This window comes from Oncorhynchus clarkii, unplaced genomic scaffold, assembly GCF_045791955.1.
Source record: "Oncorhynchus clarkii lewisi isolate Uvic-CL-2024 unplaced genomic scaffold, UVic_Ocla_1.0 unplaced_contig_14044_pilon_pilon, whole genome shotgun sequence".
NCBI classification, from domain to species: domain Eukaryota; kingdom Metazoa; phylum Chordata; class Actinopteri; order Salmoniformes; family Salmonidae; genus Oncorhynchus; species Oncorhynchus clarkii.
The window spans coordinates 7,192-151,370 of record NW_027260910.1 but is presented as its reverse complement, the minus strand read 5'-3'; the positions used below and the strand labels follow the sequence as shown (position 1 = coordinate 151,370).

At 42.4% G+C, this 144,179-nt stretch overlaps 3 protein-coding genes across 4 annotated transcripts; all 3 read left to right on the top strand.

Annotated features, from left to right (window-relative positions):
- Positions 1-12,955: 12,955 nt before the first annotated feature.
- LOC139402204 (sialoadhesin-like) lies at positions 12,956-38,797 on the top strand. 2 transcript variants are annotated; one of them, XM_071146311.1, is made up of 13 exons: positions 12,956-13,023; positions 13,241-13,290; positions 31,667-31,744; positions 31,841-32,185; positions 32,348-32,560; positions 33,600-33,926; positions 35,043-35,261; positions 35,406-35,765; positions 36,169-36,231; positions 37,231-38,341; positions 38,419-38,456; positions 38,584-38,664; positions 38,751-38,797. In XM_071146311.1, the coding sequence occupies exons 3-10, from the start codon at positions 31,690-31,692 to the stop codon at positions 37,272-37,274; spliced, it is 1,626 nt and encodes a 541-aa protein (XP_071002412.1). In that variant the 5' UTR covers positions 12,956-13,023; positions 13,241-13,290; positions 31,667-31,689; the 3' UTR covers positions 37,275-38,341; positions 38,419-38,456; positions 38,584-38,664; positions 38,751-38,797. The 2 variants fall into 2 exon arrangements, with proteins under 2 accessions (XP_071002412.1, XP_071002411.1); XM_071146310.1 differs by having other exon boundaries at positions 36,169-36,420.
- Positions 38,798-50,755: 11,958 nt separating this feature from the next.
- On the top strand, positions 50,756-122,476 carry LOC139402203 (uncharacterized). The gene is made up of 31 exons (XM_071146309.1): positions 50,756-50,810; positions 59,812-60,156; positions 60,319-60,531; positions 80,436-80,699; positions 80,923-80,986; positions 81,075-81,129; positions 81,218-81,453; positions 91,592-91,815; positions 92,013-92,213; positions 92,498-92,761; positions 93,080-93,170; positions 93,320-93,395; positions 100,068-100,083; positions 101,754-102,003; positions 102,220-102,318; positions 106,535-106,951; positions 107,350-107,564; positions 107,980-108,723; positions 109,409-109,617; positions 110,782-111,148; positions 113,208-113,355; positions 115,308-115,387; positions 118,254-118,601; positions 118,764-118,982; positions 119,135-119,491; positions 119,893-120,147; positions 120,758-121,021; positions 121,231-121,327; positions 121,420-121,474; positions 121,589-121,824; positions 122,395-122,476. Exons 1-31 carry the CDS (start codon positions 50,756-50,758, stop codon positions 122,474-122,476), a joined length of 6,546 nt encoding a protein of 2,181 aa, XP_071002410.1.
- Positions 67,602-72,044, top strand: LOC139402205 (B-cell receptor CD22-like). The gene is made up of 5 exons (XM_071146312.1): positions 67,602-67,850; positions 68,096-68,356; positions 68,449-68,536; positions 68,630-68,669; positions 68,792-72,044. The coding sequence occupies exons 1-5, from the start codon at positions 67,610-67,612 to the stop codon at positions 69,032-69,034; spliced, it is 873 nt and encodes a 290-aa protein (XP_071002413.1). The 5' UTR covers positions 67,602-67,609; the 3' UTR covers positions 69,035-72,044.
- Positions 122,477-144,179: the final 21,703 nt, after the last annotated feature.

Below are 144,179 nucleotides of genomic sequence, written 5' to 3'. Positions count from 1 at the left end.
TCAGTTCTGACTGCAGCTGTAGGAATCATAGTGGTTGTTCTGGTTCTCATCCTCTGTCTCTCTGGACTCATGTGGTTCAGGTGAGTGATCTTTAAACATTATTTCACCCTAACACTTTTTATTAACTTAATTTGTTTCAAGAATAAATTAATTCATTTAAAAAACAGGAAGAAGGCCTCCAGATCCCCCTCTGACACAAGAGACACAGCAGACGATGGACAGGTGAGTCTGTTGGAATCAGAAGATGACTGTGATGACTGTGTATTCTTTGTGGAACAATTCTACTCCTCATGTTGTCTGTCCTCTCTCTCCATCAGGGAGACTCTAGTCCAGTGTATGACAACGTCTCAAGCGTGGCCATGACCTCTACTGCAGCACAGACAGGAGCCACAGATGACCAGGATGATGTTCACTACGCCAGCGTCCACTTTTCTCGCTCCAGATACCAGGAAGTGCCTCTGTACTCCACCGTCCAGCTGCCTCAACCACAGAAACAAGACGAAGATGTCCAATACGCTGCTGTGAAATTCAACCTCCCCAGTGCTGCCACCCAGTGAGCATATTCTGTCATTACAACAACAGGGTCAATACTATAACATTGTGAACACACAGCATTAAAGGAGACGTTGGATTGTTTACAACCAAATCTGGGTGTCCAGTATGCTGCTGCTGGAAGGTTGGGGGTGGACGGGGGGGGGGGGGCATTATCACCTTGGCTACTGTAGGTTATTTCACCTCAGTCTATCTACAATCACATAGCCTATTAGTTATAATGTTGTAATGTTATACACCTGAAAGGGAGGAAATATGAGAAATGATTCACACTGACACACTAATCAGAGAAGAAATAAAAACATATTACATTTCTAGCACTGTATTGTTTACATGTTGATAGTATTATAATGTAGAACTATAGGGAGGATCCCTGTGGAGGTGTTCATATTGAAACATATCTTTATATATATATATAGCTATATAGGGAAGAAAGGTCCTGTGGTGATGTTTTTTTATGTTCCTAAATTGTTTGATTAAATTAGTACAGACTTTCTCAGGGGACCCCATATGGGTCCCCGACCCCAAGTTTGGGAACCACGGTAATAACCTCTCCCTCTGCTTCCTTCCTCTCTCTCTCTGTCTCCTCTACTTCTACCTGCATTGCAGCCTGCCTCAGCCTCTCCACTGATCGCCACATCACTGTCTGTCTCAGTAGCCTGCTCTCTGTAAAGGACTTAGCAGCGTATTTGTTTCTCCTGCTGAAGTCGGCTCCAATTAACCTTAGCGTCTTACTTCATCCTTCTAGCTGGCTAAGTAATACTAACCAGACCCCTTCAATGTTACTGCAATAGAAGTGTCTTCCGGTAGCTATCCTCCAACCTGAATGACTGACATACAGTATGTATCTATAAGAGACTATTTACCAGCTGTGATCTCATTCTCTGAGTGTGATGTTTTGATTGGTTGATGTCTTTAGACACGGTGGGATGGTTTTAAAAATGGCCTTTTGTCCAGCATCTGGCAAACACACTGTTAGCAGAGCAACCTGCAGCCTGGGGTAGTGCGTTTCACGTCGCCCTCGGCCTGTGCCGCGAGAAGGGGAATTATTATCCTTCTGAGAAAATGGTGAATGTGCTGCTGAAAATCAGCGAGGCAAATCCGGGGGATGCAGGAGAACATAACCATCAAACCATTGTTCATAATTCCACTCGTTCACAAAGAGGCAGGCGCGATTAGTCACATCAAGAATATAAGAGTTTTGAGCTTTGACCATCACTGGGAGCAATATTTAGACGTTGATCCGTAATTCATTTTCTTTATTATGTACATTATTTGTATTAGTATGTGATTATATTTAAATTAGAAAATAATTACTTGGTCCGAACCTCAGTGTTCTCATATGTAGTTATTGCTATATGCTCATTGGAGGACTAGACAATGATGACGCCATCAATAATGCATATTCTGCATTAAGGTAATTCATGCCTCAACACCAGAAACAGGACGAGGATCTGCAATAAGCTGTTGTGAATTGTAACCGCCTCACTGCTGTCACCCGGGTGACCATATTCTGCATTAAGGTCATTCATATGCTGCTGCTTATTGTACGAGTCATCAATAAGCAAAACAGTTGACCCCTAGTGGCCACTTTTGATGTTATATCCTTAAACTATGAACCCAACAATGGACATCTCAAGACAATTACTATGACAATAGTGAGGGAGTGATGTCATGATGATTTTTTAGAATGTGTTCTCTCTTTGCGTTCCAAATGACACACTGTTCCCTATTTAGTGCGCTCCTTTTGACCTGAGTTGGGATGCGGATTTTGTTTAATTTCTGTTTCTCTCTCTTCAGACCCGTGGCTGCACAAGCAGCTGAGAAGGAGCCCTCTGAGATCTACAGTAGAATCAACAAACCCAGAACCAAGAAGACCTGAACACAACAAATTCAGAACCAAGAAGACCTGAACACAACAAATTCAGAACCAAGAAGACCTGAACACAACAAACCCAGAACCAAGAAGACCTGAACACAACAAACCCAGAACCAAGAAGACCTGAACTCAACAAACCAAGAAGACATGAACATAACATACCCAGAACCAAGAAGACCTAAACACAACAAACCCAGAACCAAGAACACCTGAACTCAACAAACCAAGAAGACCTGACCTCAACAAACCCAGAACCAAGAACAGCTGAACACAACAAACCCAGAACCAAGAAGACCTGACCACAACAAACCCAGAAACAAGAAGACCTGACCACAACAAACCCAGAAACAAGAAGACCTGACCACAACAAACCTAGAACCAAGAAGACCTGAACACAACAAACCCAGAACCAAGAAGACCTGAACACAACAAACCCAGAACCAAGAAGACCTGAACTCAACAAACCAAGAAGACATGAACATAACATACCCAGAACCAAGAAGACCTGAACACAACAAACCCAGAAACAAGAAGACCTGAACTCAACAAACCCAGAACCAAGAAGACCTGAACACAACAAACCCAGAACCAAGAAGACCTGAACACAACAAACCCAGAACCAAGAAGACCTGAACACAACAAACCCAGAACCAAGAAGACCTGAACACAACAAACCCAGAAACAAGAAGACCTGAACTCAACAAACCCAGAACCAAGAAGACCTGAACACAACAAACCCAGAACCAAGAAGACCTGAACACAACAAACCCAGAACCAAGAAGACCTGAACACAACAAACCCAGAAACAAGAAGACCTGAACACAACAAACCCAGAACCAAGAAGACCTGAACACAACAAACCCAGAACCAAGAAGACCTGAACTCAACAAACCAAGAAGACATGAACATAACATACCCAGAACCAAGAAGACCTAAACACAACAAACCCAGAACCAAGAACACCTGAACTCAACAAACCAAGAAGACCTGACCTCAACAAACCCAGAACCAAGAACAGCTGAACACAACAAACCCAGAACCAAGAAGACCTGAACTCAACAAACCCAGAACCAAGAAGACCTGACCACAACAAACCCAGAAACAAGAAGACCTGACCACAACAAACCTAGAACCAAGAAGACCTGAACACAACAAACCCAGAACCAAGAAGACCTGAACACAACAAACCCAGAACCAAGAAGACCTGAACTCAACAAACCAAGAAGACATGAACATAACATACCCAGAACCAAGAAGACCTGAACACAACAAACCCAGAAACAAGAAGACCTGAACTCAACAAACCCAGAACCAAGAAGACCTGAACACAACAAACCCAGAACCAAGAAGACCTGAACACAACAAACCCAGAACCAAGAAGACCTGAACACAACAAACCCAGAACCAAGAAGACCTGAACACAACAAACCCAGAAACAAGAAGACCTGAACTCAACAAACCCAGAACCAAGAAGACCTGAACACAACAAACCCAGAATCAAGAAGACCTGAAAACAAAAAGTTTAACAAAAACCTTGTACTCTATATATACGAAAGTGGACACCCCTTCAAATGAGTGGATTTGGCTATTTCAGCCACACCCGTTGCTGACAGGTGTATAAAATCGAGCACACAGCCATTCAATCTCCATAAACAAACATTGGCAGTAGAATGGCCTTAATGAAGAGCTCAGTGACTTTCAACGTAGCACCGTCAAAGGATGCCTCCTTTTCAACAAGTCAGTTTGTAAAATTTCTGCCCTGCTGGAGCTGCCCCGGTCGACTGTAGGTGCTGTTATTGTGAAGTGGAAACATCTGAGAGCAACAACTGCTCAGCCGCAAAGTGGTAGGCCACACAGCCGCAAAGTGGTAGGCCACACAGCCGCAAAGTGGGAGGCCATAGCGTGTAAAAATCGCCTGTCCTCGGTTGCAACACTCCCTACCAAGTTCCAAAACTGTCTCTGGAAGCAACGTTAGCACAACAACTGTTCATAGGGAGCTTCATGAAATGGATTTCCAAGGCCGAGCAGCCGCACACAAGCCTAAGATCACCATGTGCAATGCCAAGCGTCGGCTGGAGTGGTGTAAAGCTTGCCACCATTGGACTCTGGAGACATTGACTCTGTTGCACAAACACCATTGCACATTGACTCTGTCCCATTACCCCCTGTATATAGCCCCCGCTATTGTTATTTACTGCTGCTCTTATTATTTATTTTTCTTATCTCTTACTTTTTTATTTGTATCTTTTTAGGTATTTTCTTTAAACTGCATTGTTGGTTAAGAGCTTGTAAGTAAGCATTTCACTGTATTCGGCACGTGACAAATACAATTTGGATTTGATTTGAGCATTGGAAACATTCTCTGGAGTGATGAATCATTCTTCACCATCTAGCAACATCTTCACCATCTAGCAGTCCGATGGACGAATCTGGGTTTGGCGGATTCCAGGAGAGCGCTTCCTGCCCCAATGCATAGTGCCAACATGGTGGAGGAATAATGGTCTGGGTGTCACTGTCGTCATAATGAGGAGACCAAGGCGCAGCGCGGTAAGCGAACATAACTCTTTAATAAAAGAGAGAACACTGAACAGAACTAAACAAAATGAACCGTGAAGCTATATGGCTAGTGCAGAACAGGCAACTAAACATAGAATATCAACCCACAGAATACCCAAGGAATATGGCTACCGAAATATGGTCCCCAATCAGAGACAACGATAAACAGCTGCCTTTGATTGAGAACCAATCTTGGCAACCATAGACTTATAAACACCTAGAATAGAAAAACCCCTAGACAATAAAAACTAAACAAACCACCCTCGTCACACCCTGACCGAACCAAATAATAAAGAAAACAAAGAACTAAGGTCAGGGTGTGACACCTCTATGACACTGGGGCTGTTTTTCATGGTTCGGGCTAAGCCCCTTCGTTCTAGTGAAGGGAAATCTTTACACTATAGCATAGAACGACATTCTAGACAATTCTGTGCTTCCAACTTTGTGGCAACATTTTGGGGAAGGCCCTTTCCTGTTTCAGCATGACAATGCCCCCGTGCACAAAGTGAGGTCCATATAGAAATGGTTTGTGGAAGAACTTGACTGGCCTGCACAGAGCCCTGACCTCAACCCGATCGAACGTCGACTACGAGACAGGCCTAATCGCCCAACATCAGTGTCCGACCTCACTAATGCTCTTGTGGCTGAATGGCAGCAAGTCCCTGCAGCAATGTTCCAACATCTAGTGAAAGCCTTCCCAGAATTGTGGAGGCTGTAATAGCAGCAAAGGGGGGACAAACTCCACATTAATACCCACGATTTTGGAATGAGATGTTTGACGAGCAGGTGTCCACATACTTTTGGTAATGTACTTTGTATCTGGACCCGTATATTCAAACTAAGTGATATACACTGACTATACAAAACATTAGGAACACCTTCCTAATATTGAGTTGCACCCCCTTTTGCCCTCAGCACAGCCTCAATTTGTCAGGACATGAACTCTACAAGGTGTCAAAAGGGATGCTGGCCCATGTTGACTCCAGTGCTTCCCACAGTTGTGTCAAGTTGGCTGGAAGTGGATCTTTACTCCGAATAGCTTGTTCCATCTCATCCTACAGATGCTCAAATGAATTAAGATCTGGTGACTGGCCAGGCTACTGAGTAAGCAGAACTCCCCGTCAGTTCACTGTCACTGGACAATCCTAGCCTTGTGGCATGGGGCATTATCCTGCTGAAAAATACATATTTGCAGATGGATACACTGGTGCCATGAAGGAATGCACCTGATTGGCAATGATGAGGTTCAGATATCCTGTGGCATTGAAACATTGCTCCACTTTTATCAAGGGGCCCAATGTGTACTATGAAACCACACCATCACACCACCACCACCAGCCTGTGATGTTGACACGCAGCATGATGGCTGCATGTGTTTCTCTCCATACCCTAGTCCTCCCATCAGCGTGAAACAGCAAGAGCCAGGATTCATCAAACCCAGCTGCGTTGCAGTTCTTGACACACTCAAACTGGTGCGCCTGGCACCTACTACCATACCCTGTTCAAATAAACATGTTGTCTTGCCCATTCAGCCTCAATGGCACACATACACAATCCATATCTCAATTGTCTCAAGGCATAAAATCCTTATTTAACCCTTTTCCTCTCCTTCATCTACAAGTGACATCAATAAGGTATCATAGCTTTCACCTGGATTCACCTTGTTAGTCTATGTTTTGTACACTCAGTTTATACAGATATATGTAATTAAGCAATAAGGCCAGAGGTATATTGGCCAATTTACTGTCCCACGGCTAATGACTCCTCTTAGGCAACGTGACGTGAAGCGGAGTGGCTGGATACAGCCCTTAGCCGTGGTATATTGCTATTATAAACTGGTTACCAACATAAATAGAAAAGTAAACACGTACACTAACCGGTGTACAATAATATATAATATCTAGCAGACACTTTTATCCAAAGTCATTCACTCATTCATTACAGTCATGGGAACATAAATCTTTCATATGGGTAGTCCCAACAGGAATGGAACCTCCGAGCCACACTCTACCAACTGAGTCACACAGAACTACTCTATTCACACTCAGAGTACGAGTGCTGATCTAGGGTCAGTTTTGACGTTTAGACTACGATTAATAAGAAAGGGGCATTGTAAATATTTAGAAAAGTATATATGTATTTTTTGAAATATTTTTTTAAGTTACGGTAAACTCAGAATCTAACGACAAGAACTTTTGACAAAAAATGTAGATATCTGAATTAGGCAGCCTCGATGTCCAGTTATATTTTATATAACTATATTTTGTTATATGTTATCTGTCAGAAAGAATCATCAAACATATGAGACTATTGCGTTTCAGGTAAGACCCAAATGCAGACTGTGTTGACGTAACAATGTTTACTACAGCAACAGGGGCAGGCAAACGTCAGGTCAAGACAGGCAGAGGTCGATAATCCAGAGTAGTGGGGCAAGGGTACAGGACGGCAGGCAGGCTCAGGTTCAGGTCAGGCAGGCTCAGGGTCAGGTCAGGCGGGCTCAGAGTCAGGACAGGCAAGGGTCAAAACCAGAAAGGCGAGAAAAAGAGACTGGGAAAAAGCAGGAGCCGAGACAAAACGCTTTTTGACTTAACAAACAAGACGAACTGGCAACAGACAAACAGAGAACACAGGTATAAATACACAGGGGATAATGGGGAAGAAGAGCGACACCTGGAGGAGGGTGGAGACAAGCACAAGGACAGGTGAAACAAATCAGGGAGTGACAGAGACTATATATGAAGTCTAACAACAATAGTTATTCTGTTCTATTATATTGTAATAGTTTATATGGTATTGTTAGATGATACACATAAAACTATTTAAAAAATGCTAATTGATATGACAAAGTTATGGCACAAATTTTCCTCAATGTCCAGGAAAAAGTTAGGCTTGATGCAACGTTCCTTATTGCTTTAAAAATAATAATGTGTGAAGTGTGTTATTTTATGAAATAAGCGTATAAGATTAATCTTAATTGTCACTGTTTTTACCTTGTTATAACAGTGTATTTAGTGGAAAGAAAATTAAAAGCTTTCAACATCTCACCTCTTGTACTGTGCAGTACATACAGTAACTACAAATGAGACATTTACATTGGTTTCTAGAGCAATAATGGTTTATTCACCTTCATCATCATCATCATCATCATCATCAGTACAAAATATACACAGACACTTTCAGAAGGGCCAATGTCCAGCACCTAGACACACAACCAGTTACATTAAATATTATTAACCTCTCTGAACCACCCATCCCGGATCCAGTATAATTGTCATCAGCAACCGCTGAATAGCATAGCGCCACAGTCAAATAATATTACTAGAAAATATTAATATTCATGAAATCACAAGTGCAATATTGCAATACAGCTTAGCCTTTTGTTAATCCACCTGTCGTGTCAGATTTTGAAATGATGCTTTACAGCGAAAGCAATAAAAGCGTTTGTGTAAGTTTATCGATCGCTCAACAAAACAATAAGTACACCTGCATCAGGTAACTCGGTCGCGAAAATCAGAAAAGCAATCAAATTAATTGTTTACTCTTGATCTTCGGATGTTTTCACTCACGAGACTCCCAGTTAGACAAATGTTCCTTTTGTTCCATAAAGATATTTTTTTATATCCAAATACCTTCGTTAGTTTGTTGCGTTATGCCCAGGAATCCACCGGAAAGAGCGGTCACGACAACGCAGACAAAAATGTCCACAGAAACATGTCAAACGTTTTTTATAATCAATCCTCAGGGTGTTTTTCAAATATCTATTCGATAATATTGATAATTGATAATATATCAACCGGGACAGTTGGCTTTTCACTAGGACCGGGAGTAACAATGGTAGCCTTTCTCTTTTGTGCACAACTCACTCAGAGCCCCCACCTATCCACTTACGCAATGTGGTCGTTCACGCTCATTCTTCAAAATAAAAGCCTGAAACTATGTCTGAAGACTATTAGGAAAAGGAATCTGGTTGATATCCCTTTAAATGGAGCAATGGGAGGCTATGGAACATGGAGTTTTCAAAATAGAAGCCACTTCCTGGTTTGATTTTTCTCAGGGTTTCGCCTGCAATATCAGTTCTGTTGAACTCACAGACAAAATGTTGACAGTTTTGGAAGTTTTGGAAACTTATATGCATATTCTAGCATCTGGTCCTGAGAAATAGGCCGTATACTTTGGGAAAAAAACTTTTCCAAACATAAAAATAGTGCCCCCTAGTTTCAAGAGGTTTTAACACATATTTTCCTTAAAAGTAAATTGTTGGTTAAGGGCTTGTTATTCAGAATTCCACTGTAAGGTCTACATATGTATAATTCTGCACGTGACAAATACTATTTCATTGGTTTCACATGAAAACATATTGTGAACCTGGTGTGACATTATTGAAACTGTGCTGACACCTAGTGGAAATCAAGAGAAACTACACCATACACACACACACACACACACACACTATAACCTTAACACAGATGGGATGCTTTACATACATTGCTCTTTCTTTATTAGACACTAATATATATGTCCAATAAACAGACGTTCAAAAGTCGGAATGTAAAACACAAACGACTGAAGATATTCAAAAGCAGTTGTAGTGAATCAAGCATCTTGGGGTTACCTGAAATTGGTCAAAGTATATATTTTAAATGTTATATTTCATTTTATATTTATTTAACTAGGCAAGATGAACTCAACGCAGACACAGTTTACCTGCTATATCTGGGAAACAGGATTAACACCGAAAGAACTTGGCAAAATACAATGCATGTTTCTGTAGTACGAGTAGGTCAGTGGTTCTTAACCTTGTTGGAGGTACTGAACCCCACCAGTTTCATATGCGCATTCACCGAACCCTTCTTAATTGGAAAAATAAAATGATTTTTTCAAATTCAAAACAGGTATATATTTGACTGGTGCACAAAATGAACCAACATGCATCAACATCACTGTGTTCAAAGAACAAAATCATCAAAATCTAAGTGCGTGGCAATTGCTTGCTTCAGTTCCGCTGGTACAGAAATGTCTCCGATTCCAGATACATCTTCGATCTTACTTACACAGTCGTCCAGCAGGGGAAAGTTTGCGAAGTTATTGTTCTCTGTTCGTCGTTTCCATAACGGTAGCCTTTTTGAAAAGCCTTCAGGTTTTCCTTTGCTTCGATGATGTTGACTCCACCACCCTGCATCTTTTGATTGAGATGATTGAGAGCTGCGAAGATATCGGCCATGTACGCTAAAATGAGAATGAACTCAGAATTTTTGAAGCAATCTGCATGGCAATGTTGGTGCTCTTGCAAAAACAGGGCTAATTCCACACGCATGGCAAAAACACGATTCAGCACCTGTCCCCGGGATAAACACCGAACGATAGAATGGTACAGAAGTACCTCGAATTCAGAGCCCATTTCTTTACACAGCTCACTGAAGATGCAATGCCGCAGAGCACTAGTTCGCACATAGTTCACGCATTCCACTACAATTTGTAATACTTCTGCCAGTTTTGGAGGCAAGGTTTTTGTTGCCAACGCATGCCTGTGCAGAAAACAATGCGTAACAATGATGTGTGGTGCATCGGCTTACACTAGCGCACCAAAACCAGACTTTCTTCCCAGCATGACTGGTGCTCCGTCCGAACAAACTGCAGAACCCATATCCCACGAAAGATTGTTGTCTTTGAAGAATTCATCCACAAGTTTCTTCACATCGGCTGCCTTAGTTGTTGTTGTAAGAGGCTTACAAAATAAAAAATCGTCCTTTATCACGTCGTCTTTCACATAGCGCACGAATACAGCAAGCTGGCTTAGATTGGAAACGTCTGTGGTCTCGTCCAGTTGAAGGCTGAATTTTGCCGGGCTTGAAATCAGATCTGCAACTACTTGAGCCAAGATGTCGTTGCTCATGTCCTCTATTCTGTCGCTGATGGTGTCATTTGAAAGAGGAATTTGGGATAACTTAACTTCAGCCTCTTTTCCCAGCATGATATTCGCCATCTTCAACACAGCTGGTTTTATGAGTGTTTCACCAATGGTGTGTGGTTTGCCCTGCTTTTCGATCAGGTAAGCAACTTCGTACGATGCTGTGAGGATCGGTTTGTTGATGGGTACAAAGCCGAGAACAGGCAGAGTAGCCTTTTCATCGAATTTGGCTCTCTTCACCTTGAATTCAGCGAGTGTTGTGTTCTTGTATTTTCCATCTCCATGCAGCTTAATGAAGTGTTCTCTTAGTTTTGCCGGTGCTAGACTTGAATTGCTCAACTTGGCATTGCAAATCATGCAGTTAGGACACTGACTCCCATCACGTTCCGTTATACATGTGAATCCATATTGTACATATTCGTCCGACCACTTTCTTTTTTTGCTCGACATAGTAAGTATGAAGGGATTAAAATATTAAGAAAGAAATCACAAGACGTACCATCACGACAGTCACAAGTCGACTACTGAGCACACCAAATTCCCTGCAGCACAGATAGGCCTAGCGATGTAGCGTGATCACATGCAGCCAATGATGGCCAAGCGGAGCGTGTCATCACGAATCATATGAATCGGAAGTGTGTCTTGACCTCGGCCGAACCCCTGAGACTGACTCACCGAACCCCTGGGGTTCGATCGAACCCAGGTTAAGAACCACTGGAGTAGGTATATACAGTATCATCGGTAACAATTGTGTACAAGACACCTAGCTAATAAAAATACTGGGGTTTGCGGTCATGAGTTACATTTCAACCACAGCGATTCCCCAATTGAGGCGCAACAAAGTTCACCGGGAAATGCAGGAACACCGGAAATAATGAACGTGATTACATAGCTCACTCCCTACCCGGTATCTCATTCTACTGTTATACGACTCTGTATGCGTTGTTTGTTGGCAACCTTGATATTTACAAAGTTTTTGGAACGGATTCCTGTTGGAACGTTCCACAAATTACACCCACCCCTCCAGAGAAACTTTAGTCCTTATGATGCATTTTTTCACTCTTTAAAAAAACTAACATTTATGAATGTGTTGTTCAATGCGTTTGTATTGTCTATAGCAGTAAAGGCCAAATTCAATATTTTATCAAATCATTTTTCAGTATTTAATCTTTTTACCTAAAGGGGTACTATAATTCAAAATCAAATAGCTAAATGATCCATGGTACGACCACCTTAAAACAATTTCATATGTCAGCTAGTAGAACCCCCCACCCCAAATGGCTTAGACTTTTAGATGTTCAGAAACCCAGTGTCAGAGGGAGCAATGTCCAGTACCTAAACACACAAATCAAATCTAATTGTATTTGTCACATGCGCTGAATACAACGGGTGTAGACCTTACTGTGAAATGGTTACTGACAAGCCCTTAACCAACAATGCATTTGTTTTTATGTAAGAAAATATTATATTTTTTTAAATTATGAAAATGCTAAAAAAAAGGACCAACTTAGTTATATGCATGTCAGGGTTCACTTTGGGTCCGTTGTTCTGAAAATCAGTGAGCTGAAGACTGAAGATCTCTTTCACACAAACACACACTGGAAATTCAAAGCAGCTTGCTGTTGTCTGTTGCTTCTAGCTAGCTAACGTTGATAGATAAAAGTTAGCTAGCTCACTAGCTAACTGTAGGGTCTTGCTGTAATTCAGCGGCAGCATATCGTATTGTTCACAATCCAGTACATTCAGAGTAGCTGTGTGATGCACAAAAATACTTGTTTATCACTGAATAACAGCCTCTTCATGTAGCTAACAAGCTAGCTGAGATCACTAGTTCACTCAATACAAACACCAGTTCAATATAACTCCCAATTACACAGCATTTTTACGTTTATTCTATATATATTTAACATTTTTGAATGTTATTTTACCTTCTATTTTGTATATTTTCATTGGACTTGTAGGGACATATGAAGCCTGGAGGCTGCAGTAATGTTGAGATGTCAGTAGGGAGAGCTCTAGTCTAGAACACTGGAACCAAAGACACTCCCCTTTCATCTGTTCTGGAACCTTCCATACCAGCAGATGAAGAGTGATAGGAACGTGTCACATTTTGTTTCTTGTAAAACATGTAGGTTCACTCCTCAAATAAAGAAATGTAACTACAGTATTCTGACTTTAGACCATTTTCTATTTAGATACAGTAACATCCCTTATGTGACATTCTGTTCCTGCATGTTAATGCCCTGACTAGGCTACTTTTAAAATGTGTCAACAACAGAACTCGCACTTAGGCTACGCCTGCTTCTACTAATACTTACAGTAGACTACTTCTTGTTTCCACGCAGTGACAGTAAGTTGACTAACTGTTCAAGACCTCTCCTCTTCACTTCACTCTGTAAGTACACTTGAAGATATCTTGGAATATAATTTTAGTTTTGATGTTTTTAGCCAATCATCACATGACATCTCAGTCATCTTTGTACTTGTTGATTTATTTTGAACTGTGTTTTGGTTGTTACATCAGGGCCTGTATTCATAAAGTGTCTCAGAAGGTCCATATAATTATGATCTAAAAGGCTAAACTGATCCCAGATCAGCTCTCCTACTCTGATACACTTTGTGAATATTGACCCTGGACTGGGGTTTCATGTGTTTAGTTTAGATCAGTTTATTCATTTACATGTTTAAAACATGATCAGTAGAGTATACCAGTAACACCCAGATCTCCATTCAATAGGGTCATGTTCACTGTCATAGTATAACAGGGTCAATGATAACTGTGTGTGTGTGTGTGTGTGTGTGTGTGTGTGTGTGTGTGTGTGTGTGTATAAATTCATTTGTACATATTTATCTGAATGTGGGATATACAGTCACAACCAAAATTATTGGCACCCTTGACAAATACTAACCTGAATTGTACATGTTTCACATAAAGACTTGTGCACGCTATTTTAAAAGCTCTGAGAGCAATAGACTGTGGAGACATTTTGAAAATGGCCTAAAGTGAGAGTGACCGTAAGAGTAAGAGTGATTGAGTTGATGTTTCAAAAGAGCTTTAGAAGTAGCATTAACATGAGACACAGTGATGGTGGGTTGTGTTTAGGAGTAGTATTAACATGAGACACAGTGATGGTGGGTTGTGTTTAGGAGCAGTATTAACATGAGACACAGTGATAGTGGATTGTGTTTAAGAGTAGTATTAACATGAGACACAGTGATGGTGGGTTGTGTTTAGGAGTAGTATTAACATGAGACACAGTGATGGTGGGTTGTGTTTAGGAGTAGTATTAACATGAGACACAGTGATGGTGGGTTGTGTTTAGGAGTAGTATTACATCAAATCAAATAACATTTTATTTGTCACATGCACTGAATACAACAGGTAGACCTTACAGTGAAATGCTTACTTAAAAGCCCTTAATAAAACCAAAAACGATAGACTAATTAACATAATTTGAGTCAATTTGAGGTGTATCTGTGGAAGTATTTCAAGGCCTACCTACAACATCAGTGTCTCTTAGCTTGACATTATGGGAAAATAAAAAAAAACTCAGCCAAGACCTCAGGAAAAAATGGTAGACCTCCACAAGTCTGATTCATCCTTGGGGGCAATTTCCAAACGCCAAATGGTACCACGTTCATTTGTACAAACAATAGTACGCAAGTATAAACACCATGGGACCACGCAGCCGTCATACCGCTCAGGAAGGAGATGTATTCTGTCTCCTAGAGATGAACATACTTTGATGCACTTCACAAAGTAGATTGCATCATGAGGAGGAAAATGATGTGGATATATTGAAGCAACATCTCAAGACATCAGTCAGGAAGTTAAAGCTTGGTCGCAAATGGGTCTTCCAAATTGACAATGACCACAAGCATACTTCCAAAGTTGTGGCAAAATGGCTTAAGGACAACAAAGTCAAGGTATTGGAGTCGCCATCACAAAGCCCTGACTTTAAACCAACAGAAAAGTTGTTGGCAGAAATGAAAAAGTGTGTGCGAGTAAGGAGGCCTAAAAACCTGACTCCGTTACACCAGCTCTATCAGGAGGAATGGGCAAAAATTCACCCAACTTATTGTGGGAAGCTTGTGGAAGGCTACACGAAACGTTTGACCCAAGTTAAACAATTTAAAAGCTACCAAATACTAATTTAGTGTATGTTAACTTCTGACCCACTGGAAATGTGATGAAAGGAATTAAAGCTGAAATAAATAATTCTCTCCACTATTATTCTGACATTTCACATACTTAAAATAAAGTGGTTATCCTAACTGACCTAAGACAGAGAATTTTTACAAGGATTAAATGTCAGGAATTGTGAAAAGCTAAGTTTAAATGTATTTGGCTAAGGTCTATGTAAACTTCCGACTTCAACTGTATATGGATAGCAGGCTACATTAGACTATATGGATAACAGGCTACATTAGTCTATATATGGATAACAGGCTACATTAGACTGATGGCAGGGTTGTGCGCTACTGGTGCGAAGTCAGGTGCAGGAGAGCAATAAGTTGTGATCAGGCACACTTTTATTTGGCAAAAGCACAAAAGACAGACGCAACTGCGTCCAAAATCCTCCAGCCACAGGTACAGTACACCCCCCCTTGACGCGCGGCTCTAGCGGCGCGCCGACACTGCCCTCGGGGACGACCCGGAGGGCGAGGCACAGGGCAATCCGGCCCGCGACGAGGGGTTAATGTGGTAATCGGGGGGAAGCTGTAACCTGTAACACACCTCGTTCACTCTCCTCAGGACTTTGAATGGCCCCACAAACTGCGGGCCCAGCTTCCGGCAGGGCAGGTGGAGGGGCAGGTTTCGGGTCGAGAGCCAGACCTGGTCTCCCGGTGCAAATACAGGGGCCTCACTGCGGTGACAGTCTGCTCCCACTTTCTGGTGCAGCAAGGCGCGCTGAAGATGGACATTGGCGGCGTCCCATGTTTCCTCTGCGCACAGGAACCAGTCGTCCACCTCAGGAGCCTCGTTCTGGCTCTGATGCCAAGGTGCCAGAACCGGTTGATAGCCCAGTATGCACTGGAAGCGGGAGACGTTAGTGGAGGAGTGTCGGAGCGAGTTCTGGGCCATCTCTGCCCAGTGCACGAATGCTGCCCACTCCCCCGGCCGGTCCTGGCAATAGGACCTCAGAAACCTACTAGCATCATGGTTTACTCTCTCCACCTGCCCGTTACTCTTGGGATGAAAACTTGAGGTAAGGCTGACCGAGACCCCCAGACGTTCCATGAACACCTTCCAGACCCTCGACGTGAACTGGGGACCCCAATCATATAATATGACAATATATCCTCAGGCATCCCGTAGTGCTGGAAGATGTGTGTAAACAAGGCCTCCGCAGTCTGTAGGGCCATAGGGAGACTGGGCAAAGGGAGGAGACGACAGGACATAGAAAAACGATCCACAACAGCCAGGATCACGGTGTTACCCTGTGAGGGAGGAAGATCGGTAATCAGGAAATCTACCGACAGGTGCAACCACAGCCATTGTGGAACGAGTAAGGGTTGTAACCCTCACGTCCTTAACCAAGGTGGGCCACCAGTACTTCCCAGTCAGACAGCGCACCGTCCAACTGATCCCCAGATGACCCGAGGAGGGTAACGTGTGGGCCCAATAGATCAACTGGTCACGGACAGCAGACGGGACGTACAGACGCCCGACCGGACACTGGAGGGGAGCGGGCTCTGTACGCAACGCCTGCTCAATATCCGCGTCCAGCTCCCCCACGACTGGCGCTACCAGTCAGGAGGCCGGGAGTATGGGAGCCTGATCCATGGGCCGCTCCTCTGTGTCATACAGCCGGGACAGTGCGTCTGCCTTCATATTCTGGGAACCTGGTCTGTAGGACAGGGTAAACAGAAAATGGGTAAAGAACATGGCCCACCTTGCCTGACAAGGATTCAGTCACCTCGCTGCCCGAATGTACTCCAGGTTACAGTGGTCAGTCCAGATGAGAAAAGGGTGTTTAGCCCCCTCAAGCCAATGTCTCCACGCCCTCAAAGCTTTAACCACAGCCAACAGCTCCTGGTCCCCCACATCATAGTTCCGCTTCGCCGGGCTGAGCTTCTTCGAGAAGCTTCGGTGGCGTGCCTGAGCGCTGAGAGAGCACAGCTCCTATCCCAGCCTCGGACGCGTCCACCTCCACTATGAACGCCAAAGAGGGATCCGGATGGGCCAGCACGGGAGCCGAGGTAAACAGAGCTCTTAGGTGCACAAAATCCCTGTCCGCCTCAACCGACCACTGCAGACGTACAGAACCCCCCCTTCAACAGTGAGGTAATGGGAGCAGCCACCTGGCCAAAACCCTGGATAAATCTCTGGTAGTAATGGGCAAACCCTAAAAACCGCTGCACCTCCTTTACCGTGGTGGAATCGATGGGAATCGATGGGGTGGTAATTGAGTACTGAGCCAAATCGGCATATTCTGGGGGGATGCGCACGGTGGAGACCTGGTCTGGACTTTCCACCGTCTTAGCACCAACGGAAGCCCCTACACACCTCCCTGAGCACTCTCGCGACCACCCTCGGGCGGATGGTCGAAGACGGCCCGAAGCGGCGGGTGAACTCCTCGAAGTGGTCCAACGCCGCGTCTCCCTCTCCCCACACAGCGTTTTCCCACTCCAGAGCTCTCCCTGAGAGGCATGAGACGAGGGCGGACACCCTCTCCCTTCCCGGGTGGCCAGGTATAGGTCCAGCTGTAATAGGAACTCCTGGCATCGTGCTGCTGTCCCATCATACTCCCTGGGAAGGGAGAGACGCATCTCACTGGGACTGGATCCAGGAGGGACGGGTAGAGGTAACCCCGGTTGCGCTGGTCGGGACACTGGAGAGACTTCCTGTCTCTCCCAACGGTCCATGGTATGGTTAACGCGAACCATCATGGCACCGAGATGTTGCAGCATTGCTGAGTGTTCCCGGATGCGCTCCTCGACTTCTCTGACCGGGGTACCTGCTCCTGCTGACTCCATGGGTGGTGTGAAATTCTGTCAGGGTTGTGTGCTACTGATGTGAGGTCAGGTGCAGGAGAGCAGTGAGTTGTGATCAGGCGCACTTTTATTTGGAAAAAGCACAAAAGACAGACGCAACTGCATCCAAAATCCTCCAGCCACAGGTAAAATTCAATAAGCGTGAAAACACTCACAAATATACAAATGTATGACAAATAAATACAACGGGTCAAAATACGATACCCGGGGGGGGAAAACCAATCTGGCGCATCACACTAAACACGTAAACAAAACTATTTCACACAAAGACATTGGGGGGAACAGAGGAATAAATACATGCAGTGTGATTAGGGAATGTAACCCAGGTGTGCAGGGAACAAGACAAAACTAATGAACAATGAACAAATGGAGCGGCGTTGGCTAGAAAGCAGGTGACGTCGACCTCCGAACGCCACCAGAACAAGGAGAGGAGCCAAATTCGTCGGAAGTTGTGACAACTATATATGGATGACAGGCTAAATTAGACTATATATAGATAACAGGCTACATTAGATTAATTATGGATAACAGTCTACATTAGATTATGTATGATAACAGGCTACATTAGACTATATATGGATAACAGGCTACAATAGACTATACATGGATTACAGGCTACATTAGACTATATATAGATAACAGGTGTTGTAGAAAAGGCCCATGAAGTTGGTGGAATAATCCTTTAGTTCATTGCCATTTACTCAGCTGGGCCAGTGGCGCTTTAATTAGGTCAGGTGGAAATGTCCGTCAGATCTCAACTCCATAAAAGGAGGAAATTGCATCGCCTGATCTCGCCGCTTTCTCTTCCTTAACTCCAGAAGTTCTGTGCGTCCGCGAATCCACGTAAGTCCACCGACTCTGTTACCTTTTCATCTGAATTATCTGTGGCGATCGGGAGAGTGGGCCAATCAGTTATTGCTTATCGTTATTACCACGGCATGTGGCTTGGAGCGCACGCTTCAAACATATTGTGTATTGTGAGTTGTCAATGATCATGGCCCTACGGATCCTCATAGACCAAATATGCAATCGATATGGTTCATATGTAATGAAATGAATTACATGTACACATGAAGACATGAAAGGGTGAAATGAGAAACGTCATTGTTTGCTGAACTGATCGACTTTGATATCAAACTTGGATTGGATTGGATACATGTTATTTTGTTTCCTTTGTTATGCAGCACAGACTACTCAGTAAATATACCACTTTATGGTTAAAGGAATTCCTGCCTCCGTCTCATCCATTCCTCTGTCACCTGACATGTGACCACCTGTTCACCTTCACTGTCAGTCATCCTACCTGTCCAGCTACCCACACAGATTCCACTTATCTTTCAATGGTCCTTCGAGCCGGATGTTGACTGAACCAAAGACAGGTGAAAAGGAAATGGAGGTGGAGAGGGAATAATTGTTTCCACTGGAAGGAAGAAGAGAGGAGGAGAGAGCAGCTGAGGGTAAGGTCTTGGAACAAAATAAATATCCAGGAGCTAAGCCTAAAGCAACAAAGGCTTCATCCTCAACCAGCAGCAGCACCAGAAGAACCAGGCAAGCACCTGGTTATCTTAAGGATTATGTGGTCGAGTTTCCGACCTCAAAGGGCAAGCCCACCAGAGCTCAAAGTGGTAATGGATCAACTGTACGTTTCAGCCATCAACCATCCCCTTTGAGCCAAGGACCAGAAACTGCTTTGGAGCAGGAAAGTGGACTACAGGAAGAACCCATGGAGGTGACTCCCACAGCACAGGTTGACCAGCTTCCTGAGGCAGGCTCCGCTCACCCCTTAACTAATGGGAAATCGTCGAAGCACTCTAGACGGAGTGGGAGTTCGACCAGTGGCTACCCCTTTGGAAGTGGCCATGGCAGCCGCCATTCACTAGCTCTCAGCGATTCACCGACCGCTGTCCTACAAGAGAGGATGGAACAACAAGATGACGAAGGATGTCACCAATTGGATGTGCAGGCCCGTAGAGCTCTACAGGAACGGGAATTCATTGCCAAGGACCTGGCACAGCAGCGACAGCACCGCCATGCCAGAAGGGAATTGGAGTAGGTACGGATGGTCTCATCCTTCCTGGAAAGGAACGAACAGGGAGTTGACCTGACCACCCCTCCACATGGACCTGACCTGTCTACCTTTCTTTCCCAATCTGCCCCTCTGGTACTGCATGGCACACAGTCCCCGGAGGCTCCGGGGTCAACAGCTAACATGGAGCATAGGGACAGGCTGCTCCACCATCGCCCTCTATGCCAGTGACACAAGTTAGCATTCCTCCATCTGGACAAATCATCACTCCTTCGCCTTTCCGCCAATTACCAACCACGGCAAATTGTTCCTCTCGTCCAGGGCCAGGCCAGTCCTCAAATATCAGATGGGAGGGCTCTCACCCAATTCCAGCTGCCACCATTGGAGGGTCTGGAACAGTAGGGGACTGGCCCAATGAGGCCACAGTGGGCTCATCAGAAGTCCCGGATGTATCCTTCACACACTCATAAGAGGGAACATTATGAAACTTCTAGTAGCCTCAGCCTATGGAATTCCCAGACCCAAACTGCCATACTTTGAGAGCGGAAAGGAGAGTGAATTTGCTCTTTGGAAATGGCATTGGAGAGCCTACTGGCTATTCACAGTCATCTGTCAGAACGCTACAAATACCAAGTACTAATGGATCATTTGCGGTTTCCCAGTGCATATAGGCTGGCCCAATCCTTTATGCACTTCGCTACACCATACACTGCTGCTCTCCAGGTCCCGAAGCCCAGATATGGTGAGCCACGCCAGCTAGTCCAGAATGAACTGAACAACATCCTGAACACGTCTCCAATTAAAACGGGAGACCATGCTTCCTTCCAAGAGTTCTCCCTGGCTGTCCAATCCCTGACCTCGATGCTCCAATCCGTTGAAGGAGAAGACGGGAACGAGCTGAAATGTGGCTCCCACGTGGACAGGCTTCTTAGCAAATTTCCAGTGTACCTCAAAGACAGTTTCATGGAAAATTGTTTGAACAAGGGCATCCTGAGAGAGGGCTCGAGAAGCACCTATGCTCTCAGAGACCTGGCCGCATGGTTGGAGGTGAAGGCAAAGGCGAAGAGCATCGCTCACCAGGCCACAATCTCAGCCATAGCCACTGGGGAAGGAAGGAGTTTGAACACCAGGAGGAACAGAAAAGGCCAAATCCCACTACCATGTACTTAAATAGTGAAGCCGGGGAGGAACCTGGGAAGAAGACCCCTGTCAAGAGCAAGAACATCAAATACCAGCCTTACTGCCCTTATTATAGTAAGGGGCACTTCCTTGGCTCATGCCCCAGGGTAAAAAAGCTCACTCAACCTCAATTAAAGGCCTGGCTCACTTCAGGTGAGCGACGCTACAAGTGTGCCCGTAGCATAAGGCGGAGACCTGCACATTTCGGGAACCCCGCAATTGCTGTAAGGAAATCTCACCGTGTTGCATGATGTAATTCCCCAAGCACAGAAGGATCATAGTTTGCTCATGTAAGGGAACACCCCCCTGAAATGGACAAAAATGAATGGGAAGTCATTGGCATTGGACAAACCATATACACGGTGTCCAATACCACCCAATTCGGCGTTGTTTCGTGTAAAGTTGAATGCAAATGCCATATGGCAAATGCCAGGTGTAACACTTTGAAAATCCAACAGGTGGCGAGTGCGCTCCACCGTGGTTTTTCATATTGCAAATGCAACCCATGTCAACATCCAAAAGCAACATTTTGAAAAAGTGAATTTTCTTTCCATAACCTAGCAACCCCTTTAAAAAAGTGCTTTCTGGACCGTTTTTCGAAATTCTTTCGATTTTTTTGGTCAATTACACGTGTAAGAACTGAACAATTTTATTATCATAATTAAAAATAAAAAAAACTTGCGCATAAGGCATATGTTTTGTCCATTTGCAATATGATTTCGTAGGAAGTCAAAAGTCAAAAATAGCTAAATTTTATAAAAAACTTCACACACCCTTAAAAAAGTGCGTGAAAAGTGCACGTGCATTTGCAATATGTTTCAATGGAATGGAATTTTGCATGCTCTAAAGTCAAACTATACTTTGCTCAAACTATACTTTTGTATGCCATAAGAAATTTGACATGCTCAAAAATCCTGCAGAAATGCAAAATTGACTGGCCTGATGAACACAGGATGGCCGTGCAGTGATAGTTGTTCCTTTCCATCACTCGTTGTGTTGATTTCATCATGTCCATTTGGTGATGTTTTTTTCACTATTGAATCATATTGCAAATGCACGTGCATTTGCAATATGTTTCAATGGGCATTTACCATCACAAATTTGTCATGCTCAAAAACCTGCAGGAATGCAAAATTGACTGGCCCGATGAACTCGGGATGGCTGGTTAGTGATTCTGGTTCCTCTCGATCGCTCGTTAGGGTTGATTTCAGAATGTCACTTTGGTGATGGTACCTCACTGTTTAAACATATTGCAAATGAATAAGAGTCACCAGCAAGTCACCGTCCATCAGTCAATTAGATATCATTCTGACACCAAACTGATACAAACTGACACCAAACCAAATCGTTTAGTAGTCAACTATCACATACTACAGAGATGGCCCAAAATTCACAACGCATTCTATTCAAACCATAATAAAAACGTAAAACAGGTAGTTACGTTCCAGCTGCGGGTCCAGTTCAGATGTCATGTGTAGGCCTACCTGAGGCGACACCGAATCCCAAGTTTCGGCCCGGTAGGTCATTTGGTGTCCGAGCAAGACCCTAATTGGTGCTGAAAATCCACTTTTTTCCATGACTTGCTACGGGGTCCTTGAATGAGCTATCGGACAGAAACGTTGGGGTCCGTCTATATGGGCCGAGACGGTCGCAATGCACCTAGTCTTGCGACTCTGGGACTTTTCTAAATGTCGTCATTTTCGTGATGCAAAAAATGAATTGAAGTCATTGCAAATGTACGAGGCTGTTTCTCGGTCCGAGAACCTTCTAGAGCCACGTAACTCACCACGCACTATCGACCTGAGGTCTAGAACAGGTTTCTAAAGTTTTGTAACTCTAGGTCTGACGGTTCTTTAAAAGTTCCAACAAGGTTAACTAATGCAGGCAGTGTATGTCTCTACGCACCCCAATGTGTCCCTCCTTCGAAGCTGTGTGTGTGTGTGTGTGTGATTTAGTTTTTCTTTGACATTTTATGGGAAAGATGACTGATTTACAGTTCATGAGGGTTACCTAGTCACACATATGAAGTTTTAAAAAGATCGGACCTTTTAAACCCTTCGAACCAGCACCTATGACACCCTTTTAAGGCACTTCCGGTTGGCACAGGAAGCTATAAGTAAACACATGTCTTGATTGAGGTAGCCTCTTACAGAATCCTGAGTTTTAAGTATTTAAGTTAAGAATGGACTGATCTACACAGGGTTGAATGCAGTGATTTTCATAATGACAGGTTATGTGTTTCAAAACACTTTTAGGGTGATTTTAACCACTTCCGGTTGCTTCAGGAAGCTTAGAATTGACACAGGTAGACCTCATAGTGGTCTGATGGACTGTCATACAAGACAGGTTCATAAGGCATTCATAACCCACATAGGCTTCAGGTTGACTTTAGAGGAGCAGGCAATGTATTCCTATGGGGAGAGATGTCATTGTAATCTGTGAGATCAAAAAACCCTGTTTTACTGTTAAGGGTTAATGCCACACGGTCAAGGTTAGGCTTGCACAGGTCGGGAGGACCTCAGGATCGTACCTGAGGTCGAATTGTGCTTCTCACCCTAACGGTTCTCTGACTGTCACCCAAATGCAAATGACATTTAGGGCCAGGCTTCATTTTGGGCCTACTTTTTTACACGGTCGCTGCACTCAGAGTGAGCTACGGTCAAGCGGGGCGTCTCGTTGAACTCGGCAACGGCCTAGAGAATATGGAAATGCCATTCCAGGCTCTGTGTGTCTTTAAGCACCGCACTTTGTCACTCCATCCTTGCTGTGTGTGTGTGTGTGTGTGTGTGTGTGTGTGAGAGAGAGCTTTTCTTTGACATCTGTTGGGAGAAATGACTGACTTACAGTTCATGGGGGTTACCTAGTCACACATATGAAGTTTTAAAAATATTGGATCTTTAAAACCCTTCGAAACTGCACCTATGACACCCTTTTAAGGCACTTCCGGTTGGCACAGGAAGCTATAAGTAAACACATGTCTTGATTGAGGTAGCCTCTTACAGAATCCTGAGTTTTAAGTCTTTACGTTAAGAACTGAGTTATTTACGGAAGGTTTAGTGAGTGTGTGATATTTCAGAAAATCATAGAAAATCACAGAAATCTCGCAGAGCTCCGCAGCACACTTTAAAAAGATTTGTATGAACACCCTGCAACTGGATCTGTAACTGTTTAAAAAAACAAAACTATTTTTGAACATCACCAATTTGACATTGTACGATTTCTCTTAAATGACGATAGATAAATGGCTGGTTCTTTTTTTATTTACACCGGAGGCTCCTTGACTTTGACGTGAAGTGGAAAAATTACTTCTCTATTTTCATTTTGGACCTTTAATCCCAGAAGAATGGCCATAACTCAAAAACCGTTGAGGCCTAGACGCCATCTTGTTCGGGGCCAACTGCCCATTATGCCAAACCTACGCTCACCGAGTTTCGGCTTCAAAATATTTTCCGTTTTGGAGATAAGGCCATGTCGTGATTCGTGATGTTTTGTACATTTGCAATATGATTGCTTATGCCCTCTTGTGGGTTTTACCGGGACAGCGGAAAAATGACCAAAATTTGATTATTTTATAAAATGGAAACCGAATGTCAGAGAAAGTTTGTTTGATGACTTCCCGGTAGGTCCGGCTCTGCCACTCGGCCTGATGCCGTCCGCGAATTTTACAAACGTTTTCGGACGTCTAGTAAGGGACCGTACATTTGCAATATGGACTTTCTCACTAACCATACGGAAAATGTCAAAATGTTCCCTTAAGGTATGGTAGGAGCTGCAAAGGAGCTGTACCTCGACCAGCAGAACCGGTCTCCAAGGGTTATGTTGAAGGTGGTCAAGGTCACTCTGCAAAGTGAAGGGAGAAGCATTGATACATTCGCCGTTCTAGATGATGGGTCAGAAAGAACAAACATTCTCACGGCGGCCACCCGTCAGCTGAACCTGGAGAGGATCCCCGAGACCCTTAATCTCAGAACGGTGCGACATGACGTTATCCAAATGAAAGGCTCTGCTGTGACCTTTAGCATTTCACCTTCAGGAAACAGGGACGTGGCCTATAATATCACCAATGCCTTTACGGCAGATGGCTTGAATCTCGCAGAGCACTCCTGCCCGGTAAGTGTTCTACAGAAACAATATCCTCATCTACGAGAATTGCCTCTTCCTAACCTGGCCAGAGTAGCGCCACTTATCCTGATTCGGTCAGACCACCCACATCTCGTCACCCCGACTGAGCCTATACGAGCTGGACCAGAAGGAGGGCCCATTGCTATCCATACATCCTTGGGTTGGGCTATGCAAGGTCCAGCCCATCTACTTCTCTCCACCCAAGCTGTACAGTCACAGCAAGTTCTCTTCACCAGAAGCAATCCAGATCCATCCCCCTGTGCAGCCACTGACCTCCTTTGGAATGTTGAGATGCTCTGGAAGATGGACACCTTCGCCCACCGGAAGCTACAGGAGGTCACTCGCTCGAAATATGACTCCTATGCATTAGACCTCCTGGAGAAGAGCACCACCACCACTGAAATGGATGACGTTCACAGGTATGCGACACCACTGCTACGGGTGCCCAACCATCCTCCACTGGCAACCACAACACGGGCTGTACTCCCACTACTGCGTGGAACTGAGCGACGCCTGGTAAAGAATCCTGAGCTTGCTGAAGTTCATGACTGAGAGATTCGTAACCTTGTGAAGGCAGGCTATGTCACAAAAGTGACCGCTCATGAAGAGGGAAACCCACTCAGCGAATCCTGGTATCTCCCTCACCATGTTATCCAGCAACACGGTGGGAAGTACCGACTTGTCTTCAACTGTTCATTCCAAGCTGCTGGTCAAAGCCTGAATGACTGTCTACTCCCCGGACTGACCTTAGGTCCTTCCTTGCGCGGTGTCCTTCTCCGGTTCCGGCAGCACTCTACAGCCATCAGTGGAGACATTAAAGCCATGTCTCATCAGATTTGTCTGCTGCCTTCTGACACCACACTGCTCCGGTTCATATGGTGAGATATGGAATGAGATGCAGAGCCCACAATCTATGAATGGCAGGTTCTCCCATTTGGCACCACCTGTAGTCCTTGCTGTGCCATATACGCTCTGCAGAGACACGCACGGGAGCATCCAGTCAGTGACCCAGAAGTATTGGATTCATTGGAAAATGAATTCTATGTGGATAACTGCTTACAGAGCGTCCCATCCACGGCTGAAGCGAAAGCACTCCTTGATAAAGTACGTAATCTCCTGTCCAAAGGGGGATTTGAGGTCCGACAGTGGGCTAGTAACATAGCGGCGGTTATCCAGCACCTCCTGCCCCAAGCTAGGTCCAGTAGCAGTGAACTATGGCTAACGCAGTCTGGTGCTAACCCAGAAGAGCCCACTCTAGGACTGAGGTGGAGCTGCATACCGGATTCCCCGGGGTATAAGCACCGCTCATCCCTGAGTACCGAAACCCCCACTCTGCGCACCATCTATCGGACCCTGGCCAGTCAATACGATCCCCTTGGGTATATCCTGCCATACACAACCCGGGCAAAAGTCTTAGTCCAGGACCTGTGGCAGACCAAGAGGGACTGGGATGAACCGATCCACCCGGCTGACCTAGTGGAACGATGGATCTGTTGGGAAACAGAGTTATCGGAGCTCTCTGAAGTCCAAATGTCAAGATGTTCTGTACCACCCTGTGCTGACGAACTGGGATCATGCCTGGAACTGCATGCATTCTGTGACGCTTCGGAGCGAGCTTATGGGGCTGTTTCCTATCTAAGAGTGGAGGATAAGGCAGGCCATACCCATGTCTCCTTTGTCATGGTCAGGTCCAGGGTTGCACTCAATAATCATTTGTCAATGCCTAGGCTGGAACTCAGTGCCGCCCTTTCCGGAGCCCAGTTGGCGCCTACCTTGCGAGCCGAGCTCACCTTGCCAGTCCAACGGGTCGGAGTCTTGTTGGTATAAGGTGTTCGTCGGAACTCGCATTGCGGAAATCCAAGACCTAACAGAAGTCCAGGACTGGAGGTATGTTGATAGCATACTCTGTGAGTATAACAGAACTGATATTGCAGGCAAAATAATGAGAAAAATCCAATCAGGAACGCAGCGGTTTCTAAATAAGAGTCCCTGCCTATGCTTCCCTATTGAGCAGTGAATGGGATATGAGATTCCTTTTTCTATGGCTTCCTTAATGTGTCTAGTATCACAAGACATAGTTTCAGGCTTTTATTTAGAAAAATGAGCCTGAGCGACAACATTGCGTCAGTGTCCACCTGATGGCTCTTTGTGTATTTCTCGCGCAAAAGACAGAGGTAGCCATTTTTCCACCTGGTCTTACTGAAAAAAGCTCTGTCCCGGTTGATATATTATCGAATAGATATTTGAAAAACACCTTGAGGATTAATTATAAACAACGTTTGCCATGTTTCTGTCAATATTATGGAGCTAATTTGGAATATTTTTCGGTGTTGTCGTGACCGCAATTTCCGGTCGTTTTCTCAGCCAAACGTGAAGAACTAACGGAGATATTTTTGTCTACAAAAATAATTTTTCGGGAAAAAAGGAACATTTGCTATCTAACTGGGAGTCTCGTGAGTGAAAACATCTGAAGCTCATCAAAGGTAAACGATTTAATTTGATTGCTTTTCTGATTTTTGTGACCAGATTGCCTGCTGCTAGCTAGGCATAATGCTATGCTAGGCTATTGATAAACTTACACAAATGCTTGTCTTGCTTTGAGATGACAGGGTGATTAACAAAAGGCTAAGCTGTGTTTGAATATATTTCACTTGTGATTTCATGAATATGAATATTTTCTAGTAAGATTTTTTGTCCGTTGCGTTATGCTACTTAGTGTCAGTTGATGACAATTCTCCCTGATCCGGGATGGGTAGTTACAAGAAGTTAAGGAACTGACTCAACCCCATCGCTGGAGCTTGGGACCACCATTCTTGACACAACCAGAGAACGAGTGGCCGACAGCCCCCAGGCGTGCGGGCCCTCCACAACCAACTGAAGCTCATGAGTTAAGGAAGTCCGCCCAATGCTACAGCATCTTTACGGAACCAATGACAGCTCTCCCTGACCTAGCACAATCCCAAACACTGCCGGATCTGATCACCGCCACAAACCAGACCTCAGATGGGGTGGCTTCTATATCCACCTCCCTCGCGGCAGAGACACTACTCCTCCAGCAAGCACAAGCAGTTAGCTTCCCTGAGGAGTTAAAAGCTCTGAAAGCTGGTAGGGAAGTTGCTAAGGAGAGCCGACTTCTCTCTCTCGCCCCAGAATATGATCAAATCCTTGGAGTGATCATAGTCAGAGGGAGGCTGCGCCAAGCAGAAGTTTTGGACCCCGATGCTATCCACCCAATTATCATTGACTCCAAGGAGACTTCTGGTCAACAGGAGTAGATTGCTTTGGCCCCTTGATGATCAAGCTAGGTCGTCGTGTGGAAAAGCGCTGGGGCATTCTATTCAAGTGTTTGACAACTAGATGTGTCCTCCTGGACCTACTGGAGAGTTTGGATACGGAAGCCTTCTTCATGGCCATACGGCGGTTTATCTCCCGACGGGGGAAACCCTATGAGATCCTGTCTGACAGAGGTACGAATTTCAAGGCAGGAGAAGCCAGGTTGGAGGAAGCCTTCCAAGCCATGGAACCCAGCCTCCAGGATCAGCTGATGGACCAACAAATCTCATTCAAATGTAACCCTCCAGGAGCTCCTCATTTTGGAGGAATATGGGAGCGAGAGATCAAATCTGTAAAGACGGCTTTACGAGTCGTACTAGGGGACCAAACTGTCACTGAAACTGTCTTGAGGACGCTCCTGATAGAGGTGGAAGGGATACTGAACTCCAAACCCTTGGGATATGTCTCTGCAGACATCACTGACCCCGATCCGGTTACACCGAATATGCTCCTGATGGGACGCTGAGATGCATCACTTCCTCAAGCCATGTATGCTGATACCAACCTCGTTGGCAGGCCAGATCTTAGCTGACCATTTTTGTGCCCGATTCATTCGGGATTACCCACCAAGTCTACAGCACAGAGGGAAATGGCGGAGAGAAATGGCCAGCCTGGAAACTGGCCAGGTAGTAATGATGATGGACCCTCAGCTGCCGTATAACTAAGACCATGCCTGGAACCGATGGTCGTGTTAGATCAGTGGAGATCCAGGTGAAGAACCGGACATATATCCGGCCAGTTCCCTGATTAATTCCTCTCCCTGAGATGACAGAGGACGGGGAGCCTGACACGTTCACCTTCACTGTCAGTCATCCTACCTGTCCAGCTACCCACACAGATTCCACTAATCTTTCAGGTGTCATGACATTGGCCTGGGGGATAGGTTTATGACAGTCATAAATACCCCCCCCCCCTTTTTCCTCTCTCTAACCTGCTGAGGTTACATTAAAAAAAACCTTGGTTAACATAGAGATTCTGGGAACATCAGTAGGTCGGGGAAAATGAACTATATTCTGGTAATCCGAACAATTGAACATATGCAGTGGTACTTAATGAATATGATGTCAGTTCGGTTGTCATCTGTGACATTCTCGTCAATGATAAGATGACAAACTCTACAGTGGAAAGTCTACACATCAGAGTTATTAGATTCACATGGAATTGTTGTTCAATTTAAATGTTTGAATATGAAATTATTTGTGATGGGATGAAATGTGATTTTAGCTTCTAAAATGTGAGATGTGGGTTTTCATAAGATACTGCTGTTCACTCAGTGGCCCGCCCACATGAAGAGACAGAGATTGTAAACTATTACACACACCCCTTTTCTTCCTTCCTATCTAAAGCTTTGACGACAACATAACTTCCTGTTCAATGAGGTAGGATGACGGTACTATGTCAGAATGGTTCAGATAACTGCAGAACGAAGCCAACATCAGCATGAGCTTTGGTTGCGAATGGTATGAACTTTGAACTCTTATTCACGACAGAAGTGATACCTCCTAGCCGTTGAGTTAGCGACCGCAGCTGCAATTGCAGGTTAGGAAGGAACAGACAGAGTATCCCATCTACCACACAATGACGTTACTACAACGTATCCAAGTGACCACCAGAGACATTCTTCAAAGGAAAGAGGACTCGGTTTGGCAACACGGTCTTCCATCGACCACCAACCTACTGAAGCGCAGCTCAGAGTAAATATTTATTGCATTTTCCTTTTCCAAATGGGCGGTAATTTAGAATGCATAAGATACTGTATTTACGATAGCACAGCTTCGCCTTTGTTCCAGTCTCCCGCTCTTTCACTCAACCCAGCCCCTTTTCCTCTGTGTAACAAGCTGTCATATCTGTTCTGCTCGCTAGGGACGTTTTCCTTTATGACGGCAATTTGTAATCAAGTTATGATTTAATTATGTGTATGTGTGATTCTGTGTGATGAGTTAGGTATTTAGTAAATAAATAATTAAACCCAATTTTGTATTGCTGATTCAAATTGTTATCAGGGTTCTTGCAGATAACCAAGAATTTACAACTTTCAGATAAGACTGAAGTAAGATGAAGATTAATGTTGACTGCTATGGATGTAAAATATTACTAGTTCTTTAAGAGTTTATTCGGAAGATAACAGCTCTATAAATATTCTTTCGTGGTGCCCGACTCTAGTTAATTACATTTTATTTGATTAGCTCGATCAGGTGATATTAATTACTGAGAAATTATTTTATAGAATAGCATGTCTTAGTAATTAATCCGGCATAGCCAAAGACACGACACCACTCACTACCAGTAATTTGACTCACTGTACAAGACCTCACCCCTTCACCTCACTCTGTAAGTACTTTTGACAATATATTGAAAATTAGTTTTTGGTTATTTGTTTTTAGTCATAAGTCATATACTTGAAGGTTAATGTATCATTTTACTTGTTGTTATGTTTTGGTTGTTACATCAGGGTCAGTATTCATGAAGTGTCTCAGTGTAGGAGTGTTGATCTACGTAGGGATGAGATGATTAACCAGGGTAAAAAAGACATGCAAACAAGTATTGTAACACTGCAGTGTGTGTGTGTGTGTGTGTGTGTGTGTGTGTGTGAGTCACTTGCTGTTTAGACTCTCAGCTTGGGGATAGGAGTTATCATTGAACCTGGTGGTCAGTCTTTAGGCTGCTGTACAGCTTGACGGACCGTAGAGGATTGAACATTTATCCTCCTATATTTGGGGTTCTGAGAATAAAACAGCTTCAGAACAATCAATGTAGAAATATGTGTTTACAGTTCTACAGATCTGTTCAATAAGTGGTTGTTGTTGTTGTTGATGATCATGACTTTATTGAATTCTTGAGCAAATTATTTTTGCGTCATACATCTCATCTTAAATAGACAGATGTAGACAGACATACAAAACGTCACACACACATTACATACATAATGGAATAGACTTACAGACAGACAGTATTCACATAGACAACCATATAGCACAATACAACACAACACAATATGAGCCTGGTTCATTTTCAGTAATGAGGCCCTGGACCCCATTTACAGTTTCTACTTCAATGTATCAGGTGGAGTTATTCACCAGCTATAGAGTGAGTTGTTGTTTATGTTTCTAAGACTGCAGGGAGGGAGATGCAACAATGGTCTTGAGAACAGCTGGAAGTGTGTTGGTGGTCTTTCTCTGGTCTGTGACAGGTATGATCTAATTCATAACTTGACATGTTTGTCAATCTACAGGCATCAGTGTGAGCCAATTGGCCTTGGCTTAATTCTGATACCGTTGTGTTTCAGTGGTACTGGGTCAGGATGACTGGAGTGTGAGTTACACCACTCAGAGTATCTGTACCTTCAAGGAGTCAACAGTGGAGCTGTCCAGCTCTTACACATATCCCAGTGGTTATACAGTCACAACAACCTTCTGGTTCACTAAGTATAATGCTGAGGGTCCTGTTAGTCTGAGTGATGACCCAGACTACAAAGGTCGTGTGACGTACAGTAAGAATAAAGAGAATGGTCACACCCTGACAATCACAGACCTGAGAGAGAGTGACTCAGCTAGGTACAAGTTCAGATTTACAGATCAGACTGGGAAATGGAGATATACTGGCGAACCTGGAGTCGCTCTGTCTGTCACAGGTACGGTTACATTCAATATAGTTAAACTGTTGATTTCCATTTAGATTGGGAAATTGTCTTGGTTTGTATTTATATGTGTATAATATAGGATTTCTTCCATCTTTGTATTAGAGTGATAAGTCAGTGATAAAGAGATTTACAGTGATATTGTTTTTTCTCCAGGTCTTCAGGTGAAGTTGACTGTTGGATTTTGGTATAATACACTGACCTGTATCACCACCTGTACTCTGCCTGACAACCCCACCTACATCTGGTACAAGAACGGACACAAAGAAAAGGAGGACACTTCTAGCTCGTACCCAGACTCCTTTAGTCATGTAGACAGCTACTCCTGTGCTGTAAAAGGCCATGAGGATCTCCTCTCTCCTGCAGTGTGTAAGTGTGGACTTTTTTACTCAACATTTGTTTCAGGTTGTCAGACGATCATTATTGAATTTGCTGTGAATGTTACGTCCACTTCTGCTTTAGTTCCGTATGCTTTGCCACGCAGTGTTGAATGGGCTTCAAGATATATAATCAAATTCATGAAAACGCAGTTAATGGATGAATTTACTTCTACCAAATACCTGTCAATATGTTGTTGCACTTGTACATCACTGCACTACTTTTTTAAACAATGAAAAAAATTAGAAAAAAAAACTACAAAGCTGAGGGACTAGTCACATCCTGGTTACTTTCACAGCATATGATTTTAACTGGTGAAAACTAGTTTCCCTACTTAATCAACAGTGTTGACTTCTTTTAGTTTATTTTTTTCGAGATGGGATCACCTCGTTAGTCAGTATGTGTTACACATGTGCTCGCTTGTCCATCTGGTTAGTGGGAAGGTATTTCACCTGTGCTGGCCCAGGTGATATTTAAATGATGAAGTTTAAGAAATGTGGAGAGTCAACACCTTGATTTACTGATTTCTGAAAAACAAGTCTTCACCTTCCCTGCTTTTGTTTTTCTCCACTTTTTGGTTTGCTTCCTGTCTTCACGTTTGGTGTAGGTTTTTACTTTTTTCTTATCGGGCAAATACTGTGGGTGCTCATGTCTCTGGTTCCAGTTGTTGATGCTAGTCAACTTTCAATGGACATGAGTGTCTTTCACAACCTCTCCTAGAAACCTGTCTCATTTTGGTCTTTTTTAGTGACTCTTTGGTATTTCCCCCTTCTGTTTGAGTGACTTTTGGTTTTCTTGCAGGTGAACGTAACAGCGTAAGTGTATTGGTAATATTAAATCAAATCAAATGTATTTGTCACATACACATGGTTAGCAGATGTTAATGCGAGTGTAGCGAAATGCTTGTGCTTCTAGTTCCGACAATGCAGTAATAACAAGTAATCTAACTAACAATTCCAAAACTACTGTCTTGTACACAGTGTAAGGGGATAAAGAAGGTATAAAGGTGTTCTATTGTCTTGTCTTTCAGGTCAGAAGTGTTGGAGTGTGACTTACACCCATCAGAGTATCTGTGCCTTGAAGGGGTCAACAGTGGACATATCCTGCTCTTACACATATCCCAGTGATCATGAGATCAAAAAAGCTTTCTGGTTTACTAAATGGTCTGATAAGGATGCTGAAGATCTGAGCTCAGCGCCAGGGTATGAGGGTCATATAGAGTACCTTGGGGATAAGGAGAGTGACTGTACCCTGAGAATCACAGACCTGAGGTTGAGTGACTCTGCTGGGTACAGGTTCAGATTCATAACAACCAGAGACAAGTTTGCTGGCTCACCTGCCTCCCTGACTGTCACAGGTAATCTGTCACTCATCTCACATCTATTACTGTAATGACCTTATTAAATGCAGTCATACAGACACATTACATGTTGCATACCACTGTATGTGATACCAAATGTAGTATTTCACATAAGAGGACATAGTGAACACTGAACAAAAATATATATAATGTGTTTGTTTCATGAGTTGAAGTAAAAGATCCCAGAAATGTTCCACATGTACACAAAATGTACATCTCACAAATTTGTTTACATCCCTGTTTGTGAGAATTTCTCCTTTCCCAAGATAACTCATCCACTTGACAGATGTGGCATATTATGAAGCTGATTAAACAGCATTATTATTACACAGGTGCACTTTGTGCTGGGGACAATAAAAGGCCACTATAAATTGTGCAGTTTTGTCACACAAGACAATGCCACAGATGTCTCAAGTTTTGAGGGAGTGTGCAATTGGCATGCTGACTTCAGGAATGTCAACCAGAGCTGTTGCCAGATAATTTAATGTATGTTCATTTATCTACCGTAAGCTGCCTCCAATGTCATTTTAGAGAATTTGACAGTGCGTCCAACTGGCCTCACAACCGCAGACCACGTGTATGGCCACAATCAACAGCCTGATCAACTCTCTGTGAAGGAGATGTGTCACGCTGCATGAGACAAATACACTTTTTGTTCATATGGAACATTTCTGGGATTTATTATTTCAGCTCATGAAACATGAAACCAACACTTTACATGTTGTGTTTATATTTTTGTTCAATGTAGTTGAAACAGAGACCCGAGAGAGAGAATGACTCTCATTATTGTCTCTAAAATAGTTTATTCAGATTTAGGAGGGCAGTATGACACAGAGTTACTCTGTCTGTCACAGGTAATACTGTGCTAAATACTAGACCAAGATTCGATACAAATGTGCATTATCAATCTACAGACTAACGTCATTTGAATTCAAACAAAATGAATAATCTAGTTATTGTAGGTTAGTTCAACACATCTTGATTTGTGTTTATTCAGTTTTAGGGTCAGGATGATAGTCTGTACAGACTGTAATAGGACAGGCTTGCATCATTTCTTCAGAAGAGAACTCAGTAAATTCATACAGTATTTTCATGTGCTGTATTTATCTCCAGATCTACAGGTAAAGATGACAACTTCAATGTTTTCAAGCTGGGTGACTCTGACCTGTAGTACCACCTGTACTCTGACTGACAGCCCAACCTACATCTGGTATAGGAATGGACACAAAGTAAAGGAGGACACTTCCAGCCAGTACTCAGACTACCTTAGAAATGCAGACAGTTACTCCTGTGCTGTAAAAGGCCATGATAATCTCCACTCTCCTGCAGTGTGTGAGTGTAGATTCAAATACAGTATTCCTCCTCATTAGGCTATATTCATTCATGTTGGTGAATTACACATCTGAAACACTCATCACACAGAAAGATCTGAGAAAAGAATACAGAAAACACTATATTGTCATGTTATTGTTTAAGGTGTCCGTGGTCAGAACTGTTGGAGTGTGACTTACCCCCATGAGGGAGTCTGTGCCTTGAAGGGGTCAACAGTGGATATATCCTCCACGTATGACAGTGGTGATGCTACGATCACATCATCACACTGGTTTAGTTCTAAACAGAGTTCCAGCTGGAAGGATGAGTTGGTCCCTGAGGACCTAACCACAGACCCAGGGTATGCAGGTCGTGTGGAGTATGTTGGAGAGAAGGAGAGAGGTCACTCCACCCTGAGAATCACAGATCTGAGAGAGGAGGACTCAGCTGAGTACAAGTTCATATTCAATACACAAACCTCAGGATGGGGGTACAGCTTCCCTGGAACAACTCTGACTGTCACAGGTAACACTGCACTCACAACCTACAGGTGAATATGACTCCTGTCTGGTGATGCAACACTTTGGGAACATTCCCCAAATTCCAGAACACCTGGTTGGAGGATTAATTCCTTCTGATTCTGGGAATATTCTTGAAAACATGGGGATTTTGGGAATATTGTGTAAAACATGGGGATTCTGGGAATATTGTGTAAAACATGGGGATTCTGGGAATATTGTGTAAAACATGGGGATTCTGGGAGAGTTACCAGAATTGTTGAACCCTTTTCCTGCCACAGTGACAATGCAGCTGTGGGTGTTGATGTCTTTTTTTTACACTGATACAATAGGAACCTTCTGTGTAGGAAAGTCTTTGTTTATTGTAATAGATCAGGTGATTCAGGGTTGTAATGATGTTTTTTCTCCAGGTCTTCAGGTGCGGATTATGGATCCAACCAACATCATAGAGGGAACGTGTCTTCGTCTGTTCTGTGAGTCCATATGCTTTCTGCAGGACAACCCCTCTTACATCTGGTACAAGAACGGACAACGTCTGTTCAGTCACGAGACCAAGTACCTGATCCTAGACCCAGTCAGCAGTGAGGATGCAGGCAGATACTCCTGTGCTGTAAACGGCCAGGAGGATCTCGCCTCTGCTGAAAAGACTCTCACTGTCAGATGTGAGTATGTGGGATATAATTCTAGAACTACACACTGAGTATACAAAACATTTAGAACACCTGCTTTTTCCATGACATAGACCAGATTTACACAACTGGTGGTCCACAGGCCGAATTTGGCTTGCGGGGGGGGGGGGGGGGGGGGGAGAGAATAAAACCACCCGCAAGCCAAGTAAGGTAAGAGACACATTGTTGCATTATACTATGTGTACTCTTACCTTTTTCTGTCATCCTCTTTACTAGATGGCCCAAAGAACACCTCGGTGTCAGTCAGTCCCTCTGGTGAAATAGTGGAGGGCAGTTCAGTAACTCTGACCTGCAGCAGTGATGCCAACCCACCTGTGTACAAGGGGCGGTAGGGTAGCCTAGTGGTTAGAGCTTTGAGACTAGTAACCAAAAGGTTGCAAGTTCATATCCCCGAGCTGACAAGGTACAAATCTGTCGTTCTGCCCCTGAACAGGCAGGTAAACCCACTGTTCCTAGGCCGTCATTGAAAATAAGAATTTGTTCTTAACTGACTTGCCTAGTTAAATAAAGGTAAAATAAAACAAACACACCTGGTACAAGATAACATACAAGAAAATGTCAATGAAACATTCTGGACAGAGATACACCATCCATAATATCAGCTCTGAGGACAGAGGAGAATATTACTGTGAGGCTGAGAGTTGGAGTTAAAATATCAAAGCTTGTTCCTGTAAATGTTTTGCATATCATCTCCAATTTCTACTCTATTTTACTTTAATTGTGATTTTACAGATATATATTCTGAACTCAAAACGAAAGTATTGTGACACATTTTTCTATCAGATAAACCAAAGACCACCTCAGTGTCAGTCCCTTTGGTGAACTAGTGGAGAGCAGTTCAGTGACTCTGACCTGCAGCAGTGATGCCAACCCACCTGTGGACAAATACACCTGGTACAAGAAGAACGTAACCTCACCAAAAGCATCAGGACAGAGTTACAGCATCACTAACATCATCTCTGAGGACAGAGGAGAATATTACTGTGAGGCTGAGAATAAATGTGGACGTCTCAACTCTTCTTCTGTGTTTGTGGACGTTCAGTGTTAGTTCACCTAACCTTCATCTATTCATTGACAATCACACAGGTCAACAACAATAAAGAATCATTAGTAATGTTACACCCTCATCATACCATATGACATAGTATTAGTAATATTACACACCTATCATACCATATGACATAGTATTAGTAATATTACACACTTATCATACCATATGACATAGTATTAGTAATATTACACACTTATCATACCATATGACATAGTATTAGTAATATTACACACTTATCATACCATATGACATAGTATTAGTAATATTACACACTTATCATACCATATGTTATAGAATTAGTAATGTTACACACGTATCATCCCATATGTTATAGAATTAGTAATGTTACACACGTATCATCCCATATGTTATAGAATTAGTAATGTTACACACTTATCATCCCATATGTTATAGAATTAGTAATGTTACACACTTATCATCCCATATGTTATAGAATTAGTAATGTTACACACTTATCATCCCATATGTTATAGAATTAGTAATGTTACACACTTATCATCCCATATGATATATAATTAAATAAATATTGTTTCATTTTCTTCTTCCCTGGTTTCCTCTATGTCATATCTCCATCATGCATTTATAACCTCATGATACTACAGCAGTGTTTCCCTGGTTTCCTCTATGTCATATCTCCACCTTGCATTTATAACCTCATGATACTACAGCAGTGTTTCCCTGGTTTCCTCTATGTCATATCTCCACCATGCATTTATAACCTCATGATATGACAGCAGTGTTTCCCTGGTTTCCTGTGGTGGGGGTGGGGGCTGTCCTGACTGCTGGAGCTCTTCTAGTCAACATCTACTGCACTCTGAAGAGGTGAGTCTGACATTTACATGTACTTATCTTACACTAAGGTCAGTAGAGAGCAGAACTCACTCCGTCCCTCATTACAGGAGCTCCACAGGAGGAAGTGATGCCACAGCAGACACAGGTGATAATGTCAAAAAACAAAGTTATTTCAATACCAATACAGCAGAAGCAGACAGGAAGCGAATTAATTAATGTATTTGTGTTTTATGCAGTATTGCGTATTTGTGTTTCTGTGTCTCTCTCCACAGAGTGTCCATCCTAATCCTAACAGTGATACGAACACATCTCTGAACATGAAGACCAGGTCACCAGAGTATGACACCCTGGCAGTAAGTCTCTTAGAATGCAGTCCGTGTACATAAACGTGTTAGAGGGAGGGGTTTGTAAAGTGCTCATTCAATGTGTCTCCTTTCAGAATGTGAGGGACTCCCCAGTGACCTTCGCAGTGACACAGCCCCAGTGGTGGACCTCTCCTCTCCTCAGGACTCCAGTGGTGGACCTCTCCTCTCCTCAGGACTCCAGTGGTGGACCTCTCCTCCCCTCAGGACTCCAGTGGTGGACCTTATAAACAGTTTGTTATTTTGTTATTGATACAAATGTATGAGGACATGATTGGGATATATGAAGAGAGACAGGAGGCTGCGGTAATGTTGAGATGCCAGTATGGGAGCTCTAGTCTAGAACACTGGAACCTTCAGTAGCACTTTGATGGAGATGATGAGGAGTGATGGGTCACATCTTGTGAGGAAACACATTAAGAAACCATATAGAACAGTCAACACTTTGTTGTGGATCTGTATTTAAAGAAAATACTATGTTGAAAATGGGCTGCATTTAGCCCCTTTAAAACATGTAGGCCCACTCCTCAAATTAAGAAATGTAAATAGCTATGCAGTCTTTAGCAGTACATCCAGTACATCCCTTTCTGACATGCTGTTGATGCATGTGATTGTCTTAAATCCCTGACTAGGCTACTTTAAAAATGTGTCAAACACAGAACTCACACTTCTTGTTTCAATGCACTGCTACACCAGTAAGTTAACTCACTTACTCTGTAAGTATGGTTGACGAGATCATTAAATATATACAGTACCAGTCAGAAGTTTGGACACAACTACTCCTTCAAGGGTTTTTCTTTATTTTTACTTTTCTCTGCGTTGTAGAATAATAGTGAAGACATCACAACTATGAAATAACACATATGGAATCATGAAGTAACCAAAAAGGTGTTAAACAAATATATATATATATAGATTTTATATTTGAGATTCTTCAAAGGAGCCACCCTTTGCCTTGATGACAGCTTTGGACACTCTTAGCATTCTCTCAACCAGCTTCATGAGGTAGTCACCTGGAATGCATTTCAATTAACAGGTGTGCTTTGTTAAAAGTTCATTTGTGGAATAGATTTCCTTCTTAATGCTTTTGAGACAATCAGTTGTGTTGTGACGAGGTGGGCGTGGTATACAGAAGATGGCCCTATTTGGTAAAAGACCAAGTCCATATTATGACAGTAACTGCTCAAATAAGCAAAGAGAAACGACAGTCCATCATTACTTTAAGACATGAAGGTCAGTCAATAAGGAAAATGTCAAGAACTTTGAAAGTTTCTTCAAGTGCAGTCGAAAGAACCATCCAGTCCTATGTACAGAACGACCGTACTATCTAACAAAACTTACTATATCCCTTCCTTCAGTTATATTATTTGTGGTAGAATTCGTTACCAAGGTCATTTCGGGCCTTCTTCCTTCCTTCCTATCGATTTTGGTTAAAACACAAAGTAGGAACCTCTATATTTGTTCAGAATATTCAAGCACCTATCATTGATTAAATCCAAACTCCTTTAGAACATTCAATCAAAAATATCTTAAATAATTCCTCCCAAATTCGAGAATAAAGACTATTTACCTTCGTCCTGTAGACTGGGAAAAGCAATGTCGGTTCGATTCCATCACCTTCTCTGTCGTCCTTGGATCATATATCGGCCTGTTTTTTTAAACGTCAATTCAGAGGCCAGGTCTTTAAATAACGAGTCCAGGCCCGTTCGTGCACGGCTTTCGGCTCTCCCTTCGGACGACAGAGACAAGTTTGTGGAATCCGTCTCGAAGGACCAATTGTTACTGTAATTTAGTTATTCCAATATGTTTTCATTAATTGAATTCCCTTAATCTATTTTATGAGAATTTGTAAGATTCTTGTTCGCATAAAATAGACGGAGACCAGTCTTTTCAATAATAGGTAACAGAATTTATTCTCGGAGCGCGCTCCCACGTTACCATGAGCAACAGTTTATATACAATAACATGACGTCATTTCATTGCTTCTAAAATGAATCTCCTCCTCCAGACAGGGACAAAGGGAAGTTTAAAAGTTCATTAAAAGTTCATTCTGACCCCCTAGCACATACACAGGACACACAACAAAACTGAATTGACTTTTGACTCCTCACCATTATCGATCACCACTTAGCTGACAGTTCTAACTAACAGAAAACCTAGGAATGTTTGTTCAACGAAACTTAATCCACAACCCATTCCTTTCTTCCCAGTTGGAATGGTGTTCATTAATTTTAATTACTCCATGTCCGTGTCACACAATCCCTTCTTATGAACTCATATTGTTAATCAGATATAATAAAACTAAGTATACGTTTATTTAGTTACAGTTCTATTTAAAATGAGAATATTGTTTATTCATTTATTCATAATATTTCTAACAACAACGCATCACCGGTTGCAAACTACCTGCCCTCAAGGTCACCTACACCACCCAATGTCACAGAAAGGCCAAAAAGATCATCAAGGACAACAACCACCGGAGCCACTGCATGTTCACCCTGCTATCATCCAGAAGACGAGGTCAGTACAGGTGCATCAAAGCGGGGACCGAGAGACTGAAAAACAGCTTCTGTCTCAAGGCCATCAGACTGTTAAACAGCCAACACTAACATTGAGTGGCTGCTGCCAACATACTGAATCAACTCTAGCCACGTTAATAATGTAAAAATTGATGTTATCAATTTATCACTAGTCACTTTATATAATGTTTTACATACCCTACATTACTCATCTCATATGTACACTGCTCAAAAAAATAAAGGGAACACTTAAACAACACAATGTAACTCCAAGTCAATCACACTTCTGTGAAATCAAACTGTCCACTTAGGAAGCAACACTGATTGACAATACATTTCACATGCTGTTGTACAAATGAAATGGAAGGTGGAAATTATAGGCATTTAGCAAGACACCCCCAATAAAGGAGTGGTTCTGCAGGTGGGGACCACAGACCACTTCTCAGTTCCTATGCTTCCTGGCTGATGTTTTGGTCACTTTTGAATGCTGGCGGTGCTTTCACTCTAGTGGTAGCATGAGACGGAGTCTACAACCCACACAAGTGGCTCAGGTAGTGCAGCTCATCCAGGATGGCACATCAATGAGAGATGTGGCAAGAAGGTTTAATGTGTCTGTCAGCGTAGTGTCCAGAGCATGGAGGCGCTACCAGGAGACAGGCCAGTACATCAGGAGACGTGGAGGAGGCCGTAGGAGGGCAACAACCCAGCAGCAGGACCGCTACCTCCACCTTTGTGCAAGGGGGAGCAGGAGGAGCACTGCCAGAGCCCTGCAAAATGACCTCCAGCAGGCCACAAATGTGCATGTGTCTGCTCAAACGGTCAGAAACAGACTCCATGAGGGTGGTATGAGGGCCCGACGTCCACAGGTGGGGGTTGTGCTTACAGCCCAACACCGTGCAGGACGTTTGGCATTTGCCAGAGAACACTAAGATTGGCAAATTCGCCACTGGCGTCCTGTGCTCTTCACAGATTAAAGCAGGTTCACACTGAGCACATGTGACAGACGTGACAGAGTCTGGATACGCCGTGGAGAACGTTCTGCTGCCTGCAACATCCTCCAGCATGACCGGTTTGGCGGTGGGTCAGTCATGGTGTGGGGTGGCATTTCTTTGGTGGGCCGCACAGCCCTCCATGTGCTTGCCAGAGGTAGCCTGACTGCCATTAGGTACCGAGATGAGATCCTCAGACCCCTTGTGAGACCATTTGCTGGTGCAGTTGGCCCTGGGTTCCTCCTAATGCAAGACAATGCTAGACCTCATGTGGCTGGAGTGTGTCAGCAGTTCCTGCAAGAGGAAGGCATTGATGCTATGGACTGGCCCGCCCATTCCCCAGACCTGAATCCAATTGAGCACATCTGGGACATCATGTCTCGCTCCATCCACCACAGACTGTCCAGGAGTTGGCGGATGCTTTAGTCCAGGTCTGGGAGGAGATCCCTCAGGAGACCATCCGCCACCTCATCAGTAGCATGCCCAGGCGTTGTAGGGAGGTCATACAGGCACGTGGAGGCAACACACACTACTGAGCCTCATTTTGACTTGTTTTAAGGACATTACATAAAAGTTGTTTCAGCCTGTAGTGTGGTTTTCCACTTTAATTTTGAGTGTGACTCCAAATCCAGACCTCCATGGGTTGATACATTTGATTTCCGTGTGATTTTGTTGTCAGCACATTCAACTATGTAAAGACAAAAGTGTTTCATAAGAATATTTCACTCATTCAGATCTAGGATGTGTTATTTTAGTGTTCCCTTTATTTCTTTGAGCAGTGTATACGGATAACATGCAACATTAGACTGTATATGGATAACAGGCTACATTAGACTATATATGGATAACAGGCTACATTAGACTATATATGGATAACAGACAACAGACTATATATGGATAACAGTCTACATTAGACTATATATGGATTACAGACCACATTAGACTATATATGGATAACAGACCACATTAGACTATATATGGATAACAGACCACATTAGGCTGTAAATGATAACAGGCTACATTAGACTATATATGGATAACAGGCTACATTAGACTATATATGGATAACATGCTACATTAGACTATATATGGAAAACATGCTACACTAGACTATATATGGAAAACATGCTACATTAGACTATATATGGATAACAGACCACATTAGACTATATATGGATAACAGGCTACATTAGACTATATATGAATAACATGCTACATTAGACTATATATGGATAACATGCTACATTAGACTATATATGGATAACAGGCTACATTAGACTATATATGGATAACATGCTACATTAGACTATATATGGATAACAGGCTACATTAGACTATATATGGATAACAGGCTACATTAGACTATATATGGACAACAGGCTACATTAGACTATATATGGATAACATGCTACATTAGACTATATATGGATAACAGGTTAAATTCGACTATATATGGATAACATGCTACATTAGACTATATATGATAACAGGCTACATTAGACTATATATGGATAACATGCTACATTAGACTATATATGGATAACAGGCTACATTAGACTATATATGGATAACAGGCTACATTAGACTATATATGGATAACAGGCTACATCAGAATATATATGGATAACAGGCTACATTAGACTATATATGGAAAACAGGCTACATTAGACTATATATATGGATAACAGGCTACATTAGACTATGTATAGATAGCAGGCTACATTAGACAATATATGGATAACAGGCTACATTAGACTATATATGGATAACAGGCTACATTAGACTATATATGGATAACAGGCTACATTAGACTATATATGGATAACAGGCTACATCAGACTATATATGGATAACATGCTACATTAGACGATATATGGATAACAGGCTACATTAAACTGTATATGGACATGCTACATTAGACTATATATGGATAACAGGCTACATTAGACTATATATGGATAACAGGCTACATTAGACTATATATATTGATAACAGGCTACATTAGACTATGTATAGATAGCAGGCTACATTAGACAATATATGGATAACAGGCTACATTAGACTATATATGGATAACAGGCTACATTCGACTATGTATAGATAGCAGGCTACATTAGACAATATATGGATAACAGGCTACATTAGACTATATATGGATAACAGACCGCAGACTATATATGGATAACAGTCTACATTAGACTATGTATGATAACAGGCTACATTAGACTATATATGGATAACATGCTACACTAGACTATATATGGTAAACATGCTACACTAGACTATATATGGATAACAGGCTACATTAGACTATATATGGATAACAGGCTACATTAGACTATATATGGATAACAGGCTACATTAGACTATATATGGATAACAGGCTACATCAGACTATATATGGATAACATGCTACATTAGACGATATATGGATAACAGGCTACATTAAACTGTATATGGACATGCTACATTAGACTATATATGGATAACAGGCTACATTAGACTATATATGGATAACAGGCTACATTAGACTATATATATTGATAACAGGCTACATTAGACTATGTATAGATAGCAGGCTACATTAGACAATATATGGATAACAGGCTACATTAGACTATATATGGATAACAGGCTACATTCGACTATGTATAGATAGCAGGCTACATTAGACAATATATGGATAACAGGCTACATTAGACTATATATGGATAACAGACCGCAGACTATATATGGATAACAGTCTACATTAGACTATGTATGATAACAGGCTACATTAGACTATATATGGATAACATGCTACACTAGACTATATATGGTAAACATGCTACACTAGACTATATATGGATAACAGGCTACATTAGACTATATATGGATAACAGGCTACATTAGACTATATATGGATAACAGGCTACATTAGACTATATATGGATAACAGGCTACATCAGACTATATATGGATAACATGCTACATTAGACGATATATGGATAACAGGCTACATTAAACTGTATATGGACATGCTACATTAGACTATATATGGATAACAGGCTACATTAGACTATATATGGACAACAGGCTACATTAGACTATATATATATGGATAACAGGCTACATTAGACTATGTATAGATAGCAGGCTACATTAGACAATATATGGATAACAGGCTACATTAGACTATATATGGATAACAGGCTACATTCGACTATGTATAGATAGCAGGCTACATTAGACAATATATGGATAACAGGCTACATTAGACTATATATGGATAACAGGCTACATTAGACTATATATGGATAACAGGCTACATTAGACTATATATGGATAACAGGCTACATCAGACTATATATGGATAACATGCTACATTAGACGATATATGGATAACAGGCTACATTAAACTGTATATGGACATGCTACATTAGACTATATATGGATAACAGGCTACATTAGACTATATATGGATAACAGGCTACATTAGACTATATATATTGATAACAGGCTACATTAGACTATGTATAGATAGCAGGCTACATTAGACAATATATGGATAACAGGCTACATTAGACTATATATGGATAACAGACCGCAGACTATATATGGATAACAGTCTACATTAGACTATGTATGATAACAGGCTACATTAGACTATATATGGATAACATGCTACACTAGACTATATATGGTAAACATGCTACACTAGACTATATATGGATAACAGGCTACATTAGACTATATATGGATAACAGGCTACATTAGACTATATATGGATAACAGGCTACATTAGACTATATATGGATAACAGGCTACATCAGACTATATATGGATAACATGCTACATTAGACGATATATGGATAACAGGCTACATTAAACTGTATATGGACATGCTACATTAGACTATATATGGATAACAGGCTACATTAGACTATATATGGACAACAGGCTACATTAGACTATATATATGGATAACAGGCTACATTAGACTATGTATAGATAGCAGGCTACATTAGACAATATATGGATAACAGGCTACATTAGACTATATATGGATAACAGGCTACATTCGACTATGTATAGATAGCAGGCTACATTAGACAATATATGGATAACAGGCTACATTAGACTATATATGGATAACAGACCGCAGACTATATATGGATACAAGTCTACATTAGACTATATATGGATAACAGACCACATTAGACTATATATGGATAACAGACCACATTAGACTATATATGGATAACAGGCTACATTAGACTATAAATGATAACTGGCTACATTAGACTATATATGATAACAGGCTACATTAGATTATGTATGATAACAGGCTACATTAGACTATATATGGATAACATGCTACACTAGACTATATATGGAAAACATGCTACACTAGACTATATATGGATAACAGGCTATATTAGACTATATATGGATAACAGGCTACATTTGACTATATATGGATAACAGGCTATATTACACTATATATGGATAACAGGCTACATTAGACTATGTATAGATAGCAGGCTACATTAGACAATATATGGATAACAGACCACAGACTATATATGGATAACAGTCTACATTAGACTATATATGGATAACAGACCACATTAGACTATATATGGATAACAGACCACATTAGACTATATATGGATAACAGGCTACATTAGACTATAAATGATGGCTACATTAGACTATATATGATAACAGGCTACTTTAGATTATGTATGATAACAGGCTACATTAGACTATATATGGATAACATGCTACACTATACTATATATGGATAACATGCTACACTAGACTATCTATGGATAACAGGCTATATTAGACTATATATGGATAACAGGCTACATTAGACTATATATGGATAACAGGCTACATTAGACTATATATGGATAACAGGCTACATCAGACTATATATGGATAACATGCTTCATTAGACGATATATGGATAACAGGCTACATTAAACTGTATATGGGCATGCTACATTAGACTATATATGGATAACAGGCTACATTAGACTATATATGGATAACAGGCTACATTAGACTATATATGGATAACAGGCTACATTCGACTATGTATAGATAGCAGGCTACATTAGACAATATATGGATAACAGGCTACATTAGACTATATATGGATAACAGACCACAGACTATATATGGATAACAGTCTACATTAGACTATATATGGATAACAGACCACATTAGACTATATATGGATAACAGACCACATTAGACTATATATGGATAACAGGCTACATTAGACTATAAATGATAACTGGCTACATTAGACTATATATGATAACAGGCTACATTAGATTATGTATGATAACAGGCTACATTAGACTATATATGGATAACATGCTACACTAGACTATATATGGAAAACATGCTACACTAGACTATATATGGATAACAGGCTATATTAGACTATATATGGATAACAGGCTACATTTGACTATATATGGATAACAGGCTACATTAGACTATATATGGATAACAGGCTACATTAGACTATGTATAGATAGCAGGCTACATTAGACAATATATGGATAACAGGCTACATTAGACTATATATGGATAACAGACCACAGACTATATATGGATAACAGTCTACATTAGACTATATATGGATAACAGACCACATTAGACTATATATGGATAACAGACCACATTAGACTATATATGGATAACAGGCTACACTAGACTATATATGGATAACAGACCACATTAGACTATATATGGATAACATGCTACATTAGACTATATATGGATAACATGCTACACTAGACTATATATGGATAACAGGCTACATTAGACTATATATGGATAACAGGCTACATTAGACTATATATGGATAACAGGCTACATTAAACTGTATATGGACATGCTACATTAGACTATATATGGATAACAGGCTACATTAGACTATATATGGATAACAGGCTACATTAGACTATATATGGATAACAGGCTACATTCGACTATGTATAGATAGCAGGCTACATTAGACAATATATGGATAACAGGCTACATTAGACTATATATGGATAACAGACCACAGACTATATATGGATAACAGTCTACATTAGACTATATATGGATAACAGACCACATTAGACTATATATGGATAACAGACCACATTAGACTATATATGGATAACAGGCTACATTAGACTATAAATGATAACTGGCTACATTAGACTATATATGATAACAGGCTACATTAGATTATGTATGATAACAGGCTACATTAGACTATATATGGATAACATGCTACACTAGACTATATATGGAAAACATGCTACACTAGACTATATATGGATAACAGGCTATATTAGACTATATATGGATAACAGGCTACATTTGACTATATATGGATAACAGGCTACATTAGACTATATATGGATAACATGCTACATTAGACTATGTATAGATAGCAGGCTACATTAGACAATATATGGATAACAGGCTACATTAGACTATATATGGATAACAGACCACAGACTATATATGGATAACAGTCTACATTAGACTATATATGGATAACAGACCACATTAGACTATATATGGATAACAGACCACATTAGACTATATATGGATAACAGGCTACATTAGACTATATATGGATAACAGGCTCCATTAGACTATATATATGGATAACAGGCTACATTAGACTATGTATAGATAGCAGGCTACATTAGACAATATATGGATAACATGCTACATTAGACTATATATGGATAACAGGCTACATTAGACTATATATGGACAACAGGCTACATTAGACTATATATGGATAACATGCTACATTAGACTATATATGGATAACAGGTTAAATTAGACTATATATGGATAACATGCTACATTAGACTATATATGATAACAGGCTACATTAGACTATATATGGATAACATGCTACATTAGACTATATATGGATAACATGCTACATTAGACTATATATGATAACAGGCTACATTAGACTATATATGGATAACATGCTACACTAGACTATATATGGATAACATGCTACATTAGACTATATATGATAACAGGCTACATTAGACTATATATGGATAACATGCTACATTAGACTATACAGTATATAGACAGAAGCAGTCAATACAGCAGACTATGATGTCAACAATATATAATAATATGATTGTGGTATGTTGTCATACAGTGTTTGTGTGATGAAATGTGACTTTGTCAAGTAGCCAGTGTTGTGTTTCACCATTCTATCTGATTCATTTCCAGTTTGTAATGTTGTTATTAGCCCAACATTATTGAGGACATTATTATCAGGATGGTGCAGTAATGTTGAGATGCCAGTAGGAGGAGCTCTAGTCTAGAACACTGGAACCTTCAGTACCACTTTGATGCAGCTGATGAGGAGTGTAAATCGAATGTGTTTGTAGAATAGAATGAATGACATCATGGAACTGACCAAATGTAAATGGAACTTTGACCTGTTCCATGTAGAACTCAGAGGGACAAGGCAACACATTCTAAGATATTATAAACATTCCATATAGAATAGTCAACATATTGTTAACATGGTTCTGTATTTATATAAAAGTGGAAATGGGGGACATTTTGTCCATTATAGAAATGTACGTCCACTCTAATACATTAATCTTTATTTTCTGACTTGCTGTTCTACATGTCATGCATATTAATAACTCAAAGAGGAAGGAGAGGGCAGTTTTGCATCAGCTACTTGTGTTCTGACTACTATAAATATGTATCAACCACAGAACTGACACGTACTAACAGTTCCCACACACTACCAGTAAGTTGACTCACTGTACAAGACTCTCCCCTTCACTTCACTCTGTAAGTACTGTAATTACAATAAAATATATAGTTTTGGGTTATTTGTTTTTAGTAATAAGTCATATACTTGAGGGTAATGTATAATTTTACTTCTTGTTCTGAGCTGTGTTTTGGTTGTTACATCAGGGTCAGTATTCATAAAGTGTCTCAGTGTAGGAGTGTTGATCTACATAGTGATGAGATGATTAACCAGGGTAAAATAGACATGCAAACAAACATTGTGGCACTGCAGGGTGTGTGTGTGTGTTTGATGGTTAGTCTTTAGGCTGCTGTACAGCTTGACGGACCATAGAGGCTTGAACATTGATCCTCCTATATCTGGGGTTCTGAACAATCAATGTAGAAATATGTGTTTACAGTACTACACATTTGTTCAATAAGTGATTGTTGTTGTTAATGATGATGGGGGTGGTGATGGTGACTTTTTTGTATCCATTAGGAAATTATTTTTGTATCATACATCATGTCATCTTAAATAGAGAGACGTAGACAGACATGCAACACGTCACACACATTACATGCATAGTACAATAGACTTACAGACAGACAGTATTCACATAGACCATATAGCACAATACAACAACACAATATGAGCCTGGTTCATTTTTAGTAATGAGGCCCTGGACCCCCTTTACAGTTTATACTTCAATATATCAGGTGGAGTTATTCACCAGCTATAGAGTGAGTTGTTGTTTATGTTTCTAAGACTGCAGGGTGGGAGATGCAACAATGGCCTTGAGAACAGCAGGAAGTGTGTTGGTGGTCTTTCTCTGGTCTGTAGCAGGTATGGTCTCATTCTTATCTTTAAGTTGCCCTGTTTATCAGTCTACAGACATTTCTAAAAGCATAACCATTTTTATGTTCTACTGTCGACACATTTGGTGTCTCCACTTCCCTTTAAAAAGTTGTCTTTCTCACCTCACTGAGTGAATCTTATCTGTGGTTTCCATTCACACTCAACCAAAGAGTATCAATGTCTCAACTCAACTAAAAGGTTAAGAATCATGTTATTTTGGTGTGTTTTGTTAGGCGTCTCCACTTCACTTTAAATAGTTATCTTTCACACCTCACTGAGTGATGTTTATCTGTGGTTTCCATTCACACTCACATCAGGAACTATGACAACAATGTGGACAAACCCTACTCAGTTTGAAATTGGTCCATCTTAATGAGAAAAACTAAATGCACAACCCTCCACAGAGTTAATCATATTTTCACACGACTCTCCCCTTGTACTGTAAACCAAATGGCACCCCTCCCCCTCACATAATCAACTCAAAATAATGTTTTCAACCACAGAGAAGCGACTCAATTTTTTGGGGTAATGCTGTGTTCAATTGGTTGTAATCTTGGACTGAGCAGACCTTCCCATACAATTCCAATCAACTCCATGAAATACATAATTCTACCAATCCAATTCACAATATAATTTACAAACAAAATACCCTTTCAAACATATTTCCCATAAATACAGGTATTTTATCAACCAGCATATTTGAGTTAGAACAAATATTACAACAAATATTATGGTTTATCTTTTTTTATGAAATTGAAATTGTAACCAGCTCTGCAATGCTTGTTTGAAAAAGACAGATACTTTGAAGGTTTCATTTTCTATTCATCGAACGTTAGACATGGCAATCTGCACAAAGACAAAATGGCCATTTATCAACAAGGCATGAGCTTTTCTTAGTAATCGACTTGAGAACCATTTTGGGTTCAAGTAAAACTTTTGTATCAGTGAAGCTTTTAGAGAGTTTTAGTGCTTTTATATTTGATCATCTCAACCCACCCAGTTAGTAATCATTATATAGCGACTGTGTGTTTATAAATGTGAAAATTGACTTCGCCACTTCAACATGTTTTTGTGGCACAGTTAATTCCACGCAGAGTTATTGGCCAGAAGGTTGAGGGTTCGCCGACTCAGATTTTCAACATTTTGACGCCATATTTGTATGTACAGTATATAAAATATATGCAACACATTTTCCACCAACAGGTTTCTGTGCCAAAACACCACACAACCAAGACAGACACAAAAGTCTAAAGACTTCGAGCACTTCAATATCATGGTTTTCATTTTGAAAACCACAATCAATTCTCGATCGCAATTTGGACAAACAGAAAATACATCCCTCCTTACCTTGTAGGCCAACCCAGTATTGAAGGCTTGACAATCTCTGAATGTCATTCAACTTGTTGGTGTTTTGTGACAGATTTCTCTTTCCATTAATGAAATGGCTGCTGCTCAGTTTGGATTGATTGATTTTATTTGTCAGACACATTAATACAGACACATTACAGAGATAGACACATTAGAGAGATACAGACACATTACATTAATACAGACACATTAGAGATACAGACACATTACAGAGATACAGACACATTACATTAATACAGACACATTAGAGATACAGACACATTACATTAATACAGACACATTAGAGATACAGACACATTACAGAGATACAGACACATTACATTAATACAGACACATTAGAGATACAGACACATTACAGAGATACAGACACATTACAGAGATAGACACATTAGAGAGATACAGACACATTACATTAATACAGACACATTAGAGATACAGACACATTAGAGATACAGACACATTACAGAGATACAGACACATTACAGAGATAGACACATTAGAGAGATACAGACACATTACAGAGATACAGACACATTACAGAGATAGACACATTAGAGAGATACAGACACATTACAGAGATAGACACATTAGAGAGATACAGACACATTACAGAGATACAGACACATTACATTAATACAGACACATTAGAGATACAGACACATTAGAGATACAGACACATTACAGAGATACAGACACATTACAGAGATAGACACATTAGAGAGATACAGACACATTACATTAATACAGACACATTACATAGATACAGACACATTAGAGAGATACAGACACATTACATAGATACAGACACATTACAGAGATACAGACACATTAGAGAGATACAGACACATTACATAGATACAGACACATTACATTAATACAGACACATTACATTAATACAGACACATTAGAGAGATACAGACACATTACATAGATACAGACACATTACATAGATACAGACACATTACAGAGATACAGACACATTACAGAGATACAGACATATTACAGAGATACAGACACATTACAGAGATACAGACACATTACATAGATACAGACACATTACATAGATACAGACACATTACAGAGATAGACACATTACAGAGATACAGACACATTACATAGATACAGACATATTACAGAGATACAGACACATTACATAGATACAGACACATTACATAGATACAGACATATTACAGAGATACAGACACATTACAGAGATACAGACACATTACATAGATACAGACACATTACATAGAGACAGACATATTACAGAGATACAGACACATTACAGAGATACAGACACATTACAGAGATACAGACACATTACAGAGATACAGACACATTACAGAGATACAGACACATCACATACAGACACATTACATACAGACACATTACAGAGATAGACACATTACAGAGATACAGACATATTACAGAGATACAGACACATTACAGAGATACAGACACATTACATAGATACAGACACATTACATAGATACAGACACATTACAGAGATACAGACACATTACAGAGATACAGACACATTACAGAGATACAGACACATTACAGATATACAGACACATTACATACAGACACATTACTGAGATAGACACATTAGAGGTACAGACACATTACAGAGATACAAACACATAGATACAGACACATTACAGAGATAGACACATTAGAGGTACAGACACATTACAGAGATACAGACACATAGATACAGGCACATTACAGAGATACAGACACATTACAGAGATACAGACACATTACAGAGATACAGACACATTACAGAGATACAGACACATTACAGAGATACAGACACATTACAGAGATACAGACACATTACATAGATACAGACACATTACAGAGATACAGACACATTACAGAGATACAGACACATTACAGAGGTACATACACATTACAGAGATACAGACACATAGATACAGGCACATTACAGAGATACAGACACTTTACAGAGATACAGACACATTACAGAGACATTACAGAGACAGACACATAGATACAGACACATTACAGAGATACAGACACATAGATACAGACACATTACAGAGATACAGACACATAGATACAGACACATTACAGAGACAGACACATTAGGGAGATACAGACACATTGCATAGGTACAGACACATTACAGAGATACAGACACATTACAGAGGTACAGACACATTACATAGACACAGACACATTACATAGATACAGACACATTACAGAGATACAGACACATTAGCTAGATACAGACACATTAGAGGTACAGACACATTAGAGGTACAGACACATTACAGAGATACAGACACATTACAGAGATACAGACACATTATAGATACAGACACATTAGAGATACAGACACATTAGAGAGATACAGACACATTACAGAGATACAGACATATTACAGAGATACAGACACATTACAGAGATACAGACACATTACATAGATACAGACACATTACAGAGATACAGACACATTACAGAGATACAGACACATTACAGAGATACAGACACATTAGAGATACAGACACATTAGAGATACAGACACATTAGAGAGATACAGACACATTACAGAGATACAGACATATTACAGAGATACAGACACATTACAGAGATACAGACACATTACATAGATACAGACACATTACAGAGATACAGACACATTACAGAGATACAGACACATTACAGAGATACAGACAAAAAATACCCAACCTTCAAATATGTTTAAGTACAATTCTTACAAGCCTTTGGCTGGTCTGTAACTTATTCTTCAGATGTTTGGTGCTGCTGGTGAACCATGCTGTGCAGCATAATCAAAGTGAGACTGTACTAGCGCATTTGCCAGAGTCTATAAGGTGTCTATAGTCAGGTTTCCATTCAATTTGCAATACATTTTCATTAAAATATTTTAGAATCTGCATAAAAATAGTATGCACATTTTCCCATCATAGTTGTGTTTCCGTCAAATAGATTTTTGCAGTTAAAAGTCCATCTCATTTCCAACTCTATTAATATTTACAGGCCTTCTGATGGTTTCCAACTCTATTAATATTTACAGGCCTTCTGATGGTTTTCAACTCTATTAATATTTACAGGCCTTCTGATGGTTTCCAACTCTATTAATATTTACAGGCCTTCTGATGGTTTCCAACTCTATTAATATTTACAGGCCTTCTGATGGTTTCCAACTCTATTAATATTTACAGGCCTTCTGATGGTTTCCAACTCTATTAATATTTACAGGCCTTCTGATGGTTTCCAACTCTATTAATATTTACAGGCCTTCTGATGGTTTCCAACTCTATTAATATTTACAGGCCTTCTGATGGTTTCCAACTCTATTAATATTTACAGGCCTTCTGATGGTTTCCAACTCTATTAATATTTACAGGCCTTCTGATGGTTTCCAACTCTATTAATATTTACAGGCCTTCTGATGGTTTCCAACTCTATTAATATTTACAGGCCTTCTGATGGTTTCCAACTCTATTAATATTTACAGGCCTTCTGATGGTTTCCAACTCTATTAATATTTACAGGCCTTCTGATGGTTTCCAACTCTATTAATATTTACAGGCCTTCTGATGGTTTCCAACTCTATTAATATTTACAGGCCTTCTGATGGTTTCCAACTCTATTAATATTTACAGGCCTTCTGATGGTTTCCAACTCTATTAATATCTACAGGCCTTCTGATGGTTTCCAACTCTATTAATATCTACAGGCCTTCTGATGGTTTCCAACTCTATTAATATTTACAGGCCTTCTGATGGTTTCCAACTCTATTAATATTTACAGGCCTTCTGATGGTTGTCACATATAAATGTTGCAGTATATATTGAATGTGCCAACTCTGTTATTGGCATGTGCTCTCCAGCCAACAGCTTGCAGAGACAGTGCAGGTGTAGCCTACATGATGAGATTATTATGGACAAAAGTGTAAGATTCATTTTATTTGTCAAACTGCAGCCAATCATCATGTGACCAGAATAAGAACCTCAATATTTATTGAAAGGAGCATCAAGCTCATCACTGTGCACTTTCACCACCCTGTGAAGTCCATAATGTATTTCATCTGTAGCTTAATAACCTGCATGCTGTCCCATGATGTTGGCCCATTTTTATCCAACATACTTTATTTGCATAAAAAGGTTGGATGGAAGCCGGGTTCATGTCAGGACATTTTCAGGATTCTGGAATGACATTTTGGACGAAGGTGCACATGACTAAAGGAGACGTCTGAAGTTGCCTAATCAGATTAAAACATTGTGACTGGTTGTGTTTATGCCACATATACAAGGTAATACATTTTAAATGATTATTTAGGCTATACTGAAGCCTTACGTCTAATGTACGAGAGGAATAGCTGGCTCGGGATTGGAGAGGAGGCAGATCTGGTTAAGCTTTCCTGAATAGCTGGGTCTGCCGGGAGAATATATGGCCACATTATCATAGGAGGACTTGGGAGAATGATGCTCTGAAACAGACAGTGCATATCAGTATCAGAACTAAAAACACAGCCATACTGGCCTGCTACTGTGCCTTCCTAGACCTTAAACTGTTGTAGACCCACAACGGATTCAAATGGAATGAAACATACAAATCACAGGGCGTTTGCACCGTTATTCATGATATTTCACCACAGAGTATAATTTTGTACTCACTTAAAAACCACATTGCAACTATTCATTGCATTGTTGTTTGGTAGTCTAGTCTAGGTAGGATCGTCCTTAAACAAGATCATTGGGGGGCTTTTTAAACTGTGTGTCTCATGTTCTTTCTTGCGCAATGATGCACCTGGTCTCTCTGCTGCCTATCAGGTCTCTCTGCTGACTATATCTGGTCTCTCTGCTGCCTATTCCTATTTGTTCATGTGAATTCATATTGAAAATGTGTGCAGCTTTGAATGATTTTATGTGTGGTATGATTGCTAATTAGCCTATTACAGATCTGGACAAACAATCCACATACCACTATTGTCACTATGAATGAGGAACAGAGGGAAGGATAGACAGTTAGATAGAATATACTGACCTGTGGTAGGTAGACTATACTGACCTGTGGTAGGTAGACTATATTAACCTGTGGTAGGTAGACTATACTGACCTGTGGTAGGTAGACTATACTGACCTGTGGTAGGTAGACTATATTAACCTGTGGTAGGTAGACTATATTGACCTGTGGTAGGTAGACTATATTAACCTGTGGTAGGTAGACTATATTAACCTGTGGTAGGTAGACTATATTAACCTGTGGTAGGTAGACTATACTGACCTGTGGTAGGTAGACTATATTAACCTGTGGTAGGTAGACTATACTGACATGTGGTAGGTAGACTATACTGACCTGTGGTAGGTAGACTATACTGACCTGTGGTAGGTAGACTATATTAACCTGTGGTAGGTAGACTATACTGACCTGTGGTAGGTAGACTATACTGACCTGTGGTAGGTAGACTATACTGACCTGTGGTAGGTAGACTATACTGACCTGTGGTAGGTAGACTATACTGACCTGTGGTAGGTAGACTATACTGACCTGTGGTAGGTAGACTATACTGACCTGTGGTAGGTAGACTATATTGACCTGTGGTAGGTAGACTATATTGACCTGTGGTAGGTAGACTATATTGACCTGTGGTAGGTAGACTATATTTTATTTTATTTTTTATTTGACCTTTATTTAACCAGGCAAGTCAGTTAAGAACAAATTCTTATTTTCAATGACGGCCTAGGAACAGTGGATTAACTGCCTGTGGTAGGTAGACTATACTGACCTGTGGTAGGTAGACTATACTGACCTGTGGTAGGTAGACTATATTGACCTGTGGTAGGTAGACTATATTGACCTGTGGTAGGTAGACTATATTGACCTGTGGTAGGTAGACTATACTGACCTGTGGTAGGTAGACTGTACTGACCTGTGGTAGGTAGACTATACTGACCTGTGGTAGGTAGACTGTACTGACCTGTGGTAGGTAGACTATATTAACCTGTGGTAGGTAGACTATGGATGTGTAAAAGCGTAGTGTATAATGGAAGTACCAAAACACCTTGATATAGTGGAGGCCATGCAAGAAGATGAGGACATTTAGCTAGCATGGAAGAAATTAGCATGGAGTAAAACCTGCAAAATAGCGAATGTAAACCAGAGAAACAACACACTACCCTCCCCTGTGGCCAATACAAAACACAAAACCCTCCCTAAAGCAATAACAACAAGTTAGACAACCCACCACTATTTTGGGGCCCCGAAGGTAAATTGCGATCTGTAAGATCACATTAGTGAAGGAAATGAAGAAATGTATTAAAATGTTGGAAATGAACGCTGGAATTAAACTATTAACTATGCAAATGAGTGGAAGCAGTGTGCAGGGATAGGCGGGACGCAAATGTCTCAACTGGCCAACTGCCAGGGAAAATGCAGAGCGCCAGATTCATATAAAATACAATAAAAATCTAACTTTCATTAATTCACACATGTAAGATACTCAATTAAAGCTACACTCGTTGTGAATCCAGCCAACGTGTCAGATTTTAAAAATGCTTTTTGGCAAAAGCATAAGAAGCTATTATCTATTATCAGCCTGCACCATCTGCACCAGCAGTAAACAAAGGAGTTAGCATATTTCAACCCTGCAGGCGCTACACAAAATGCTGAAATAAAATATAAAACATACATTACCTTTGACGAGCTTCTTTTGTTGGTACTCCAATATGTCCCATTAACATCACAATTGGTCCTTTTGTTCGATTAATTCTGTCCATATATATCCAAAATGTCTATTTATAAAGCGCGTTTGATCCAGAAGAAAACAGCTTACAAAAAATGCAATGTCACTACAAAATATTTCAAAAGTTGCCTATGAACTTTGCCAAAATATTTCAAACTACTTTTGTAATCCAACTTTAGGTATATTTTAAACGTTAATAATCGATAAAATTGTAGACGGGGCAATCTGTGTTCAATACAGGAAAGAAAACAAACCAGCGACACTTTTCACATCTTAGGCAAATCACAAAAGTGTCCCCAGTTCTTAGCTGGCCTACTTCTTCATTGCACAAAGGAATAACCTCAACCAAATTCCAAAGACTGGTGACATCCAGTGGAAGCGGTAGGAACTGAAAAAAGGTCCCTAAGAAATATCCCTTGGCAATAACAAGTGAGGGAAGAGAGAGAGGACAAAAACAAATTCTGAACAGTTAGTCCTCGGGGTTTTGCCTGCTACATAAGTTCTGTTATACTCACAGACATGATTCAAACAGTTTTAGAAACTTTAGCGTGTTTCTATCCAAATCTATGAATAATATGCATATCTTATATTCTTGGCATGAGTAGCAGGAAGTTGAAATCGGGCACGCTATTTATCCAAAAGTGAAAACTCTGCCCCGTAGGAAATAGAAGCCTGGCTCAAATAGAAGCCTGTCTGTAAAAAAGCGCCTGTTGTTTCTAAGTGATTTAACGGTAGGCAAATAAACACCCAGGCTAATTGAAGATTTACGGTAGGCCAGGCTTCACAAGCTATAGTAGCATGGCACACCTTGATCTGTTATCTCTCGATCTGTCCCTTAGTCTGGCTTAATTCTGATACCATTGTGTTGCGTGACTGTTTCAGTGGTACTGGGTCAGGATGGCTGGAGTGTGACTTACACCACTCAGAGTATCTGTACCTTCAAGGAGTCAACAGTAGAGCTGTCCTGCTCTTACACATATCCCAGTGGTACAGTCACAACAGCCTTCTGGTACACTGAATCGGGGACTGGTAAAGAACCTGAAGATCTAGGTCAGGACCCAGAGTATGCAGGTCGTCTGGAGTATCATGAGGATAAGAAGAATGGTCACACACTGAGAATCACAGACTTGAGAGAGAGTGACTCTGCTGAGTACAAGTTCAGATTTATAACAGATCAGACTGGAGGGAAATATATTGGCAGTCCTGGAGTCACTCTGTCTGTCACAGGTACAGTTACATTCAATATAGTTAAACTGTTGAATTTCATTTAGTTCAGGAAAATGTCTTGGTTTGTGTTTATGTTTGTATAACATAGGATTTCTTCCATCTTTGTATTAGAATGATAAGTCAGTGATAAAGGGATTTACAGTGATATTGTTTTTTCTCCAGGTCTTCAGGTGAAGGTGACTGGTGGACATCAGGATAAGACACTGACCTGTAGCACCACCTGTACTCTGACTGACAACCCCACCTACATCTGGTACAAGAACGGACACAAAGTAAAGGAGGACACTTCCAGCCTGTACTCAGACTCCTTTAGTGATGCAGACAGTTACTCCTGTGCTGTAAAAGGCCGTGAGGACCTTCACTCTCCTGCAGTGTGTGAGTGTGGACTTTTTAATACAAATTTATTATGAATACAATGTTGTTTAAAGTTGTGATACGGAATATTGATCATTATTCAATAATTCCGTTTTTTTCTCAGTTCTGTAAACTGTTCAACATTTACAACATCAGTGTATAGTAGTAGATATTGTAATTTAAGATTTATAAAAGGTGTTATATTGTCTTCTTGTCTTTCAGGTCAGAAGTGTTGGAGTGTGACTTACACCCATCAGAATATCTGTGCTTTGAAGGGGTCAACAGTGAACATATCCTGCTCTTACACATATCCCAGTAATCATGAGATCAAAACAGCTTTCTGGTTTACTAAACGGGAGTCTGGTATTGGTCCTAAAGATCTGAGCTCAGTGCCAGGGTATGAAGGTCATATAGAGTACCTTGGGGATAAGGAGAGTGACTGTACCCTGAGAATCACAGATCTGAGATTGCGTGACTCTGCTGGGTACATGTTCAGATTCATAACATCTGGAGAAAAGTTCTCTGGCTCACCTGTCTCCCTGACTGTCACAGGTAATCTGTCACACATTTCACACACAGTTGAAGTCAGAAGTTTACATACACCTTAGTCAATGTAAAGGTTTTCCTCCTCTTCGTCTGAAGAGGAGAGGCGAGAAGGATCGGAGGACCAATATGCGGCGTGTTGAGTGTCGATGGTTTTTTAATAAGAAATACTCCAAATGAACACAACTGATTCAAAAACAATAAACGTGAAACGAACGAAAACCGAAACAGTACCGTGTGGTGAAAAACACAGACACGGAAACAAACACCCACAAACAAACAGTGAAACCCAGGCTACCTAAGTATGATTCTCAAACAGAGACATCTACTGACACCTGCCTCTGATTGAGAACCATACTAGGCCGAAACATAGAAATGCCCCAAAACATAGAAAAACAAACAGACTGCCCACCCAACTCTCGCCCTGACCATACTAAATAAATACAAAACAAAGGAAATAAAGGTCAGAACGTGACAGTCACATACATTTAAACTCAGTTTTGAACAATTCCTGACATTTAATGCTAGTAAAAATTCCCTGTTCTAGGTCAGTTAGGATCACCACTTTATTTTATGATTGTGAATTGTCAGAATAATAGTAGAGATAATTATTTATTTCAGCTTTGATTTCTTTCATCACATTCCCAGTGGGTCAGAAGTTTACATACAGTCAATTAGTATTTGGTAGCATTGCCTTTATTGTTTAACTTGGGTCAAACGTAGTCTTCCACAAGCTTCCCACAATAAGTTGGATGAATTTTGTCCCATTCCTCCTGACAGAGAAGGTGTAACTGAGTCAGGTTTGTAGGCCTCCTTGCTCGCACACGCTTTTTCAGTTCTGCCCACAAATTTTCTATAGGATTGAGTTCAGGGCTTTGTGATGGCCACTCCAATAACTTGACTTTGTTGTCCTTAAGCAATTTTGCCACAACTTTGGAAGTATGCTTGGGGTCATTGTCCATTTGGAAGACCCATTTGCAACCAAGCTTTGACTTCCTGACTGATGTCTTGAGATGTTGCTTCAATATATCCACATAATTTTCCTGCCTCTTGATGCCATCTGTTTTGTGAAGTGCACCAGTCGCTTTTTCAACAAAGCACCACCACAACATGATGCTGCCACCCCCGTGCTTCACAGTTGGGATGGTCTTCTTCAGGTTGCAAGCCTCCCCCTTTCCTCTAAACATAAGATGGTCATTATGGCCAAACAGTTCTGAGAGCTATGACGGCTGCGTGGTCGCATGGTGTTTATATTTGCGTACTATTGATTGTACAGATGAACGTGGTACCTTCAGGCGTTTGGAAATTGCTCCCAATGATGAACCAGACTTGTGTAGGTCTACAATTTTTTCTGAGGTCTTGGCGGATTTCTTTAGATTTTCCCAAGATGTCAACCAAAGAGGCACCGAGTTTGAAGGTAGGCCTTGAAATACTTCCATATGTACACCTCCAATTGACTCAAATGATGTTAATTATCCTATCAGAAGCTTCTAAAGCCATGACATAATTTTCTGGAATTTCCAAGTTGTTTAAAGGCACAGTCAACTTAGTGTATGTAAACTTCTGACCCACTGGAATTGTGATTCAGTGAATTATAAGTGAAATAATCTGCCTCTCACACAATTATTGGAAAAATTACTTGTGTCATGCACAATGTAGATGTTCTAATCGACTTGCCAAAACTATAGTTTGTTAACAAGCAATTTGTGGAGTGGTTGAAAACGAGTTTTAATTATGACTCCAACCTAAGTGTATGTAAACTTCCAACTTCAACTGTAGATTACTTTAATTACCTTATTAAGGGCAGTAATACAGGCTTAGTAGTGGTATGTAACAGAAAAATAACAAATATTGTATTTCACATCAGAGGACATAGAGTTGAAGTCGGAAGTTTACATACGCTTAGGTTGGACACCAATCCCGAAGAAGTTAAAACTTTCCACCTTCTCCACGACTGTCCTGTCGATGTGGATGGGGGGGGGTGCTCCCTCTGCTGTTTCCTGAAGTCCAAGATCATCTCCTTTGTTTTGTTGATGTTGAGTGAGAAGTTATTTTCCTGACACCACACTCCGGGGGCCCTAACCTCCTCCCTGTAGGCCGTCTCGTCATTGTTGGTCATCAAGCCTACCACTGTAGTCTGCAAACTTGATGATGGAGTTGGAACCGTGCATGGCACGCAGTCATAGGTGAACAGGGAGTACAGGAGAGGGCTGAGAACGTACCCTTGTAGGGCCCCAGTGTTGAGGACCAGCTGGTTGTAGATATTGTTTCCTATCTTCACCCCCTGGGGGCAGCCCGTCAGAGAGTCCAGGACCCAGTTGCATACGGGACCCAGGGTCTTAACGACGAGTTTGGATGGCACTGAGCTGTAGTCATTGAAGTGTAGTCATGTTTCCGTTCTTACGTAGGTATTCTTCTTGTCCAAATGGGATAGGGCAGTGTGCAGTGTGTTGGCGATTGCATCATCAGTGGACCTATTGGAGCGGTAAGCAAATTGGAGTGTGGGTCTTGGTCTATCACCAAGTCAGGTGATATGAGACTTGACTAGTCGCTCAAAGCACTTCATGATGACAGAAGTGAATGCAATGGGCGATAGTCATTTATTTCAGTTACCTTAGTTTTTTTGGGAACAGGAATAATGGTGGCCCTCTTGAAGCATGTGGGGAGAGCAGACTGGGATAGGGATTGATTGAATATGTCCGTAAACACACCAGCCAGCTGGTCTGCGCATGCTCTGAGGACACGGCCAGGGATGCCATCTGGGCCGGCAGCCTTGCAAGGGTTAACCCGTTTAAATGCTTTACTCACGTCAGCAACGGAGAAGAAGAGCCCACAGTCTATGGTAGCGGGCCATGTCAGTGGCACTGTATTGTCCTCAAAGCGAGCAAAGAAGTTGTTTAATTTGTCTGGGAGTAAGACATTGGTGTCTACGACGGGGCTGGTTTTCTTTTTGTTATCCGTGATTGACTGTAGACCCTGCCACATACGTCTCGTGTTTGAGCCGTTGAATTGCGACTCTACTTTGTCCCTATACCGACGCTTTGCTTGTTTGATTGCCTTGCGGAGGGAATAGCTGCACTGTTTGTATTCGGTCATGTTTCCAGTCGCCTTGCCATGGTTAAAAGCGGTGGTTCGCACTTTCAGTGTTCAATTCTGCCATCAATCCACGGTTTCTGGTTAGGAAACGTTTTAATAGTCACAGTGGGTAAAGCATCTCTGATGCACTTGCTAATAAACTCGCTCACCAAGTCAGCATATACATCAATGTTATTGCCTGATGCTATCCGGAACATATCCCAGTCCACGTGATCGAAGCAATCTTGAAGGGTGGAATTCGATTGGTCAGACCAGCGTTGAATAGACCTGAGTATGGAAGTTTCCGGTTTTAGTTTCTGTCTATAGGCTGGGAGCAACAAATTAGAGTCATGATCAGATTTGCCGAAGGCAGGGCGGGGGAGGGTTTTGTATGCATCACAGAAGTTAGAGTAGCAGTGATCCAGAATGCTACCAGCTTGAGTCACGCAGTCGATATGCTGGTACAATTTAGGAAGGCTTGTTAACAGGTTGGCTTTGTTAAAATCCCCAGCTACAATAAATGCAGCCTTGGGATGTATGGTTTCCAGTGTGAAGTTCTTTCAGGGCCGACGAGGTATCTGCTTGGGGGGGATATACACGGCTGTGACTATAATCCAAGAGAATTCTCTTGGAAGATAATGCTGTTGGAATTTGATTGTAAGGAATTCTAGGTCAGGTGAACAGAAGGACTTAAGTTCCTGCATGTTGTTATGATTACACCACAGGTATTGAATCATAAGGCATACACCCCCTCCCTTCTTCTTACCAGAGAGATGTTTGTTTCTCTTGGCGTGTTGCATGAAGATACCGGGTTGCTGTACCGACTCTGACAACGTATCCATAGTGAGCCATGTTTCCGTGAAAGAGAGAATGTTACAATCTCTGATGTCTCTCTGGAAGGCAACTTGTCTGGAGAATGGACATTGGCGAGTAATATGCTCGGAAGCGGTGGATGGTGTGCTCGCCTTCTGCGTCTGACCAGTAGGCCATCTGCCTCTCCTGCGGCGACCACGTTGTTTTGGGTCGGCCTCTGGGATAAGATCTGACGTCAGGGTGGAGTTCCGAACAAGGGATCCACTTCGGGAAAGACATATTCCTGGTCTAAATGTTGGGAAGTTGACGTCGCTTTAATATCCAATAGTTCTTCCCGGCTGTATCTAATAACACTTGAGATTTTCTGGGCTAACAATGTAAGAAATAATACATTAAAAAACAAAGAACTTTTCTAAGGACCCGAAGCGAGGTGACCATCTCTGTCAGCGCCATCTTGTGTCGACGCTTGGCATAGCTCATGGTGATCTTAGGCTTGTGTACGGCTGCTCGGCCATGGGAACCCATTTCATGAAGCCCCCGACGAACAGTTATTGTGCTGAAGCTCCAAAGGCAGTTTGGAGCTTGATAGTGAGTGTTGCACCCCAGAACAGACGATTTTAAAGTGCTAAGCGCTTCAGCACTCGGCGGCCCCGTTCTGTGAGCTTGACTTGTGTGGCCTACCAATTTGCGGCTGAGACGCTGTTGCTCCTAGATGTTTCCACTTCACAATAACAGCACTTACAGTTGAATGGGGCTGCTCTAGCAGGGCAGAAATTCGACAAACTGACTTCTTGGAAAGGTGGCATCCTATGACGGTGACATGTTGAAAGTCACTGAGCTCTTCAGTAAGGCCATTCTACTGTCAATGTTTGTCTATGAGGATTGCATGGCTGTGTGCTCGATTTTATACACCTGCCAGAAACGGGTGCAGCTGTAATAGCTGGATCCACTAATTTGAAAGGGTGTCCACATACTTTTGAATATATTGTGTGTTTACAGTGCCTTGCGAAAGTATTCGGCCCCCTTGAACTTTGCGACCTTTTGCCACATTTCAGGCTTCAAACATAAAGATATAAAACTGTATTTTTTTTGTGAAGAATCAACAACAAGTGGGACACAATCATGAAGTGGAACGACATTTATTGGATATTTCAAACTTTTTTAACAAATCAAAAACTGAAAAATTGGGCGTGCAAAATTATTCAGCCCCCTTAAGTTAATACTTTGTAGCGCCACCTTTTGCTGCGATTACAGCTGTAAGTCGCTTGGGGTATGTCTCTATCAGTTTTGCACATCGAGAGACTGACATTTTTTCCCATTCCTCCTTGCAAAACAGCTCGAGCTCAGTGAGGTTGGATGGAGAGCATTTGTGAACAGCAGTTTTCAGTTCTTTCTACAGATTCTCGATTGGATTCAGGTCTGGACTTTGACTTGGCCATTCTAACACCTGGATATGTTTATTTTTGAACCATTCCATTGTAGATTTTGCTTTATGTTTTGGATCATTGTCTTGTTGGAAGACAAATCTCCGTCCCAGTCTCAGGTCTTTTGCAGACTCCATCAGGTTTTCTTCCAGAATGGTCCTGTATTTGGCTCCATCCATCTTCCCATCAATTTTAACCATCTTCCCTGTCCCTGCTGAAGAAAAGCAGGTCCAAACCATGATGCTGCCACCACCATGTTTGACAGTGGGGATGGTGTGTTCAGCTGTGTTGCTTTTACGCCAAACATAACGTTTTGCATTGTTGCCAAAAGTTAAATTTTGGTTTCATCTGACCAGAGCACCTTCTTCCACATGTTTGGTGTGTCTCCCAGGTGGCTTGTGGCAAACTTTAAACAACACTTTTTATGGATATCTTTAAGAAATGGCTTTCTTCTTGCCACTCTTCCATAAAGGCCAGATTTGTGCAATATACGACTGATTGTTGTCCTATGGACAGAGTCTCCCACCTCAGCTGTAGATCTCTGCAGTTCATCCAGAGTGATCATGGGCCTCTTGGCTGCATCTCTGATCAGTCTTCTCCTTGTATGAGCTGAAAGTTTAGACGGACGGCCAGGTCTTGGTAGATTTGCAGTGGTCGGATACTCCTTCCATTTCAATATTATCGCTTGCACAGTGCTCCTTGGGATGTTTAAAGCTTGGGAAATCTTTTTGTATCCAAATCCGTCTTTAAACTTCTTCACAACAGTATCTCGGACCTGCCTGGTGTGTTCCTTGTTCTTCATGATGCTCTCTGCGCTTTTAACGGACCTCTGAGACTATCACAGTGCAGGTGCATTTATACAGAGACTTGATTACACACAGGTGGATTGTATTTATCATCATTAGTCATTTAGGTCAACATTGGATCATTCAGAGATCCTCACTGAACTTCTGGAGAGAGTTTGCTGCACTGAAAGTAAAGGGGCTGAATAATTTTGCACGCCCAATTTTTCAGTTTTTGATTTGTTAAAAAAGTTTGAAATATCCAATAAATGTCTTTCCACTTCATGATTGTGTCCCACTTGTTGTTGATTCTTCACAAAAAAATTCAGTTTTATATCTTTATGTTTGAAGCCTGAAATGTGGCAAAAGGTCGCAAAGTTCAAGGGGGCCGAATACTTTCGCAAGGCACTGTAGGAGGATATTAATGATTTGTTTCCTTTTACTCTAGATGTTGTGTTGGAGATGGAGCCTACATCTGTGTCAGAGAGGGAGAATGTCACACTGACATGTAGAACCAACTGTACACTGGACCCCATCACAGTCTACAGTTGGTTTAAGAATGGACAGTCTATACCAAACAGCAACACCTCCTCTCCTGTCTATATCCTATTCTCAGTCAGCAGTGAGGATACAGGCAGATACTCCTGTGCTGTAGAAGGACATGAGGATCTCCCCTCTGCTGAAGAGACTCTCACTGTCAGATGTAAGTACATGGGGTTCAAATCATTAGCTTGGTATATTAACATTGTAATAATTTTGTATCTATCTCCAGTTGTATTATTTATTAAGGAAAATCATGTGATTGTAATTTTTCTCAATGTAATTATTTTAATATATCTTGTAAAATGCACCGATGTACTTTATTTGCTAAATCTAATGTCTTCAGAAAGCCAAGATAATATATACAATAACCAAGATGTTAATGTCTTTTTAATGGTCCTTTACCAGATGGCCCAAAGGACACCTCAGTGTCAGTCAGTCCCTCTGGTGAAATAGTGGAGGGCAGTTCAGTGAATCTGACCTGCAGCAGTGATGCCAACCCACCTGTGGAAAACTACACCTGGTACAAGAGGAATGTAACCTCACCAAAAGCATCAGGACAGAGTTACACCATCCATAACGTCAGCTCTGAGGACAGAGAGGGATACTACTGTGAGGCTCTGAACATTATAGGGAGAGAGACTATCCCTGTCCATATTAATGTTATATGTAAGTATGACACATTCTGTCCATTTTTGGTGCTCTGTAATTTTACAGATTTCATTCTGACATCATGCATTTATAAACTCATGACCCTGCAGCAGTGTTTTCCTGGGTTCCTGTGGTGGGGGTGGGGGCTGTCCTGACTGCTGGAGCTCTTCTTGTCACCATCTACTGCTATATGAAGAGGTGAGCCAGCCATTTACATCTACTGTATTAGTAACATATCAACTTCCACTAGAGTTCAGTAGAGAGCAGAACTCACTCTGTCCCTCTTTACAGGAGATCCACAGGAGGAAGTGATACCACAGCAGACACACTGGTAATAATGTCAACAACAGAAGTTATTTTAATCCTAATAACATAGACAGTAAGAAAATTAATTTACATAAAAATGTAGAGGGAGTGGTTCGTAAAGTGCTAATTCAGAGTGTCTTCTTTCAGATTCAGGGACTCCCCTGTGACACAGCCCCTCAGATAGATGCTGAGCCCTCCGATTATGAGAACTGGAGCGAACCACCAAAGAACCTGGAAAGTGACACAGACCCTCAGATAGATGTTGAGCCCTCCGATTATGAGAACTGGAGCGAACCACCAAAGATCCTGGAAAGTGACACATATCCTCAGATAGATGCTGAGCCCTCCGATTATGAGAACTGGAGCGAACCACCACAGAACCTGGACTGAAGAGAACCACCACAGAACCTGGATTGAAGAGAACCACCACAGTACCTGGACTGAAGAGAACCACCACAGAACCTGACTGAAGAGTACCACCACAGAACCTGGACTGAAGAGAACCACCGCAGAACCTGACTGAAGAGAACCACCACAGAACCTGACTGAAGAGAACCACCACAGAACCTGACTGAAGAGAACCACCACAGAACCTGACTGAAGAGAACCACTACAGAACCTGGACTGAAGAGACCCACCACAGAACCTGGACTGAAGAGAACCACCACAGAACCTGACTGAAGAGAACCACCACAGAACCTGGACTGAAGAGACCCACCACAGAACCTGACTGAAGAGTACCACCACAGAACCTGGACTGAAGAGAACCACCGCAGAACCTGACTGAAGAGAACCACCACAGAACCTGACTGAAGAGAACCACCACAGAACCTGACTGAAGAGAACCACCACAGAACCTGACTGAAGAGAACCACCACAGAACCTGACTGAAGAGAACCACCACAGAACCTGGACTGAAGAGAACCACCACAGAACCTGACTGAAGAGAACCACCACAGAACCTGACTGAAGAGAACCACCACAGAACCTGGACTGAAGAGAACCACCACATAACTTGGACTGAAGAGCTACAGCATCAAACCAAAGCTAGGCCTCATAATGCTATTCTCTTACTATCATAATGCTTTATAGTCTAGAAGGTTTGAGACAATGAGCTTTAACTTCTGAGTGAATGCTGGAATTTAGATTGTTCTCCTAATGATACAGTATGTATATATATGATAAATACAGTTTGTATATAGATGATAAATGGGATAGATTATGCTTCTGCTATTTTTCTATAAGATTTAGCCTTTTCCAGATTTTATTACATTTCATGTAGAAATATGTTGAACTATTCATTAGCTCTGCTCCTTCAGGTGTTTAGTAAGCCCACTGCATGCTAGGTAATGCTAGTATCAACATCCCATCCAACACAGCAGAAACTATAGTAAGACCACCACATGTTAGGTAATGCTAGTATTAACAGCCCATCCAACACAGCAGAAACTATAGTAAGACCACCACATGCTAGATAATGCTAGTATCAACATGCCATCCAACACAGCAGAAACTGTAGTAAGACCACCACATGCTAGGTAATGGTAGTATCAACATCCCATCCAACACAGCTGAAACTACAGTAAGACCACCACATGCTAGATAATAATAGTATCAACATCCCATCCAACACAGCTGAAACTACAGTAAGACCACCACATGCTAGATAATAATAGTATCAACATCCCATCCAACACAGCTGAAACTACAGTAAGACCACCACATGTTAGGTAATGCTAATATTAACAGCCCATCCAACACAGCTGAAATTATAGCTAGCCTTGATTAGTAATCACAGCGTCAGCTTCCCCACTAAGGTCCAATGTGATAACTTGAAATCTGAGGAAGAACGTCAGGTTTAAGAAGTAGTATGACATTTTAAATGATGCCGTACATCTATGAATACAGTGCCTTGCGAAAGTATTCGGCCCCCTTGAACTTTGCGACCTTTTGCCACATTTCAGGCTTCAAACATAAAGATATAAAACTGTATTTTTTTGTGAAGAATCAACAACAAGTGGGACACAATCATGAAGTGGAACGACATTTATTGGATATTTCAAACTTTTTTAACAAATCAAAAACTGAAAAATTGGGCGTGCAAAATTATTCAGCCCCCTTAAGTTAATACTTTGTAGCGCCACCTTTTGCTGCGATTACAGCTGTAAGTCGCTTGGGGTATGTCTCTATCAGTTTTGCACATCGAGAGACTGACATTTTTTCCCATTCCTCCTTGCAAAACAGCTCGAGCTCAGTGAAGTTGGATGGAGAGCATTTGTGAACAGCAGTTTTCAGTTCTTTCCACAGATTCTCGATTGGATTCAGGTCTGGACTTTGACTTGGCCATTCTAACACCTGGATATGTTTATTTTTGAACCATTCCATTGTAGATTTTGCTTTATGTTTTGGATCATTGTCTTGTTGGAAGACAAATCTCCGTCCCAGTCTCAGGTCTTTTGCAGACTCCATCAGGTTTTCTTCCAGAATGGTCCTGTATTTGGCTCCATCCATCTTCCCATCAATTTTAACCATCTTCCCTGTCCCTGCTGAAGAAAAGCAGGCCCAAACCATGATGCTGCCACCACCATGTTTGACAGTGGGGATGGTGTGTTCAGCTGTGTTGCTTTTACGCCAAACATAACGTTTTGCATTGTTGCCAAAAAGTTCAATTTTGGTTTCATCTGACCAGAGCACCTTCTTCCACATGTTTGGTGTGTCTCCCAGGTGGCTTGTGGCAAACTTTAAACAACACTTTTTATGGATATCTTTAAGAAATGGCTTTCTTCTTGCCACTCTTCCATAAAGGCCAGATTTGTGCAATATACGACTGATTGTTGTCCTATGGACAGAGTCTCCCACCTCAGCTGTAGATCTCTGCAGTTCATCCAGAGTGATCATGGGCCTCTTGGCTGCATCTCTGATCAGTCTTCTCCTTGTATGAGCTGAAAGTTTAGAGGGACGGCCAGGTCTTAGTAGATTTGCAGTGGTCTGATACTCCTTCCATTTCAATATTATCACTTGTACAGTGCTCCTTGGGATGTTTAAAACTTGGGAAATCTTTTTGTATCCAAATCCGGCTTTAAACTTCTTCACAACAGTATCTCGGACCTGCCTGGTGTGTTCCTTGTTCTTCATGATGCTCTCTGCGCTTTTAACGGACCTCTGAGACTATTACAGTGCAGGTGCATTTATACGGAGACTTGATTACACACAGGTGGATTGTATTTATCATCATTAGTCATTTAGGTCAACATTGGATCATTCAGAGACCCTCACTGAACTTCTGGAGAGAGTTTGCTGCACTGAAAGTAAAGGGGCTGAATAATTTTGCACGCCCAATTTTTCAGTTTTTGATTTGTTAAAAAAGTTTGAAATATCCAATAAATGTCGTTCCACTTCATGATTGTGTCCCACTTGTTGTTGATTCTTCACAAAAAAATACAGTTTTATATCTTTATGTTTGAAGCCTGAAATGTGGCAAAAGGTCGCAAAGTTCAAGGGGGCCGAATACTTTCGCAAGGCACTGTATATGCTTAATGATAAAAAGATCCAGTAATGCTCGACTGCTGAACAGCGCATATAGCGGCCAACAGCATTTGGTCCAGCACGATGGTGGTAGATATCACCCACTCTCACTAAAACTACTGTAGCAGAGTGAGTCTCATCAGGGTATAAGATGCCTGCATACTCACTATGTACAAGCATGCATGATAACATGCGTAAATGTATTACTAGCAGAAGATTAATAAGAATGAACAACAGTAGCTAATACATGATGACTAGAATGAAGTGATCGCTACAGTAGCATACAATGTAAAGATGGACCGACAGGGAGGACTAACTATGTAAAGAGGGACCGACAGGGAGGACTAACTATGTAAAGAGGGACCGACAGGGAGGAATAACTATGTAAAGATGGACCGACAGGGAGGACTAACTATGTAAAGAGGGACCGACAGGGAGGACTAACTATGTAAAGATGGACCGACAGGGAGGACTAACTATGTAAAGATGGACCGACAGGGAGGACTAACTATGTTAAGATGGACCGACAGGGAGGACTAACTATGTAAAGATGGACCGACAGGGAGGACTAACTATGTAAAGATGGACCGACAGGGAGGACTAACTATGTTAAGATGGACCGACAGGGAGGACTAACTATGTAAAGATGGACCGACAGGGAGGACTAACTATGTAAAGATGGACCGACAGGGAGGACTAACTATGTAAAGATGGACCGACAGGGAGGACTAACTATGTAAAGATGGACCGACAGGGAGGACTAACTATGTAAAGATGGACCGACAGGGAGGACTAACTATGTAAAGATGGACCGACAGGGAGGACTAACTATGTAAAGATGGACCGACAGGGAGGACTAACTATGTAAAGATGGACCGACAGGGAGGACTAACTATGTAAAGATGGACCGACAGGGAGGACTAACTATGTTAAGATGGACCGACAGGGAGGACTAACTATGTAAAGATGGACCGACAGGGAGGACTAACTATGTAAAGATGGACCGACAGGGAGGACTAACTATGTAAAGATGGACCGACAGGGAGGACTAACTATGTAAAGATGGACCGACAGGGAGGACTAACTATGTAAAGATGGACCGACAGGGAAGACTAACTATGTAAAGATGGACCGACAGGGAGGACTACCTATGTAAAGATGGACCGACAGGGAGGACTAACTATGTAAAGATGGACCGACAGGGAGGACTAACTATGTAAAATACAGAACAGGATTAGAACATGGCTAATACATCAGAGCCTAAACCTACTGTTGTAGATAAGGATGAAGTAAATATTAGAGTGACACAAATTATACCATCAAATGGAAACTAATAATGTGACTCATGCAACAGTATCAAATTGTATTTGTCACATGTGCGGAATACAACAGGTGTAGATCTTACAGGGAAATGCTAGCAGACGCTAGCTCATAGAAGTGCAGCAGTAGAAGTGTAACTATACAAATGCACTAGTCCAGACCAGTTTGCAAGTTCATTTGAAGGCTTCTAGTTTAAACTGTGTAAGAGAATAGGGTTCCAAGAATAATAACCAGAAATATTTTGGACAACATTTGAATAGTGACTGTCGGCGAAAGTCACACCGACTAATGTGACCGGGATGACCTGTAAAATGTAAGCTATAGCTGATTTCGTGAGCTGACGACATGTTGTACTAAACTAGTTAACGTCCACAGACTGAAATACTACTGAATCACTGTGATAAACAGTATCTCCTGCTCATGATCTGAAAACATTGCTTCTCACTCACTGTATAGCAACACATAGCCTGTATGCTAGTCTAGCACAGGCTTCTTCCTCCTTGTATGGATGAAGGACTATTCTCTATGATGGTTCACGGAGCGCACTGACTCAGCTCGAAAGCTGGTATTGGGAACAAACAAGTAGGCTATATGATTGACTACTCCTGAGGCTAATTCTACTTAGCTAATTCTACATGTCGCCGGCTATTAACTGAAAACAGAGCAGCAACATGGTTGATCCTCACAATCAATCACATCACCGCAGCAGCCAAACATTGCAACATGAGCATATTGAACGATGCGGGTGAGGTTTAAACACAGCTAGCGAGCACTTACAAAGAAAACATATCAGAAATCAGCAGCATAGTGAGAAACAGATAGTTACAGCAGCAGTCAATGGAGAAAAAGAAGCCAGCGCTTAGTAGCAGCAAGCGGCAGAAGGATGTAAGAGCAGACCAGGTCAATAAGGAAGTCGTGAATGATACTAGCCTCTAATTGGTTCCATTCTCAGTTGAGGCGGACACTCGGGTTTCCTTTCTGAACTTGCTCCGCTTAATAAATAGCCCACTTTTCTTGTGTACTTATCTGTTGTTGATCTTTTTCTATGGGATTTAGCCAATTCCAGATTTTTTATAATAGATAAAGTATTGGCTTGTTTTAGTGACACAAAATGAATCATATTGATAAGAGCTTTTAAATCATTTTAGCTCTGGAGTTTCTCCTGATTTGTTTTAATACGTTTTACTTTGTAATGGTGTCAGATGTTATTGGGCAATTTATATTTTATATTATGTTATACCATATTGTTCAGTGTCATAATATTGCTTGTTTTATTACCAAATTATTAATTATTACCTCTTTTAGATACATTACATTTTTCAGTTTTTTTTTACATTGAATACAGTACAAGTCTCATGTTGTAAATAAGCTCAGCTTAAGACAATAAATAGACAACAAATAAATCAATTATGTTTCTTGTATTTCTGCCTATTGTACACATGATGGCGCCATTGAGCAACATAATGCATGAGTGGCTAGCCTATAGGCCAGCCAGGGATACTCCATTACTGTCAGGAGATAAACTGTAATAGATCAACAATCAGCACTGTTCATCAACAAACACACACACAAACATGCACGCACACACGCACACACACATGTAAACACACACTGAGTCTGGAACTTGCCAGAGTCTTTCCCGGTAGTTCAGACGTTGTATGGGTGTGTGTGTGTGTGTGTGCCTGCATGTGTGTGTGTTTTTGCGTGTATGTGTGTGTGTGTGTGTGTGTGTGTGTGTGTGTGTGTGTGTGTGTGTGTGTGTGTGTGGTATGGGTATGTTGCTCCCTAGACTATTGCAGGAGTACTCTAGTGTAAGTGGTCCAACAGATTTACTAGGTTTTAAAGGTCTGGATGGACTATTTCTACTTTGATCTCATTTCTTGTATTTCTTTTGTTCTCTGGGAATATGGTTTATACTGCTACTGGTGTCTGGAGCTCTACCCCTCTGCCTGTCAGACACTCAGAAGTCCATCCAGCTCATCCCTGATTGGCCAAAGGGATACTTCCTCAAGGGGAGTGCACTGAAGGGGTTGAAGGTCAGTGTCTGAGCTTTCTACTGTGAACGTGGAAATTGCTGATTGTGTGTGTGTGTCAGTCTGTCTTCTCCCTCTCCCCACTCCTTCTATCTCCCCATCCTTTCTCCCCTTCACTCTCTCACTTAATCTCCTCTACCTCCCTTCCACTCCGCTCAGTTTTCCTTAAATGGCCTTCTGAATAGGAATGGACCAGGGTTTTAGGCTGCGTGTTGCTACTGATGTCCACCTGACAGCACAGTAGAGATCACAATGGTGAGTTAGACGTCTCTGCATGATACACAGAGTCAAGAGCCTTCAGTTTAGAGCTTCAGTTTAGAGCTTTAAATAGTATCACCATCGTTCAACACAGAGAGGAAAGTACAACGATTCAACTAATTTCTGGCAGCAAAGGAAAAACAAGCTTTGTTATTGGTTCCATTGTACTTGTGGGACAATGCTATTGGTCCCATTGCATGTATTTGGAATGTGCCTGCTGTTTGTCCTCCGGTCCAGGGGGTGGAGCTGGAGAGCACCAGGCTGGTGATCAGGTACCCAGACAGCTAAATGCAGAGAACACCTCCCTCTCCTCAGAGGACCAACCCCATAGGCCTCAACACCTCCCCAGCCTCCCAGTATGCCTCCACAGGGTAAGGACATCCATCTGGCTGTCAAAACATCATCTACAATTTATAAACATATATATAAACATTTATAATGAATAATTATGAGTTATAAAGTGTTACCAATCATCTCATATAAACGTTTGAAATGGAAGGTGGAAGCAGGAGCACAGTGTCACGTTCTGACCTTAGTTCCTTTGTTTTGTCTTTGTTTTAGTATGGTCAGGGCGTGAGTTGGGGTGGGCAGTCTATGTTTTTTTTTCTATCATTTGGGTTTTCTCTGTTTGGCCTGGAATGGTTCTCAATCAGAGGCAGCTGTCAATCGTTGTCCCTGATTGAGAACCATACTTAGGTAGCCTGGTTTCACCTTTGAGTTGTGGGTGATTGTTTTCTGTTGTGTGTCTGCACCAGCCAGAACTGTTTTCGGTCGTGCGTGTTGTTATTTCCGTGTTCATTTAATAAATATGGACATATACTACGCTGCACCTTGGTCCTCCTCTTCTTCCACCACCAACGGCCGTTACAGAATCACCCACCACCAAAGGACCAAGCAGCGTGGTAACGGGCAGCAGCAGCAGCAGCGATCTCCAGACTCCTGGACATCGGAGGAGATTCTGGACGGCAAGGGACCCTGGGCACAGGCTGGAGAATATCGCCGCCCCAAGGCAGAGCTGGAGGCAGCGAAAGCCGAGAGGCGGTGGTATGAGAAGGCAGCAGCACAGTCCGGTTCGGGCTATTCCACCTTGCCGCACTGGCCTGGCTACGGGGAGCATTCAGCCAGGTAGGGTTGGGCAGGCTCGGTGCTCGAGACCTCCAGTGTGCCTCCACGGTCCGGTCTAGCCGGTGCCGCCTCCACGCACCAGCCCTCCGGTGGCAGCCCCCCGCACCAGGCTGTCTCTCCGTCTCCTCCCTACAGGTGCTCCCGAGCCTGTCCAGAGCTGCCAGAATCTTCCTCCTGTCCTGAGCTGCCAGAGTCTCCCGTCTGTTAAACACAGGTGCAGGTGCTTGTGTTTTCATACTGTTTGTCTCTCTCTCCCAGGAGCAGGAGGATGGCCCCCATCAATGGTGATGAGTGTTTCTTCTGGAGGACACCCGGCTGTTTCTATGGTGACAAGTGTAGCTTCAAACACAAGCCTGACCAGAGAGGGAGAGACAGGAAACCATGGCAACCCTGACAACCCTGAACACCACGTACCGTCAGGATACAGATTAAGGAAGAAGATAAGGAATAATGAATATGACGATTGAGGAAGGGGCGGAGGGACCGTGTAGCTACCTGAAAAGGGAACAGGAACCTTGGAGAGAATGGGGCTGTTGGGAGGGTGTCACCGCTTTTATAGTCTTCTGACAGACAGCACACTGGACACACAGTAGGAGTAAGTGTCAATCAAAGTGATGAGGAGTGCTCCTCTGATTTCCTTCCCCCGCCCCCTCGGCCTGAGATGTGAAACATGTTTGGTTATTGATGTTAGATGATGGAGATGAAGTCATCATTAGAATCTTGAGGGGGTTGTTGCCCAGGCCAATGCCTTTACAACAACCATGTTGTAGACACTAAAGGGGGTCAGGGCAGGGTCTTTGATGCAGCTGATGAGGAGTGTAAATTGAATGTGTTTGTAGAATAGAATGAATGACATCATGGAACTGACCAAATGTAAATGGAACTTTGACCTGTTCCATGTAGAACTCAGAGGGACAAGACAACACATTCTAAGATATTATAAACATTCCATATAGAATAGTCAACATATTGTTAACATGGTTCTGTATTTATATAAAAGTGGAAATGGGGGACATTTTGTCTATTATAGAAATGTAAGACCCATTTTAATACAGTAACTTCCCTTTTCTGATGTGCTGGTCTGGTCTTCATGCATGTTAATGTCTTAAAGAGGAAGGAGAGGACAGTTGTCATCTACTTTAAATATGTATCAACCACTGAACTGACACTTACTAGCAGTTCCCACTCACTACCAGTAAGTTGATTCACTGTACCAGACCTCTCCCCTTCACTTCACTCTGTAAGTACAGTTGACAATATCTGGAAAAATAGTTTTTAGTTATTTGTTTTTAGTCATAAGTCATACACTTGAGGGTAATGTATCATTTTACTTGTTATGTTTTGAGCTGTGTTTTGGTTGTTACATCAGGGTCTGTATTCATAAAGTGTCTCAGTGTAGGAGTGTTGATATACATAGTGATGAGATGATTAATCAGGGTAAAATAGACAAGCAAACAAACATTGTAACATTGTGTGTGTGACTTCTGTTTATCCTCACAGCTTGGGGATAGGAGCTATCATTGAACCGGGCGTCAGTCTTTAGGCTGCTATACAGCTTGACGGACCGTAGATGATTGAACATTTATCCTCCTATATTTGGGGTTCTGAGAATAAAACAGCTTCAGAACATTCAGAAATATGTGTTTACAGTTCTACAGATCTGTTCAATAAGTTGTTGTTGTTTATAATGATGGTGATGATGATGGTGATGATGACTTTATTGTATCTATTAGATAAATAGTTTTTGCATCATACATCATGTCATCTTAAATAGACGTCACACACATTACATACATAGTGGAATAGACTTACAGACAGACAGTATTCACATTGACAACCATATAGCACAAAACAACACAACACAATATGAGCCTGGTTCATTTTCAGTAATGAGACCCTGTACCCCATTTACAGTTTCTACTTCAATGTATCAGGTGGAGTTATTCACCAGCTATAGAGTGAGTTGTTGTTTATGTTTCTAAGACTGCAGGGTGGGAGATGCAACAATGGTCTTGAGAACAGCAGGTGGTCGTCTTTCTCTGGTGGTCTTTCTCTGGTCTGTAGCAGGTACGGTCTCATTCATATCTTTAAGTTGCCCTGTTTATCAGTCTACAGACATTTCTAAAAGCATAACCATTTTTATGTTCTACTGACGACACATTTGGAGTCTCCACTTCCCTTTAAACAGTTGTCTTTCTCACCTCACTGAGTGAATCTTATCTGTGGTTTCCATTCACACTCAACCAAAGAGTATCTATGTCTCAACTCAGCAACTATGGAACAAAGTGTTAGTCTAAGTCACAAGACCTTGAACTTAATGTAACGTCATTGTGATGTCTAACTGTGTTTCAGTGGTACTGAGTCAGAATGGCTGGAGTGTTACATACACCACTCAGAGTGTCTGTACCTTGAAGGGGTCAACAGTGGATCTGTCCTGCTCTTACACATATCCCAGAGGTTATACAGTCACATCAACCTTCTGGTTCATCAAAAAGTTTGATGTGGAGATTTATGTAAATCTGAGAAATGACTCAGACTACAATGGTCGTGTGACGTACCGTAGTGAAAAGACGAATGGCCACACCCTGAGAATCACAGACCTGAGAGAGAGTGACTCAGCTACGTACAAATTCAGATTCATAACAGATCAGACTGGAGGGAAATATTTTGGCAATCCTGGAGTCACTTTGTCTGTTACAGGTACAGTGATATTATATATAGTGTTGATCTGTTTAATCACTCTGTCTGTTACAGGTACAGTGATATTATATATAGTGTTGATCTGTTTAAGTGGTTCTGGAAAAATTGTTTTGATTTGTACAGTAATAATACAATTAATATGAATGTATGGTATAATAGGAATGTCTGAATTGATGATTTGAGAACGTCCACTCCTGCCTCATTTGAACTAGACAACAGGTCATTGATGGTTTTAATGTTGTTATCTACTCCAGACCTGCAAATGATTACTTAATGATGTACTCAGTGTTTTAATCCTCTTTCATTTAGGTCTGCTGGTGAAGGTGACTCCTGCCACTGTGACAGAGGGACAGAAGGTGACACTGACCTGTAGCACCACCTGTACTCTGGGTGACAACCCCACCTACGTTTGGTACAAGAATGGACATGTAACCACAAAATCTACCAGTCTGTTCCTAGACCCAGTCAGCAGTGAGGATGCAGGCAGATACTCCTGTTCTGTAGAAGGCCATGAGGATCTCCACTCTGTTGAAGAGACTCTCACTGTCACATGTGAGGATGTGTGAAACATCTCCAGTTGTATTCTTTTAGTAACATCTTCTCTCATCTATTCTATCTATTATTTCAATCTATGTCCCAGTTCCATGATTGTACTCATCTCATTACTGTAGTAACTACACGTACTTCACAAACACTGTATTGTTACATTAATGTCTAAGTTACACATATTTATATTAATTTTTCATTTATTTTAATCATAAATCCAAGTTCCATGATGTTCCTCATGTAAAGCTCTATGTATGAACAATGTGTTACATATTGTCCACCAGACGGCCCAAAGAACACCTCAGTGTCAGTCAGTCCCTCTGGTGAAATAGTGGAGGGCAGTTCAGTGACTCTGACCTGCAGCAGTGATGCCAACCCACCTGTGGACAAATACACCTGGTACAAGAAGAACGTAACCTCACCAAAAGCATCAGGACAGAGTTACAGCATCACTAACATCACCTCTGAGGACAGAGGAGAATATTACTGTGAGGCCCAGAATGGAAGAGGATCTATGAACTCTACAGCTCTGATGATCATTGTAGCAGGTAAAGTTACATATTCAATACTTCAATACAGAACTACATGTTTCAATCTAATCTTAATCATTCTACTCTGACTAATTACACCTTAGTTTACACTGGGTTATAAGATCCCTTAACAAGTATTACTGTCCTGTATTATAGTTCATTTGTAGTTCATTATATCATGCCATGTACTCAAATCATCCATGTTGTATCATAGGGAAACCAACCTCCTTTGTGACTGCAGCTGTAGGAATCATAGTGGTTGTTCTGGTTCTCATCCTCTGTCTCTCTGGCTTCATGTGGTTCAGGTGAGTGAAGTGAAAACACATTTTTCAGTTTTATTATTTAGCTTTAGTAATATTGATTGATTGATTGATTCATTAATGTGTAAAACAGGAAGAAGGCCTCCAAATCCACCTCTGACACAAGAGATACATCAGAGAATGTACAGGTGAGTCTGTTGGAAACAGAAGGTGACTGTGTATTCTTTGTGGAACATTTCTACTCCTTATGTTGTCTGTCCTCTCTTTCTCCATCAGGGAGACTCCAGTCCAGTGTATGACAACATCTCAGGCATGGCCATGACCTCTACTGCAGCACAGGCAGCTGACACAGACAACCAGGATGATGTTCACTATGCCAGCGTCCACTTCTCTGGCTCCAAAAACCAGGAAGTGCCTCTATACTCCACCGTCCAGTTGCCTCAGCCCCAGATTCAGGACGAGGATGTCCAGTATGCTGCTGTGAAATTCAGCCGCCCCAGTGCTGCCACCCGGTGAATGTTTTCTGCCATTACAACAGAGTCAATACTAGAACACTGAACTCACAGACATCATCAAGGGCATTCATATGCTGCTGTTTATTGGAAGAGTAGACAATGATGTCATCAATAAGCAAAACAGTTGACCCCCTAGTGACAACTCATTGTTCCCTGAGATCTCCCTCCATCAATAGCTGAAGCACAGGGGGATGGTGGCACCTTCATTGGGGAGGATGGGCTCGTGGTAATTGCCGGAGCGGAATAAGTGGAATGGTATAAAATACATCAAACACATGGTTTCCATTCTATTTGCCTCGTTCCAGCCATTATTATGACCCGTTCTCACCTCAGCAACCTCCTTCAGGACAAAGTGCATTTCCTTGAACTCATGATATGGTGTAACAATGGACATTTTGAAAAGTTGCACTCAGGGTTGTGGTCAATTCCATTTCGATTTAGGAAAATTCCAATTCCAATTGTTCCTCATTGAAAAGCATTGAGAAAATCTGACATTTCAGTTTACTTCCTGAATTGAAATGTGTTTCCTAAGTCATTGGTTTAGGCCCATTTTTAGTTGTGTCTTTAGACTAAACTTTAGCAAAAAACAAATCTGCAGAAGACTATACAGCTGCACTCTGATTCGATTCGATGTATGACATTAACTTGGCGTTGATATTGAGACTGTCAAGCATGATACTATAACGCTTATTTAATCACTTATCTGAACGTGTTTCTTACTTCTTGTCAAATGTGATGAGTGGCCAGTGTTTGTTTATCCATGAGAAAATGTGATGAGTGGCCAGTGTTTGTGTATCCATGAGAAAATGTGATGAGTGGCCAGTGTTTGTTTATCCTTGAGAAAATGTGATGAGTGGCCAGTGTTTGTTTATCCATGAGAAAAGGTGATGAGTGGCCAGTGTTTGTTTATCCTTGAGAAAATGTGATGAGTGGCCAGTGTTTGTTTATCCATGAGAAAATGTGATGAGTGGCCAGTGTTTGTTTATCCATGAGAAAATGTGATGAGTGGCCAGTGTTTGTTTATCCATGAGAAAAGGTGATGAGTGGCCAGTGTTTGTTTATCCTTGAGAAAATGTGATGAGTGGCCAGTGTTTGTTTATCCTTGAGAAAAGGTGATGAGTGGCCAGTGTTTGTTTATCCATGAGAAAAGGTGATGAGTGGCCCGTGTTTGTTTATCCATGAGAAAAGGTGATGAGTGGCCAGTGTTTGTTTATCCATGAGAAAATGTTATGAGTGGCCAGTGTTTGTTTATCCATGAGAAAATGTGATGAGTGGCCAGTGTTTGTTTATCCATGAGAAAATGTGATGAGTGGCCAGTGTTTGTTTATCCATGAGAAAATGTGATGAGTGGCCAGTGTTTGTTTATCCATGAGAAAAGGTGATGAGTGGCCAGTGTTTGTTTATCCATGAGAAAAGGTGATGAGTGGCCAGTGTTTGTTTATCCATGAGAAAATGTGATGAGTGGCCAGTGTTTGTTTATCCTTGAGAAAAGGTGATGAGTGGCCAGTGTTTGTTTATCCATGAGAAAAGGTTAATAAATGCTTTTATCCTCCATTGGTTCTCACGCTCTTCCTTTTTGTCAAACAGTGAATGTGGCCTCCTTTAAGTCACTGATATATTAACAAAGTAAAACAATGACAGAGCTAATGCCTATAGGGTCTATTTTAAAATAAGTTGAACAAAGAAGAAATATCAGTTTGTTGACATGAGAGGATTATGATGATGGAACATATATACTTAATATCATGCAAATGAGCAAGCTTTTCAATTCTAGCATGATGTCCCTGGTCCTCTTCTATACACCTGTGAAATTATCTTTCAGGACATCCCGACTCCTTATGACAAAAGTCGACTATGGGTCTCCATCCAATGGTTTCACTTTCGTTTGCATTACAAGCAAAAGCACAACTACCCAAAAATGACATTATTAACAAAATGTATTATATCATCTAAAACCACATTCTGGGATTTAAAAAAAAATGTCACTTCGCCACCTGTTTTGGTAAAGAGCTGAGAATTCTGTCTGGAGAAATGTAACCACTCTGGAATTCTATCCATGAGATCGAAATGATTGTTTTAACTCTGTTTTAAAGGGTTCTGATGGGGTAGTACCGTTGAAATAAGCTCCTAAGCATTTAAGTTATATTCTTCAAGACAAAATGGCCATACATCATTCATTTAAAAATCTGAAAATGGATGTACCAATCACAGACTGTAGCTTTAAGCTGACTTAAACACATGCCTTTTGTTGTATAGAATTCACTGTTCCTGTACCCCTTGGTAGCACACAGGACATAAGAAAAAATAGTTTGTTGATTTGAGAGTACATGATGTAACATCATAAATCAGCATTATGCAAATGAGAATGCTTTCCAATTCTGACATGTCACTGATCCTCTTCAATAGACATGAAATTATCTTCTCTACAGTGTACATTTTAGGACATCCCTAAAACAAAGTCTACTATGTAATTTCATGGGACTCCTTCCAATGTGTTTACGATAAGATCATGGGTATTGTGTTTGCTGTTAATGTGACACACACACACACAAACACACACAAGCAAGTAATGTTATGGTATTGTGGTATTGTGGATTCTTTATTGCAAATGTGAAATATTAGATTAATGATGTAATAATGTATTATATGATGTATTGTTTTATTGATGATTTTATTTGTATTATTTTATTTCACCTTTATTTAATAGTTTTTTGCCATCATTGTAAGCCTGCCGCACACACACTATACAATACATTTATTAAACATGAGGGTAACATGAGGGTAAAGAATGAGTGTGAGTTTGTCACAACCCGGCTCGTGGGAAGTGACAAAGAGCTCTTATAGGACCAGGGCACAAAAATAATATAATATTACTGAATAATTTTGCTCATTATTTTGCCATCTTACATGTAAAACCTTATTTGTTCATTGTGAGTAACTCACCACAGGTTAATGAGATGGGTGTGCATGAAAGGATGCACATAACTCTGCAACGTTGGGTTGTATTGGAGAGAGTCTCAGTCTTAAATCATTTTCCACACACAGTCTGTGCCTGTATTCAGTTTTCATGCTAGTGAGGGCTGAGAATCCACTCTCACATAGGTACAGTTGAAGTTGGAAGTTTACATACACTTAAGTTGGAGTCATTAAAACTTGTTTTTCAACCACTCCACAAATTTCTTCTTAACAAACTATAGTTTTGGCAAGTCGGTTGGAACATCTACTTTGTGCATGACACAAGTAACTTTTCCAACAATTGTTTACAGACAGATGATTTCACTTATAAATAACTATCACAATTCCAGTGGGTCAGAAGTGTACATACATAAATTGACTGTGCCTTTAAACAGTTTGGAAAATTCCAGAAATTGATGTCATGGCTTTAGAAGCTTCTGATAGTCTAATTGACATGATTTGAGTCAATTAGAGGTGTACCTGTGGATGTATTTCAAGGCGTACCTTCAAACTCAGTGCCTCTGCTTGATATCATGGGAAAATCAAAAGAAATCAGCCAAGACCTCAGAAAACAAATTGGAGCCCTCCACAAGTCTGGTTCATCCTTGGGAGAAATTTGGCCATAATGACCATTGTTATGTTTGGAGGAAAAAGGGGGAGGCTTGCAAGCTGAAGAACACCATTCAATCCGTGAAGCACAGGGGTGGCAGCATCATATTTTGGGGGTGCTTTGCTGCAGGAGGGACTAGTGCACTTCACAATATAAATTGCATCATGAGGAAGGTAAATGTGGATATATTGAAGCAACATCAAGATAGTCAGAAAGTTAAAGCTTGATCGCAAATGGGTCTTCCAAATGGACATTGACCCCAAGCATACTTCCAAAGTTGTGGCAAAATGGCTTATGGACAACAAAGTCAAGGTGGCCATCACAAAGCCCAGACCTCAATCCTATAGAAAATTTGTGGGCAGAACTGAAAAAGCGTGTGCGAGCAAGGAGGACTACAAACCTGACTCAGTTACACCAGCTCTGTCAGGAGGAATGGGCCAAAAATCACCCAACTTATTGTGGGAAGCTTGAAAGGTTTGACCCAAGTTAAACAATTTAAAGGCAATGCTACCAAATACACTCAATTAGTATGTAAACTTCAGACCGACTGGGAATGTGATGAAATAAATGAAAGCTGAAATAAATCATTCTCAACTATTATTCTGACATTTCACATTCTTAAATCAAAGTGGTGATCCTAACTGACCTAAAACAGGATATTTTACTGGGATTAAGGAATTGTTAAAAACTGAGTTTAAATGTATTTGGTTAAAGTGTATGTAAACTTCCGACTTCAACTGTATATATGAACAACAGGCTACATTAGACCATATATGGACAACAGGCCTATGGTAACAGGCTACATTAGCCTATACATTCAACACAGAATCACAATGGTGATGATGGTACTGATCCCTCTACTACTACCGGTACTGTACAACAGAGGAGGCTGGTGGGCAGATATATAGAAGGACGGGCTCATTGTAAAGGCTGGAATGGAATAAATGGAAAGATATCCCATAATTATATTCCAGCCATTACAATGAGCCTCTCCTCCTATGTCTCTGCCCACCATCCTTCTCTATTGTACAAAAGGCCCAACAGTGTAACAGAATATGATAGTGGCATATTGTACTACAACAGTGTGTTTGCTTAATTTGGGCTGTAATCCCGTTAACGGGATGATATGACAACAGCCAGTGAAAGTGCAGGGCGCCAAATTCAAAACAACAGAAATCTCATAATTAAAATTCCTCAAACATACATGTATCTTATACTGTTTTAAATGTAGTCTTGTTGTTAATCCCACCACGGTGTCCGATTTCAAATGGTCTTTACGGCGAAAGCACCACAAACGATTATGTTAGGTCACCACCAAGCCACAGAAAAACACAGCCATTTTCCCAGCCAAAGAGAGGAGTCACAAAAAGCACAAATTGAGATGAAATTAATCACTAACCTTTGATTATCTTCATCAGATGACACTCATAGGACACAATACATATATGTTTTGTTTGATAAAGTTCATATTTATATTTTAAAAAATTATATAAAAAAATTCTGATTTTACATTGGCGCATTTCATTCACTAATTCCAAAAACATCCAGTGATTTTGCATAGACACATCGATTCAACCAGTATACTTCCTGTAAATCTCACTCATCATAAATGTAGATGATAATACAAGTTATACACATGGAATAACCTGTCCTTTTAAAAAAAAATATTTGTACCTTTATTTAACTATTAAGAACAAATTCTTATTTTCAATGACGGCCTAGGAACAGTGGGTTAACTGCCTGTTCAGGGGCAGAACAATAGATTTGTACCTTGTCAGTTCGGGGGTTTGAACTTGCAACCTCCCGTTTACTAGTCCAACGCTCTAACCACTAGGCTACCTGCCACTCCATGTTTGATTCCTCATTGTAGTTTTTCAATAAAAAAGCATTTCCACAGTGGGATTTTTAAGGAATGAATGCACTTCCTGTTTGTGAGATATACAGGAAGTATACTGGTCAGATAGAAACTGCCGCCCCGTCCTTAATGCAACCGCTGTGTCAGTAATCTGAGACGGCGCTCAGAACAATCAAGTCAAAATAGCTGCCATGTTGTGGTCAACATAAACCATAAATTACATGCTAAATATTCCCTTAACTTTGATGATCTCCTTCAGAATGCACTCCCAGGAATCCCAGGTCCACAATAAATACTTGATTGGTTCGATAATGTACATTATTTATGTCCAATTAGCGACTTTTGTTAGCGCGTTTGGTATACATATCCAAACGCTTGCTCTGGTCAGCGTTACGTCGGACAAAAACTTTAAAAAGTTACATTACAGGTCGAAGAAACATTTCAAACTAAGTACAGAATCAATCATTAGGATGTGTTTATCATTAATCTTCAATAAAGTTCCAACTGGAGTAATCCTTTGTGTCTTGAGGAGTCATGGAACGCAGGTTGCTATCATGTGAAATGCACTTGACCAGGAAATGGCTGACACCTGATTCATTCTGCTGTCATTTAGTCCCACAACACAGTAGAAGCCTCGTTCAAATTTCTATAGACGGTTGACATCTAGTGGAAGACCTAGGAAGTGCAACTTTATTAATACCTAAAGGGGATTCCAATGGGAACTGTGTTGAATACATACCAACCTCAGATTTCTCACTTCCGGTTTTGATTTCTCCTCAGGTTTTTGCCTGCCATATGAGTTCTGTTATACTCACAGACATCATTCAAAGTTTTCGAAACTTCAGAGTGTTTTCTATCCAATACTAATAATAATATGCATATATTAGCAACTGAGACTGAGGAGCAGGCCGTTTACTTTGGGCACCTTATTCATCCAAGCTACTCAATACTGCCCCCCATCCATAAGAAGTTAACTGTAACTTTGTCAAGTAAACAGTTTAGCTTTTCCACTAGTTTATCTAATGTATTTTCAGTTTGTTATGTTGTTATTAACCCAACATTATTGAGGACATTATTATTAGGATGGTGCAGTAATGTTGAGATACCAGTAGGGAGAGCTCTAGTCCAGAACACTGGAACCTTCAGTATTAATTTGATACAGCTGATGAGGAGTGATGGTCATGGGTTTAAAATGGAATGGGTTCTACTTGAGTGACATCTTGGAAATTTGACCTGTATATACAGAACTCAGAAGGACAAGACAACACATAAGAAATTGTAAACATTCTAAATAGTATAGAGGGCTTTCGGATACGTCAGAAATCACCTAGCAACCACACCAAGCCCTCTGTAGTCGACACATTGTTTAAATGGTTCTCTGTGTTGCCAAAATATCACATTGGAAATATGAAACATTTAGCTCATTTAAAAAATGTAGTCCCACTCCTTAAAATGAAGGCAAGTAGATATGCAATCTGTTACACAATATGTATTGAAATACAGGAACATCCCTTTTTCTGAGATGCTGGTCTGGTCATCATCCATGTTAATGTCTTAAAGAGGAAGGAAAGGACAGTTAAATGTGTCAACAGAATTCACACCAACTGCCAGTATGTTGACTCCCTGTACAATACCTCTCCCTTTCACTTCACTCTGTAAGTACTCTTAACAATATCTTGAAATATAGTTTCTGGTTTTGTTTTCAGTCAAGTCATATTATTGAGGGTAATGTATCATTTTACTTATGTTTTGAGCTGTGTTTTGGTTGTTACATCAGGGCCAGTATTCATATAGTGTCTCAGTGTAGGAGTGTTGATCTACATAGTGATGAGATGATTAACCAGGGTAAAATAGACAAGCAGACAAACATTGTGGCACTGCAGTGTGTGTGTGCATGTGGGCCTGTGTGTGTCTGTGTGTGACACAGCTGATTTAGCTGAGGGCCCTTTAGGACCAGTCTGATATGGAGGAGGGTTGACATCTATACTGTGTAGGATGTGTGTTTTAACTTTGCTTCATCCTTTACAACCAGCTCTCTAGACTTTGATAAAGACTCCATGGGCTTATTTACCTTCCCTACACATGGTCTCTCCTACAGATGGTCTCCGTGTGTGGGCATTATCAGCCAGAAGTCCCCACAAGAATAGTAAACAGACAAATGTTGTTAGTCCCCACAAGATCAAATGCAAGCTCTAGGGGGTTTAGGGTTAAGTTGAATGAATGTTAGAATTAGGTTTAGGAGCTAGGGTTAGTAGGTTTTGGGGTCAAGGTAAATAGGATTGTGAACAGGACTGAATTGTGTCCCCACAAGGTTTGTTGTACAAGACTGTGTGTGTGAGTCACTTGCTGTTTAGCCTCACAGCTTGGGGATAGGTGCTATCATTGAGCCTGGTGGTCAGTCTTTAGGCTGCTGTACAGCTTGACGGACCGTAGAGGATTGAACATTTATCCTCCTATATTTGAGGTTCTGACAATAACAGTTTTAGAACAATCAATATAGAAATGTGTGTTTACAGCAATACAGACAGTATTCACACAACCGTATACAGACGTAGGATCTTAATTAATATTCCTGCAGCAACAGGAAAAGTGAATTATTATGTGGACTATAATTAATGTGGTGGTTGACAGTTTGTTAGGGAAAATCAAGTCTGACATTTTAAATTACAAACGTTAGTGTCACGTTGTTTAAATGACAGGAGACAGGCGCAGGAATACGTAATAGGTTTTAACAGTCCATCAAACAATACAACCTGCCATAAAAAGTCACGAAGCCCAAAACACAGGATGAAAACCAAACAAAACAGCCATGTTAAACCTCTAATAAATACACGGGGCGAGACACGTAATACACGGGACGAGACACGTAATACGAGGCACGTAATACACGGGACGAGACACGTAATAACACGGGACGAGACACATAATAACACGGGACGAGACACGTAATACACGGGACGAGACACGTAATACACGGGACGAAACACGTAATACACGGGACGAGACACGTGATACGAGACACGTAATACACAGGACGAGACACGTAATACACGGGACGAGACACGTAATACACGGGACGAGACACGTAATACACGGGACGAGACACGTAATACACGGGACGAGACACGTAATAACACGGGACGAGACACGTAATATACGGGACGAGACACGTAATAACATGTAGCACGAAAGCCAAAGCAACAAAGCACAGGTACTCACAAGACCAACAGACATGGAAACAATAACTGACCAAGACAATGGTGAACAAAGGGCACATTTATATAATTGCTAATCAGGGGAAATGGGAACCAGGTGTGGGTAATTAGACAGTTCAGTGATGCCTAGAAAGCCAGTGACGTAGACTTCCAGAACTGGTGCACAGAATGAGCAGCAGTACTGGAGGGATCGTGTTGATCTGTTTAATCACTCTGTCTGTTACAGGTACAGTGATATTATATATAGTGTGATCTGTTTAATCACTCTGTCTGTTACAGGTACAGTGATATTATATATAGTGTTGATCTGTTTAATCACTCTGTCTGTTACAGGTACAGTGATATTATATATAGTGTTGATCTGTTTAATCACTCTGTCTGTTACAGGTACAGTGATATTATATATAGTGTTGATCTGTTTAATCACTCTGTCTGTTACAGGTACAGTGATATTATATATAGTGTGATCTGTTTAATCACTGTCTGTTACAGGTACAGTGATATTATATATAGTGTTGATCTGTTTAATCACTCTGTCTGTTACAGGTACAGTGATGTTATATATAGTGTGGATCTGTTTAATTGGTTCTGGAAAATTCTCTTGATTTGTATTGAAATAATTTAAATGTGAAAGTATGCATTTAATAGGAATGTCTGAATTGATGATTTGAGAACGTCCACTCCTGCCTCATTTGAACTAGACAACAGGTCATTGATGGATTTAATGTTGTTATCTACTCCAGACCTGCAGGTGAAGGTGACCACTACATGGTGGTCAACGACACTGACCTGTAGCACCACCTGTACTCTGACTGATCCCTGACAGTTAGAAGCCTTTTTAAACATTCAATACACTACAAGTTTGCATTTCCAGGAAGCAGGAAAATTCTCTACAACAGAGTGATCAAATTAAGATCCACGTCTGTAGCACAATACAACACAACACAGTATGAGCCTGGTTCATTTTCAGTGATGAGGCCCTGTACCCCATTTACAGCTTATACTTCAATGTATCAGGTGGAGTTATTCACCAGCTATAGAGTGAGTTGTTGTTCATGTTTCTAAGACTGCAGGGTGGGAGATGCAACAATGGCATTGAGAACAGCAGGAAGTGTGTTGGTGGTCTTTCTCTGGTCTGTAGCAGGTATGGTCTCATTCATATATGTTAGTTGCTCTGTTTAATAATCTACAAACACTTATAAAAGGTTAAGAATCATAATGTTATTCTGGTGTGTTCTGTTAGGCGTATCAACTTCACTTAAATAGTTTTCTGTGGTTTCCATTCACACTCAACTCAGCAACTAAAGCAACAAAGTGGAGACAAACCCTACTGTCAGTGTGAACCAATAGACCTTGTCTTCATTCTGATACCATTGTGTTGTGGGACTGTGTTTCAGTGGTACTGGGTCAGGATGGCTGGAGTGTGACATACACCACTCAGAGTATCTGTACCTTGAAGGGGTCAACAGTGGATCTGTTCTGCTTTTACACATATCCCAGTGGTACAGTCACAACAACCTTCTGGTTCACTAAAATTGTAAATCTGAGAGACGACCCAGACTACAAAGGTCGTGTGACGTACCGTAGTGATAGGATGAATGGCCACACCCTGAAAATCACAGACCTGAGAGAGAGTGACTCAGCTGAGTACAAGTTCAGATTTATAACAGATCAGACTGGAGAGAAATATACTGGTGATCCTGGAGTCACTTTGTCTGTTACAGGTACAGTGATATTATATATGGTGTGGATCTGTTTAATTGGTTCTGGAAAATTGTCTTGATTTGTATTGAAATAATATAAATGTGAAAGTATGCATTTAATAGGAATGTCTGAATTGATGATTTGAGAACGTCCACTCCTGCCTCATTTGAACTAGACAACAGGTCATTGATGGATTTAATGTTGTTATCTACTCCAGACCTGCAGGTGAAGGTGACCACTACATGGTGGTCAACGACACTGACCTGTAGCACCACCTGTACTCTGACTGGTAACCCCACCTACACCTGGTACAAGAACAGTAAGATTGTACAAGAGTTCTCCCCCTCGTACACATTCTACTTTAAAACTGAAGACAGCTTCTACTGTGCTGTAAAAGGCATCAATTCTCCTGCAGTGTGTGAGTGTGACTAAAACACTTTTTAAAGTCAAAATCATCCAATCATTGGTCAGTGTTGATATGCAGTGGAACAGATATGAAATCTATCTATTATTTCAATCTATGTCCAAGTTCCATGATTGTACTCATCTCATTACTGTAGTAACTACAAGTACTTCACAAACACTGTATTGTTACATTAATGTCTAAGTTACACATATTTATATTAATATTTCATTTATTTTGATCATAAGTCCAAGTTCCATGATGCTCCTCATGTATAAGCTCTATATATTGTCCACCAGACGGCCCAAAGAACACCTCAGTGTCAGTCAGTCCCTCTGGTGAAGTAGTGGAGGGCAGTTCAGTGACTCTGACCTGCAGCAGTGATGCCAACCCACCTGTGGACAAATACACCTGGTACAAGAAGAACGTAGCCTTACCAAAAGCATCAGGACAGAGTTACAGCATCACTAACATCATCTCTGAGGACAGAGGAGAATACTACTGTGAGGCCCAGAATACAATAGCTTCTAAGAACTCTATAGCTCTGATGATCATTGTAGCAGGTAAAGTTACATCTTCAATACTTCAATACAGAACTACATGGTTCATTCTAATGTTAATACTTTGATTTGGCTTTTTTTAAACTTTGGTTTATAATTAAACATTGGGTGTACAAAACACTAAGAACACCTGTTCTTTCCATGACATAGTCAGGCTGACCAGGTGAATCCAGGTGAATCTTTGATCCCTTATTGATGTCACTTGTTAAATCCTCTTCAATCAGTGTGGATGAAGGGGAGGAGACAAATTTTACCAAATTATATTTGTTTTTAGTTCATTATATCATGCCATTTACTCATATCATCCATATTTTATTATAGGGAAACAAACCTCAGTTCTGACTGCAGCTGTAGGAATCACAGTGTTTATTCTGGTTCTCATCCTCTTTCTCCCTTGCTTCATGTGGTTCAGGTGACATACATTTTGTTTTACCTTAGCACCCTGATTTGTTATGAATGCATTAATATATTCATTCATTCATGTGCAAAACTTTATTTGTAACATGTCAACTTCCACTGGAGGTCAGTAGAGAGCAGAACTCACTCTGTCCCTCATTACAGGAGATCAACAGGAGGAAGTGATGTCACAGCAGACACACAGGTGATGATATCAGCTATGCCTCCACCTCCACACCTGGTGACATGAATTTACTATGTCACGACAGTCTCTCTCATACCATTACCATGACAACTCTCTCTCTCTCTTTATCTCTGCAAAGAGTGACCCTAACAGTGACTCCAACATGGACACGTACACAGCTCTGAACATGAAGACCAGGTCACCAGAGTATGACACCCTGGCAGTACGTGTGTGTGTGTTTGTGTTTGTGTGTGTGTTTGTGTCCATAAAATGTTATAGAGTGGTGTGTAATGTGTTCATTGTGTTTTCTTTCAGAATGTGAGGGACTCCTCTAGTGACACAGTCCCTCAGATAGATGCTGAGCCCTCAGATTATGAGAACTGTAGAGAACCACCACATAACCTGGACTGAAGGGAACTACCACATAACCTGGACTGAAGAGAACCACCACAGAACCTGGACTGAAGAGAACCACCACAGAACCTGGACTGAAGAGACTCACCACATAACCTGGACTGAAGAGAACCACCACAGAACCTGGACTGAAGAGAACCACCACAGAACCTGGATGAAGAGAACCACCACAGAACCTGGACTGAAGAGAACCACCACAGAACCTGGACTGAAGAGAACCACCACAGAACCTGGACTGAAGAGAACCACCACAGAACCTGGACGGAAGAGAACCACCACATAACCTGGATGAAGAGCTTCAGCACCAAACCAAAGCTAGGATTTACACCTCTATTCTCCTGCTATCATATTGCTATCATATCTAGAAGGCTTTCCAGATAATGATCTTTAACTTTTTTTTAAAATTATGTCATTATCTTTATTTTCTTGTAAAGTTAAGGAAAGGGAAAGGGGGATACCTAGTCAATTGTACAACTGAATGCATTCAACTGAAATGTGTCTTCCGCATTTAACCCAACCCCTCTGAATCAGAGCGATGCGGGGGGCTGCCATAATCGACATCCTCATCTCCGGTGCCCGGTGAACAATGGGTTAACTGCTCAGGGGCACTAAGACATATTTTTGTAGTTATGCTTATTGGTGACATGTCAAGAAGTTTCTCCTAAGCTTTAACTTCTGAGTAAATGCTGGAGTTGAATTATCTTTCCTTGTAATGATAATTGTGTATATTGATGAGAAATAAGATCGATTATGCTTCTGCTCTTTTTCAATGAGATTTGACCATTTGTAGATTCTCTGTAACACATAAAGCTTTTCTGTTTACTCTCTGTAGATTAATATTATACTTCTGCTCTTTTTCTATGAGATTTGACCATTTGTAGATTCTCTGTAACACATAAAGCTTTTCTGTTTACTCTCTGTAGATTAATATTATACTTCTGCTCTTTTTCTATGGGATTTGCCTTTTCCAGATTTTTATAACAAAAATAGGCCGGCATTTCTCAGTGACTAATATTGATAACAGCTTTTTATTACTTCTAGCTCTTGGACCAGGTTACTCCTAATTATTTACTTTGTATTCCTGTCAGACATTATTGCACATTTTATATTCATTATTATAGATACATTAAATACGTTTACCTTTGCAGGTTTTACAATTTGGTTTGGTGTCAATACAGTATAGGTGCAATGTTGTAAATAAGCTCAACGTTCAAGACAATAAATACATTCATTAGTTCATTAACTATTAATACATTGATTCATAACTATTTCCACTCTGCTGTTGTTTCTTGTATTTCTGCCTATTAGACACGTCACCATTGAACAGAACAACACCCAGCACTGATCCTCACCAGTTACATTCGCTTACGCACGCTAGTGGTGCGCGGGTCAGCTGTTTGTTAACCCGCAACCGTCCACAACTAATAACCCATCTGCAACCGCCCGACTGTGATAAAGTGAAACTCTGAGGCCTGCACCCAAACCTAACTCTAAAATATAGAAAATGCACTCTAGGCTACAGTCAAAGATGGCAGAATACATTTATTTGTATTTTTTTTGACGGAGTGGCTGATATTTTTTTTGCCTGATTTAATTATGTTTCTGCCTTTAATTTCTGACGTTTTGGTAGGCTATTTGTTAGTCAACTTGTCTATAATTTCTAGATATACGTAGTTTCTCTTTTGTCATGTTGCCCTAGAAGACTAAAGCCTAAACAGAATAATGTAATTGATCAATAGAAGGAACGCTTCAATCTAGGTGACATCTAAAGTTTAGGGACTGGGGAGAAACTACAATAACGCAAAAAACAGGAAAGATATTCTGTGAAAAATGTCCAAATGACATCAGTTTGACCAGTTGTAAGGAAAAAGAGAGCTGTGACAACATAGTATAGACAGGTTGTACTACCAGACCCCACCACAGGGGGCATAGTAAAGACAAGCTGCACTACCAGAACCCACCACAGGGTGCATATAATATACACACTGTACTACCAAACCCCACCACAGGGGATAGAGTATAGACAGGCTGTACTACCAGACCCCACCACAGGGGCATAGTAAAGACAAGCTGCACTACCAGACCCCATCACAGGGGGCATAGTAAAGACAAGCTGCACTACCAGACCCCATCACAGGGGGCATAGTAAAGACAAGCTGCACTACCAGACCCCATCACAGGGATCCTAGTATTGACAGAATGTACTACCTTTTTGGACAATGTTATTGGTTCCATTGTACTTTTGGGACTTTGCTATTGGTTCCATTGTACTTTTGGGACACTGCTATTGATTTAATTGTATGTATTTGGACTGTGCCTGTTGATCGTATTACTGTTCAGGGGTTGGTGCTGGAGAGCACCCAGACAGCTCGATGCAGAGAACCCCTACCTCTGAACCCCCCTCCCCAGTCCCCCAATAAGTCTCCACAGGGGTAAAGACACCTGTCTTTGACAAAACATCAACTATCATTAATAAACATATATAAGCAAGTTTTACAAATCAACTCATAACTTTTGATAAAAAAATAAATAACAGACAAATGCCGGATTGTGCAGGCAGGAGCACAGGCATGAGTACGCAGTTGTTTTCACATGTCCTCCATAGAGATGGATAGATGGATAGAGGACTCTAGTGCCCAAAAGCTAGTTCTAGCATGGGCAGCACCATTGAGGACTTTCACATTCAAGGTTCTCTCTCTCTACCTCTCTCTCAACCTCTCTCTCGACCTCTCTCTCGACCGCTCTCTCGACCGCTCTCTACCCTCTCTCTCTCTCTCTCTCTCTCTCTCTCTCTCTCTCTCTCTCTCTCTCTCTCTCGACATCTCTCTCTCTCTCTCTCTCTCTCTCTCTCTCTCGCTCTCGACCTCTCTCGACCTCTCTCTCTCTCTCGACCTCTCTCTCTCTCTCGACCTCTGTCTCTCTCTCGACCTCTCTCCCTCTCTCTCTCTCGACCTCTGAATGTTCGGTTTTGAAAAGCCAACTGAAATGTACTCCTGAGGTGCTGATCTGTTCCACCCTCTATAATCACTGTGATTATTATTTGACCCTGCTGGTCATCTATGAACCTTTGAACATCTTTGGCTCCTGAGTGGTGCAGCAGTCTAAGGCACTGCATCTCAGTGCTAGAGGCATCACTACAGACCCTGGTTTGATCCCGGGATATATCACTACCGGCCGTAATCGGGAGTCCAATAGGGCGGTGCACAATTGGCCCAGCGTCGTCCGGGTTAAGGTAGGGTTTTGCCAAGGTAGACCGTCATTGTAAAATAGGATTTTTTTCTAAATGTACTTGCCTAGTTAAATAAAGGTTAAAAAAATAAATACAAATGACGATCTGGCTTTAATGGCAATGTACTTTTATAATCTCCACCCATCACAGCCAGAAGAGGACTGGCCACCCCTCAGAGGCTAGTTCGTCTCTAGGTTTCATCCTAGGTTTCCTGACTTTCTAGGGAGTTTTTCCTAGCCACCGTGCTTCTACATCTGCATTGCTTGCTGTTTGTGGATTTAGGCTGGGTTTCTGTATAAGCACTTTGAATGTGATTTTAGCTGTTAAATCAGGGCCTGTGTTTGAACTGTTATTTCAGGGCCTGTGTTTGAGCTGTTATTTCAGGGCCTGTGTTTGAGCTGTTATTTCAGGGCCTGTGTTTGAGCTGTTATTTCAGGGCCTGTGTTTTTAGGTTCAAAGTTTGGTTTATTTGTCATGTATATAAATACATTGAACTGCTCAATGACAAGCGACCTCACCATACAATACATCAAATAATGGAGGCCTAAGCTACGGTCAAAGTACATCTATGTGTTTAATTCATAAAGGTCATCTTAACTGACTGATATTAACTGACTGATATTAACTGACTGATATTAACTGACTGATTTTACTGATATTAACTGACTGATATTATCTGACTGATATTATCTGACTTATATTAACTGACTGATATTAACTGACTGATTTGACTGATATTATCTGACTGATATTAACTGACTGATATTAACTGACTGATATTAACTGACTGATATTAACTGACTGATTTTACTGATATTAACTGACTGATATTATCTGACTGATATTATCTGACTTATATTAACTGACTGATATTAACTGACTGATTTGACTGATATTATCTGACTGATATTAACTGACTGATATTAACTGACTGATATTAACTGACTGATATTATTTGACTGATATTAACTGACTGATTATCTGACTGATATTATCTGACTGATATTAACTGACTGATATTAACTGACTGATATTAACTGACTGATATTATTTGACTGATATTAACTGACTGATATTATCTGACTGATATTAACTGACTGATATTAACTGACTGATATTAACTGACTGATATTAACTGACTGATATTATTTGACTGATACTAACTGACTGATATTATCTGACTGATATTATCTGACTGATATTAACTGACTGATATTAACTGACTGATATTAACTGACTGATATTAACTGACTGATATTATTTGACTGATATTAACTGACTGATATTTTCTGACTGATATTAACTGACTGATATTAACTGACTGATATTAACTGACTGATATTATTTGACTGATATTAACTGACTGATTTGACTGATATTAAATGACTGATATTAACTGACTGATATTAACTGACTGATATTATCTGACTGATATTAACTGACTGATATTAACTGACTGATATTAACTGACTTATATTAACTGACTGATATTAACTGACTGATATTATTTGACTGATATTAACTGACTGATATTAACTGACTTATATTAACTGACTGATATTAACTGACTTATATTAACTGACTGATATTAACTGACTGATATTAACTGACTGATATTAACTGACTGATATTATTTGACTGATATTAACTGACTGATATTAACTGACTGATATTAACTGACTGATATTAACTGACTTATATTAACTGACTGATATTAACTGACTGATTTGACTGATATTATCTGACTGATATTAACTGACTGATATTAACTGACTGATATTAACTGACTGATATTATTTGACTGATATTAACTGACTGATTATCTGACTGATATTAACTGACTGATATTAACTGACTGATATTAACTGACTGATATTAACTGACTGATATTAACTGACTGATATTAACTGACTGATATTATTTGACTGATATTAACTGACTGATATTATCTGACTGATATTAACTGACTGATATTAACTGACTGATATTAACTGACTGATATTATTTGACTGATATTAACTGACTGATATTATCTGACTGATATTATCTGACTGATATTAACTGACTGATATTAACTGACTGATATTAACTGACTGATCTTAACTGACTGATATTATTTGACTGATATTAACTGACTGATATTTTCTGATTGATATTATTTGACTGATTTGACTGATATTAACTGACTGATATTAACTGACTGATATTAACTGACTGATATTAACTGACTGATATTATTTGACTGATATTATCTGACTGATATTAACTGACTGATATTAACTGACTGATATTAACTGACTGATATTAACTGACTTATATTAACTGACTGATATTAACTGACTTATATTAACTGACTGATATTAACTGACTGATATTAACTGACTTATATTAACTGACTGATATTAACTGACTGATATTAACTGACTGATATTATTTGACTGATATTAACTGACTGATATTAACTGACTGATATTAACTGACTGATATTAACTGACTGATATTAACTGACTGATATTATTTGACTGATATTAACTGACTGATTTTACTGATATTAACTGACTGATATTAACTGACTGATATTAACTGACTTATATTAACTGACTGATATTAACTGACTGATATTAACTGACTGATATTAACTGACGGATATCAACTGACTGATATTAACTGACTTATATTAACTGACTGATATTAACTGACTGATATTAACTGACTGATATTAACTGACTGATATTATCTGACTGATATTATTTGACTGATATCAACTGACTGATTTTACTGATATTAACTGACTGATATTAACTGACTGATATTAACTGACTGATATTATTTGACTGATATTAACTGACTGATTTGACTGATATTAACTGACTGATATTAACTGACTGATATTAACTGACTGATATTAACTGACGGATATTAACTGTCGGATATTAACTGACTGATATTAACTGACTGATATTAACTGACGGATATTATTTCATAGAACAAAACGTATAAGATCACCTAAACCTGTCATAACCTCATACCTTACTTTCGGCATGTATCTCAAAACCCAATTCCCTCCCCATTAATTTTCCCTACAGGCAGAAAAAACCAGAGGTAACTAAATTCTAGTTTTTAGGACTAAAGACTGTTGAGCTCTATTATGTACAGTTGAAGTCGAAAGTTTGCATACACTTAAGTTGGAGTCATTAAAACTCGTTTTTCATCCACTCCACAAATTTCTTGTTAAAAACTATAGTTTTGGCAAGTCGGTTTCGGACATCTACTTGTGCATGACACAGGTAATTTTTCAAACAATTGTTTACAAACAGATAATTTCACTTATAATTCACTGTATCACAATTCCAGTGGGTCAGAAGTTTACATACACTAAGTTGACTGTGTCTTCAAACAGCTTGGAAAATTCCAGAAAATGATGGCATGGCTTTAGAAGATTCAAATAGGCTAATTGACATCATTTGAGTCAATTGGAGGTGTACCTGTGGATGTATTTCAAGGCCTACCTTCAAACTCAGTGCCTCTTTGCTTGACATCATTGGAAAATCAAAATAAATCAGCCAAGACCTCAGAAAAAAAATGTAGAACTACTTGGGAGCAATTTGCAAACGCCAGAAGATGCCACGTTCATCTGTACAAACAATAGAATGCAAGTATAAACACCATGGGACCACGCAGCCGTCATACCGCTCAGGAAGGAGACGTGTTCAGTCTCCTAGAGATTAACGTACTTTGGTGCGAAAAGTGCAAATCAATCCCAGAACAACAGCAAAGGACCTTGTGAAGATGCTGGAGGAAACACGTACAAAGGTATCTATATCCACAGTAAAACAGGTCCTATATAAACAACCTGAAAGGCCGCTCAGCAAGGAAGAAACCACTGCTCCACAAAAAGCCAGACTATGGTTTGCAACTGCACATGGGGACAAAGATCATACTTTTTGGAGAAATGTCCTCTAGTCTGATGAAAAAAAAATAGAACTGTTTGGCCATAATGACCATCGTTATGTTTGAAGGGAAAAGGTGGAGGCTTGCAAGCCGAAGAACATCATCCCAACCGTGAAGCACAGGGGTGGCAGATTCATGTTGTGGGGGTGCTTTGCTGCAAGAGGGACTGGTGCACTTCACAAAATAGATTGCTTCATGAGGAAGGAAAATGATGTGGATATATTGAAGCAACATCTCAAGACATCAGTCTTGAGGAAGAAAGTTAAAGCTTGGTCGCAAATGGGTCTTCCAAATGGACAATGACCTTAAGCATACTTCCAAAGTTGTGGCAAAATTACTTAAGGACAACAAAGTCAAGGTATTGGAGTGGCCATCACAAAGCCCTGACGTAAATCCTATAGAAAATGTGTGGGCAGAACTGAAAAATGTGTGTACCAGCAAGGAGGCCTACAAACCTGACTCAGTTACACCAGCTCTGTCAGGAGGAATGGGCCAAAATTCACCCAACTTATTGTGGGAGGCTTGTGGGAGGCTACACAAAACATTTGACCCAAGTTAAAGGCAATTTAAAGGCTACCAAATACTAATTGAGTGTATTAAACTTCTGACCCACTGGGAATGTGATGAAAGAAATAAAAGCTGAAATATATCACTCTCTATTAATATCCAGATTTCTGATTTCAACTGTACACTCTCAGTATTCTACAGTATTCTACATTCAAGCAAAAGAGACAGGTCTTACTTACCAATCATCATCATAGATCAAAATATATTTATTTTCCTCATTGTTAATATTATGTGCAACAATCCTTTTACATCAGATAAACCAAACACCTCAGTGTCAGTCAGTCCCTCTGGTGAAATAGTGGAGGGCAGTTCAGTGACTCTGACCTGCAGCAGTGATGCCAACCCACCTGTGCAGAATTACACCTGGTACAAGAAGAACGTTACCTCACCAAAAGCATCAGGACAGAGTTACAGCATCACTAACATCATCTCTGAGGACAGAGGAGAATACTACAGAGAGGCTGAGAGTATATATGGACGTCTCATCTCTTCTTCTGTGTTTGTGTATGTTCAGTGTAAGTACACCTAATTTTCATATATTCATTGATAATCACACAGGTCAACAACCATAAATAATCATGAACAATGTTACACAGTTATCATACCATAAGATACAATTTGTAGGTCTCTATTTCAATAAATATTGTTTCATTTTCTTCTTTCCTGTTTCCCCATTCATATCTCCATCTCCGTATTCAACACACACTGGCCTGTGTCCAGCTCTCCAGACTCCAGTGTTTCTCTGGGTTCCTGTGGTTGGGCTGAGGCTTTCCTGACTGTTGGAGCTCTCCTCGTTACCATCTCCTGCACGCTGAAGAGGTCAGTGTTCCCTAGCCAGGTTTACATGTGATATATATCAACTTCCACTAGAGGTCACTAGAGAGCAAAACTGACTCTGTCCCTCTTAGCAGTAGATCCATAGGAGGAAGGGATGCCACAGCAGACACACAGGTGATAATATCAGTTAAAATTCCACCCCCACACCTGGTAACTTGAATTTACTGTGCCATAATAGTCTCTTTTCGATAATGTTCACTGTCACCTTGGCACAGCTCTCTCTCTCTCTCTCTTTCTATCTCCATATTGTCCATCCTGACCCTATCAGTGACTCTGAAAATGAGAACCAAGGGCCCTGACTATGATACACTGGCAATAAGTATGTTTTATTGTATTAATGTATGTGTTTATTTTGTATATAGTATTTATATGTGTGTGTGAGAGTGTGTGAGAGGGAGAGAGAGAGAGAGTAAGGAGGAGGAGAGATAGAGAGAGAGTAAGGAGGAGAGAGATTAAGGAGGAGAGAGAGAGATAGAGGAGGAAGAGAAGAGAGAGAGTAAGGAGGAGGAGAGAGAGGACAGAGAGATAGTAAGTAGGAGGAGAGAGAGAGTAAGGCAGAAGAGGAGGAGGAGAGAGAGTGTAAGGAGGCGCGAGAGAGAGAGACAGACAGATACAGGAGGAGGAGGAGAGAGATGGACACAGAAAGTAGAAGTGAGAGAGAATGTTGTAGAGCAGTGTGTAACGTGCTCATACTGTGTTTCCTGTGTCACTGTCTCTCTCTCAGAGTGTGAGGGACTCGCCCAGTGACACATTCACAGCTCTTCAGAGAGATGCTCAGCACTCTGTTTATCAGACCATCCAGGGGAGAAAACCACCACTAAACCTGGACTGAAGAGAACCACCACAGAAACTGGATTGAAGACAACTAACATATTGCTATGATATCTAGAATGTTTTCCCGAAAATTTGCTTTAGAGAGATAGCTCACCCAAATTACAAAATGGCACAGACTGCTTACAGGTCAAGGAAACCAATGGACATGGTATGACAGCAATCCATGCTTTGGTTTGGTTTCCCTTGGCACTGTTTCCACTTGCTAATGTTTTAGCATTTGTTGCACAAATCCCATTCAAGCCATGCGACCAATATTAGCATTTTCGCGTATCTTTGAAGCTCAACAAAGTCACTTATAGAGGATTTGAACATGATGTGCTATTGTTAATATGTGAAATACTAATATCGGTCCCATGACTTGAATGGGATTTTTGCTACAAAGGCTATAATGTTATGCAAATGTAGGAGTGTTCGACATTGTAGCTGACTTCATAGGCGAGTCGAGATCTACAAATCACCTTGCTTGATGAATAACTACTCAATATTATTTATAGATCATTCAGTCAGTCACAATTTACCCATGATACATCACAGTTTTGATGCTCTCAAACAATGTCTGTGTGACTGCGGAAGGAAGCCCTCTGCATAAGCTTCTTGGTCCCTGACATAGAGTTGGGTAGAGGGTACATTTTTGCACCTTTGTCATGATGGCTTCTGTGACAGAATGAGCAGCATCATTGAGGGCTATCTCCGTTTTAAAGTAGTTAATGTCTTCTTCAACTTCCACAAGTTAAATGACAGTCGGTAAATCAGCTGAAATGGTGTATTCAATGGCTTTGAAGCAATTGTGCCAACTATTTAACTCTATTGTCCCTGACTAGTTCAAAGTTGGCCAACCACAGACCTCAAACCTCCAACCTCACACTCAGTGTCTATTTATATAGACTGATAGTAAGTTCACTTACAACACATCTCCCCTTCACTCTGTAAGTATGCTTGACGATATCTTACAATATTTATATTTTACAATTTGTTTGTAACCATGAACACCTAAATCCTGTTATGCGCATGGTGATGCTATTGTAATGTATGTTTTGTTTTTCTGTTATGTACAGTACATTTTGTAGATGTATTTTTGCATATTAATCTGATACAGTATTGTACATGTTGTTTCACATACAATACTTTAGCATGCTATTTTAAGGTCTCTGAGAGTAATAGATTGTTATGAGGCGTTTTTTAAAATGGCCTAAAGTAGGAGTAATAGTGATTAGGTGGATGCTTCATAAGAGCTTTAGGAGTAATATTAACACGAGACACAGTGATGGTGGGTTGTGTTTATGAGTAGTATTAACATGAAACACTGTTACGAATCCCTTTTGGCCCGACAGTCTAGGGGGGATGGTAATGAGACGCGTAACATAACTCATGCAAATTATAATTGTGACAAAGTAAAAGTGTGAACGAAATAACCAGGACAACTGAAATCTACCGTCAAACTCAAGGTTTATTAATAAACACACAGTAATGGGGGGGAGCAGGAAAAGGGGCTGAGCTGGACCCAAGGAAAGAAACAAATATGCAAAAACACCCCTAAGCTAGACTAGCCTACTTTAACAACAGCTAACTAACTAACCAAAAATACAGTGGGTGGTCCGCCCAGTTCTAACTAGTGTTTTTAACAAAGTTTACCTACGGGTAGTGTATGCCCATGGGCGACTTGTCTTGGTTTCCCCTTTTCCCACCAGCAAACACCATAAGCAAAAACAATACTCACAGGAGATGACAAAGGGATATGGAGGTGCTCAAACAAAAGAGAGGTTAAGACACAACGAGAGTGTGAAACACAGAGATCTACATACATGGCATTTACAAAGAGATTGAGCTACTGAAATCTATGAAGAACAGAGATCTACCAACATGGCATTTACAAAGAGATTGAGCTCCAGAGCAAACAAATGATGGGGTTTTTAAACCATGGGGAAGGAACTGTGATAGGGTAGGAAACAGGAGGAGGTGTGTCTTCTGATTGATGATTGGATTGTTGACTGATTGGGGAGTGATGATTTTCACCTGTGAGGGGAGACGGAGAGAAAAGAAACACACACACACAGGATACACACACAGGATACTTGTATCCGTAACAAACACAGTGATGGTGGGTTGTGTTTAGGAGTAGTATTAACACGAGACACAGTGATGGTGGGTTGTGTTTAGAAGTAGTATTAACATGAGACACAGTGATGGTGGATTGTGTTTAGGAGTAGTATTAACATGAGACACAGTGATGGTGGGTTGTGTTTAGGAGTAGTATTAACATGAGACACAGTGATGGTGGGTTGTGTTTAGGAGTAGTATTAACATGAGACACAGTGATGGTGGGTTGTGTTTAGGAGTAGTATTAACATGAGACACAGTGATGGTGGATTGTGTTTAGGAGTAGTATTAACATGAGACACAGTGATGGTGGGTTGTGTTTAGGAGTAGTATTAACATGAGACACAGTGATGGTGGGTTGTGTTTAGGAGTAGTATTAACATGAGACACCGTGATGGTGGGTTGTGTTTAGGAGTAGTGTTAACATGAGACACAGTGGTGGTGGGTTGTGTTTAGGAGTAGTATCAACATCAGACACAGTGACGGTGGGTTGTGTTTTTGGAGTAGTATTAACATGAGACACAGTGATGGTGGGTTGTGTTTAGGAGTAGTATTAACACGAGACACAGTGATGGTGGGTTGTGTTTAGGAGTATTATTAACATGAGACACAGTGATGGTGGGTTGTGTTTAGGAGTAGTATAAACATGAGACACAGTGATGGTGGGTTGTGTTTAGGAGTAGTATTAACATGAGACACAGTGATGGTGGGTTGTGTTTAGGGGTAGTATTAACATGAGACACAGTGATGGTGGGTTGTGTTTAGGAGTAGTATTAACATGAGACACATTGATGGTGGGTTGTGTTTAGGAGTAGTATTAACATGAGACACATTGATGGCGGGTTGTGTCACGCCCTGACCATAGTTTGCTTTGTATGTTTCTATGTTTTGTTTGGTCAGGGTGTGATCTGAGTGGGCATTCTATGTTGTGTGTCTAGTTTGTCTGTTTCTGTGTTTGGCCTGATATGGTTCTCAATCAGAGGCAGGTGTTAGTCGTTGTCTCTGATTTTGAACCATATTTAGGTAGCCTGTTCTGTCATTGTGGGTTGTGGGTGATTGTCTATGTTAGTTGCCTGTGTCAGCACAGTTCGTATATAGCTTCACGTTCGTTGTTTGTTTATTATTTTGTATATTTTGTTCAGTGTTCTCTGTTTATTAAATTCACGATGAACACATACCACGCTGCATTTTGGTCCTCCGATCCTTCCAACTACTCCTCCTCAGACGAGGAGGACGACGATCGTGACAGAATCACCCACCAACCAAGGACCAAGCGGCGTGGTAATGGGCAGCAGAAGCAGCAGCAGGAGAATCAACGATACTTGGAGAGATGGACTTGGGAGGTGATTCTGGACGGCAAAGGACCCTGGACTCAGCCAGGGGAATATTGCCGTCCCAAAGCAGAGCTGGAGGCAGCGAGAGCAGAGAGGCGCCGGTATGAGGAGGCAGCACAGCGGCGCGATTGGAAGCCCGAGAGTCAGCCCCAAAAATGTATTGGGGGGTGGCATAGGGAGAGTGTGGCAGAGTCAGGAGTCAGACCTGAGCCAACTCCCCCTGTTTACCGTAAGGAGCCAAGGAGGGAACCAGAGCCGGTCAAGGCGGTGTTGGAGGTGAGCGAAGCAGAGACAGTGAAGGAGTTAATGGGGAGATTGGAGGAGAGAGTAATGAGGGAGGTGCTGTGTTGGTGAATGAGGCACAACATCCGCCCGACGGAGCGTGTCGGGGAGTTGATGTCACCTGGGTCAGCTCTCCATACTCGTCCTGAGGTGCGTGCTAGTCATCTGGTGAAGACTGTGCCAGCCTCACGCACCAGGCCTCCTGTGCATCTTCCTAGCCCTGCACGTCCTGTGCCAGCTCGGCGTTACAGTTCTCCGAGCCGTGCTTACCGTGGAGGGCATTGTACTGGTCAGGCACTGTGTTATGCGGTGGAACGCACGGTGTCCCCAGTACGCGTGCTTAGCCCGGTGCGCTACATCCCAGCTCCCCACATCTGCCAGGCTAGGGTATAGATCCAGCCAGGGCGGATGGTGCCAGCCCTGCTCTCAAGATCTCCAGTGCACCTTCACTGTCCGGTCTATCCAGTGCCACCTCCACGAACCAGCCCTCCTGTGGCAGCCCCCCGCACCAGGCTGTCTCTCCGTCGTTTGCCTACAGGTGCTCCCGCCTGTCCAGCATTGCTAGAGTCTCCCGCCTCTCCAGAGCTGCCAGAGTCTTCCATCTCTCCAGAGCGGCCAGAGTCTCCCGTCTCTCCAGAGCTGCCAGACTCTCCCGTCTGTCCAGAGCTGCTAAAGTCTCCCGTCTGTCCTGAGCCGCCAGAGTCTCCCGTCTTTCCTGAGCCGCCAGAGTCTCCCGTCTTTCCTGAGCCGCCAGAGTCTCCCGTCTGTCCTGAGCCGCCAGAGTCTACCGTCTGTCCTGAGCCGCCAGAGCCGCCAGTCTGTCCTGAGCCGCCAGAGCCGCCAGTCTGTCCTGAGCCGCCAGAGCCGCCAGTCTGTCCTGAGCCGCCAGAGCCGCCAGTCTGTCCTGAGCCGCCAGTCTGTCCTGAGCCGCCAGTCTGTCCTGAACCGCCAGAGCCGCCAGTCAGCCAGGAGCCGCCAGAGCCGCCAGTCAGCCAGGTGACTCCAGAGCCGCCAGTCAGCCAGGAGCTTCTAGAGCCGCCAGCCAGCCAGGAGCTGCCAAAGCCGTCAGCCAGCCAGGAGCTGCCAGAGCCATCAGTCAGCCAGGAGCTGCCAGAGCCATCAGACAGCCAGGAGCTGCCAGAGCCGTCAGCTAGCCAGGAGCTTCTAGAGCCGCCAGCCAGCCAGGAGCTGCCAAAGCCCTCAGCCAGCCAGGAGCTGCCAGAGCCATCAGTCAGCCAGGAGCTGCAAGAGCCATCAGACAGCCAGGAGCTGCCAGAGCCGTCAGCTAGCCAGGAGCTGCTAGAGCCGTCAGCCAGCCAGGAGCTGCCAGAGCCATCAGTCAGCCAGGAGCTGCCAGAGCCATCAGACAGCCAGGAGCTGCCAGAGCCGTCAGCTAGCCAGGAGCTTCTAGAGCCGCCAGCCAGCCAGGAGCTGCCAAAGCCGTCAGCCAGCCAGGAGCTGCCAGAGCCATCAGTCAGCCAGGAGCTGCAAGAGCCATCAGACAGCCAGGAGCTGCCAGAGCCGTCAGCTAGCCAGGAGCTGCTAGAGCCGTCAGCCAGCCAGGAGCTGCCAGAGCCGTCAGCCAGCCAGGAGCTGCCAGAGCCGTCAGTCCGTCCGGAGCTGCCCTTCAGTCCAGAGCTGTCCTTCAGTCCCGAGCTGCCCTTCAGTCCGCCCTTCAGTCCGGGGCTGCCCATCAGTCCGGAGCTGCCCCTCAGTCCTGAGCTGCCCCTCAGTCCGGAGCTGCCCCTCAGTCCGGAGCTGCCCCTCAGTCCGGAGCTGCCCCTCAGTCCGGAGCTGCCCCTCAGTCCGGAGCTGCCCCTCAGTCCAAAGCTGCCCCTCCGTCCGCTCAAAGGACGCTACTAAGTTGGACTAAGACTATGGTGGAGTGGGGGCCACGTCCAGAGCCGCCACCGCGGACAGATGCCCACCCAGACCCTCCCCTATAGGTTCAGGGTTTGCGGCCGGGGTACTGTCACGCCCTGACCATAGTTTGCTTTGTATGTTTGTATGTTTTGTTTGGTCAGGGTGTGATCTGAGTGGGCATTCTATGTTGGATGTCTAGTTTGTCTGTTTCTGTGTTTGGCCTGATATGGTTCTCAATCAGAGGCAGGTGTTAGTCGTTGTCTCTGATTGGGATCCATATTTAGGTAGCCTGTTTTGTCATTGTGGGTTGTGGGTGATTGTCTATGTTAGTTGCTTGTGTCAGCACAGTTCTTATATAGCTTCACGTTCGTTGTTCGTTTATTATTTTGTATATTTTGTTCAGTGTTCTCTGTTTATTAAATTCACGATGAACACATACCACGCTGCATTTTGGTCCTCCGATCCTTCCAACTACTCCTCCTCAGACGAGGAGGACGACGATCGTGACAGAATCACCCACCAACCAAGGACCAAGCGGCGTGGTAATGGGCAGCAGAAGCAGCAGCAGGAGAATCAACGATACTTGGAGAGATGGACTTGGGAGGTGATTCTGGACGGCAAAGGACCCTGGACTCAGCCATTGGAATATTGCCGTCCAAAAGCAGAGCTGGAGGCAGCGAGAGCAGAGAGGCGCCGGTATGAGGAGGCAGCACAGCGGCGCGATTGGAAGCCCGAGAGTCAGCCCCAAAAATGTATTGGGGGGTGGCATAGGGAGAGTGTGGCAGAGTCAGGAGTCAGACCTGAGCCAACTCCCCCTGTTTACCGTAAGGAGCCAAGGAGGGAACCAGAGCCGGTCAGGGCGGTGTTGGAGGTGAGCGAAGCAGAGACAGTGAAGGAGTTAATGGGGAGATTGGAGGAGAGAGTAATGAGGGAGGTGCTGTGTTGGTGAATGAGGCACAACATCCGCCCGACGGAGCGTGTCGGGGAGTTGATGTCACCTGGGTCAGCTCTCCATACTCGTCCTGAGGTGCGTGCTAGTCATCTGGTGAAGACTGTGCCAGCCTCACGCACCAGGCCTAATGTGCGTCTTCCTAGCCCTGCACGTCCTGTGCCAGCTCGGCGTTACAGTTCTCCGAGCCGTGCTTACCGTGGAGGGCATTGTACTGGTCAGGCACCGTGTTATGCGGTGGAACGCACGGTGTCCCCAGTACGCGTGCTTAGCCCATTGCGCTACATCCCAGCTCCCCACATCTGCCAGGCTAGGGTATAGATCCAGCCAGGGCGGATGGTGCCAGCCCTGCTCTCAAGATCTCCAGTGCACCTTCACTGTCCGGTCTATCCAGTGCCACCTCCACGAACCAGCCCTCCTGTGGCAGCCCCCCGCACCAGGCTGTCTCTCCGTCGTTTGCCTACAGGTGCTCCCGCCTGTCCAGCATTGCTAGAGTCTCCCGTCTCTCCAGAGCTGCCAGAGTCTCCCATCTCTCCAGAGCTGCCAGAGTCTCCCGTCTCTCCAGAGCTGCCAGACTCTCCCGTCTGTCCAGAGCTGCTAAAGTCTCCCGTCTGTCCAGAGCTGTTAGAGTCTCCCGTCTGTCCTGAGCCGCCAGAGTCTCCCGTCTTTCCTGAGCCGCCAGAGTCTCACGTCTTTCCTGAGCCGCCAGAGTCTCCCGTCTGTCCTGAGCCGCCAGAGTCTCCCGTCTGTCCTGAGCCGCCAGAGTCTACCGTCTGTCCTGAGCCGCCAGAGCCGCCAGTCTGTCCTGAGCCGCCAGAGCCGCCAGTCTGTCCTGAGCCGCCAGTCTGTCCTGAGCCGCCAGTCTGTCCTAAACCGCCAGAGCCGCCAGTCAGCCAGGAGCCGCCAGAGCCGCCAGTCAGCCAGGTGCCTCCAGAGCCGCCAGTCAGCCAGGAGCTTCTAGAGCCGCCAGCCAGCCAGGAGCTGCCAAAGCCGTCAGCCAGCCAGGAGCTGCCAGAGCCATCAGTCAGCCAGGAGCTGCCAGAGCCATCAGACAGCCAGGAGCTGCCAGAGCCGTCAGCTAGCCAGGAGCTGCCAGAGCCGTCAGTCAGCCAGGAGCTGCCAGAGCCATCAGTCAGCCAGGAGCTGCCAGAGCCATCAGACAGCCAGGAGATGCCAAAACCGTCAACCAGCCAGGAGCTGCCAGAGCCGTCAGCCAGCCAGGAGCTGCCAGAGCCGTCAGTCCGTCCGGAGCTGCCCTTCAGTCCAGAGCTGTCCTTCAGTCCGGAGCTGCCCTTCAGTCCGCCCTTCAGTCCGGGGCTGCCCATCAGTCCGGAGCTGCCCCTCAGTCCTGAGCTGCCCCTCAGTCCGGAGCTGCCCCTCAGTCCGGAGCTGCCCCTCAGTCCGGAGCTGCCCCTCAGTCCGGAGCTGCCCCTCAGTCCAAAGCTGCCCCTCCGTCCGCTCAAAGGACGCTACTAAGTTGGACTAAGACTATGGTGGAGTGGGGGCCACGTCCAGAGCCGCCACCGCGGACAGATGCCCACCCAGACCCTCCCCTATAGGTTCAGGGTTTGCGGCCGGGGTACTGTCACGCCCTGACCATAGTTTGCTTTGTATGTTTGTATGTTTTGTTTGGTCAGGGTGTGATCTGAGTGGGCATTCTATGTTGGATGTCTAGTTTGTCTGTTTCTGTGTTTGGCCTGATATGGTTCTCAATCAGAGGCAGGTGTTAGTCGTTGTCTCTGATTGGGATCCATATTTAGGTAGCCTGTTTTGTCATTGTGGGTTGTGGGTGATTGTCTATGTTAGTTGCTTGTGTCAGCACAGTTCTTATATAGCTTCACGTTCGTTGTTCGTTTATTATTTTGTATATTTTGTTCAGTGTTCTCTGTTTTTTTAATTCACGATGAACACATACAACGTGGCATTTTGGTCCTCCGATCCTTCCAACTACTTCTCCTCAGACAAGGAGGACGACGATCGTAACAGGTTGTGTTTAGGAGTAGTATTAACATGAGACACAGTGACACAACGAATAAATACACAGTGAATAACAAATAACAGTAACAAGTAAAAAATAACATGTCTATTTACCAGTACCTAGTTGATGTGCAGGGGTACATGGTAATTGAGGTAGCTATGTACATACATATAAGGCTGCTTGTATGTGACCTTTTAATGTGTCTTCTACATTTAACCCAACCCCTGAATCAGAGCAGTGTGGGCAGCTGCCTTAATCAACCTAATCGGCCCCGGGGATCAGTTGTGGCTAGGGGTTAACTGCCTTGCTTAAGGGAATAGACAATATTTTGACAGTTTTGGAAACTTGAGTGTTTTCTATCCTATTCTGACAATTATATGCATATTCTAGTTTCTGGGGCTGAGAAATAGGCAGTTTGAAATGGGTACGTTTTTTAGCAAAAAACTAAAATAATGCTGCAAAAGGTTAACCCCTAGGCAAACTGCCGCCCCATAGGTAGGAGCAAAGTGACAAGGCATCAGGATAGATAATAGACTAAGATGTAGCAGCAGCTTATGTGGAGCAGCAGCATTTATAGTGTGAGTGAAAGTGTGTGTCTGTGTGTGTGTGCATGTGTGTGTGTGCGTGTGGTGTCAGTATGTGTGCTCATGTTAAGTGTGTTGGCATATGTCTGACTGTATCACACAGTCGTCCGGAACATCTGGTGCTCTCATGCATGTTTCAGTGTTGCTTGCGTCGAAGCGAGCATAGAAGGCATTTACGGTAGCTCGTCTGGTAGGCTTTTGTCACTGGGCAGCTCGCGGCTGGATTTCCCTTTGGAATCCATGATAGTTTGCAAGCCCTGCCACATCCTTCAAGCTTCAGAGCAAGCATAGTAGGATTCAACCTTAGTCCTGTATTGACGCTTTGCCGGTTTGATTGCTCATCAGAGGTCATAGCGAGATTTCTTATAAGTGTCAGGATTACTGTCCCGCTACTTGAAATAGGCAGCTCTAGCCTTTAGCTCCGGACTGAGGGACAGCTCGGGACTAAGGGACAGCTCGGGACTGAGGGGTAGCTCTGGACTGAGGGGTAGCTCGGGACTGAGGGGTACATCGGGACTGAGGGGTAGCTCGGGACTGAGGGGTAGCTCAAGACTGAGGGGTAGCTCAGAACTGAGAGGAAGCTCAGGACTGAGGGATAGCTCAAGACTGAGAGGACGCTCAGGACTGAGAAGAAGCTCAGGCAGGTTGATGAGTCTGGCAGATCCTGGCTGACTGGCGGCTCTGGCAGATCCTGGCTGACTGGCGGCTCTGGCAGATCCTGGCTGACTGGCGGATCCTGGCTGAATGGCAGATCCTGGCTGAATGGTGGATCCTGGCTGAATGGCGGATCCTGGCTGAATGGCGGCTCTGGCGGATCCTGGCAGACTGGCGGCTCTGGCGGATCCTGGCAGACTGGCGGATCCTGGCAGACTGGCGGATCTGGCTGCTCCGTGCTGACTGGCAGCTCTGGCGGCTCCTTGCAGACTGGCAGCTCTGGCGGCTCCTTGCAGACTGGCAGCTCTGGCAGCTCCTTGCAGACTGGCAGCTCTGGCAGCTCCTTGCAGACTGGCAGCTCCTTGCCAGTCTGAACAGGTGGGAGACTCCGGCAGCGCTGAAGAGGAGGCAGGCTCTGGCAGCGCTGGATAGGCGACGCGCACTGTAGGCCTGATGCGTGGTGCTGGCACTGGTGGTACTGGGCCGAGGACACGCACAGGAAGCCTGGTGCCATGTAAGCCAGCCCAAGGAGACGCACTGGAGACCATATGCGTAGAGCCGGCTTCATGACACTTGGCTCGATGCCCAGTCTAGCCCGGCCGATACGCGGAGCTGGTATGTACCGCACCGGGCTATGCACCCGCACTGGGAACACTGTGCGCTCCACAGCATAACACGGTGCCTGCCCGGTCTCTCTAGCCCCCCGGTAAGCACAGGAAGTTGGCGCAGGTCTCCTACCTGGCTTCACCATGCTCCCTGTGTGCCCCCCCAATACATTTTTGGGGCTGACTCTCGGGCTTCCTTCCACGCCGCCGTGTTCGTTTCTCCAACTCCATTCTCCTATAACCTTCCTCGCACTGCTCCAGCGAATCCCAGGCGGGCTCCGGCACTCTCCCTGGGTCGACCGCCCACCTGTCTATTTCCTCCCAAGTCGTATAGTCCATACTTCGCTGCTCCTGCTGCCGCTGCCTGTCACCACGCCGCTTGGTCCTGTTGTGTTGGGTGATTCTGTTAAGGTGTTCTTCCTTCGAAGGCGAGGCGGACCAAAACGCAGCGTGGTTATCTTGATACATCTTTAATAAAGATAATAACGAACAATACAAAACACTAAACGTGACGTGAAAAACCAAAACAGCCCTATCTGGTGCAAACAAACACAGAGACAGGAACAATCACCCACGAAACACTCAAAGAATATGGCTGCCTAAATATGGTTCCCAATCAGAGACAACGATAAACACCTGCCTCTGATTGAGAACCACTCCAGGCAACCATAGACTTTTCTAGACAACTGTACTACACCACAATCCCATGACCTACAAAAAAAAACTAGACAAAACACACCATATAAATGACCCATGTCACACCCTGGCCTGACCAAAATAATTAAGAAAACACAAAATACTAAGACCAGGGCGTGACACGCCCTCTGTTTGAGCCAGGTGTTTAAGTAGGCTAAACTAGGTAGCTAAGTTTTTTTTTAAATACAACCAAATATTGCTCTCTCTTTCTTTCTCTCTCTCTCTCTCTCTCTCTCTCTCACTATCTCTCTCTCTCTCTCTCTTGCTTATTATTAATTTTGGAAGAAATTCATTTGTTCAAAACTGTTCAACTATTGTCTTTCTCTCTCTTTGAGTCAACCACTCACCACATTTTATGTACTGCATCGCTTGATTGGGTGGATTACATGTCAGTTCATGATGCAAGAGCTCTGATAGGATGGAGGACGTCCTCCGGAAGCTGTCATAGTTACTGTGTAAGTTTATGGAAAGGAGTGAGAATAATGAGCCTCCTAGATTTGAACCATAGTGCTACACTACAGAGTACTGCTGAGGCTACTGGAGACCTTCATTGCAAAATAGTGTGTTTTAATCAATTATTTGGACACATGAGAATAGATTTAGTTTTGTTAAAATGTATAACTTTTTTCATGTTTTGCTATTTTTATTTATATGAAATTCACTTAGGAGGATGGTCCTCCCTTGGCTCCAATGGGGTGTGTGTGTGTGTGTGTGTGTGTGTGTGTGTGTGTGTGTGTGTGTGTGTGTGTGTGTGTGTGTGTGTGTGTGTGTGTGTGTGTGTGTGTGTGTGTGTGTGTGTGTGTGTGTGTGTGTCACTTGCTGTTTAGCCTCATAGCTTCGGGATAGGAAATATCCTTGAACTTGGTGGTCAGTGTTTAGCTTGCCGAGCCGCAGAGAGTTCCTATATTTGGGCTCCTGAGAATAAAACAGCTTCTGACCAATCAATTTAGAAATATGTGTTTACAGTACTACAGATATGTTCAATAACTGATTGTTGTTGTTGATGATGTTGATGATGACTTTATTGTATCCATTAGGAATCCGGTGGAGTTATTCACCAGCTATAGAGTGTTGTTGTTGTTGTTTATGTTTCAGAGACTGCAGGGTGGGAGATGCAACAATGGCCTTGAGAACAGCAGGAAGTGTGTTGGTGGTCTTCCTCTGGTCTTTAGCAGGTATGGTCTTTCTCTGGTCTGTAGCAGGTATGGTCTTTCTCTGGTCTGTAGCAGGTATGGTCTTTCTCTGGTCTGTAGCAGGTATGGTCTTTCTCTGGTCTGTAGCAGGTATGGTCTTTCTCTGGTCTGTGACAGGTATAGTCTTTCTCTGGTCTGTAGCAGGTATGGTCTTTCTCTGGTCTGTAGCAGGTATGGTCTTTCTCTGGTCTGTAGCAGGTATGGTCTTTCTCTGGTCTGTAGCAGGTATGGTCTTTCTCTGGTCTGTAGCAGGTATGGTCTTTCTCTGGTCTGTAGCAGGTATGGTCTTTCTCTGGTCTGTAGCGGGTATAGTCTTTTTCTGGTCTGTAGCAGGTATGGTCTTTCTCTGGTCTGTAGCAGGTATAGTCTTTCTCTGGTCTGTAGCAGGTATGGTCTTTCTCTGGTCTGTAGCAGGTATAGTCTTTCTCTGGTCTGTAGCAGGTATGGTCTTTCTCTGGTCTGTGACAGGTATGGTCTTTCTCTGGTCTGTAGCAGGTATGGTCTTTCTCTGGTCTGTAGCAGGTATGGTCTTTCTCTGGTCTGTAGCAGGTATGGTCTTTCTCTGGTCTGTAGCAGGTATGGTCTTTCTCTGGTCTGTAGCAGGTATGGTCTTTCTCTGGTCTGTGACAGGTATAGTCTTTCTCTGGTCTGTAGCAGGTATGGTCTTTCTCTGGTCTGTAGCAGGTATGGTCTTTCTCTGGTCTGTAGCAGGTATGGTCTTTCTCAGGTCTGTAGCAGGTATGGTCTTTCTCTGGTCTGTAGCAGGTATGGTCTTTCTCTGGTCTGTAGCAGGTATGGTCTTTCTCTGGTCTGTAGCAGGTATAGTCTTTTTCTGGTCTGTAGCAGGTATGGTCTTTCTCTGGTCTGTAGCAGGTATGGTCTTTCTCTGGTCTGTAGCAGGTATAGTCTTTCTCTGGTCTGTAGCAGGTATGGTCTTTCTCTGGTCTGTGACAGGTATGGTCTTTCTCTGGTCTGTAGCAGGTATGGTCTTTCTCTGGTCTGTAGCAGGTATGGTCTTTCTCTGGTCTGTAGCAGGTATGGTCTTTCTCTGGTCTGTAGCAGGTATGGTCTTTCTCTGGTCTGTAGCAGGTATGGTCTTTCTCTGGTCTGTAGCAGGTATGGTCTTTCTCTGGTCTGTAGCAGGTATGGTCTTTCTCTGGTCTGTAGCAGGTATGGTCTTTCTCTGGTCTGTAGCAGGTATGGTCTTTCTCTGGTCTGTAGCAGGTATGGTCTTTCTCTGGTCTGTAGCAGGTATGGTCTTTCTCTGGTCTGTAGCAGGTATGGTCTTTCTCTGGTCTGTAGCAGGTATGGTCTTTCTCTGGTCTGTAGCAGGTATGGTCTTTCTCTGGTCTGTAGCAGGTATGGTCTTTCTCTGGTCTGTAGCAGGTATGGTCTTTCTCTGGTCTGTAGCAGGTATGGTCTTTCTCTGGTCTGTAGCAGGTATGGTCTTTCTCTGGTCTGTAGCAGGTATGGTCTTTCTCTGGTCTGTAGCAGGTATGGTCTTTCTCTGGTCTGTAGCAGGTATGGTCTTTCTCTGGTCTGTAGCAGGTATGGTCTTTCTCTGGTCTGTAGCAGGTATGGTCTTTCTCTGGTCTGTAGCAGGTATGGTCTTTCTCTGGTCTGTAGCAGGTATGGTCTTTCTCTGGTCTGTAGCAGGTATGGTCTTTCTCTGGTCTGTAGCAGGTATGGTCTTTCTCTGGTCTGTAGCAGGTATGGTCTTTCTCTGGTCTGTAGCAGGTATGGTCTTTCTCTGGTCTGTAGCAGGTATGGTCTTTCTCTGGTCTGTAGCAGGTATGGTCTTTCTCTGGTCTGTAGCAGGTATGGTCTTTCTCTGGTCTGTAGCAGGTATGGTCTTTCTCTGGTCTGTAGCAGGTATGGTCTTTCTCTGGTCTGTAGCAGGTATGGTCTTTCTCTGGTCTGTAGCAGGTATGGTCTTTCTCTGGTCTGTAGCAGGTATAGTCTTTCTCTGGTCTGTAGCAGGTATGGTCTTTCTCTGGTCTGTAGCAGGTATGGTCTTTCTCTGGTCTGTAGCAGGTATGGTCTTTCTCTGGTCTGTAGCAGGTATGGTCTTTCTCTGGTCTGTAGCAGGTATAGTCTTTCTCTGGTCTGTAGCAGGTATGGTCTTTCTCTGGTCTGTAGCAGGTATGGTCTTTCTCTGGTCTGTAGCAGGTATGGTCTTTCTCTGGTCTGTAGCAGGTATGGTCTTTCTCTGGTCTGTAGCAGGTATGGTCTTTCTCTGGTCTGTAGCAGGTATGGTCTTTCTCTGGTCTGTAGCAGGTATGGTCTTTCTCTGGTCTGTAGCAGGTATGGTCTTTCTCTGGTCTGTAGCAGGTATGGTCTTTCTCTGGTCTGTAGCAGGTATAGTCTTTCTCTGGTCTGTAGCAGGTATGGTCTTTCTCTGGTCTGTAGCAGGTATGGTCTTTCTCTGGTCTGTAGCAGGTATGGTCTTTCTCTGGTCTGTAGCAGGTATGGTCTTTCTCTGGTCTGTAGCAGGTATGGTCTTTCTCTGGTCTGTAGCAGGTATGGTCTTTCTCTGGTCTGTAGCAGGTATGGTCTTTCTCTGGTCTGTAGCAGGTATAGTCTTTCTTATATTTGAGTTCTCTGTTTGTCAATCTACAGACATTTCTAAAAGGATATGAATCATAATGTAATTCTGGTGTGTTCTGTTAGGAGTCTCCACTTCACTTTAAATAGTTATCTTTCACACCTCACTGAGGGATGCTTTTCTATGTTTTCTATTCACACTCAGCAACTACGGCAGCAAAGTCTGGAAAAATGTTACTGTCAGTGTGAGCCAATAGACCTTGCCTTAATTCTGATTCCATTGTTTTGTGTGACTGTGTTTCAGTGGTACTGGGTCAGAATGGCTGGAGTGTGACTTACACCACTCAGAGTATCTGTACCGTGAATGGCTCAACAGTAGAGCTGACCTGCTCTTACACATATCCCAGTGGCTATACAATCACAACAACCTTCTGGTTCACTAAAATATATGCTGAGGATAATTATGTGAGTCTGAAGGATGACCCAGACTACAAAGGACGTGTGACGTACCGTAAGGATAAAGAGAATGGTCACACCCTGACAATCACAGACCTGAAAGAGAGTGACTCAGCTACGTACTTGTTCAGATTTACAGATCAGACTGGAACATGGAGGTATACTGGTGAACCTGGAGTCACTCTGTCTGTCACAGGTACAGTTACATTCAATATAGTTAAACTGTTGAATTCCATTTAGTTCAGGACAATTGTCTTGGTTTGTATTTATGTCTGTATAACATAGGATTTCTTCCATCTTTGTGTTAGAGTGTTAAGTCAGTGATAAAGGGATTTACAGTGATATTGTTTTTCTCCAGGTCTTCAGGTGAAGGTGACTGATGGACATCAGGATAAGACACTGACCTGTAGCACCACCTGTACTCTGACTGACAATCCCACCTACATCTGGTACAAGAACGGACAACATCTAGATGAGAGCACCTCCCCCCAGTACAAAGAACCAGTCTCCAGTAACTATGAAGACAGTTACTCCTGTGCTGTAAAAGGCCATGAGGATCTCCTCTCTCCTGCAGTGTGTAAGTGTGAATCTAATATGGAATCTAATACAGCAAGTATACAGAATGATTGTACTACGTCCTGTTGGTCTCACTGTATAATTTGATGGGGCTTTTATGAAAATAACTGAAAATACTGTATAATGTACTTATGTGATTCCATTATGTTTTAGGTGTCCAGGGTCAGGACTGCAACACAGTGACTTACACCAAGAGGACAATCTGTGCCTTGAAGGGGTCATCAGTGGACATATCCTGTACTTATTTCAGTCTTTATAACATCACATCATCACTCTGGTTTAGTCCTAAACAGAGATCTAGGTGGAGGGATGAGTTGATGCCTGAGGACCTAACCACAGACCCAGGGTATGCAGGTCGTGTGGAGTATGTTGGAGAGAAGGAGAGAGGTCGCTCCACCCTGAGAATCACAGATCTGAGAGAGGAGGACTCTGCTGAGTACAAGTTCATATTCAACACACAAACCTCAGGATGGGGACACAGCTTCCCTGGAACAACTCTGACTGTCACAGGTAACACTGGATCATGTTTATTCAGAATATCTGGAGGAAAGTTTTCTGGCTCACCTGGTTCCCTGACTGTCATAGGTAATCTGTCACTAATCTCACATCTATGACACATATCAAGATAGCTGTAATGTGAGTGTTGTTTTGTATGAATGCTAATGAGAATGTTGTGTTTTAATCTGTTTTATTGATTCTATGGAACTCAGGACTTCCTGGAAAACAGTGGAAATTATTACAGAGTTGACTGTCCTGTCTAAATATATCAAATGAATGACCGTAATTACCTAATTGAAGGGCAGTCATGCGGACACTGCAGTGTTATGTAACAGGGAAAAAACCAAATATAATATTTCACATAATAGGACATATATAGGAGGAGAATAATGATTTGGTTCCTTTGACTCTAGATGTTGTGTTGGAGATGGATCCTACATCTGTGTCAGAGGGGGAGAGAGTCACACTGAGATGTAGAACCAACTGTACACTGGACCCCATCACAGCCTTCAGTAGGTATAAGAATGGACAGCCTATACCAAACAGCAACACCTCCTCTCCTGTCTACATCCTATTCTCAGTCAGCAGTGAGGATACAGGCAGATACTCCTGTTCTGTAGAAGAACATGAGGATCCCCCCTCTGCTGAAGAGACTCTCACTGTCACATGTAAGTACATTGGGGATTTTAATGTCCAGTTTGATATACTGACAATGTTGATACTTGAATTTAGAATAGATTATTTCACACATAAATATATTTATCAATACATATTTTAGTGGGTAACATCCTGTCACTCCCTGGCCATAGAGAGCCCTCAGTTCTCTATGGTGTTTAGGTCAGAGCGTGACTAGGGGGGTGTTCTAGTCATTTATTTTCTATGTGGCTGGTTTGTGTGGTTCCCTATTAGAGGCACCTGGTCATCGTTGCCTCTAATTGGGGATCATTTTTAGGAAGCCCTTTCTCCCATCTGCTTTGTGGGATATTGTTTTTGAGTGAGTTCATGTTGCACCTCAGTACTGTTGGTCGTTGTTAGTTTCTTGGTTTATTTTAAGTTTCACTAAAAATAAAGATGTAGAACTCCAATCATGCTGTGCCTTGGTCCGTCTCTCCACACGATCGTGACTCATCCATTTCCCTGAATGTGCATTACCACAATGTCATCATTATTTTTAGTGATTCTGTTTCACATTTTCTTTTGCTCTGAATTAATAATTTATAAATTATTTCAACTAAACACAAATGTTGCTATAAATAAATACAATGCATTTTACACCAGATGGTCCATGGAACACCTCAGTGTCAGTCAGTCCCTCTGGTGAAATAGTGAAGGGCAGTTCAGTGACTCTGACCTGCAGCAGTGATGCCAACCCACCTGTGGACAAATACACCTGGTACAAGAAGAACGTAACCTCACCAAAAGCATCAGGACAGAGTTACAGCATCACTAACATCATCTCTGAGGACAGAGGAGAATATTACTGTGAGGCCCAGAATGGAAGAGGATCTATGAACTCTACAGCTCTGATGATCATTGTAGCAGGTAAAGTTACATCTTCAATACTTCAATACAAAATGATGTTCAATAAGAAATGATGTTTCAAGGTATCTTCTTCTAGTTTGCCTCATTACACTTTGGTTTATATATACATAGGCTTCTATATACAAGTATTGCATTAATGTCCTGTATTGCTGTATATTCATTTTCACTTCATAATAACCTGTACTCATATCATCTATATTATATTTTAGAGAAACAAACCTCAGTTCTAACTGCAGCTGTAGGAATCATAGTGGTTGTTCTGGGTGTCATACTGGCTTCATGTCTCTCTGGACTCATGTGGTTCAGGTGAGTGAAAATGCATATTTTAAAGATTATTTCACTTTATTATCTTCATTACTTTATTAATATATTCATTCACTCATTAATTTACAAAACAGGAAGAAGGTCTCCAAAACCACCTCTGACACAAGACACACAGCAGGCAATGGACAGGTGAGTCTGTTGAAACAGATGTAAGATTGTCTTTATTGCATTGTGCGACATTTCCGCTCTTCATGCTGTCTGTCCCCAGGTCTATTTATATTGTCTGTTCTCTCTCTCCATCAGGGAGACTCTAGTCCAGTGTATGACAACATCTCAGGCATGGCCTTCACCCCTTCTGCAGCACAGACAGCGGCCACCGTCGACCAAGATGACATTCACTTCGCCAGCGTCCACGTCTCTCACTCCAAAAACCAGGAAGTGCCTCTGTACTCCACCGTCCAGCTGCTTCAACCCCAGAAACAGGATGAGGATGCCCAGTACGCTGCTGTGAATTTCAACCTCCCCAGTGCTGCCACCTGGTGAGCATATTCTGCCATTACAACAACATAGAGTCTATACTATGTAGAACATGTGAACACACAGACAGCATCAAGGCCATTCATATGCTGCTGCTTATTGGAGGAGAGGACAATGATGTCATTAAAATAAGCAAAACAGTTGACCCCTAGTGACCCCTCATTGCTACCTGATAACTCCCTTCATCACTATCTGAGGGTTGAAGGAGAAATCTTCATGTCAAGTGACATTTCATTGAACTCTATGGTGAACTCTAGGGGCATACTATGGTGTGACAGTGAACACTTTGAAAAGTCGCAGTTTTAATGTCTAAAAGGTTCCAGGGCCATTCTTCAGGCCAAATGGCATTTCCTGAAACTACAAACTCAACAATTTACATCTCAAGACAGTTACTATGACATGTCTATAATGAAGGAGTGATGTGATGATGGTTTTGAGTAACTGTTCTGCTTGCATTCCAATGGCACCCTATTCCCTATTTAGTTCACTACTGGTCTAATGTAGTGCATGCAAAAAGGGAGTAGGGTGCCATTTGGGACTCACATCCATTTAACATCTGTTTCTTTCTCCAGGTCCACGGTGGAACAAGCAGCAGAGGAGGATCCCTCTGTTCTCTACAGTAAAGTCAATAAACCCAGAACCAAGAAGACCTGAACACAACAACCCCAAAACCAAGAAGACCTGAACACAACAAACCCAAAACCAAGAAGACCTGAACACAACAAACCCAGTACCAAGAAGACCTGAACACAACAAACCCAAAACCAAGAAGACCTGAACAGAACAAACCCAGAACCAAGAAGACCTGATAAACCCAGAACCAAGAAGACCTGAACACAACAAACCCAGAACCAAGAAGACCTGAAAACAACAAACCCAAAACCAAGAAGACTTGGACACAATAAACCCTGACTAGGTTACTTTCACAATGTGTCAGTCACTAAAATCACACTTCTTGTTTCTATGCACAGCTACGACAGTAAGTTGACTCACTGTACAAGACCTCCCCCCCCTTCACAACCGTAAGTACGGTTGGCGAGATCATTAAATATAGATGTATTTATTTATTTTTTGACACTTTGTGAATATGGACCCTGGACTGTTTTAATGTATCAGGTGGAGTTATTCACCAGCTATAGAGTGAGTTGTTGTTTATGTTTCTAAGAATGCAGGGTGGGAGATGCAACAATGTCCTTGAGAACAGCAGGAAGTGTGTTGGTGGTATTTCTCTGGTCTGTAGCAGGTATGGTCTCATTCATAATGTTTTAGTAATGTTATCTTAATATTATTCTGTGTGTTCAGTGACATCGTACTTCCGGCGCCGACAGAGATGGCCGCCTCGCTTCGCGTTCCTAGGAAACTATGCAGTGTTTAGTTTTTTTACGTGTTATTTCTTACATTAGTACCCCAGGTCATCTTAGGTTTCATTACATACAGTCGAGAAGAACTACTGAATATAAGATCAGCGTCAACTCACCATCAGTACGACCAATAATATGTTTTTCGCGACGCGGATCCTGTGTTCTGCCTTTCACCCAGGACAACGGAATGGATCCCATGCAGCGACCACAAAAAACGACTCCGAAAAAGAGGGAAACGAGGCAGTCTTCTGGTCAGACTCCGGAGACGGGCACATCGTGCACCACTCCCTAGCATCCTTCTCGCCAATGTCCAGTCTCTTGACAACAAGGTTGATGAAATCCGAGCAAGGGTAGCATTCCAGAGGGACATCAGAGACTGTAACGTTCTTTGCTTCACGGAAACATGGCTCACTGGAGAGACGCTATCGGGGGCGGTGCAGCCAGCGGGTTTCTCCACGCATCCGCGCCGACAGAAACAAACATCTTTCTGGTAAGAAGAGGGGCGGGGGCGTATGCCTTATGGCTAACGAGACGTGGTGTGATGAAAGAAACATACAGGAACTCAAATCCTTCTGTTCACCTGATTTAGAATTCCTCACAATCAAATGTAGACCGCATTATCTACCAAGATAATTCTCTTCGATTATAATCACATCCGTATATATCCCCCCCAAGCAGACACATCGATGGCTCTGAACAAACTTTATTTGACTCTTTGCAAACTGGAATCCATTTATCCGGAGGCTGCATTCATTGTTGCTGGGGATTTTAACAAGGTTAATCTGAAAACAAAACTCCCTAAATTTTATCAGCATATCGATTGCGCAACCAGGGGTGGAAAAACCTTGGATCATTGTTACTCTAACTTCCGCGGCGCATATAAGGCCCTGCCCCGCCCTCCTTTCGGAAAAGCTGACCACGACTCCATTTTGTTGATCCCTGCCTACAGACAGAAACTAAAACAAGAGGCTCCCACGCTGAGGTCTGTCCAAAGCTGACTCCACATTCCAAGACTGCTTCCATCACGTGGACTGGGACATGTTTCGTATTGCGTCAGATAACAATATGGACGAATACGCTGATTCGGTGTGCGAGTTCATTAGAACGTGCGTTGAAGATGTCGTTCATAGCAACGATTAAAACATTCCCTAACCAGAAACCGTGGATTGATGGCAGCATTCGCGTGAAACTGAAAGCGCGAACCACTGCTTTTAATCTGGGCAAGGTGACTGGTAACATGACCGAATACAAACAGTGCAGCTATTCCCTCCGCAAGGCTATCAAACAAGCTAAGCGTCAGTACAGAGACAAAGTAGAATCTCAATTCAACGGCTCAGACACAAGAGGCATGTGGCAGGGTCTACAGTCAATCACGGACTACAAGAAGAAATCCAGCCCAGTCACGGACCAGGATGTCCTGCTCCCAGGCAGACTAAATAACTTTTTTGCCCGCTTTGAGGACAATACAGTGCCACTGACACGGCCTGCAACGAAAACATGCAGACTCTCCTTCACTGCAGCCGAGGTGAGTAAGACATTTAAACGTGTTAACCCTCGCAAGGCTGCAGGCCCAGACGGCATCCCCAGCCGTGCCCTCCGAGCATGCGCAGACCAGCTGGCCGGTGTGTTTACGGACATATTCAATCAATCCCTATACCAGTCTGCTGTTCCCACATGCTTCAAGAGGGCCACCATTGTTCCTGTTCCCAAGAAAGCTAAGGTAACTGAGCTAAACGACTACCGCCCCGTAGCACTCACTTCCGTCATCATGAAGTGCTTTGAGAGACTAGTCAAGGACCATATCACCTCCACCCTACCCGACACCCTAGACCCACTCCAATTTGCTTACCGCCCAAATAGGTCCACAGATGATGCAATCTCAACCACACTGCACACTGCCCTAACCCATCTGGACAAGAGGAATACCTATGTGAGAATGCTGTTCATCGACTACAGCTCGGCATTCAACACCATAGTACCCTCCAAGCTCGTCATCAAGCTCGAGACCCTGGGTCTCGACCCCGCCCTGTGCAACTGGGTACTGGACTTCCTGACGGGCCGCCCCCAGGTGGTGAGGGTAGGCAACAACATCTCCACCCCGCTGATCCTCAACACTGGGGCCCCACAAGGGTGCGTTCTGAGCCCTCTCCTGTACTCCCTGTTCACCCACGACTGCGTGGCCACGCACGCCTCCAACTCAATCATCAAGTTTGCGGACGACACAACAGTGGTAGGCTTGATTACCAACAACGACGAGACGGCCTACAGGGAGGAGGTGAGGGCCCTCGGAGTGTGGTGTCAGGAAAATAACCTCACACTCAACGTCAACAAAACTAAGGAGATGATTGTGGACTTCAGGAAACAGCAGAGGGAACACCCCCCTATCCACATCGATGGAACAGTAGTGGAGAGGGTAGCAAGTTTTAAGTTCCTCGGCATACACATCACAGACAAACTGAATTGGTCCACTCACACAGACAGCATCGTGAAGAAGGCGCAGCAGCGCCTCTTCAACCTCAGGAGGCTGAAGAAATTCGGTTTGTCACCAAAAGCACTCACAAACTTCTACAGATGCACAATCGAGAGCATCCTGGCGGGCTGTATCACCGCCTGGTACGGCAACTGCTCCGCCCAAAACCGTAAGGCTCTCCAGAGGGTAGTGAGGTCTGCACAACGCATCACCGGGGGCAAACTACCTGCCCTCCAGGACACCTACACCACCCGATGTTACAGGAAGGCCATAAAGATCATCAAGGACATCAACCACCCGAGCCACTGCCTGTTCACCCCGCTATCATCCAGAAGGCGAGGTCAGTACAGGTGCATCAAAGCTGGGACAGAGAGACTGAAAAACAGCTTCTATCTCAAGGCCATCAGACTGTTAAACAGCCACCACTAACATTGAGTGGCTGCTGCCAACACACTGACACTGACACTGACTCAACTCCAGCCACTTTAATAATGTGAATTGATGGGAAATGATGTAAATATATCACTAGCCACTTTAAACAATGCTACCTTATATAATGTTACTTACCCTACATTATTCATCTCATATGCATACATTTATACTGTACTCTATATCATCGACTGCATCCTTATGTAATACATGTATCACTAGCCACTTTAACTATGCCACTTTGTTTACATACTCACCTCATGTATATACTGTACTCGATACCATCTACTGTATCCTGCCTATGCTGCTCTGTACCATCACTCATTCATATATCCTTATGTACATATTCTTTATCCCCTTACACTGTGTATAAGACAGTAGTTTTGGAATTGTTAGTTAGATTACTTGTTGGTTATTACTGCATTGTCGGAACTAGAAGCACAAGCATTTCGCTACACTCGCATTAACATCTGCTAACCATGTGTATGTGACAAATAAAATTTGATTTGATTTGATTTAGGGGCTTCTTATTTTCTGGAATAGTTGTCTTTTACACCTCACTGAGTAACACTTAGGTCCTTTCTGTGGTTTCCATTCACACTCAGCAAGTAGAGTACGACAACAAAGTGTGGACAAACGCTGTTAGTGTGAGAAAATGGGTCTGTAATGTATAATCACTATAATGTGTGATTGTGTTTCAGTGTTACTTGGTCAGGATGGCTGGAGTGTGAAGTACATCACTCAGAGTATCTGTACCTTGAAGGGGTCAACAGTGGAGCTGACCTGCTCTTACACATATCCCAGTGGTACAATCACAACAACCTTCTGGTTCACTAAAATTATGCTGAGGGGAATCCTGTGACTCTGAGTGGTGAACCAGACTACACAGGTCATGTGATGTACTGTAGCAACAAGAAGAATGGCCACACCCTGACAATCAGAGATCTGAGAGAGTGTGACTCAGCTATGTACAAGTTCAGAATTATAACAGATCAGACCGTAAGGAAATATAGTGGTGATCCTGGAGTCACTCTGACTGTCACAGGTACAGTTACATTCAATATAGTTAAACTGTTGAATTCCGTTTAGTTCAGTTAAATGTCTTGGTTTGTATTTATGTCTGTATAACATAGGATTTATTCCATCTGTGCATTAGAGTGATAAGTCAGTGATACAGGGATTTACAGTGATATTGTTTTTTAGTCCCACTTTATTTGGATAGTCTGGATAGATGCTCTACAGATGGTCATTCTATCAACACACTACCTGTTGATAAGTTACTGCTTTTATTTTTTACTGTGTCACAATAGTCTCTTTCTACTATTTTCCCTGTGCCTTGACACAGCTCTCTCTCCACAGAGTGTCCATCCTGACCCTAACTGGGACACACACACCACTGAAAATGAGGACCAGACACTCTGGCAGTAGGTATGTTATAACATATTCATGAATGTGTTTATTTTGTATATAGTCTTTGTGTTTGTTTGTGTGAGTGGGTAAGTGGGTGAGTGAGAGAAAGACAGACACAGAGGAGAGAGATGAACACAGAAAGTAGAAGTGAGAGAGAATACTATAGAGCAGTGTGTAAAGTGCTCATACTGTGTTTCCTGTGTCGCTGTCTCTCTGAGTGTGAAAATCCCCCACAGTGACACGTTCACATCTCTTCAGAGAGACGCTCAGCACTCCGTGTATCAGACCATCCAGGGAAGAGAACCACCACAGAATCTGGAGGGAAGAGAACCACCACAGAACCTGGAGGGAAGAGAACCACCACAGAACCTGGACTAAAGACAACCACCACAAAACATGGACTGAGAGAACCACCACAAAACATGGACTGAGAGAACCACCACAAAACATGGACTGAAGACAACCACCACAAAACATAAACTGAGAGAACCACCACAAAACATGGACTGAAGACAACCACCACAAAACATGGACTGAGAGAACCACCACAGAACCTGGAGGGAAGAGAACCACCACAAAACATGGACTGAGAGAACCATCACAAAACACGGACTGAAGAGAACCACCACAAAACATGGACTGAGAGAACCATCACAAAACATGGACTGAGAGAACCATCACAAAACATGGACTGAGAGAACCACCACAAAACATGGACTGAAGAGAATCACCACAAAACATGGACTGAGAGAACCACCACAGAATCTGGAGGGAAGAGAACCACCACAAAACATGGACTGAGAGAACCATCACAAAACACGGACTGAAGAGAACCACCACAAAACATGGACTGAGAGAACCATCACAAAACATGGACTGAGAGAACCATCACAAAACATGGACTGAAGAGAACCACCACAAAACATGGACTGAAGAGGACCACCACAAAACATGGACTGAAGAGAACCACCACAAAACACGGACTCAAGAGAATCACCACAGAACCTGGACTGAAGAGAACCACCACAGAACATGGACTGAAGAGAACCACCACAAAACATGGACTGAAGAGAACCACCACAAAACATGGACTGAAGAGAACCACCACAAAACACGGACTGAAGAGGACCACCACAAAACATGGACTGAAGAGAACCACCACAAAACATGGACTGAAGAGAACCACCACAAAACACGGACTGAGAGAACCATCACAAAACATGGACTGAGAGAACCATCACAAAACATGGACTGAGAGAACCATCACAAAACATGGACTGAAGAGAACATCACAAAACATGGACTGAAGAGAACCATCACAAAACATGGACTGAAGAGAACCACCACAGAACATGGACTAAAGAGCTATGGCACCAAACCAAAGCCAGACCTTACACCTCTAGTCTCTTGCTAATATATTGTTATCATATCTTGAAGGTTCAACCAAATTACAAAATGACACATTGGTTTCCCTTCCCTTTTAGCAGTCTATGAACATGGTGTGACAGCAGTCCCTGCTTTGGTTTAGTTTCCCCTGACACTGTTTCCACTTGCTAACGTTTTAGCATTCGTGGCACAAATCCCATTCATCATGTGACTGATAAGAGGCATTTCTCGCACATCATTTCAAAATCAATCAAAAGTTTAAATAAAATGTGTTGTGAAGCTCAACAAAGTCACTTCCAGATGATTTGAACATGATGTGAGTGTTAATATGTGAAATCATAATATCAGTCCCGTGACTTGAATGGGATTTTTGTAAATGTGGGAGTGTTCGACATTGTAGCCAACTTTATAGGCGAGTCGAGCTCTACAAATCACCTTGCATGATGAATAACTACTCAATATTATTTATAGATCATTCAGTCAGTCACAATTTACCCATGATACATCAGTTTTGATGTTCTCGAACACTGTCTGTGTGACTGCTGAAGGAAGCCCTCTCTGCATAAGCTTCTTGGTCCCTGACATAGAGTTGGATAGAAGGTACATCTTGACATCTTTGTCATGATGTCTTCTGTGACAGAATGAGCAGCACCATTGAGGGCTATTTCCATATTAAAGTAGTTAATATCTTCAACTTCCATAAGTTTAATAACAGTCTTCATACCAACTGAAATGGGGTATTCAATGGCTTAGCTATGCTGAAACAGGCTTTGAAGCAAGTACGCCCTCTACTCAACTCTATTGTCCCTGACTGCTTCAAAGTTGTGTCGACCACAGACTTCAAACCTCCAACCTCACACTCATTGTCTATTTATATAGACTTCCAGTAAGTTAACTTGCAACACATCTCCCCTCAGCTCTGTAAGTATGCTTGACTATATCTTAAAATATGTTTATTTTATCATTTGTTTGTTTCCATGAACTTCTGTATCCTGTTATGTGCATGGCCATGCTATTGTAATGTATGTTTTGTTTTTCTGTTATTTACAGTATACTCTGTAGATGTATTTCTGTGTATTTAATCTGATACAGTATTGTACATGGGGTTGCACATATAATATTTTTGCATGGTATTTTAAGGACTCTCAAAGCAAGAGATTGTTGTGGAGACTTGTTTGAAAATGACCTAAAGTAAGACTGAGAGTAACAGTGATTAGGTGTATGCTTCGAAAGAGCTTTAGGAGTAATATTAACATGAGACACAGTGATGGTGGGTTGTGTTTAGGAGTAGTATTAACATGAGACACTGTGATGGTGGGTTGTGTTTAGGAGTAGTATTAACATGAGACACTGTGATGGTGGGTTGTGTTTAGGAGTAGTATTAACATGAGACACAGTGATGGTGGGTTGTGTTTAGGAGTAGTATTAACATGAGACACAGTGATGGTGGGTTGTGTTTAGGAGTAGTATTAACATGAGACACAGTGATGGTGGGATTTGTTTAGGAGTAGTATTAACATGAGACACAGTGATGGTGGGTTGTGTTTAGGAGTAGTATTAACATGAGACACAGTGGTGGTAGGTTGTGTTTAGGAGTAGTATTAACATGAGACACAGTGATGGTGGGTTGTGTTTAGGAGTAGTATTAACATGAGACACAGTGATGGTGGGTTGTGTTTAGGAGTAGTATTAACATGAGACACAGTGATGGTGGGTTGTGTTTAGGAGTAGTATTAACATGAGACACAGTGATGGTGGGTTGTGTTTAGGAGTAGTATTAACATGAGACACAGTGATGGTGGGTTGTGTTTAGGAGTAGTATTAACATGAGACACAGTGATGGTGGGTTGTGTTTAGGAGTAGTATTAACATGAGACACAGTGATGGTGGGTTGAAATGCTGACTAACGTGTCGGGTCCTTTCCTTTTTTTTTGTTGAAGCACTTTGTCAGTGATAACAGCCTTGAGTCCTCTTGGGTATGATGCAACAAGCTTAGCAAACTTGAATTTGGGGAGTTTCTCTCATTCTTCTCTACAGATCCTCTATAGCTCTGTCAGGTTGGATGGGGAGCATCGCTGCACAGCTATTTTCAGGTCTCTCCAGAGATGTTCGATCGGGATTGTCCTGCCTCTGGCTGGGCCACTGAAGGACATTCAGAGACTTGTCCCGAAGCCACTCCTGCGTTGTCTTGGCTGTGTGCTTAGGGTCGTTGTCCTGTTGAGAGGTCCTGAGCGCTCTGGAGCAGGTTTTCATCAAGGATCTCTCTCTGCTTTTTTGATCTTTCCCTCAATCCTGACTGATCTCCCAGTCCCTGCAGCTGAAAAACATCCCCACACCATTATGCTGCCACCACCATGCTTCATCGTAGGGATGTGCCAGGTAACCTCCAGACGTGACACTTGGCTATTGAGGCCAAAGAGTTCCATCTTGGTTTCATCAGACCAGAGAATCTCATTTAGGTGCCTTTTGGCAAAGTTCAAGCTGGCTGTCATCTGGCTTCCATCTGGCCACTCTACAATAAAGGCCTGATTGGTGGAGTGCTGCAGAGATGGTTGTCCATCTGGAAGGTTCTCCCATCTCCACAGAGGAACACTGGAGCTCTGTCAGAGTGACCATCGAGTTCTTGGTCACCTACCTGACCAAGGCCCTTCTCCTCCGATTGCTCCGTTCTTCCATTTAAGAATGATGGAGGCCACTGTGTTCTTGGGGACCTTCAATGCTGCAGACATGTTTTGTACCCTTCCCCAAATCTTTGCCTAGACCCAATCCTGTCTCGGAGCTCTACAGACAATTCCTTCGACGTCATGGCTTTTTTTTAGTCAACTGTGGGACCTTATATAGACAGGACTCCAATCACATTTTAAGGACGATCAATGGAAACATGATACACCTGAGCTCAATTTCGAATCTCATAACAAAGGTTATGTATACTTGTGTTAACAAAAAAAAAAGTTTTTGCTTTGTCTTTATGGTGTATCCTGTGTAGAATGATGAGGGAAATGGTTTATTTATTCCATTTTAGAATAAGGCTGTAATGTAACAAAATGTCAAAATAGGTAAAGGGGTCTGAATACTTACACTGTATAAATGTTTTGAGGGAAATAGTGACACAAGGAATAAATACAGAGTGAATAACAAATATCAATAACGAGTAAGAATAACTGTTTCACAGTACAGAGTCGATGTGCAGGGGTACGAGGTAATTGAGGTATTTGTGTACATACATATAAGGGAAAGGGGGACACCTAGTCAGTTGCACAACTGAATGCATTCAACTGAAATGTGTCTTCTACATTTAATTCAAGCCCTCTGAATCAGAGAGGTGCGTGGGGCTGTATAAATGGACGTAATCATCGCCCGGGAGCAGGTGTTGTTGTGGGTTAACTGCCTTGATCAAGGGCAGAACTGCAGAATTGACTGCTTTTGCCAGTTCAGGAAGTCAAAACAGCAACCTTTACTGGCCCAACGCTCTTAACCGCTAGGCTACCTGCTGCCCCATAGGGAGGGGTAAAGTGACTAGGCATCAAGACAGATAATAGACTGTGAGCATAGAAGTAATTTACTGTAGCTCGTCTGGTGGACTTGTGTCACTGGGCAGCTCGCGGCTGGATTTCCCTTTGTAATCCATGATAGTTTGCAAGCCCAGCCACAAGCTTCTCGCTTCAGAGCCAGCATAGTAGAATTCAGCCTTAGTCCTGTATTGACACGTTTCCGGTTTGATTGCTCATCTAGATGTGGTCGCAGAATTTCTTTATGCGTCCGGATTAGTGTCCCGTTCCTTGAAAGCGGAAGCTCTAGCCTTTAAATCAAATCAACACCAAAATCAAATCAAATCAAATGTATTTATATAGCCCTTCGTACATCAGCTGATATCTCAAAGTGCTGTACAGAAACCCAGCCTAAAACCCCAAACAGCAAGCAATGCAGGTGTAGAAGCACGGTGGCTAGGAAAAACTCCCTAGAAAGGCCAAAACCTAGGAAGAAACCTAGAGAGGAAGCAGGCTTTGTGGGGTGGCCAGTCTTCTTCTGGCTGTGCCGGGTGGAGATTATAACAGAACATGGCCAAGATGTTCAAATGTTCATAAATGACCAGCATGGTCAAATAATAATAAGGCAGAACAGTTGAAACTGGAGCAGCAGCACGGTCAGGTGGACTGGGGACAGCAAGGAGTCATCATGTCAGGTAGTCCTGGGCCATGGTCCTAGGGCTCAGGTACTCCGAGAGAGAGAAAGAAAGAGAGAAGGAGAGAATTAGAGAACGCACACTTAGATTCACACAGGACACCGAATAGGACAGGAGAAGTACTCCAGATATAACAAACTGACCCTAGCCCCCCGACACATAAACTACTGCAGCATAAATACTGGAGGCTGAGACAGGAGGGGTCAGGAGACACTGTGGCCCCATCCGAGGACACCCCCGGACAGGGCCAAACAGGAAGGATATAACCCCACCCACTTTGCCAAAGCACAGCCCCCACACCACTAGAGGGATATCTTCAACCACCAACTTACCATCCTGAGACAAGGCTGAGTATAGCCCACAAAGATCTCCGCCATGGCACAACCCAAGGGGGGGCGCCAACCCAGACAGGATGACCACATCAGTGAATCAACCCACTCAGGTGACGCACCCCTTCCAGGGACGGCTAGAGAGAGCCCCAGTAAGCCAGTGACTCAGCCCCTGTAATAGGGTTAGAGGCAGAGAATCCCAGTGGAAAGAGGGGAACCGGCCAGGCAGAGACATCAAGGGCGGTTCGTTGCTCCAGAGCCTTTCCGTTCACCTTCCCACTCCTGGGCCAGACTACACTCAATCATATGACCCACTGAAGAGATGAGTCTTCAGTAAAGACTTAAAGGTTGAGACCGAGTTTGTGTCTCTGACATGGGTAGGCAGACCATTCCATAAAAATGGAGCTCTATAATAGGAGAAAGCCCTGCCTCCAGCTGTTTGCTTAGAAATTCTAGGGACAATTAGGAGGCCTGCGTCTTGTGACCGTAGCGTACGTGTAGGTATGTACGGCAGGACCAAATCAGAGAGATAGGTAGGAGCAAGCCCATGTAATGTTTTGTAGGTTAGCAGTAAAACCTTGAAATCAGCCCTTGCTTTGACAGGAAGCCAGTGTAGAGAGGCTAGCACTGGAGTAATATGATCAATTTTTTTAGCTCTGTGCAGATGTTGCCTGTAATCCATGGCTTCTGGTTGGTACGTCTGTAAGTCACTGTGGTGACAATGTCGGCGATGCACTTATTAATGAAGCGGTGAAAGACGTGGTCAATTCCTTAATGTTATTGGATGAATCCCGGAACATATTCTAGTCTGTGCTAGTGAAACAGTCCTGTAGCTGAGCATCCACTTGATCGGACCACTTCCGTATTGAGCGTGTCTGTGGTAGGTCCTGTTTGAGTATTAGCTTGTAGGCAGGAAGCAGGAGGACAAAGGTATGGTCTAATTTGCCAAAGAGAGGGCAAGGGAGGGCCTTTTATTCATGTGTAGAGTATAGGTGAACTAGAGTTTTGTTCCTCCTAGTTGGACAGGTGAGGATCCAAAAGTGTTCTTCGGCTGTCCTCATAGGAGCACCCTTTTTGGTTCTATGTAGAATTATTTTTGGTTCCAGATAGAACCTTTTTGTGTTCCATGTAGAACCCTCTGTGGAAAGGGTTCTACATGGAACCCAAAAGTGTTCTACCTGGAAACAAAAACAGTTCTTCAAAGTGTTCTCCTATGGGGAGAACCAAATAACCCTTTTAGGTTCTAGATAGCACCATTTGTTTTCTAAGAGTGTAGACAAATCAGCAAGATGTAAATCCACAATGTAAATCCATGATGTAAATCCACGTTCAGCCACGACTCTGAGAAACATATATTACAGTTATTCAGGTCTTGTTGACAGGATAGTCTTCGAGCTCATCCAGTTTGTTGGTCTATTTGTTGGTCTATTTGATCACCGTCGTAATCTCGTCAGGATGCCTGCTCGCTTGACTCACGGCTACCGGGGATCAGGGTTGCCGGGGATCAGGGTCTGGTCCGGAGTAAGTTGCAGACTCGTTGAAATTTTAGTCCAAATAAAGTTTAGTGATCACTGTTGTGATGTTTAGAAGCTGTAGGCCAAAGGAAATGTGTCACAACTTCCTCCGAAGTCGGTCACTCTCCTTGTTCGGGCGTCGTTCGGTGGTCGACGTCACCAGCCTTCTAGCCACCGATCCACTTTCATTTTCCATTTGTTTTGTCCTTGTCTTACACACCTGGTTTCACTCCCTCAATTACTTGTTCATTATTTAACCCTCTGTCCCCCATGTTTGTTAGTGAGTGATTGTTTGTTGTATTTACGGTCTGTATTGTGGGCTAGGTATTATTGACTATTTTTAAGTCTTGAGTAAAATGACGTGTATTATTTGTCTCTGCTGTCCTGCGCCTGACTCCTCTGCACCAGCTACACCCAGACCTATTACAACATGATGGCAGAGACATTAAGAACAAAAAAAAGTTAAGACCAGCATAAAAAACACAAATTAGCATCCACTGCAGCACCATCTCCTTCTATCACCAGCCTCCTATGGTGTACATAAGGGCCAACAGTGTAACAGAATATGATAGTGGCTTATACTACTATAGACATCAGTGTTTGTGAATTGGTCAAGTACTAGCCAGTGTTGTGTTTCATTAGTTTATTATGTTGTTATTGACCCAACATTATTGAGGACATTATTATTAGGTACCAGTACTAAACACAACGACCAACGGTGGTTGTGTGTGTGTGTGTGTGTGTGTGCGTGCGTGCGTGCGTGCGTGCGGTTTTACTATCCTTGGACCAGAAGTCCTCACAAGGACAGAAAAACAAGGAAAAGTTGGACAAGTGGGTACATTTCACAGGTCCACACAAGGAAAAAGGCTATTTTTGTTTGAGGGTTAATTATGAGTTAGACTTAGGTTTAGGGGTTAGGATTAAGATTAGGGTTAGTGGTTAAGATTAGGGTTAGGGTTAGGGTTAGGATTAAGATTAGGGTTAGTGGTTAGGGTTAGGGTTAGTGGTTAGGGTTAGTGGTTAGGGTTAGGGTTAGGGTTAGGATTAAGATTAGGGTTAGTGGTTAGGGTTAGGGTTAGTGGTTAGGGTTAGGGTTAGTGGTTAGGGTTAGACTTAGGTTTAGGGGTTAGGATTAAGATTAGGGTTAGTGGTTAGGGTTAGGGTTAGGGTTAGGGTTAGGGTTAGGGTTAGTGGTTAGGGTTAGACTTAGGTTTAGGGGTTAGGATTAAGATTAGGGTTAGTGGTTAGGAAAAACATTTTGAATGGGAATAGATGTTTTGGTCCAGGAATGAACACAACATTTTGTCTGTGTTGTTTATCATTAGTTTACTCCAATTAGAGGAGGGGGGGTAGGGTTAGGGGAAAATAATAAAGAGTCAGATTGTTTAATAGTCACATGCACAGGGTTGCAGGTGCAATTGCAGGGTACAGTGAACATTTTAGGCTTGGAGCTCCAACATGCAGGACTAGTGAAATAAAATTCAGAAAAATGGTAATGAAAACAACAGAAATAGAACTAGCACTATATAGATAATAACTCTGGCAGTGATGAATAATGACCATTGGGGTGGAGGCAGAGTAAAGACTGTAGAGGGGGTGGGGTGGAATGACCATAGGGGGAGCAGCAGCATGATCCTTGGGGTGGAGGCTGTAGAGGGGGTGGGGTGGAATGACCATAGGGGGAGCAGCAGCATGATCCTTGAGTGGAAAATATATTTACAAAAAATACATATAAAAACTGAAACGTCCTCTCACTGTCAACTGCGTTTATTTTCAGCAAACTTAACATGTGTAAATATTTCTATGATAACAAGATTGAACAACTGAGACATAGACTGACCAAGTTCCACAGATATGTGACGAACAGAAAGGGCATAATGTCACCCTGAACAAACGGGGGGGGGAGGGGTCAAAATCAAAAGTAACTCTCAGTATCTGGTGTGGCCACCAGCTGCATTAAGTACTGCAGTGCATCTCCTCCACATGGACTGCACCAGATTGGCCAGATCTTGCTGTGAGATTTTACCTCACTCTACCACCAAGGCACCTGCAAGTTCCCAGACATTTCTAGTGGGAATGGCCCTAGCCCTCACCCGCCAATCCAACAGGTCCCAGACGTGCTCATTGGGATTGAGATCCGGGCTCTTCGCTGGCCATGGCAGAACACTGACATTCCTGTCTTGCAGGAAATCACACAAAGAAAGAGCAGTATGGCTGGTGGCATTGTCATGCTGGAGGGTCATGTCAGGACGAGCCTGCAGGAAGGGTACCACATGAGGGAGGAGGATGTCTTCCCTGTAACGCACAGCTTTGAGATTGCCTGCATTGACAACAAGCTCAGTCCAATGATGCTGTGACACACCACCCCAGACCATGACGGACCCTCCACCTCCAAATCGATCCCGCTCCAGAGTACAGGCCTCGGTGTAAAGCTCAGTCCTTTGATGATGAAAGCGAATCCAACCATCACCCCTGGTGATACAAAACCGTGACTCATCAGTGAAGATATCTTTTTGCCAGTCCTGTCTGGTCCAGCGACGGTGGGTTTGTGCCCATAGGCGACGCTGTTGCCGGTGATGTCTGGTTACCTGTTGGTCAGTCTTTAGGCTGCTGTACAGCTTGGTGATAGCAGCTATCATTCAACCTGGTGGTCAGTCTTTAGGCTGCTGTACAGCTTGGTGATAGCAGCTATCATTGAACCTGTTGGTCAGTCTTTAGGCTGCTGTACAGCTTGGTGATAGCAGCTATCATTCAACCTGGTGGTCAGTCTTTAGGCTGCAGTACAGCTTGGTGATAGCAGCTATCATTGAACCGGTTGGTCAGTCTTTAGGCTGCTGTTCAGCTTGGTGATAGCAGCTATCATTCAACCTGGTGGTCAGTCTTTAGGCTGCTGTACAGCTTGGTGATAGCAGCTATCATTCAACCTGGTGGTCAGTCTTTAGGCTGCTCTTCAGCTTGGTGATAGCAGCTATCATTCAACCTGGTGGTCAGTCTTTAGGCTGCTGTACAGCTTGGTGATAGCAGCTGTCATTGAACCTGGTGGTCAGTCTTTAGGCTGCTGTACAGCTTGGTGATAGCAGCTATCATTCAACCTGGTGGTCAGTCTTTAGGCTGCTGTACAGCTTGGTGATAGCAGCTGTCATTGAACCTGGTGGTCAGTCTTTAGGCTGCTGTACAGCTTGGTGATAGCAGCTATCATTCAACCTTGTGGTCAGTCTTTAGGCTGCTGTACAGCTTGAGAATAGGTGCTATCATTGAACCTGGTGGTCAGTCTTTAGGCTGCTGTACAGCTTGACGGACCGTAAAGGATGGAACATTTATCCTCCTATATTTGGGGTTCTGAGAATAAAACAGCTTCAGAACATTCAGAAATATGTGTTTACAGTTCTACAGATCTGTTCAATATGCTGTTGATGTTTATAATGATGGTGATGATGATGAAGATAATGATGACTTTATTGTATCCATTAGATAAATAGTTTTTGCATCATACATCATGTCATCTTAAATAGACAGATGTAGACAGACATGCAACACATCACACACATTACATACATCGTGCTATAGACTTACAGACAGACAGTATTCACATAGACAACCATATAGCACAATACAACACAACACAATATGAGCCTGGTTCATTTTCAGTAATGAGGCCCTGTACCCCATTTACAGTTTCTACTTCAATGTATCAGGTGGAGTTATTCACCAGCTATAGAGTGAGTTGTTGTTTATGTTTCTAAGACTGCAGGGTGGGAGATGCAACAATGACCTTGAGAACAGCAGGAAGTGTGTTGGTGGTCTTTCTCTGGTCTGTAGCAGGTATGGTCTCATTCATATCTTGATCTGTTTATCAATCTACTGACATTTCTAAAAGGATATGAATCTCTTTCATGCTATTTTAACTGTTTCTTGGACACTACTCTCTCTCTCCAAAGAGTGTCCGTCCTGAACCAATAGTGACACGAACACTCCTCTGAACATGAGGATCATGTCCCCTGACTACCACACTGGCAGTAATTTATTATAATAAATTAATCTATGTATTTGTTTTGAGAATGTCTCTCCCTCTCCCTCTCTTCCTCCCCCCCTCTGCTCCACAGAGTGTCCATCCTGACCCTAACAGTGACACAGACTTAAGAGAACCACCACAGAACCTGGACTGAAGAGAACTACCACAGAACCTGGACTGAAGAGAACCACCACAGAACCTGGACTGAAGAGAACCACCACAGAACCTGGACTGAAGAGAACCACCACAGAACCTGGACTGAAGAGAACCACCACCACCATAGTAACATGAGACACAGTGACTGTGACGATCGTCGTTGGAACCATACTCGGACCAAAGTGCAGCGTGATCTGGGTTCCACATATTTATTTAATGAAAAGCACAAAAACAATAAAGAATAACCGAAACGTGATGTTCAGGAGTGCTCACAGGCAACACAAAAACAAGATCCCACAAAACACAGTGGGGAAAGGGCTGCCTAAATATGATCCCCAATCAGAGACAACGATAAAAAAACGCATCCGATTGGGAACCATACCAGGCCAACATAGAAAAAAACCACACCTAGATTACCCACCCTACTCTCACCCCGACCTAACCAACATAGAGAATACAAAAGGCTCTCTATGGTCAGGGCGTGACAGTCACGGTGGGTTGTGTTTAGGAGTAGTATTAACATGAGACACAGTGATGGTAGGTTGTGTTTAGGAGTAGTATTAACATGAGACACAGTGACGGTGGGTTGTGTTTAGGAGTAGTATCAACACGAGACACAGTGATGGTGGGTTGTGTTTAGGAGTAGTATTAACATGTGACACAGTGATGGTGGGTTGTGTTTAGGAGTAGTATTAACATGAGACACAGTGATGGTGGGTTGTGTTTAGGAGTAGTATTAACATGAGACACAGTGATGGAGGGTTGTGTTTAGGAGTAGTATTAACATGAGACACAGTGATGGTGGGTTGTGTTTAGGAGTAGTATTAACATGAGACACAGTGGTGGTGGGTTGTGTTTAGGAGTAGTATCAACACGAGACACAGTGATGGTGGGTTGTGTTTAGGAGTAGTATTAACATGAGACACAGTGATGGTGGGTTGTGTTTAGGAGTAGTTTTAACATGAGACACAGTGATGGTGGGTTGTGTTTAGGAGTAGTATTAACATGAGACACAGTGATGGTAGGTTGTGTTTAGGAGTAGTTTTAACATGAGACACAGTGATGGTGGGTTGTGTTTAGGAGTAGTTTTAACATGAGACACAGTGATGGTGGGTTGTGTTTAGGAGTAGTATTAACATGAGACAGTGATGGTGGGTTGTGTTTAGGAGTAGTATTAACAGGCTACATTAAACTATATATGGATAACATGATACATTAGACAATATGGATAACAGGCTACATTAGACAATATGGACAACAGGCTATAGTAGACTATATATGGATACCATGCTACATTAGATTATATATAGATAATATGCTACATTAGACTATATATGGATAACAGGCTACATTAGACTATATATGGATAACAGGCTACATTAGACTATATATGGATAACAGGCTACATTAGACTATATATGGATACCTTGCTACATTATAACATATATGGATAAGAGTCTGCATTAGTCTATATGGACAACAGAGTACATTAGCCTATACAGTCAACACAGCATCACTGTGATGATGATGGTGATGATATTGATGCCTCTGCTACTACCTGTTCTGTCCAGCAGAGGAGGCTGGTGGGCAGATATATAGAAAGACATGCTCATTGTACTGGCTGGAGTGGAATAAATGGAACGGTATCCATTAATTATATTCCAGTCATTACAATTAGCCTTTCCTCCTATATCTCTGCCAACCAGCCTCCTTTATTGTACACAAGGGCCAACAGTGTAACAGAATATGATAGTGGCATATTGTAATACAACAGTGTATGTTTGCTTAACTGTGACTTTGTCAAGTAAACAGTTTAGTTTTTCACTAGTTTATCTAATGTATTTCCAGTGTGTTATGTTGTTATTAACCCAACATTATTGAGGACATTATTATTAGGATGGTGCAGTAATGTTGAGATACCAGTAGGTGGAGCTCTAGTCTAGAACACTGGAACCTTCAGTATTAATTTGATACAGCTGATGAGGAGTGATGGTCATGGGTATTAAATTGAATGGGTTCTAATTGAATGAGATCATAGAACTTTGACCTGTATATACAGAACTCAGAAGGACAAGACAACACATTCTGAGCAATTGTTCACATTCTAAATAGTATAGAGGGCTTGCAGGTGTGTCACAAATCACCTAGCAACCACACCAAGCCCTCTGTAGTCGACTCATTGTTTAAATGGTTCTCTATGTTGTCAAAATATCACGTTGGAAATATGACACATTTAGATATTTTTAAAAATGTAGTCCAACTCAAAATGAAGAAAAGTACATATTGTGCAACAGACTGCATATCTATTTCTGTTGAAATACAGTAACATCCCTTTTCTGATGTACTGGTCTGGTCATCTTGCATGTTAATGACTTAAAGAGGAAGTACAAGGGCAGTTAAATATGTGTCAACAAAATAACTCACACTAACTGACAGTAAGTTGACTCACTGTACAAGACCTCTCCCCTTCACTTCACTCTGTAAGTACAATTGTCAATATCTTGAAATATAGTTTGGGGTTATTTGTTTTTCGTCATGTAATTGAGGGTAATGTATCATTTTACTTGTTGTTCAGTTTTGAGCTGTGTTTTATGGCCAGTATTTATAAAGTGTCTCAGTGTAGGAGTGTTGATCTACATAGTGATGAGATGATTAACCAGGGTAAAAAAGACATGCAAACAAACATTGTAGCACTGCAGGGTGTGTGTGCATGTGGGCCTGAGTGTGTGTCTGTGTGTGACACAGTTGATTTATCTGAGGGCCCTTCAGGACCAGTCTGATATGGAGTAGAGTTGACATCTGTACTGTGTAGGATGTGTTTGAACTTTTCTACATCCATAACAACCAGCTCTCTAGACTTTGATACAGACTCCATGGGCCTTCTGGGCCTTCCTGACAGATGTACCTACACTACATGACCAAAAGTATGTGGACACCTGCTCATCAAACAAATCATTAAAAAATCATGGGCATTAATATGGAGTTTGTCCCTGCTATAACAGCCTACATGTTTGGGAAGGCTTTCCACTAGATGTTGGAACATTGCTGCTTGGACTTGCTTCCATTCAGCCACAAGAGCATTAGAGATGTTGGGAACCGATGTTGGACCATTAGAATTGGCGTGCAGTCGGCATTCCAATTCATCCCAAAGGTGTTCGATGTGGTTGAGGTCAGGGCTCTGTCAGTTCTTCCACACCGATCTTGACAAACCATTTCTGTATGGACCTCGCTTTATCCACGGGGGCATTGTCATGCTGTAACAGGAAAGGGCCTTCCCCAAACTGTTGCCTCAAACTTGGAAGCACATAATTGTCTAGAATATCATTGTATGCCGTATCGTTAAGATTTCCTTTCAATGGAACTAAGGGGCCCGAACCATGAAAAACAGCCCCAGACCTTTATTCTTCCTCCACCAAACTTTAGTTGGCACTTTTGGGGGGGGGGCTGGTAGTGTTCTGTCATCCACCAAACCCAGAAACGTCCGTCGAACTGCCAGATGGTGAATCGTTATTCATCACTACAGAGAACGCGTTTCCACTGCTCCAGAGTCCAATGGTGACGAGTTTTACACCACTCCAGCCAACGGTTGGCATTGCGCATGGTGATCTTCGGCTTGTGTCCGGCTGCTTGGCCATGTAAACACTGTTCTAGGGCAGAAATTTGTCAAACTGGAAAGGTGTCATCCTTTGACGGTGCCACGTTGAAGGTCACTGAAGTCTTCAGTAAGGCCATTCTACTGACAATGTTTGTCTATGGAGATGGCATGGCTGTGTGCTCGATGTTATACACCAGTCAGCAACAGCTTTGGCATAAACAGCTGAATCCACTCATTTGAGGAGGTGTCCACATTATTTTGTATATATAGTTTCCCCAAAGGAATAGTAAACCAACAAACATTTGACCAACAGGGGACGTTTTGTTGGTCCCCATGAGGTCAAATGCTATTTCTAGGGGGTTCAGGGTTAAGGTTAGAATCAGTGTCAGGTTTAAGAGGGTTTCTGTTTATGCTGGTATCAACCCTTGTGTTGCACGGGCCTATTGCAACTTTCTGCCCCGTTTCTATATTGTACATCCAACCGGTCTGGAGAGGGTGGGAGAACATGACAGGCCGAAGTTCAACAGGAGGAAGACAATTATTGATTAAGTGCTGAGGTTAAAAAGGTTTAACTTTAAAACAAATGTTTTAATAAAATCCTAATAAAACATGCAAACTGGATCAATTATATAAATAATCCCACCAAGTGTCACGATCGTCGTAATGATTGGACCAAGGCGCAGCGTGAGTAGAGTTCCACATCTTTTAATAAAAACTCACCAAACAAAACAATAACGAACAAGTGACCCCGTGACACTACTGGTATGCACACAGGAAAATCTGTAGACAAGATCCCACAAAACACAATGAGGAAATGGCTGCCTAAATATGATCCCCAATCAGAGACAATGATAAACAGCTGATTCTGATTGGAAGCCATACCCGGCCAACATAAATCATTAATCAACTAGATGACCAATCTTAATCACTATCACGCCCCAACCAACATAGAGAATAAACAGCTCTCTATGGTCAGGGCGTGACACCAAGACATGAAGGGATTAAGAGCTCAAAAAATAAGTGATAGGTTAAAGTGCATGGTATAATACAATTCAATATTACATTTAAGACTAAACCAGTTAGAATCAGTGTTATGGTTCGAATTAGGTTTAGGGTTTGGAGCTAGGGTTCGGGTGTCACGCCCTGACCATAGTTTACTTTGTATTTTCTATGTTTTGATTGGTCAGGGTGTGATCTGAGTGGGTATTCTATGTTTCATGTCTTGTTTGTCTATTTCTATGTTCAGCCTGATATGGTTCTCAGTCAGAGGCAGGTGTTCGTCATTGTCTCTGATTGGGAACCATATTTAGGTAGCCTGGGTTTCACTGTGTGTTTGTGGGTGATTGTTCCTGTCCTATGTGTCCACACTATATAGGCTGTTAGGGTTTCGTTTCGTTTCGTTTTGTAGTGTAGTATTGTATTGGAGATTCGTGTTTCGTATTATTAATAAACATGGATCGTAAACCACACGCTGCATTTTGGTCCGACTCTCCTTCGTATGAAGACGAAACT

Excerpts from the sequence above, each read along its gene's own strand:
- LOC139402204 (XM_071146310.1), top strand. The coding sequence starts at position 31,690 with ATGGTCTTGAGAACAGCTGGAAGTGTGTTGGTGGTCTTTCTCTGGTCT. Across the intron at positions 31,745-31,840 it reads CTTTCTCTGGTCTGTGACAG|TGGTACTGGGTCAGGATGAC; the intron begins GTATGATCTAAT and ends GTTGTGTTTCAG. Across the intron at positions 35,262-35,405 it reads TCTCCACTCTCCTGCAGTGT|GTGTCCGTGGTCAGAACTGT; the intron begins GTGAGTGTAGAT and ends TTATTGTTTAAG.
- LOC139402205 (XM_071146312.1), top strand. The coding sequence starts at position 67,610 with ATGGAGCCTACATCTGTGTCAGAGAGGGAGAATGTCACACTGACATGT. Across the intron at positions 67,851-68,095 it reads AGAGACTCTCACTGTCAGAT|ATGGCCCAAAGGACACCTCA; the intron begins GTAAGTACATGG and ends GTCCTTTACCAG. Across the intron at positions 68,670-68,791 it reads ATACCACAGCAGACACACTG|ATTCAGGGACTCCCCTGTGA; the intron begins GTAATAATGTCA and ends GTCTTCTTTCAG.
- LOC139402203 (XM_071146309.1), top strand. The coding sequence starts at position 50,756 with ATGGCCTTGAGAACAGCAGGAAGTGTGTTGGTGGTCTTTCTCTGGTCT. Across the intron at positions 81,454-91,591 it reads CGCCCCAGTGCTGCCACCCG|TGGTACAGTCACAACAACCT; the intron begins GTGAATGTTTTC and ends CACATATCCCAG. Across the intron at positions 120,148-120,757 it reads AGAGACTCTCACTGTCACAT|ATGGTCCATGGAACACCTCA; the intron begins GTAAGTACATTG and ends ATTTTACACCAG.